Source organism: Erythranthe guttata, chromosome 13, assembly GCF_056151865.1.
Source record: "Erythranthe guttata isolate IM_541 chromosome 13, IM_541, whole genome shotgun sequence".
Taxonomy (NCBI): domain Eukaryota; kingdom Viridiplantae; phylum Streptophyta; class Magnoliopsida; order Lamiales; family Phrymaceae; genus Erythranthe; species Erythranthe guttata.
Window position 1 is genome coordinate 15,342,987 of NC_142545.1, and position 121,896 is coordinate 15,464,882.

The following is a 121,896-nucleotide window of genomic DNA, read 5'->3' on the forward strand; positions in this document are numbered from 1 at the left end:
ACCATGGTCAACCTTTCTTGACTTAATCCATCAATGTACTGGACGCTATACAAGAAATCCTACAAAAATTTCTGATGATGCTAAAATATAGCTCACCTAGGGTGGTATAGAAAACGAGCTGGGAGAGCAAAGCTGATCAGTAGCTAGTCAATTCGATGTTCCTGAGGTCCCTACAAAATGAGCACACGTGAACTAAGCCGGGGGTTGATCCGGCGGAAACCCCTCCGACGCTCAAGTCAGATGTGCGGATCGTAGAGAGAGTAGAGAGAATAAAACTCGAGGTGAATTGTCCATAAAAAATGAGAACGTACCTTTACAAATGAATAATACTTCTATTTATATGTCGTTGATTGAGTTGGGCTTATTTTGTTGGGCCCAAGCCTTATTTTGAAGGTGCTTGGGCTTTCGTGTAATGGGCCCGAATACTTTCGTGTATTGGACATAATTGTTAAATGAATTGGGGCCCATTGGGTCGGCCCAATTAGGTATATCATTAAGCCCCCCAACTCTCGATTCGAGATGGGGACTTGTCTAGAGATATCCGGGTCGTGTCGAGAGTTAATTGCGTCGTCTATTGAATTGTTTCCGTTGGTGGTGAAATAATTCCTTAATTTAAATAAGGGATTATTGTATTTATTTGGCAGCCAGGTATATATTTAAGGGTTTTAAATAATATACTAGGGCCAGATAAATAGACTTCTTTTGCGGTGCGAAGCGTTAAACTTCAACTCCTACGAAATATCTATGGGTATGTATTTTTAACTCGAGGTCTTTTCCTGTGCTATTTTTCTCTTGAAAATTTTTTTTTTTTTTTTATTTGCGGTAGGGTAGAAAATTTTTTGTGTCTTGATTATTTCTTCGGGGAGAAAATCTTCACATGTCGAACTCGGGTAATTCGAAATCTTTGAGAATTAAACTTCGAGATCCGGTTGAAGGGGGCAAGAAAACTTTTGGTTCCGTGGGCATGGAACGCGAGAAGCTTGTAGTATCGGGTGTGAAAATCGGATCTACATCTGGAGGTGCACGAATTAATGGAGAGGTAGGTATAGGAGGTGGCTTGGACGCAGTTGTCGACTCAAGCCGTGTCACGAGCCGCTCCAAGACCTGTGAAAAGAGTTCTATTGTGGAGCGTGGGGAGCCGAGCCGGAGGCGTGAGCCGTCGGCTTGCCTTGGGAAGGAGAAGAGGAGGGGAGATGCAGCTTCTCCACGTGGGCCAATGGCGGAAGGACGCGCGCGCGCGTCTGGTACGGTGGCCGAGGCACGCGCGCGCGCGTCGGAGTTGGGGGCAGAAGAAGGCACGCGCGCGTCGGGCGCCGTGACCGAGGGACGCGCGCGCGTGCGTATTAATGAACAGCAGCCTGGCGCGCTTCCCGAGCGACGCGCGCGCGCGTCGGATGGGCTTGCTGTGGCTGACGCGCGGACTTCAGCGAATGGGGAGGCGACACGTGGGCGGCGAATGGGTGATGACGCGCGCGCTTCAGCAAGTGGGCATGCGACACGTGGGCGGCAGCTGTTTGATGACGTGCGCGCGCGTGAATCAGCCCTTTTTGGGGCCACGCGCGCGCGTGAGAGCGCGTTACTGCCCGGTTTTGAGGCCGGTTCGGGCGAAATCGATGGGCAAATTTCCGAGGGTGTTGATGCGCGTGGTGTTTTAAATGGGGGGATTTTCGGACGACGAGAAATTATTGCATCTTGGAGTGACGATGTAGAAACGAGTGGTAATGTTAATATTCGCTCTAACGTTGTTGAAGATGGTTCTAGTAGACGTCGCCGTGTCGTGGATTTTGGGAGCGATAGTGATGATTCGCATCAAGTTCCTTTGGCGAGTGATCCGGCGATGTCAAATAGTGAAGTTGAGCTGACAGATGAAGAGGAGGAGGAAGATGATATTCCGCCAGGTGATATTGAGATTGATAAGAGGAAGCAAAAGAAAATTAAGCCAATTAATTTGGACTTAGTTGATTTTGATAGTGTGTTGACGGAAGCGCATCTGCACTCTATTCGTCGTTTATCTGGAGCGCCAAGTAACGTTGAGTTGTTGTTGCCTCAGAAGGGTGACCGTTTGTATTCGCCACCCGATGGATTTCATACGGTGTTTTTAGGTTACTTGACGTGTACATCTCAGATTACACCGCATCCGACCTTGTTGAAGGTCTGTGAGGAATTCAAGATTGGGTATAGTCAGCTAACGCCCAGTGCTGTTCTGATTTTCCAGGCGTTTCATTTTAGGGTGGTTCGTGTAGGTCTGCCTGTGTCTGTGAGTTTATTTAAGGCGTTATTTACGTTACATCGGCCCAATAAGATGCCTTTCTTTTGCTTTCATCCTCGCGTTCATTACCAATTCGTGAAGAGTGTGAAGCTATCTTTGGGGAAATGGAAGAACTATTTTTTTTACGTGAGGGCTCCCACTTTTGACGTTCCCGTAGTTTGGAATCCTATGTGTGAGAGTTTCGCGATGACTGCAAATATGGCGAAGAGGATTGAGGAATCTGGGTTGTGTGATGTGGTATTTGATCCGAGGAGTTTGATACCGACGGTGACGGGTCAGCATCGTATATCCTTTTGTTGCCTTGACTTGTGTTCCTCTTCTTTGTTGTTTTTTTTTTTTTTTTTTTTTTTTTTTTTTTTTTTTTTGTAGTTTATATCCCATGTTTCTTATGTATTTTATCTCTTGTAGATGGGGGTATCACCTTTGCGGCACTTCAAGCTAAGGTGAATGGGACGTCGAAGAAGGCATCGAAGAAGGCATCGAAGAAGGTACCCTCTACCTTGGGAGGTTCTTCAAATGGTTTGCCTTGTGAGGAGGTCCATGTAGAAGCTCCTCGAGTAGTCGCAGATGATCGTAGCAGTGCTGGTGAAGTGGAGGGGCGTCCACCGACGAGGGACCGTGGCAAGGGGAAGAGGGTGGATACCGAGTATGTGGCTGTGCCTAAGCGTCCACGGGTAGAGCCAGAGGAGACTTATGCTTTCCATGGTGGAGGAGGGAAACAGCTGTTTACTTATGGAGTAAACCGCGATGGTAAGGAGTCGTACTGGGATGTGTCGGATTATGATTTGCCGATGTTGAGTACCGAGGGTTTCGTTCGAGAGTATGATCGTGTTCGGATGTCTGGTAAGGGTCCTTCTCATATGCTAGAGTTAGCTGGTGGAGACATATGTCGGGTGAGTACTTGTCTATTTAAAACAAGATTTTATGTTTTATTCTCTCTTGGCTTGCGAATAATATTGTTATTATTATTATTATTATTTTTTTAGTTGGTAGCGACTTGGAGATACCTCGTGGAGCACGGTAGGAATGCAGAAGCTAGTAAGGAAGAGGATCGGGCTCGAAGTCAAGCACGTGAGGATGAGCTTCTAAGTCAGTTGGAGGAAGCGCGGTCCGATCTCGCTCTACGTTCTGAAGAGCTTGCTCGGAGGACAGAGGAGCTTGCTGAGAGGACGGAGGAGCTCGAGGTTCTCCGGGGTGATGCGAAGGCTTATAAAGATGATGTTCATAAGTTGAACAAATGCTACGATCAGCTTAAAGAGAAGTATGAAGCTGAGAAGGCGACGGGGAAGAGGTTCCTCGCGACATCAGGTGGTGCGGCTTATAAGGAGTCCATTGTGGAGGAGACTAAAGCTAGTTTCCGAGGTAGTGATGAGTGTGCTGCTATGGTTGAGGAGCATGCATTGGCTGTGGTTTATAAGCCATTAGTGCGTTCTTGTCGCAAATATCTGCGTGATGCGGGTGGGATCAGCGAGGAAGTGATTCGTGGGATGGAGGCTGGTATATCCGATGAAGATGAAGATGAGGTCGATGGCAACGAAACGGGCACAGAGCTCGTGGATGACATGGTTGTTGATGACTCCACTGTGAGGGCGTCTTCTGCCCGTGGTGGTGGAGTTTAGATATTTTTGCTAGGATAGTTATCTTTTCCCTTTTATTTTTTATTGCTATGATTTTTTTTATGGATTTCGTATTTTATTTTTATCGCTGATGTAGTTGGGTATGTCCACTACTATTTTATTTTAATTTCTTCCTCGTTTGACTTTGAAGTATAAGATTTCGATTTATTTATTTTGACATTGTCAAGAATTAATGCGTTGCTTCTATGTGTTTACATTAGCATTATACGCGATGTACTTGAGGAGGGGATCAGTCTCCCAAGGTTTTTGTTAGGGGTCGTGCCCTTTGTTTTTGACCACTTGGGTCTATAATATTTTTGTCCGTGGCCACGTTTTAAAAGTAGCACCTCGTGAAACAGTTAAAGGGACTTAGCTAATCCAGCTGGCCAGGCTATACGGATTATCCAAATCACTCTAAGTGTTTGTAGGGTGGTATTGATTTGAACTCATGGTAAGAGGTTATTTGTATAGACGTAAAGGCGTAGATAGTAAAGCGAAAAATATATATTCAACGATAGCATAGGAGAATTGTTACATGCCTATGTGAGGCGAATGTAAGTAAATGACTAATGCGATGGGCCTACGTGAGGCAAAGGTAAATAACTACTGGTGGAGCGAGAAAGAAAAAAAATTGACTTGATAAAAATTGTTCTAAGTGATTGTACTACACTTGTTCTTCTTCTTCCACGTCTTGCTTGTACTCGTTCGTTTTGCTGCGTTGATGGTAAAATGAATTCATTTGGCGTTTCTATGCATGTCAAATATAATTGAGAAAAAAGAATTTTGTCTAAGCATTTGTATTGAAGACTTAGTAATTGAAGCTGAGGGGATGCGTATTGCGCTTTCACGTACCCTACTACGGATTTGATTTTTCTTTCTCGCACTCCAAGACATGAAATGAAGTCGTGAGTTGTCGCGAGTTGCTATGCGATCGTGCCTGCTAGTGGGATTATTTTGTCACGTTAGTAATCGTAAATGAGATTATCTGTGTGTTGAGTTCTAGTAGAAGTATAGTTACCCTTGACGATGTGGTATGGAGTGTCGTCGAGCAAGCAGCGCATTGATTGCTTAATATACATCCTCACGTAGTAGGTTCTCGACCTGTAAGGAGACGATGGGATGTGATTATGAATTTCTGATGTAAGTAGCAATTACTAGCCCCCCAGTTTAGGAGGGACATTAACGCACCTTGTTATGTGGTGCGGAATTTCCAACCATGTCTAAGCAGCTTTACAAGACGAGTGACGTGGAAGGTTGTGGAGCCTGCATGGGTGAAAATTTGTAAGTAATTTTTCTTTAGTAGAGATATGGGTGATGATCTCAAATGATCAGAAGTAAGGTAGATGTATACCTTAGGCGTAGAACCGTTTGAGGTTCCCTATATTCCATGTTCTGGGTATAGGGTGTCCGTCAATGTTCTCGAGGCGATATGCTTCAGTGTTGACCACCTTTGTGATTTTATACGGTCCTTCCCACTTTGGGTCGAGCTTTCCGATGGGGTGGGAGGCTTCAGCTTTTCGGAGGACTAAATCTCCGACTTGAAAGGAGCGAGGGCGGACCTTTGAGTTATATGCCTTGGCCATGCGTGATTTATACATCTGTTGTCGGATGTATGCGATCTCACGTAACTCATCTATGAGGTCTAGGCTTCCCCGCATAGCCTCTTCATTAGCTGTTGGGTCATAGTTGGTGACTCGCCAAGATGGTTCTCCGATTTCGACGGGTGCGATAGCCTCCGTGCCAAAAGCTAGATTGAAAGGCGACTCTCCGGTTGCTGCGCGTGGGGTTGTGCGATAGGCCCATAGGGCGTTAGGCAATTCTTCCACCCATTTTCCTTTGGCACTTCCCAGCCTTGTCTTAAGGTGTTGGAGGATAGTGCGATTTGTAACCTCCGTCTGGCCGTTAGCTTGTGGATTTGCTACCGATGTGAAGAACTGCTTGATGTTCAAGCCGATGCACCAATTTTTTACCTTGTCCCCGCAAAATTGAGTTCCATTATCCGAGATGATGGAACGCGGGATTCCGAAGCGGCACACGATGTTCTTCCATAGAAATTGGATGACTTCTTCTTCTCGGATGCGTGCCAAGGGTTCAGCCTCCACCCATTTGGTGAAGTAGTCCACTGCTACAATGAGGTATTTGCGTCCTCCTGTGGCGGACGGGAATGGTCCAACCAAATCCATCCCCCATTGGGCGAAAGGGATTGGGCTGTCAATTGGTTGCATTAACGCCGCTGGCATGTGAGTGATATTGGCATGCTCTTGGCAGGGCTTACACCTCCGGACTAACCTTTTCGCATCTTCATGCATCGTTGGCCAATAGTAGCCCTGCCTCAGTAGTTTGAGAGCTAAGGTTCTCCCGCTCAAGTGATTGCCGCAGATGCCTTCGTGTACTTCTCTAAGTACATAATCCGCCGTGGTTGGGTCGAGGCACTTAAGGTAGGGGAATGAGAACCCTCGTTTGTACAACTCTTCTCCCACTATGACGAATCGTGCGGCTCTCGTTTTTAACTTTCGTGCTTCGGCGGGATCCGTTGGAAGTTCTCCTTTTTTGAGATACTTCAGGATTGGAGTGAACCAGCATGGTTCATCCTCCTCGGTGTATTGTACTTCAGTGGGTGAAGTTATCTCCGGCTGAGGTGATGTGAGGAGCGTCACCTTCCGACTTCCGATGCTAGCCATGGAGCTTCCTAGTCTAGCTAACTTGTCAGCGTGGATATTGTTGGAGCGGGGTACTTGTATTATCTCGTAGCTCTCGAATTTGGATAGGAGAGTGTGTGCGAGAGCTAAATATTTCGCCATGGTGTCTTCTTTGGCCTCGTAAACTCCGAGTACTTGGTTAACGACGAGTTGAGAGTCGCTTTGGATTAGGAGCTTGCGCGCTCCAGCTGCTAGGGCGAGGCGGATTCCCGCTATCAGGGCCTCGTACTCAGCGACGTTGTTTGAGGCTGTGAATTCGAATCGTTGAGCATATTCGAACTCATCTCCATCAGGGTTCGTTAGGACGATACCCGCTCCCCCTCCTGTGGCAGTGGACGATCCATCGACGCTGACGGACCAAGTTGGAAGAGAGGTACTTTCTTCTACGGAGGTCATTTCAACTAGAAAATCTGCCAATACTTGCGCTTTGATAGCCGGGCGGGGTTTGAATTCGACCCCGTATTCGCTTAGCTCTATCGCCCATTTTGCTAATCGCCCGGATGTCTCAGGACTTCTTAGTATTTGCTTCAGAGGATAATTGGTGAGAACCACCACTTGATGCGACTGGAAGTAAGGTCGAAGCTTCCGAGCTGCGTTGATGAGGGCGAGAGCGAGTTTCTCCATGTTGGTGTAGCGTTGTTCGGCTCCTTGGAGGGCGCGACTTATGTAGTATATGGGTTGGTGGCCTTTTCCTCCATCTCGGATGAGGACTGCGCTGATGGCATTAGCTGAGGTAGCTAAGTACAGTAGGAGGGTGTCTCCTGGGTGAGGTTTTGTGAGTAGGGGTGGGGATGCTAGGTACGACTTTAGCTCTGTGAATGCCTTTTGACATGCCTCATCCCACTCAAATTTCTTTCCTCCCCTTAAGATTTTGAAGAAGGGTAGGGCCTTGTCCGCTGATCGAGAAATGAATCTATTCAAAGATGCCAAACAACCGTTAAGCTGTTGGACTTTTTTGATGGATGTTGGTGGAGGCATGGAGGTAATTGCTTCGATTTTTGCGGGATTAGCTTCGATTCCTCGCTGTGAAATCATGTATCCCAAAAATTTACCACCTCGAACTCCGAACGAGCATTTGAGGGGGTTGAGTTTCATTTTGTATTTTCGCAAGGTAGCGAAGCACTGATCCAGATCGGTTAGGTGATCTGAGGTTTTGACACTTTTGACGAGCATGTCGTCGATGTACACCTCCATATTTTTACCGATCTGATCTGCGAACATTGTGTTCACTAGACGTTGGTATGTGGCTCCTGCGTTTTTTAATCCAAAGGGCATGACTTGATAGCAGTAGATGCCTTGGTCAGTGATGAAACTAGCCCTCTCTTGATCCTCTGGCGCGAGTAAGATCTGGTTATATCCTTGGTATGCATCGAGGAAGCTGAGGAGCTCACACCCCGAGGTCGAATCGATGAGTTGATCGATTCTGGGTAGAGGAAATGGGTCCTTGGGACAAGCTTTGTTGAGGTCAGTGAAATCCACGCATAACCTCCACTTTCCCCCAGGTTTGGGAACGAGTACCACGTTCGACAACCATTCAGGATACTGAACTGGTCGTATATGACCCGCGTCTAGAAGTTTAGCCACTTCTGCCTTGATATGCTTGTTGCGTTCGGGTCCAAACGTTCGTTTCCTCTGTTTGACTGGCTTCATCCTCTTGTCGACGTTAAGCCGATGTAGGGCTACCTGAGGGGGAATGCCCGACAAATCTTGGGCTTTCCATGCGAACACATCTCCATTGTGTCGCAGGAAGTTGATTAGCTGCTGCTCCGTCTCAGGATCTAAATCAGATCCGATGCGCAGGAGTTTGGAATCATCTCCAGGTGTGAGCTCTATGAACTTAAGCTCTTCGACAGCCGCTAGCTTGATGCTATCGTCTGGTACACTGATGAGGATTTCTTTATTGTCCTCAATGATTGCATTGACCCACTTCCGTTTATCGGATTTTTGGGTATCGTCTCCCTTTCCGGGCGGTTTAGGCTTCTTTGAGGGTTCTCGTAGGGCCCTTGCATAGCATTCTCGAGCGAGACGTCTATCTCCAAGCACTTCTCCCATTCCATAGGGAGTAGGGAACTTCCACTTCTGATGGTAGGAGGAAGGTACTGACTTGAATGTGTGGATGGCTGGCCTCCCTAGAATGATGTTGTAGGGTGATGGCCTGTCGACGACGAGGAACTTGATTAGTTTCGTGATTCGACAGGGGTCTTCCCCTAAAGAGACAGGCAGCTCCACTTCTCCCATGGATAAGATGCCTTCTCCTGTGAATCCTTTCAGGGGTGTGGAGACGGGACTAAATCGGGCATTATCTATACCCAGCTGCTTAAAAGCGTGAAGGTACATGATGTCAGCCGAACTTCCACCGTCCACTAATATCTTCTTGACCAAGAAGTTGGCCACCGTTGTTGTTACGACCAATGCATCGACATGGTCTTCATCTGGACCTTCGAGGTCGGAGGAGTTGAAGACTATGCTATGATCAGGTCTTCGTATTTGATATATGCGTTCGGATGGAGAAGCGCGTTCTTGATTCATGCGCGCTGATCGAGCGAGTGTGCGTCTTGCATTCTGTGAATCGCCTCCCGCTGGTCCTCCGGAGATGAAGGAGATGATTCCCCGGGTAGGCTGGTTATCATTGTTATCTATGTCACGTCGGTGACCCCCATCTTCTCGTCTTTGTTGTTGATCTCGATTGTTATCTCGGCGTGGAGGATCATCACGGCGTTTATTTCGCAGATTATCGATGTATTCGCCTAAATGGCCCTGTTTGATCAGCCTCTCAATCGCCATTTTAAGTTGTGCACATTCCTCCGTAGTATGCCCTTTGTCTTTATGGAATCGACAATAGCGATCCGATTTTTCTCGCTTTGCATTAGGCTGCATAGGACGTGGAGGCTCCGCTAAACCTCTCTGTTCTATCACGTGAAGGATTTCAGTGAGGCGAGCGTTTAACGGAGTGAACCTATTGTAGGAAGAGGAGGGTTGGCTTGGAGGTGGAAGTGGTGGACGTCGGTCATCACGCCTCCTATTGTCCTGACGGTCATCTTCCCTTTTCCTTTTAGGGGGAGCGTGGGTGGAAGCTTCCTCTATCCTGACGTACTTTTCGGCTCGGTTTAACAACTCCTCTAGGTTGCCTGGTGGTCTTCCGGCAATAGATTCCTTGAATCTACCCGGTTTCAAGTTCTGTTGCATAATCCCTGAGAGCATGTCTTGCCCCACACTGGGGACTTCATGGACGGCTTCTACGAAACGTTTGATGTAGTTGCGGAGTGTTTCGTTGTCTCTCTGCACTACAGAGAAAAGATGAGCTGGGGTCTTGGCGTATTGTTTGTTGATGGCGAATTGGTTGGTGAATCGGGTCGACAACCGAGCGAAGGTGTCAATGGACCCTATGGGTAGGGAGTTGAACCAATTCATTGCCCTCTTGGAGAGAGTGGTGCGGAACATCTTGCACATCGCCGCATCCGTCGGGCCGTATAAATCCGCCATGGCACTGAATTTCTCAATATGTTCCTGTGGGTCGGTGGTCCCTTCAAATTGAGGTAACCCCGAGATCTTTACTCCTTGAGGTAATACCTCGTTGAGGATCTCTATGGTGAAGGGACTGCGTCTTGCTGGGAGAGGCATCCTCTCACCCATTTGATTATTTGGTTGGGAGAAAAGGTTTTGGCGAGACACTCGGCTGTTTACCTCGCCTTCTCCCTCATTAAAGAAAGGGATTCTTGGTGGCGATGCATTCCCCCGTAGGGGTGAGCGCCGACGTTGTTGTCTAGGCTGTGCTCCTCTGTGATTAGTAGATAGCTGCACTCGGGACCGTGGGTCCGACGTAGAGGAAGAGACGCTTATTTGATTCTGGATCGGCGGTGGGGCCACTGGTGGTGCTATAGGTGGAGCTTGTGCTGGTATCGCATTGGGAGCGTTTGCTCCCATCGTGGCGATATATTGAGTTACGGCCTCCGTGGCGGCGCGAGTAGAAGCTTCCGCTATCATACGTTGGAGTGCGTCCTCGGTTATCTGAACCGTTCGAGGAGCAGGGAGTGGTGGATCGGCGAGTGGTGGGTCCCGAGGGGGGATCACCTGAACCTCGCGAGGTGGATCTGCAGTACGTGGGGGAGCTGGCTCCGCGGCACGTGGAGGAAGTTGCTCCGCGGCGCGTGGAGGAGGTGGGATGCCAGATCCTCCACGGGCGGGGAGGTTATTAGCCGTGTCGTTTTCTCTCCGAGCTGATGCCTCAGGAGGATCTTGTTGGCTACGTGATCTGGTTTGCATCGTTCCCACAGACGGCGCCAAAATGATGATGCTAAAATATAGCTCACCTAGGGTGGTATAGAAAACGAGCTGGGAGAGCAAAGCTGATCAGTAGCTAGTCAATTCGATGTTCCTGAGGTCCCTACAAAATGAGCACACGTGAACTAAGCCGGGGGTTGATCCGGCGGAAACCCCTCCGACGCTCAAGTCAGATGTGCGGATCGTAGAGAGAGTAGAGAGAATAAAACTCGAGGTGAATTGTCCATAAAAAATGAGAACGTACCTTTACAAATGAATAATACTTCTATTTATATGTCGTTGATTGAGTTGGGCTTATTTTGTTGGGCCCAAGCCTTATTTTGAAGGTGCTTGGGCTTTCGTGTAATGGGCCCGAATACTTTCGTGTATTGGACATAATTGTTAAATGAATTGGGGCCCATTGGGTCGGCCCAATTAGGTATATCAATTTCATTTCCACAATTATAGGAAGAGAAACAAGAAAAAAAGAAGAAAAAAAAAAGAGAATCTTCATGCATGGTCATAATTATCCCATAATAAACCTTAAAAAGTGCTAAAAATGTTTGAACAACCACTAATTCAATTGACTGGATCAAACATTAAACAGCGAAAAACATGTGGATAACTCGTATCCTTAAAAAAACATTGTTCCTTTAAATAGACTTCAATCTTGCATAACCATTAGTTTCCATGTACTCTTTTCTCTCTTTCTCTCTCTAATTCTTTCTCTCTCTTATGATACATAGCATTATTCTTCCAACTAGTCAGGTTTTCGTCCCCCGCCCGGCCCGTCGGTCAAACTCATCGCGACACCTCGATGGCCCCCGATCATGACACGCCACGTTCTGTTTCTCATTGATATGTTCTGTTTCTTGTCTCTGATCACATTGCTCCTCTGCCGACTTTCGGAAGACGTTTTCGTTGCTTCTAGTGAATCGTGTTTTCCGACGGAAATGGCGGGGACGGTGTACTTGAAAACGAATCGGTTCGAGGTGAAGCTCGAAGCAATCACATTCAAGACGAAGGATTTCGAATCTCTATGCAAAATGGATTTTCTCTTCCCCGACGGGAAGGTGTGGGCCCGTAAGCCGATTGTCGGGCTCGATGTAATGTGCCACCCTCGTGATCCGTCTGTTATATTGCTGCTGTTGTGCTTTGGCGTTGGTTGTGTGATTCTTAGGTTCAAGGCTGGCGAAGCGTTGCCGGCTGGCATCCATAGATTCCTTGCGGACAAGAGGATTAACGTTGTCGGCTTCGGTATTCCCGAGAAGACCGACATTTTCCCATTTGAGGAATTGGGTTTGAGGAAGAGCGAAGTCGATATCGGTTATCTAGCTGCGAGAAGTCTAAAGGATTCTAAATATAAGAGATGGGAATTGGCTGAGTTGGCACAAAGAGTTCTTGGAATCAAGAAAATGATCGGTTTAACGGAGGCTTCGTCTTTTGAGAGGCACGAGCAGATAAAGTGCGCGATCTGCCAGCTTTTCGTCACCACCGTGATCGCGATGGGATTGTTGGGCGAAGCCAACGAGAAGAAGCAGCAGCCGCAAACGGATTACTCGTCGAAGAAAAGCTCGTTTCTCAAGAATTTGAATTCCCTCCAACTTCTAGCCGAGGGGTGGTTCAAAGTGCCGAAAGGTAAGAAGAATAACAAGAAACAACAACCGGGAAAAGACAACAACGTTCTCGTCAACGTCGAATGCAACGAGGGCCCTTTCGTTGATTTTCTCGCGAATGCCAAGATTCCGGAGGGGGATTATACCCCGGAGGATTACTCGCCACCTTCGGTTAGGACAAGGACGAAAAAGTACGCTTCGTGTAACGATCTCATCGACGTGGAATGTAGCAAGGGCGAAACGGGGAATTCGAGCGACGATTCCTCCAACGGGAAAAAGCCTATAAAGGGGATACTAAAGTGCCCGTCGACAACTTTGCTGAGGTGGAACTCGTTCCCGTCGAACGAAGAAACTCCTCCCTCTCCGTCAACACCGACGCCGAGCGACGAAATGTGTGGGGCCAGGGGATCGCTGAAACGAGCCAACTCGAAAGGGTGCAACGTCAGCTTTAAGTTTCATTAGCATTTTAATTAAAAAATTGGTTAGGTAAATATTAGCAAAATGATTGTTTATATATATATACATATATGTGTGTTTGTTTGTCTAGATATAGTTGTTGCTATGTGGAACTGCTAATTTCCATTAAGCTTTTAATTTGCTTCCCTTTGTACCGTTTGTGTGTGTGTTTGTGTGTGTGTTTATGTTCTTGGGGGAGGGGGGTGTGAAGGGGATTAATTAATTAATATGGGAGCTGTGCTGTACATAGAAATATATTTGTGTAGGTGTGTCATGATAAATAAACACTTGTGAAAAAATATATTAAATTTTTTTCTCATTTTTTCTTGATTTTTTCTTATGTTATTAATGTTTCTTGTGATTAGGGCTGTTTATTCGGTAATAGTGTATCGAAATTTCAGTACTTCAAAAACTTGTTATGTTTACTGTACCGGATTATTCGGTTTGGTGCGATTTTTTACCAAATTAATTCGTTTTTTTATGTTCGTTACTTGTATAATCGAAATTAGATTTTATATTTTTTTTAAATGTAAACAAATGTAAATTTTTAAATTTAAGTAAATTAATTCTTGAATCGATATTCAAATTTCATTAATCGGCCCTAATAACACAAAATGGTTATAGAGGCTAATTTGTAAATATTGAAAAAGTTATCAATCTAGAAATATTTTATAGTTTGTTAATTATAAACTTAAAAGAATTTAAAATAAAAGAAACAAAAATATTTGTTCATTATTTCAGTATTCGGTACGGTTCGGTATACCGAGCATCAACACTGTATACCGTATCGAATACAAGAATTCCAAACAATATTTAGAGAATATCTAATTGAATTTTCGGTCCGGTATTTGACACGTACTTAACTTTCGGCTCGATTTTGTTCGGTCCGGTTCGATCAATTTACCGGCACCCCTACTTATAATAAACAATCGGGCCATTTCAATACCGATATTATTTTGGAGACAAAATTTAATCCAACAAGGTCCCATAACGAGAAGCCCATTACGTAATTGATTTATATTTTAAAGCCCAATATTAAAATGGGCCCCATTGTTTGTGGTCCATTTCAACTTCGGTCACTAATTCAATAAAAATGCAATCTTTCACCATTTTATATGGCCCAAACTACCTGAAAATTGAAATAAATAAATAAATAGATTAATGATAAATATATTTATCAAAAATAAAAAGTACAAAGTAAGTAGCATCAGCTACTCTATAGTTGTGGTCAATGGGTCTTCCTTCAGATCAGATTTATTTTCCTACTGAATGCTGCAACTCTGACATATTCATTTATAATTATTATTTATTTATTTTTTATTTTCTTTTTTGGATAAAATGCATCAAAGTATCCGACAGTTCACTTGTTTACCCACGTAAGTTAATTTAAATCCAACAAGTGGTGTTTCGGAATTTTACATAAGATTCTGCTCAATTATCAAAATTGCCCTTTTAAGTACTCCTAATGAATTTCTTTGTCACCCTAAAATATTTACCAAATTATTTTCATTTGCACTTTTCCTTATTTATTTATATTCCCAAAGATTTCTTTATTTTATCTTAACATGTAACGTGCAATTAACATTATCCTTGTTTCATAAAATTGTCTCTCCTTTTTTTGGGGAAGTTTGGACTGTAATAGTGTTGTTTGAAAAAAATATATACAATAAATATAAATAAATAAAAATTATTCCAAAATTAATAAAAATAAATAATTAATAGACATGATTTCTGAAGAAAAAAAAATGTGGGATGGGCTATACAACAATAAATTAACTATTTGGTGGTTGAGTTTGAAATCTAGAAGAATAGCTATTTTAGTATTTATTTCTCATTTAATTTTACTGTCTTTCTTGTCATATTTATTACAATTAATAATTGTGGACCTTTTTCTTTTACACTGAACTACGTCAGTTTCTCTTTCTTTTTTTCTTACCAATTACTATAGTACCTATCTATTTAAAAGCTTCCACTTCGGAAGTGATTAGTTAAAAAAGCAGTTTTAATGAATGGTCTGTATATTTATTTATTTATTTATTTATGGTATTTGTTGTTTGAGTCTTGATGCATAAAATGGTGGTACATTTGTGATATGCCTAATTGGGCCAACCCAATGGGCCTACAATTTCTTTACCTACTGGGCTACGAGTCCAATATCGAAGACTAATATCACCGAGGCCCAAACACCTTCAAGTAAGGCTTGGGCCCAACAAAGCAAACCCAACCCAATAAATGACATATAAATAGAGGTTTTCCTCATTTTATTAAGGTACGTCCTATTAACTGAGCAATACTACAATACGTATTCTCTGGACTATTTCTACTATCAGCACGTCTGACTTGAGCGTCGGAGGGGTTTCCGCCGGATCAACCCCCGGCTTAGCTCATGTGTTCTATGATCGCAGGTACCTCAGGATCATCAAGTTGTCAAGCTACTGATCTGCTTTGCTCTCCCAGTTCATTTTCTACACCACCCTAGGTGTGCTATACTTTAGCATCATCAATTTGAAATCTGCATGGAGTTGTACGTTGTGATCAAATCCGTGCAAACCATGGTAAATGCTGTGGGCATGCAATGAACAGTGACCGTTGGTTTTTTCTTAAGATTGGTAAATCATGACCGTACGATCTCCGCTTAGATCGAGGTGCTGAATTCACCCCCCGCTTTTCAGTTAGCCGACACACCCCCTCTCTGTTTAGAAAATGACCGCTCTAGTTCCTTTTGGCAACTTTCTCTCATGCTTATTAAATTATATTATTTTTTATTGGGAAATTCAATCTTTCTTCATTTATTAATTAATTAATTATTATATTGTTGTACTTACATATTTTTTTTCTTGCGAGTCAAATCAATTAAATTTGAAGTCCAGTTTTTACTAAAAAAGAAAATTAAAAGGGTTAAAATATGTATATACATATAGTAAATGGAGGAGCGTGGAGTTGACGCGATAAAGGTGGGGTGAAGGGGTGAGAGTGGGGGGAAACAGTGGTGGCAGAGAGAAATGGGTTCAGTGAAAGCCCGCGAAAAAGTCGAGGGGCTCTGCTGCAAAAGCTAAAAAAGCCAAACCCTTTATCATAAGTCCTTGTCTTTCTGCCTTTCCTTACCATTTTCTCTTTACCTGCCAACTTGGTTCCTTTTAATTCCATTTCTTTTCCTTTTTTTTATGAGATTAAATTCTCATATTTAATATAAATCGGATTCCACTAATTTTTTTATATGTGCTACTTTTAAGTCTAACTCTTAATAAATCATACTATTATAATTAGGGTTACAGGGGTTACGAGTTCTGCTGGGGTTTTTTTTTTCCTAATTATTAGAATACTAATTATATTTTAAGTGAAATTACCACGTGTCAATGATCCTATGATATCCGATTTTCTTATTAAAACAGATCATCCGGTCTAAATTTGCACTCTTTTTTTATATTTATAAATATATACTTATTTGATTTCTTTATATCTGTTGCATGAAATTGAATAAATAGCATTTTGTAATATGGCATTTGCTAGAGGATCTAATAATAAAGAGTTCATTATGGCCGAAAGAGTTCATTATGATCTTGCAGTGGTCATTGACTGTGGTCAAAGACATGATTATTTGGTGGTTAAAGTAATTAAGTAAAGTTCATATTAAACCATGATGATTAGTCATAAGTGAAACAAAATGAGTACACGTGGATGTAATTTGCGGCTGCACACTTTCTTTCTTAATAATTACTCATTCTAATTAGTAATTTCTACCAACGTAAATAGATGTGGGGAAAAAAGGTATATTTATTGAATATAATATATACACACAAATACACGATACATGTATTGATGTATATATCTATGGCTAGCCATCGGCCCACCTGAGATGAATTTGGGTAAACTCAAATTCACATTTCATCGGGTCTTATTACTATCGCTCAAGATCACATTGGGCCTCAATAATATAGACTCTAACTCGATTTATGTCTTTTTCGAGGTTTGAGTTTATATCGGGCCTCATTACCTATATAATTGTAATTAGGATAATTTTTGTTACGAAAAATATGTGATAAACGATTTTTGCAGATATTGGAAGAACTTAGAATAAGACTGAAAAGGGGAAAAAAATTAGTATCTCTTATTATTCGAAACGATTTATATTTTCAAATATCAGTGATAAATTTCAGTAATTGGATTTGGATTTATATATTGTGTTTGATTCCTATCTTACACACATATTGAAACATCCACCACTTAATTCATTTTATTTTTTACTTTACTTTTTTTTAAATAAAGTAAGTTTATACAATTGCAATTTGTATGTTAAACGGTATTATTAAAATAATAAATATATTATATATTTTATTATTAATTTAATCGGCCGGACTTTATTCAAGTGAGCCATGGTAAAATTAAACTCAGTCCAATTACCAAAAAATATGTTCGGCTCAAATATAATCGGCGGAGCAATTGGGCTTCGGTTATGCCTGACTCAATTGTAGTCTTATAAGTTATAAATATGATATATGTTTGTGACTTTGTGTCATATTTGGTTTATAAATTTTACAAAATAAAATTGAATTTTTTAACATAGATTATTTCTTTTACTCAAAAAAAGTCAAGGTCCAAAACAATATTCAACAAACATTAGCGAAATTTTATTTCAAGAAACAATAATTGACAAATATTCCAATAAATCGCACATTTATCGGAGACAAATATGCTGTCATTTTGCATAATTTAATTTCCTTTTTAAAGTAAGAATATTCTTCTGCACAGTAACACCTCAATTTGAAAATAAAATTACCAGTTGTGGGTAAATGGCAAAAGGGATAATATAGAAGGGTTATTTCCCAATTTTGTTTATTTTACACGAAACCTTTTTCATTGTTTTACTTTTAGAAATCCGAAAATTTTATTTACTACATAACTATTTATTAAAAAAGTCCATATGGGATTAAATACATATATTATGTAGTAAATACATAATAGTTTAATGAAATACATATAAATTAATTATGATTAAATTGATAAATTTATATTCATTAATTTATTAAACCCAATTAAGAATTTTTTTTTATTCTTATTATTTTAATGAAACTGATGCGTGATCAAAGCGCGTGTATGTCAATGCTTTGCTTTCGTGTGGTCCGTGAGTACCATCACTTTTTAGATTTTTGTAGACACTTTTTATTTTATTTAATTTGTTTTCATATTTTTGGGTAATTCCTATTTAAACGAAATAAATAGATCCAATCATACAGTCTTGTTAAAAAACAATTAAACTATTAAGGTGGTGTTTGCAAATGCTTTTTGAAAGTGATTATGCGGTTTTTTTTGCTCATAATTTGTTTTTAGGTGTTTGCAAAATCAACTTTTGCTTTCGCTTCTTTTAAAATAATCTGCTTTAAGCTATTTTTTTAAAAGCACCCATAACCCTGCTTTTTCAATTTTAGTTCATTTTTCGAAATATTTGCAAACACCCCCAACTTTTAGAAATAAACACTTAAGACTAACTTAAATCACAATCACTAACTTCTGCTTTTAAATAATCATTTGCAAACACCACCTAAATGGTATTTATGTAGTTGGTAGTTAATATTTTATTAGTTTTATTTATTAATTTATTTTTCTACTCAAACTTAGTAGAACAATTTCATATATGAATAAAGTGATAATTGATGTGATTAAATAACCATCCCTAATTATCTGATGTATTTAATTGGGTGTAGCCTAAAAAAAACCTAATTAAATGAACAATTCTCTAATGCATTTTTTACTCAAATATATTTAATCACATAGCAATATTTTCTCCACTAATTGTTTAATTTATGTATTGAATTAAATTAAATAAATTATTTCCCATTTAACAAAACTTGTAGGGGGCGAGTTAGCGAAACACGTCGAAGAGGCGCGTGATGAAAGAGAGTTATCCCAAACAAGATAAAAGCATAGGTCGAGTCATTATCAGTTGGGTCTTTGTGTAGTAACCCGTTTTGTCCGGGTTACAATCGTAGGCGTACCAGACCTATATGTAATAGCCCCCATAGCCCCTCTGTTGGGTGCCATGCAATTGAATGGCTATGATTGCGACCTGCCCCCCCCTTGCATTATTTTTTTACACTTTTGTCCATGCTCTTCGATCCAAATTACAATTTCGCCCCTTATCTTCATAAATTAATCTACTTAATCCTTTTTTCTTAAGTACTAGTGATTAGTGGTTAATACACTCTTGTTATGCAGGTGACCATCTTTTCAGCTATTCTTTTCCACCTTTTCAGAATTCCTTTTCCGGGCTCCTTTTAAAATTCTTGTTGATAATTGTTCCTTTTTTTAATTGCACTATTTACCTAATTCGGCTAATAATCACGGTTTATGAAATACTATAACCGATGAATATACCGCTTTATTTTGGACCATAGATACAATTTAAGAGATCATATTTAAATAATAAAAATATGGCACGTGCAATGCAGCATCACTTAATAAGTGAAACTAAGAGTTCATTTCTTTTATGTTTACAATTATACCAAAATAATTATTTCAATAAATCAAATACCAAATAAGGCAATTTTTTTAATTAATTATGAGTTATATTACTAATTGATTGTAGTATCATTTACTAATAATTAGATAGGAATGCCATGATAGGTCACGCGGTACACGAGCAAAGATGCTATAATCTTGTACAATTAAATTAAATGGATTGACCCATTAACTTATTTGTAGATGTGTTGTGTTTTGGGCTTTATTTGATGACCGACATGAAAGAAATAAATATATCACTTATAAAAAAATGCCTTGTGAAAATTATTTCCGATTGCTAATCTACATATATTTTTTAATAAAAAATCACATATTTTTTTTTCATTAGTTAAATTGTTGAGAGGATTTCATATCAATGATTGCATCAAATTCATGATATTAAATAGCAATCTAAATTTGCTGATTTCTATGCATGTTACTCATAAATAATATCATCTCATGTGCCGAATTTAATTGCAACCCCCCAAAAAAAAAAAAACATACAAGGTAAGGGGGAAAAAACAACAACTTTTGGACCATCTTTCACTACTTAAAATAGGGACTATCCACACACTCCACTTTATCACCCAACCAATGAAGATAAACATCACTTGTGGGCTTTCTTTTACCTTTACCAATAACCTCATGGGGGAAAAAGGCAAAAAAGAAAAAATACATGTGCCCATCTGTAAATTGTGCAGACAAAGTGGTTAGCAAATCGAATTAACTCCAATTAGCCGCTACGTTCAAATAAAATAAAAATAAAAAAATAAAAAATTCTATGTATGCATAGATTTATTAGTAGTTAAATTTGTGCTTATAACTATTTTTTATTTAATTAATTAGAGCGAAGAAAAGAAAAATAAAAAAGGAAAGTGAATTAAATAAGGCAAAGGGACACGAGGGAGATTTGTTGAAGTGGAAGGGGACAGAATAGACATCCCCCGAAAATAAAGGGGGTTTTGTACGCAGACCCCTTCTCTTTATTTTTCTATTAGTCATGCCCTTTTCATAACCCACCACGCCCCCTACCCCCTACCCCCACCCCAACCCTCCACCCCCCTCAACTAACTCCCAAAAATCACACACAATCACACAGTGCTACAGTCCAATCAATACTTACAATTGTATGTATCTATAGCTCCATCCACCCACACACACATAAAATCTAATAAATAATTTCACACACACACACACACTCCTCTGCCACACACATACATCACAGAAGTAGCTGTTTCCTCCGCGCAGCAGTTGCAGCGCTGCCCCTCGCAGCTGCTGCTTCTGCCACTTGCAGGCGGGCCTCTTATATATATTGTATGTGTATGTATATATACCGTATATATATGTATAAATAAAAATTGAAATAAACACATACTTTTGTGGCTATAATTGTGATTAATTAAAGTGTTTAAGTTTAGTTAATAACTGAAGAGATATATACATTATACATATATCTATAGCTTTGTGGAATAGGCATTTTTGTACATGTATTAATAGAACTTAAATACTGGGGGAGTAAATAAAGTCTGATTTGATGTACAGAGAAGGAAAGAGAAAAGCAAATCCATTTTCTAGTGAGAGAAAGCTTAATGCTATGCAGCGGTGCTGAGTTTAAAAGGTGCGCCCCCCTTTTCTCTCTCTCTCTCTCTCAATCTCAGGTGCAACCACACACTACTTCCCCTATATGCTTGTTATAGAAAGTAGACGACACTCGCTGCAGCTGATAATTATTATTATTATTATTATCTGATCCGGTCTAATTTTCTGTGTGTTGTTTTTTTTGGGGGTGGGGCTGCTTAGGGTTTGAATATGATGTGCGGGTTAATCGATTTGAATACCGTGGACATTAATGAAGACGAGACGGCGTCGCCGTCTGGTTCTCCGACGTCGTCGGCGGCCTCCGGGAACTTTGAATTTTCCGTTCCGCCGTCGTCCGCCGCCGTATGTATGGAGCTGTGGCACGCATGTGCGGGGCCGTTGATTTCCCTGCCTAAGAAAGGAAGTGCCGTCGTTTACTTTCCTCAGGGACATCTCGAACAACTCCGGGAGCACACCGCCGTTGCTTATGATCTCCCCCCGCACGTGTTTTGTCGTGTTGTTGATGTTAAACTCCATGTAATTGTGCAGTTTTTGCCTCTACTTTGATGTTCAATTGTTTAATTATTTGTCGTCAATTTTTAATTAATAAACGCTGAGAGTTTATTCCGCAGGCCGACGCTGCTAGTGATGAGGTATACGCGCAAGTTTCGCTAGTCCCAGATCAGCAGGTACGGCTTAATCTCTTTACATTTGGATAAACTTCGAATTCTGTAAGGTTTCCCTTCTTTTGATCTCAGCAAATATCATTCTTGCACTAATTCATTGGATAAATAAGGTTATTTCGTCAAACGTGAGTGCTAATTTCTTGCCAAATTTGGCAGCTCTTTCTTTTGATATCTTAAAAGGGTAAATTTTCCTAATGTGGCAGCGTGTCGTGTTTGTAGATCTTGCAGGATGAATGTCTTTCTTCTTTGATATACAATTTGATGTTAAGTTTGTAATGATTCTGCCCAAATTCAACTGTTACATATGGAAACAGTTAAATTTAGCATCCCTTTCTATTCTTAGGAATTAGTTTAATGCTATTCTACAAATATGATGCTGTGTTTTTCAAGAAAAAAAATATTCCTCAATTCCTTAGTTTTCCGATTGTATTGAATGTGCCAGTATAAATTCATTTCTGGCAGATTGAGCAAAACTGGAGGGAAGGCATGATCGAAACTGAGGTTGAAGATGAAGATCCTGAAGGCATGGGAAAGTCGATGACTCCCCACATGTTCTGTAAAACTCTGACTGCTTCTGATACTAGTACTCACGGTGGCTTCTCTGTTCCTCGTCGTGCTGCTGAAGATTGCTTTCCTCCCCTGGTAATTTTAATCTTGAAAAACCACTTTATTTTTTCTTTTAAATATCACAATGTCTATATGCCACAAATCAATTTGCTTATGTTTCTTGGTTGACTGCAATCATTGGGTTGTTGTACTCTGTTTCCAGGATTATAAGCAACAAAGACCTTCGCAGGAGCTTGTTGCCAAGGATTTACACGGAGTCGAGTGGAAATTTCGGCATATCTACAGAGGTTAAAATTAAATACTTATTTTGGTGATACTGCTATAGAAGCGTATGTTGTTGTTTGGGTAAATCTATCCTCTAGTAAAACTCAATTCTATTTTTTTCCTGGTGCAGGTCAGCCTCGAAGGCATTTGTTGACTACTGGATGGAGTGCTTTTGTCAATAAGAAGAAGCTGGTGTCTGGAGATGCTGTACTATTTCTAAGGTTGAAGCACTATAAATTAATTGAAAACTTTAGTTAAAATTGCCGGATACTTACGTCTCGTAATATGTTACAGAGGTGGTGATGGAGAACTGAGGCTTGGAATTCGTAGAGCTGCGCAAGTTAAAAGTAATGCTACCATCCTCCATCCTAACAGCAATCACTTCAATGCTAGCAGCGTTGTTGCTGTTGTGAATTCCATTTCCATGCGAAGTACTTTCAACATTTGCTATAATCCAAGGTACCTTTATTTTCTGCATATTTGTTTTCTAGCTTCAATTATACGAGCCTTTTACATAATGAGTTTTATTGTGAAGATCGATGCTATGTGATAAATTAGTCTAAGATGTCATTGTTCTCCGTTTTCGTTTAATCACAAGTAATGAACTTAGTTTGGACAAACACGGGTGCCGTATGTATGGGTACTACAATCATGTATTTGCTAAGCACCATTTCTGTTATCCACTGTCATTTTGGCGCCAGCCTAATTTTTGCATTGTCTACTATCATAGATCTACTTTTGGGTGCTTGTTATGCTATTTTACTCATCTTAATTTTACTTTTCCGTTAATACTTAATTGTCATTGTTTTTTCTCTATGAGTTGATGTACATGTTTGAGTTCTCGTGACTTCTTTTGCCAGTTGAGGATACCTCTGAACTTTGAGTATGTTATGCAGGGCCCATTCCTCCGAGATTATTGTACCTTATCATAAGTTTTCCAAGAGCCTCACGCATTCGTTTTCCTGTGGAATGAGGTTTAAAATCCGTTTTGAAACAGAAGATTCTTCTGAACGAAGGTTGGTGTATTAATAATTTAATCATATATATTCTATATCGGGAGAAGTAATTTTAATTTGGCAGGTGCAGTGGCCTCATTATTGGGGTTAGTGAAGTGGATCCTGCAAGATGGCCTGGTTCTAAATGGAAGTGTTTACTGGTATGTAGGTTCTCAATTTTGGCTTGACAATTTCTTACCACATTGGTTTTCATGCTTAGAGTGTTTGTTTTCTCTACATTTTTAAGTTTTCAATAATAATATGGATACATTTCAAATGTCGTATGCAGGTTCGATGGGATGACATGGATGTCAATCGCCTTAATAGGGTTTCCCCTTGGGAGATCGAGCTGTCTGGTTCAGTCTCCGGATCCAACAGCTTTGTCTTACCTGGCAACAAGAGGGGTCGGGTCGGCTTTCCGCATTCTGCAAAACCAGATCTTCCAGTTTCGAGAGGTGCTTGCTTTTTCCTTTTCTTTTGTCCTATGAATTAATTTTGTCTCTCTAAACGTTAGTGATCGGTCCTTGTTTATTACAGATGGGAACGAAGTTTCAGACTTTGGTGAGCCGCTAAGGTTCCAAAAGGTCTTGCAAGGTCAAGAAGTATTTGCTTTCAGAACTCCATACGCCGGATCGGAAGCTTCCAGGCACCACCAATCCGATATGCGGTGCTACCCTGGTCTCAGCATGAGGCATCTTCATCCAGATTCCTTCGACACAAGTGTCTTAGGTGAATCCTTTCAATTCCAGAACAAGGTCTTGCAAGGTCAAGAAACCATATCCCTATATGGAAGGGGCCCGGGCCCACAAGCTAACCACCATCCACCCCAGGTAGATAACAATGCTGCTAATATAATCAACGGAGTCCAGGTGTCGAACCATGGTAATAGCTGGTCAACTCTCCCCCAAGTCTTCAACTCTAATCCTCACCGTCCATCGCCTTTTCAATTCACACCATCAGCGAATCATGGCAATCATGGAATGGGACCCACCGGGGGCTCGGAAGTGGCTTTTCCACATAGGCCCGTTCCGACTCAGCAATTCTTTAGAGACAATGAGAATTTCGTTTCGATGTGTAAGAATAGTTGCAGGCTCTTTGGATTTCCGCTGACCGAGGGGAAAATTACGACAATGGGTATTGGGGAAAATGCAACCGCATCGTCTGGTTCTGCTTCCGCGTACGGTGTAAGAGACCGGCTTCTTGATATAGCACTGTAAGACTTTGGTTTTTAATGGAGAAGATGTGCATTGGTGCTTGTTGAACAATGGCTGTTGATTCTGTATCTCCCATGTTATTTTATTTGTTTAATTAATGACTATGTTTGAACACCAGAATATGTATGTACTATATTTTGTAACTGTGATTTTGTATCTCTGTTGGATAAGTCAACCCGGTTTGTTTAATTTGAAATCAGCTAATAATATTGCTAATTACACGCTTTTTTCATGGTTTATAGTAGTAAATTTAGGAGGCTAATGAATATTACTAAATGCTAATTATCTAGTATATATATTGTTGACAATACGCTTGCTAATTAGAGTTTCTAGAAAGCCGCTGTCCATTCTCGAACACGTGTAAGAATCCAATTGGCTGTTCTCATACCAGCGTTTGCCTCACCTCACGCGCTCTTGAGCAATCACTGGGTCGGCGTTAACAGCAGTGGCCCAACATCTTTTACTTTGGATTTGCTAAAACGATCCAATACTTTGTCGTTTTAGATACACGTCATCGCCTCCGTCGCCAAGTGGGTCCCGGCTGGAGATGGCGCACAAAATTCAAACGCTACACACGTTTGACTAACCTGCGCCATTTTTATATTACCGCACTGCTGATTTCATATCAACCCATGTTCTTTTTGTTGCTCTCTACTAAATATTTCTCTGTTTGTCTTGTGCACGAAAAAATTAATAAAAAAATATTTGTAACCAACAGAATCCATACAGTACCGTCAATAACCAGCATCGGCGGTGCTGAATGGCCGGCGAAAGCGGCGGGGAAAGCGCGACGCTCGAAACAACGCCGACGTGGGCGGTGGCAACTGTTTGCTTCGTTCTGATCGCAGTTTCAATTCTTATCGAACACGGCCTTCATCTCTTAGCCAAGGTTATCATCATCATTATTATTATTATTATTATTTCTTCACGCCTTTTAATTTGCAATTAATTTTAGTTTGATAATTTTGGTGTTTTGAGTGCAGTATTTGGGGAAGAAGAGGAGGAAATCCCTCCTTCAAGCTCTTAACAGGATCAAATCAGGTGAGCATTTTTGCCCTAGGTTTATTTTCCGTACTTCCGCTATGTGGTTTAAATTTCATAAATTTTTTATTTTATTTAAAAAAAAACGTGCAGATTTAATGCTTTTGGGGTTTATCTCGTTGCTACTGACCGTGTGCGAGAAGCAAATTTCAGAGATATGTATAGCAGAGGATGTAGCTGAATCTTTTCTTCCTTGCCAGAGCATCACAAGTCACGACGAAGAAGACGAAGTAGAATCCAAATGTCTAGAAAAGGTAAATTACTAGCTGGTAATTCCGATCTGCTTTATTTTAATTTATTTATTATAATTTTAATTTATTTTTGGATTGTATGTATATAAATTGTTTAAGCTGAAAATGACCTCGATAAATTAATAACCTCGATTAAATAATAGTTTATCTCGGTCCGGACTCGGTGAAAACATGATAAATTATAACTCGATAGTTTAATAATTCCGCTAAATTAATAGAATTTACTTAGTCCTCACTGTATTAAATATAGAGGTTTAACTGTCCTAGTAATTCCGATATGCTTTAATTTTAATTTATCTATTTTAATTATAATTTATTTTTGGATTATTATATATATATATATTGTTTAAGCGGAAAATGAAATTTGGGTTGAATACAGGGGAAGGTATCATTAATGTCAAGAGCTGGTGTTCAGCAGCTTCAGATGTTGATATTCTTTTTGGCTTTCTTCCACGTTTTGTCCAGTTTCCTCACTTTCAGTCTTGGGACCGCAAAGGTATTATTGTGCTCATCGTTTTTTCATAGGATCTTTTCTCTTGTTCACATTCGGCATTTTCGGACAACCTTTTTCCGTGTCTTTGTCGAAACTTCCAGATGAAGAGGTGGAAACATTGGGAAGCGGAAACAAGAACACTCGAATATCAATTTTCAAATGGTGAAGTTTTTTTTATTATTTTTATTTTTTAATTTTAAATGGCATACTTAGTTATTCTGTTTGTTTAATTCACTGCTTGCTTGTTGATTATATAGATCCTAGGAGGTTCCAGTTTATTCATCAAACGTCGTTTGGAAAACGGCATCTTAAATATTGGAGTAATTTTAGATTGCTACGCCTGCCGGTAAACTAATCACCTACGACAATTATTTTCTGATTGATATGTATTATTATGAGAAGTTGCATCTGATGTTTATGTTATTTTGCCAGGTTAATTTTCTCCGTCAGTTCTTCGGATCTGTTTACAAAGTAGACTATCTCACACTTCGACATGGATTCATCACGGTAAATTTTTCTTGTTTTTACTCGTAAATTTCGGAGGTTTTTGCCAAAATCAAATGTTAAAAGAACATAGTTAAAATCTTATTCAGGCCCATTTTTCCGAGGGAAGTGACTTTGACTTCCAAAAGTACATAATGAGAGCACTTGAGAAGGACTTCAAGGTGGTTGTAGGCATGCGGTAATTATACACAACGTTGCTAATTTATCAGCTGATACACACACATACACACATATTTTCACATAATTTCTGGAATATGTAACGCAATCGCATTTTGTTTTGCAGTCTTTGGATCTGGATCTTCTCGGTACTCTTCATATTCTTCAATGCATATGGTAAGAGTCAAATATAAATTAAACAGCGTTAGCAATTCCGAATCTGTAAAAAGTAGAGCTGTTGTATGAAATATCTTGCATTTCTCATTGCAGTGTTTCGCAACTATGTTTGGCTCCCCTTCATCCCGTTCTTGGTAAGAAATGAATATCAAATATCAAATATATTCTATTGCTAGAGAGTAATCTTATAAATGACAGAAGAAACTAATTAAATGTTGTTGCAGTTGCTACTTGTGGTTGGGACCAAGTTACAAGGTATTATTACCAAAATGTGCTTAGACAGCAGTGATAAATCCCATGTTATAAGAGGATCTATTCTTGTCAAACCAAGCGATCACTTCTTCTGGTTCGATCGGCCGAAATTTCTTCTCCACCTCATGCACTTCATCTCATTTCAGGTAAATAACTAATCAAATTGCGGATATATCTTTTTTTTTTTTACCAAGCAGACAATTCCAATCTAAACCCTACTTTTTTGGCGAAACGCAGAACTCGTTTCAAGTGGCGTTCTTCACATGGTCTTGGGTGAGTAGTCTATTAGTACAAAAATCATTCTCTACTTTCATCATTAATTAAATTAAGTTACATTACTCAGAACTTTTCAATCATTCTTGAAACAGTATAAATTCGGATTGAGGTCTTGCTTCCACCGGAAAACCGAAGACATCGTTATAAGACTAGCAATGGGAGTGGTGATTCCCATTTTATGCGGCTACGTCACTCTCCCCTTATACGCTTTAATCACTCAGGTAAAAAAAATAAAAAAAATGTTTCTCGTTCTTTCAAAAAAATTAAACTAAAAATTGCGAACTGTAACTTAATGATTAGATGGGAACATCAATGGGAAATTCTGTACTGCCCGAAGGAGTAATCGCGGGTTTAAAAAGATGGAGGGAGAAAGCTAGGAGAAATGTTGCTAGAAGGAACCAGAATTTCGCAGTACGTTCATTAGATGCATCGGTGGAATCATCTCCGTCGTTTAGTCTAAGTGTAGAAGCTTCTCCGTCTCTATATATAGATTATGTGCCTGATAATGACAATGAATTGGGTGAAATATTACCAGTTGAGGAAAATCTAGCAGAAATAAGGCATCACAAGTTTGGATCTTTTCAGGGTTTTGAGTTGAGCAGAGTATAAGTGTGTATTTTATTTATTTTTTATTTATTATTTTTTTGGATATTTATTAAGCTTGCTGTAGGGTGTATATTCTTAGAAATTATAATATAGGCAATATATCACATTCAATTTTGAGAGTTCTGTTATATTAAATTATTAATCGTACTATTTTGCTCAACATCTTATTTTACTATTTTATTATCATAACTTGAACTATTAATTTTTCCTAACATTTTTAGATTGAAATAGTTTGCTGGATAATATTGTGTACGTAAATATTTCTTATTAATACATGGAATGGAAGATAATTTAATAATTTAAAGGGTAAATGGCATTTTGCCCTCCAAACTATGGTGTATTTTGCACGTTATCCATTGGACTAAATATTTTTATAATTTTTTTCATGTATTAAAGGCACGACGCCCTAAATTTGCCGGTATTGTTCAATTTTCGATGGAATCGCACTCACATTAGATTTTTAAGGGTAGAATTGTCAATTCATATCAAACTAAACCATTCCCTCCATTTTTTAAACGGCATGCAGTTTGGAAATTATTAAACATATAGAGAAGGGTGCAACTGCAATATATCATCATATACTAAAAAAATTTAAAATTGTTAGTTGTCTTCCACAAAATATATTTGCCCATGTGCAAGAAATAAATGCAATATGTAAGAGGTTTATTTTCATGAGTTTTAATATTAAATATGTGCAAATAATTGTACCAAAAAGTATCTTATAAGTGGAAGGCCCTAATTATGGCGTTAAGCACGAATTAAAACGTGGGTATACCACACTAATAATACAAAAGAAAAATAGTTACTGATTTGGTTCCACATCACACTCTCCTGGCAAAATGGAAATTACAGGGGGGGGAAATCACTATATTGAAAACTCCATAAAAATAAGTGAATCTTATTACATCACTAATTATAAATTAATCAAACAATTAACGTCGTCATTAATTAACGAGTAACGACCAGTTGACCAGATTGAAGAGCCGTCATCATAAACGGGCGTCGCTGCTCGGAAATTGCCCCGTTTTGCCTGTCTGCCCCGCTGGCAATTTCTAGACAAATAACTGCGTTTTACATACTACTACTTGATTTATTTATTTTTTATTTTTATTAATATTTTTTTATGCTAGTAGTTGATTGATTCAACTATTACACGCCTATTGCTTCAAATTTGACGTACAAATACTCCCCAAACAGTAACGGTGACGTCAAAAATTACGTAACCGCTGTTGACGCACGTTAGATAGTTTACTACCGATCACACGTATTATAATTCCAATAAATGTCATTATCATTCATTATAATATTATTAATAATAATAATCTAACGAAATTTATTTTCTCACCCCCTCCTAATTATATATAATTCCTCTTTTGCTCCCACAATTTCCCCTCCCCTTTCCTCTCTCTCTCTCTCTCTCTCTCCACGAAATCGCTAATAATCAGTCATGCAAGAAGCGATTCCATACAGATCAGATCGTCTCCCCACCGCCGGTGGATCGGCAGCTCCTCCGCCGGAAAACAGCAACAGTACGGTGAGAGAACTGGTGGCGGAGAATTCGGTGGTGGTGTTCGCCAGGAAGGGGTGCTGCATGTGCCACGTGGTGAAGCTTCTGCTGCATGGCCACGGCGTCAACCCTACGATCGTTGACATTGACGAGCAGAACGAAGCTGGTATAAAAAACGATTTGTCCAGGATCCTCGGCGGCGGCGCCGTGGATGGCGCTAATTCTGGAAACTCCGCCGCGGTGCCGCAGTTTCCGGCGGTGTTTATGGGCGGAGAACTGTTTGGAGGGCTGGAGGAAATCATGGGTGCTCATATTTCCGGCGAACTGGTGCCGAGGTTGAGAGAAGCCAGAGCTTTGTGGCTTTGACCTAGTCAACTATATATTGATGGGAGTAGAATGATTTTAAACTTTTCATTTTTGGACTATAAGAAAAATAAAAAAAAGTTTTATTTCAAGTTTGAAGATAGAACAATAGTTTGAGAAATCATGTCCGGTTGATGCAAACAAAATTATTGGGTTTAATATTTGTACATAAATATATATTAGAACTGTTGAATATTAATTATTGATCTTCTTTTCTTGCACAAAAACGATACCCCTCGCCCACAGGGTCCCAAAAGATTTTATTTTATTGTTTTCTCCGGCGATGTATGTCCTCCTCGACTTGTTCGCATCAATATAATTAAGAAAAATAATGGTTCTTATTTTTGATTGTTTAAGTAAGATAGCACAATTTCGTTTAATCAGGGTTCGGTTTTTGATTGGCTTCAAATTTTCTTGCAAAACAAAAGGATTATAATAATTAAAAAAAAAAAATCATCCTTATCTAATTATTTATTATCATCATCGTCGTCAAATCTAAGACAATATAACATCGATAATATATACCCTCTTTGTTTGCAATTATTGCTCCACTTGAAATAATAATGTATTGAAAGGGAAAAAAAAATGGTTCTTGAATTGGTCAAGTATATATGTATTATATTTATATTTATATATGGATCTCGTGGTGACTTGTGTATCTCAAAAATTGAGGTAAACCTAAATTTGCCCCTTGAACACACATTGTATGTATCTCAATGGCAACTTGACTTGTACCAAATTAACACACATTGTAAGATATTTCGGTAATTGAAACGTGGTAAAGGTTTTATTGATGCAATTAAAATATATATATATATATATATAGAAAGAGAAATCCAATTTTCAATGAAAATTTGTGTTCTAAATATTGAAATCCTCAAAGTTTTAAAATTCTAACTTACGAGTGATTGAGGGGGTTACTTACATCAGGTTAGCTACGTACGCTTTGGTGAGTACATTCAGTAATCAGTAGTGAGTAGAGGTAGATATAGAGGTGATGTTTGGTTTCATTTCCAAAAAGAATTTTCAGTTCTATACCACTCATAAAATCGAGATCATGTTTGTTTCATAATTTTATCCAGAAAATACTATTTTTTTCTTATCAAATTTATATTGAAAATATACTATTCATACTTTTTCAATTTTCAAACCTACTATTATTATTATTTCATCAACTCATTTCTCTCTCCTCATTAATATCTACACTCTCTTTCCTCTCAATTTCTCTATCTACTACTACTAAGTACTACTACTACTACTACTACTACTACTACTAATAATAATAATAATAATAATAATAATAATAATAATAATAATAATAATCACTATCATATCATCTTCAATCATTATATTGTACTTTTGCACGTACTTTCGTAGAGAAAATTCACCACAACCAAACATATTCTCATTTCTACATCTACATAAAACAAAAAATACCGTTCATCCAAACATATTCCCATTGTTTACACAAAAACCAATAATCTACTTTTTCCATCAGAAATTCTGAAAACTAGAAATTCTCATTGGAAACATATATAACCAAACATCCCAGAATTTTCCGGTGAAGGTAAATCGAAAATATTGGTGTCTGTATTTTGAATGAAACGGTGAAATTACTAATCAAAAGTCACCACTCAACACGCCTAAAATAAGTATTAACAAAATGTCCCACTATGAATATCTCAATCATAATAATAGAGCATTTAACGCCTAAAAAATCCACAAACGCGTGTTTACACACTTTTATTTTTTTTATTTTTTTTATTTTCGTTTTCTTAATTCTCTAATGCCAAACAGTAAACATCCCCTAAAAATCTTTTTGTCGTCTTGTCAACTAGATGGACGCAGTTAGTTATGATGACGAAGTTGCTGACGTCAGCATCAACCCGATTGGTCCCCACTCCCCATCTTAGGGAATTAAATTTCAAACTTGGGTGGGAATTGGAAATAACAATTGACCGTCCATTGGGCTAATAAGGGATTGGTCCATACTAATTAAATAAGATGTTTTCAAAAGATTAGCCCAAATCCATCATCCTAGTAATGTTTTAATGGGCTTTGTATAAAACAAAGATCAATTTTGTATAAATCTGAAATCTTGTTCGTTATTAAAAAAAAGATAATCTTATAACTTCCTTACAACATATTAAACCCAAATAAATTCGACCTTCTTACTTTACTTGGAGTGTTGTCACAATTGTCTAATGCGGCTGATTAATTGATCGTCGAGATGGAGGCGGCCGATACTGTTACGATTTTATGTGTAAATGTTTGAAAATAATAAATTTTGGTATGTGAGGCGGTCATACGTTGGATCATGTCAAACTTTGGTGATAAAAATCTATTTTCAAATTTTAGGTTTTTTTTTTTAAATCCTAAAATATATAAATGATAGGGGTAGAAATATATTTAAATATTTTTATATATAATATTTTGAGTACTAACAAATAACATATCTAGAAATATATTGCATTCAATTTTTTAAAAAATGTTTTATTTTCGATTTGTAACCGATTAATCACTACCATAAGGCGGCGCCTAACCACCTCCCACTCTTCCGCTTTTTACGACCTTGCTTACTTGAAATCAAATCACAGGATGTCAAATATTTGAAGACTAATAAGATTAAAATGAAACAGAAATAATAGACAACAAACAAAAAAAATATGAAATAAAAACAACTTAAATTGTTAAAAGAAATACACATTTTGTTTTGCAATTCAAAAAAATTAGCTAATATTCACATAAGTTTTTCCACATATATTGCAAATTATTTAATTTTCTTAATACTAGTAACTAAAAAATTAATTAAAATTTAAAACACCATTAGCACATGCATGCGAATTAATTAAGGGCAACCATAAATATACAATCTGAATCGATCGAGTCATCGCCTAACCAAATCAGAAACCATATCCATACCCGGCGGTGCAACAAACGGAGCTCCACCACCGACCAAAGAATCGTTAATCAACCACCTCTCTAAATCGTGTTTCTGATCAACAACATCAATATTATTGAAAGGAGTGACGAAAGCGCTTTGGATTCTGTTCAACTCGTCTTTAAGCATTGCCACCTGTCCCTTAAGTCTCGCATTATCAGCCAGCACGCTTTCAAGCCGCAGCTGCAAATTCCCGTGGTCGATCTCGAGGCTCTGAGCCTTGTCGCGAGCACGCTTATTCTGGTACCAAATCGACACCTGTCTAGGTGGGACCCCCAGCTCCGCTGCCAGCTGGCATTTCCGGTCCGGTTCGAGCTTGTTGTTGGAGCTGAAATTGGATTCCAATAGCCTCACCTGGTTTTCAGTCAGCCTTTTCTTGCGTGATTTTGTAATTGTTTGGTGTTTCTGGGTTTCCGTGTATTGGAATAATTCTTCCATTTTTGGCCTAATTATTATTATTATTATTTTGGAATTTGATATTGTGATATTTATATATGGGGCTATATGTATTAAATGCAATGACGACTTGAGAAAGAAATCTTGGTGTCATGTCATTATCGTACATGAACAAGTTCATCAAGTGGGATTGGCCTACGTACTTATGACAATTTTTCGATGAAAAATAAAGTATATAATTATTAAATAAATAAATTCAAACTTCAAAGGATAAGTACGCCACTAATTATACAATTAGTCATGCAATTAATGAAAACAGTGATTTTAATTAAAGCTGATGAACTACTAGAATCGTCGCGCCGACAATAAATGAACCCGCGACTGTCATTGGTCAATCGCCATTTTTTTTCTTAAATCTCAAAGTCTAGGTTTTGAATTTGAATTTAGTTCATCATCTTACATTTTTATTTATTTATTTATTTCCATGATTTATTGAGAAAATATCAATTCAATGGATTAGAAGTTGAGGACCCTATAGTAAAATCAAATCACTGTAACACATGCAAAACGACGGAGCATACGAACAAAACCATGTCATCTCGACGTCGACGATTGGTTAGATAGTGGGTCCCACCGCATAGACTTTTAATTAGAGTTGAATTTCTATATTTCGATTATGGGGTTAGATGTATTTGGCAACATATCATCGAACATATGACACATTTTATCTAAGTTAATCGACATTAGTATATTTAGTTTTACCACCCGTCACGTTGACTTGATTTCGGTGAAAATTCTCCAACTCTCGATTTTACTTTAGACGAAATAAAAAACCTGGAAATGCATGTACTTATATGCAAAGTTTTTAAGTTCTTCCCCTTAATACAACTTCACAGTGTTTCAAGCTGTCATTATATAATATATAACAAGTGGATTTTATTTAGTTGTTCAACTCATTAATCTCCATTTTCAATTGTTTATTTCTTCTTTAATCATACTTAGTGATAGACTACCGCATAATTTATATATCGAGAAATGCTTTTTTACTTAGCATGATTTTTCTTTCTAATATTCTGGTTATATATGATTTGGTTAAGAATTTGATTCACTCGACACACGTAGAATAATCTTTAATAACAATGCTCGTAATACTCTTCTAAATTATGCGTGGATTGTGTCGATGCGTCGTCCGGCGAAAACGCTGCTGATGTTCGAGTTACCAAAGAAAAACTCTAAATGAACTTAAGAAATGTGATTAGTAAAATAATACTAATAATTAAGAATCACCTTTAATATTCACCAAGATTATTTTGAATTTTAAGGCCCAATTTCATTACATGGGCCCCCAAGCCCAATAACGGTAAGCCCTGTTTAAGATCAAGGAATAATTAATTAGCAAAGGCACAATTCTATATTTTGTAGCCCATTGAAGCTTAATTATGGGCCTAAACCATATTAATTTAATTATGTATATCTTTATTATTGACTACATAGTTTATTTCAAGTCAAATTTTTATATTAGAATAATAAATATTAAAAATCAAAGAATTATTACCTTAAATCTACACTCATCGTATATTATTGAGGTTATAGCATTTAAATTTGGAAAGCCCATATTAAACCGTAGTCAGAGGCTCTATAGTTACTTCGGAGCCAAGCTGTCAATAATTTCCATAAATACCCTTCTTTCATCAATCTTTAGATGTACAAAATCGTAATTTCCCTACTTCCATCTAAGCCTATTTTTATTATTATTATTTTCTTTCCTTTCTTTTCCCTCTCCCCTATTTAAAAAAGATAGCACTCTCTCTCTACCAAACCTTTGATCTTTTCTCTCCCTGAAAAAGAAAATCGAGAAATTAAGAGCAAAACCTCTGTAAATATGATGAGACTTTTCGGCAGGGGCTCCGCCGAAGGCTCTCCGCAGACGGCGCCTCCGTCGACTCCACTTCCGGCGCCTTCGCCCAATATGTCAGCGGGGCCGGCACGCCCCATACGCCTGGTGTATTCCGACGAGAAGGGGAAGTTTCATATGGATCCCGAGGCGGTGGCGCTGCTTCAGTTGGTGAAGCAGCCGGTCGGTGTGGTTTCCGTGTGCGGTCGCGCTCGTCAAGGGAAGAGCTATATACTAAATCAGGTATATTTGTGAAAATAAGTTGGATTTTTTTTGTTAGTGAATTTGGTCCTCTAGGGTTTCGGTTATACTATACAATTGTGTGAGCGATAATGATTTTCGATTGACTTCTTCAATAATCTGTATGTACTCGACTAGCTTCGTTTGTGCATTAGTTTCGAACGAAATTAGGGTTTTGGCTTAATACCTGGTGAGTGGCGAACTTTGGGCGCTTTCGGCCACAAAACAGTGAGTAAGAGTGGGATCTTTTTCTTTTGGTGGGGGTGGAGTGGTGAAGTCTTATGGTTAAAGAAATAACAAGAGCTGTTACAAATAAGTCAAGAAAAGAAATAACAAGAGCTGTTACAAATAAGTCAAGAACTTGCTACTTCGATTTCCGAAGTCTTTAATTAGCCTTTGAATTGGATATAGGATTTTTTATATGTGGTTAACATTTTTGTGGACCTCATGGATTAATGCAAAATCAGGATGTTAGATAGACTGCTGACAACGGAGTCGTATTCTTTATACATTGTTTAATGGAAGCTATACTGAGTCAATTAAAAATTGTCATGTGCAATCTTCTTTTTTCCTTTCTCTTTTAATCATCGCAAATTTAACTAGTACAACAAATCACTCTTATATGTTCCTTGATTGCTACATTTTAGCTTGGCTCTTTAGATGATGAATTTCCTTTATCAAATGTTGGTCTTGATATCTTGTTAAAAACAGCAGAAGCCAATGATATCTTTAGCTTAAGGTTCCTACCGAGCACTCTATTCAAGGATTAAGCACTCTATCAAATTGTGCATCATTTCTTGATTCTTTTGTGCTAACTTGTTTCTTGCTCAGAGTAGGTTCTTTAACACTTATTGGTCCATTTCTACTTTTTGTATACTACGATGAGAAACAAGCTCGCGACTCAAATGTTTTTGTTTCAACACCTTTTAGATATACATTAATTGAAGAAATTGTTGCCTTTTGCATCAAAACAAACATTTAGTGAGAAACATTTGAAATTTTTATTTGGAGCTATTTTAAATATCCCATATCAGAGTTCTAAATATATATATTTGCAGCTTCTTGGAAGGAGCAGTGGATTTCAAGTGGCCTCAACGCATCGTCCCTGTACCAAAGGTCTTTGGTTGTGGAGTACCCCAATAAGTAGAACTGCACTTGATGGAACAGAGTACAGTCTCTTACTGTTGGACTCAGAAGGAATTGATGCTTATGACCAAACGGTGAGGTTCTTTTCTTGTATTCCTAGTTAATATGACAGTTACCATCCTTTATTTGGTGAATAGGCGCTCTACCTTAGTCTCGCTTCCTTTCTCGGTCATTTGTAACTCATGCACTCATAATAATGTTTACATTTAGTTCATCATCTGACACCAATGTTCCATCCTCCATGTATGATATCTTTTTGCAATTTTTGTTTCTTATTCTCACTTATTTTATTTTATATACTATTTGACAGGGAACATACAGCACACAGATATTCTCATTGGCGGTTCTTTTATCAAGCATGTTTGTATACAACCAGGTACAAAAATCTCAAAAACTTCCATTTAATGTCAAGTAGTTGTAAATGTTGATGTTTCTTGTCATAAGCTGTGACCGTCTCTTTTTTTTTTTTTTTTTTCTTTTCTTCTGGTGATCCCCTGGTCAAGTTAGTGATGTTAGTGTTATGGCATTTCTTATGGTATTGTTATATAATAGTTGATACGAAAAGAAATAGTTAACCAGTTCCTTGATATTTGGTTTAGATGGGTGGTATTGACGAGGCTGCGCTAGATCGCCTCTCCCTTGTGACCGAGATGACCAAGCATATTCGTGTAAGAGCTTCTGGTGGTAGGAGTACAGCTTCGGAGCTCGGGCAGTTCTCCCCAATCTTTGTGTGGCTTCTGAGGGTAATTAATATTCATACTATGCTAATGTTCCTGCTGGTGTACAATTCTGTTTTTGCTTGGAGTAGAAAACATCAACTATTTGGAATACAATCTGCGTGTCTTCTTGGATCAAACAAACTAATTGTAAAATGCGTACTTGCAGGACTTTTATCTAGATTTAGTGGAGGACAATCGCAAAATTACACCGCGTGACTACCTAGAGCTTGCTTTGAGACCGGTTCAGGGAGGCGGTAGGGATGTAGCTGCAAAAAATGAGGTTTTATTTGTTTCTTTTCCTTTCTCATTAGGGAATCTATATTAATGTATTATTAGCGGTATTGGAGTTGATCCATACTGTTCTTTGATTGAATTAAACGTTTATTGATACTTTGCTGATTGAAAATGTTGACTAGATTCGGGAGTCCATTCGAGCACTTTTTCCAGATAGAGAATGCTACACACTTGTGAGGCCCTTGAGCAACGAGAACGATCTTCAACGACTTGATCAGATTAATGTCAGTTGTTGCTTCAAACATTTAAATATATTTTTATGCTACTTTGTGCTGTCATTTTTGTTATCACTGCTTCTTGGCTTATCATGATTAATAATTAACATGCAGCCAGACAAATTAAGGCCAGAATTTAAATCTGGTTTGGATTCTTTGACAAGATTCGTCTTTGAGAGGACAAGGCCAAAGCAAATGGGAGCAACAGTGATGACAGGACCCATTCTTGCTCGTATTACTCAATCGTTTCTAGATGCTCTTAATAATGGGGCAGTGCCTACAATAACATCTTCATGGCAGGTTAGCATGCCTTATATATGTCTATGGCTCGACGCATATTGGCTTCTTCTGCTTCACTTTTTTTAATTTGCGTCGAAAGCCTTCCTTCTTACGAGCTCTCCGATAGTTATTAATAATGCTCTACTATCCAAAACAGAATAACCAGAAAATTTGTTGAATGATATATATTAAAAAGAATCACCTCCTTTTGCTTCGAAACCTAGGAATGAATTTTAATTATCCCCCCACCTCTTGTCTGCTTAATGCCACGAGGTGAGGTCATGATGTCAGTCTGGTGATACCATAGGAAATTTACTCATCTGAATATATGCCTCAATCTCAAATAATTTTTCGTCCTCATCTTTTTTTTTGGTTTCAGAGTGTTGAGGAAGCTGAATGTCAGAAAGCATATGAATTGGGTGCTGAAGTTTACATGGCTTCTTTTGACCGTTCAAAACCTCCAGAGGAAGTAAGTTCCTGCATCTGTTGTAGGTGTTGACATATTTTGATTTTTTGCTAAATTTGGGGATCTTGTAGGCTGCCCTAAGAGAGGAAAATGAAGATGCGGTCCGGAAGTCGATGGCCACATTTAATGCTAATGCTGTAGGTGCTGGTTTAATCAGACAAAAGTATGAAAAGCGCCTTCAGGATTTCATGAAAAAGGCATTTGAGGTAATTGTTTCCTCAAAATCTTCATTTATTGGTAGATAGTTTACTATTTAGCCTACCACATATTGTGGGGAGACATTTCTATTAATCTTATATTTCTTATTTTCCCGAATTGCTTTTGTTCTCCCCACTCTCCAACAAAATAAAGTATTTGGAGTTTGTTTTTTACCAAACCGTCTTGTCCATCATGCATTCCTCTGATATTGAAACTTATAAGAGGGTTTGGAAGACCTCATTGTCTGTCAATAGAAAAAAGAGAATTCACATGCTCTATTCACATCCCATTCAGTTGCAGCTTGATCATATCCCAAGTTGTGAAGATGTAGAATTAATAAAACTTTAAAATTTTGCTTCATAGAAATGCAGTAAAAAAATCATCTTAATGGATACTTTTTCCTTTTACTCTTTTACAGCTATTGATGTACGTTTGGATGTTGATTGCAGGATATTAAAAAGGATTCTTTTAGGGAGGCCTATCTGCAATGTACAAATACAATAGAAAATATGGAGAAGGAGCTGAGAATGGCTTGTCATGCTCCTGATGCAAAAATAGACACTGTTCTAAAGGCAAGTCTCAATTGTTGAAGATGTTCTGCTTCTGAAAACTTGATCTTATTCTAAGTTTGCTAAGTAATATTTTGTGGAGACGTCGGTGTTTTTTTTTCCTTGGATTAGGACTTCCCTGGAAAAGTGACATTCTTACACTCTTGCAGGTTCTTGATGGGCTCTTGTCCAACTATGAAGCTACGTGTCATGGACCTGAGAAGTGGCGAAAAGCAGTTTCCTTCCTACGGCAAAGGTATGTATGTGGTTACTGACCATTTATCATATGTATATTTGCTCCCAGGATTTGTATTTAATGGTATCTGGTGTTTCCAGTTTGGAAGGTCCCCTCCTCGATTTCATCAAGAAACAAATAGACCAGATTGGAACTGAAAAGAGTACTCTTGCTCTGAAATGTCGGTCAATCGAAGACAAGATGGGTTTTCTTAACAAACAACTGGAAGTGAGTGAGAAGTATAAATCTGAGTATTTGAAGCGATATGAAGATGCTATTAATGACAAGACGAAGCTTGCAGAGGAACATATGGGTCGTATATCCAATTTGCAGAAAAAATGTACTTCTTTGGAAGAAAAATCCTCCAACTTGTCAAAAACACTTGATACTGCAAAGCAGGAGTCTGCGGATTGGAAAAGGAAATATGAGTTGCTTTTTTCAAGGCAGAAGGCTGTGGAAGAGCAGTCTAGTGAAGAAGTGGCGATACTCAAATCCAAGAGTTCCGCTGCTGAAGCAAGACTAGCAGCAGCTCAGGAGAAAGCTCAATCTGCTCGTGAAGAGGCGGAGGAGTGGAAGCGTAAATATGACATTGCTGTCAGAGAAGCGAAAAATGCTCTCGAGAAGGCTGCTGCAATCCAAGAGCGCTCAAATTATCAAACACAATCAAAAGAAGCTGCTCTAAGAGAAGAATTCTCTAGCACTCTTGCAGAAAAGGTGCAAATCTCTCTCTCGTTGCTTGCTCAAATCATATATATATATATATATATATATATATATATATATATATATATATATATATATATATATATATATATATATATATATATATATCCCTACAAATAGTTTACATAGACTCCATTGACTATTTGAATGTACGATGAGTTAATTTACTGTACTACGTGTATGATGCTGCAGGAGGATGAAATAAAGGAAAAGGCCTCAATAATTGAGCAAGCTGAACAGCGTGTGACAACTTTGCGTGTAGAATTGAAGGTGAGATTTGGGCAAAAAGTAATCACAATTGTGTAACAACACCATTATCTTATCTATGTGCTACTGCTTTATGCAAATTTGCCAGCCTACTATAGCTTTTCCGTTGCTCAGGGACCTAGTTCTCTCAGCTACTCCAATTTCATCAGTTGATTTCGTTTGTATTAATTGATAGATAATAAAATTGACACTTTTGGGGCAGTCATGCGACGGTGTTAAGATTCCCGTAGAGAAGCTTGCAGAACATTAATGATTAATGATAAGTTGAACTGTGAAAACATCATACTGAAATGTTACAGGAGTACATTCTAAAGTTGGGATATTTGTTCAAGAATGGTGTTAATAAGGATAAAATAGCAGACCATTTTCTTGTATGCATATTTATCAGTGTTTCATTTGATGTATATCTTTACTGGTTTGTTTTGTTTCTGTATGCAGGCTGCTGAATCAAAGGTCAAGAACTATGATCTGGAGACATCAAAATTAAAACTTGAAATTAAGGAGTTAGGTGAGAAGGTAGAAAAAGCACATTCTACGGCTCTTTCTGCTGAGAGCAAAGCAAGAATCCTGGAACAAGAGAAGATACATCTGGAGCAGAAGTACCAATCTCAGTTCAACAGATTTGAGGAAATCCAGGAAAGGTATAAAGCAGCTGAGAAAGAGGCTAAAAGAGCAACCGAATTGGCCGATGCAGCCAGATCAGAAGCAGTCTCTGCCCAAAAGGAAAAAAACGAGTTTCAGCGTGTGGCAATGGAAAGATTAGCACAAATTGAGAGAGCCGTGAGGCAATCCGAAACTTTGGAGAGGGAAAAAGCTGATTTAGCTAATGAAGTGGAGAGGTACAAAATAGTCGAAAGGGATGCCTTGTCTAAGGTGGAAATTTTGGAGGCGCAAGTGAAAGAAAGAGAAAAAGAAATCGACTCGTTTTTCCAGTCCAACAACAGCCAGAGGAAAGATACCGTTCAGGTACTCGAGAAGTTATTGGACAGTGAACGTGCGGCCCACGCAGAAGCTAGTACTAGGGCCGAGTCCCTCTCGGTTCAGCTACTGGTCACTCAGAAAAAGCTTGACGACCTTTCTCAAGAACTGAACGCCCTTCGATATGGCGACAAAACGAATTTAGACAGTAAACTAAGGAGTGCTTCCACTGCCAAACGTGGTAGAACAGATGACTATGAAATGGGTATTGATTCAGTGCACGACACTGGCATAAATAGTGACAGAGTACCCAGAGGAAACAAAAGGTCAAAGAGTACAACCAGCCCTATGAAGATCAGCTCCCCTGAAGATGGTGGTTCAATTTTTAGAGGTGACGAGCAAACCACCAATAGCCAGCAGACTAATACGGAGGACTATGCTCGATTTACGGTACAGAAACTGAAGCAGGAGCTAACCAATCATAATTTCGGCGCTGAGCTGTTGCAGTTGAGGAATCCCAACAAAAAGGACATTCTAGCTCTGTATGAGAGATGCATTCTCAAGAAATGAGGATAACTTATGTGTAAGTCTTGTGTTTGTATTTAAAAGCGTATTCCCTAGACCGTGTAAAGTGTTCTCTCGATCGGGTAGAAAATTTTCTTAAACGCCTTTCAGTTAGCGTTGACGTTGAAACTTGGAATATTGGTCTGGGAGAAGTTGAGCTTAATATTTTCGTTATTAGGGTTGAGTGAGGTGAAGTAAGTTTGGAAGTTGCTTTTATTCGGCTTGACAGTAGTAGGTGTATTACGGAGAATGCTAGTTGTTTGTTGGGGCTTAGGATTTCTTTTTCTTTTATTTATGGGTTATGTATTATGATCTTTTTGTGGTGATGATTGAATTGCATTTAACACTGTTACCATTTTGTGGGACTTAGATTGAATTGCATTTTTGGACTTTGGATTGATCAGTAAAAAGTATAAATTAGTAAAGACTTAAGTATTAAATAACTAACTACCAACGAAAATTTTAACTACTATACCATTTATTGCATTACATTTTCCTCAGTCTTTTGTTTTATTTTCACGAACACGAATAAATCACTGTTAACCTAGTAAGACATCGTTTTTGCCTATATCGATAAAATAAATAATGATGTATATATGCCTTATTTACCTTTGCTTGCATTTGAAGGCAAATGAATAAAAGATGATCCATCAACCAAATTCGGAATCATCGTAGATGCCCTGTCTTTGTTGGTGTTTTGCCCCTCTTCGTTGTAAGAGATAAAGGATGGATTATTGTTATTATTATAGTATCCCACAAAACCTGCGGTTTTTTCGAAACAGCTTCGGTCAATAATTGCCTCTTTAACGATGTTTGATGATCCACATTGCCTAGGCTGTGTTTGGTAGAAAACTTTAGAGACCACCAGTTCGCCTTCTTTCTCCTCTTCGTTATCACCTAAGTGGTATTGGTGCATAACCCAATTTGTCTTTTCGGGTTTTCTTTGTCTACCGTAGTTTGTGTAGAGAACGAGTATTTTTTTATAGCCTCTGATATTGTTACAATGTGTCGAAACAGGTCTTGTTTTGCCTGTCTTGTGCCACCTTGTTTCGCTTCCGTCTGCTTCTGCGTGCACTTTTCTCCGTTTTCTCGTCCCGGTTGTATAGGCTTTTGAGGGCCTGTGGAAGAAATGACGCACTTGCCCCTCCTTGTTTACTCCTATATATATATATGTTTAAAGAAAAGTAAAAGGTTAATTAAACATGATATTTTAACTATATATAGTTAGGTTATGCTTGTACGAAATCGAAAGTACATTCCAATCCGTTATCATGATCTATTACATTGAACTAAAAAATAAACCACCTAATTAATTTGTATATAATATTATATATATACCTGGTAGCTTTTCTGGATGAGTATAGCAAATACCATTATCACCCTCAATTGTTGGTATAAATTTATCAATAAGGGGATGCAGCTTCTCTGCATCACACAGCACTTTTGCCTCCAAGTGTTGAAGAATTTCTTGATCCGACGGATCGAACTTCACTCCAGCCGGTAGTCCCGGCAAATCTTGAAGCCCCGTCTTTAATTATATAAAAAAAAAGAAAGATAAATATAATTAAATCCATTATATATTGATGCACAATAAGAAATGAAGAAAATCGAATACACATATGCATGCACCTGATTATGATCATGGAGTATTACGGTTTTGCCACATGAAGGGCAAATTATAGACGACGAAGACGAGGACGTATTATGCTGTTGACCGATACTGCAGTTTTCTTTGGAGACGATTTGGAGGGATAACATATCTTCTTCTTCTTCTCTACTATTATCATTCATGATCATATTCTATAGTACTGATGATGCTCTTATTCGCATCCCAATTAAATTAATGGGGCCTCTTCGATTCTGAACAACCCTAGATATTCACTGATACGTAAGAAACAAATTAATTACGAAAAAAAACAAGGGGACAAAAAGATAAATTAGAAGAGAGGGAAGAGCATGATTTTCTGTTCCAAGTGTTTAACTGAAACACCTTTTTTGCTCACCAAATGATCTTTGTTCTTTGATGTTTGGACAAGGAACTGCAGTAGTGTTAATATTCTTCCGTACTGTTGTAATAACTAGAGAGAGAGAGAGAGAGAGAGAGAGTTTTTTCTTGATTATATATATTGAGAGCTTTTAGAGAGAAGAATAACAAGAGAGAATGAATATAATGGAAATGAAGATTAGTGCATGTTGAGGTGTGAAAAAAAGAATTAGGGTTGCTTGGACGTCAAGTATGGTTTTCCTTATGTGTATGTGTATTCTACACACAACCACTTTCATGTACAAGAATTACTTTAATACCCCAACCTTTTTTCACTAATATTATTTGATATGCATGACTATCATGGCCGTTCCTGAGATTTTGGGGGCCCTAGGCGAGTTTTGAAGATGGTTGAAAAATGGGGCCCTTCTAGAATCTACATTAAAATTCATTTTTTTCTAAAAGGATGATAAACTCTATGTTAACTCGTTTTTGTAAGGTATATAACCAGAGGCAAGGTTATAAATTTTTGATATAGTGATGTTAATGAATTGCACTAAAATAAGTGTAAATATATAAAAATAAATAGTTAATGCACAAGAAATTTATTAATTGGGGGCCCCATAATCAGAGAAATTATAGAAACAAGTAAAAATCGTTGATCACTATCTATTTATGAATTAGGGAACTCAATAATTATATATATAACGAACATAATTTTTTTTAATAAATACTAATATATAAAGGGTATAAAAAAATTTGGGGGCCCTAATTTTTTACAAAAATCCGGGGGCCCTAGGCGACCGCCTACTTCGCCTCCCCTCAGAACCGGCCCTGATGACTATTAAGTATTAAAAAGATTAGTGCATGCAGTACATAACTTAAAAAATCAGCACTTCTCCGATAAGATGGCTCAACGTATCTTAATCCTAATTAACTAAATGATCATCATCAAATTAGATTAAATCATGCAAGAAGAAATATATATATATATATATATATATATATATATATATATATATATACTATATATATGAAGGGGTAGGTAGCAAGAGTGGATATGGGGACAACACCTGATTCTTTAACAGACGTTTTACCTATATAGTGTCTACTCTCTACCTAAAGGTTCTATTTAATTAGCTTATTCAAAAACACACACACACACACAGAAATATATATACACAAATATGATATATACTTACAGAACAAATAATATAACATGAAAGTAACAAACACTGTAAATTAAACCAAACCCTGCTGCTATACATATAGTTTTCTTTAATTTTACTGTTTTTGTTTTTGTCTTCGCGTATACTTCTCCTTCCAAGCAATTGGTATATATATATATACATACATACATATACGTAATTTCTTATGATCTCGTTTGTTAATTTGCAACTCTCTTTCACACACTTTACACACACACACACATGAATCCCAATATTCATGAGTTTAAGCTACCAAACATTTATTACCATTTGAGTACAGTTGCTTATATATATATATATATATAAACACTATGATCTCTTCTTTGGCCTTATTTGACCAAGAAACTGTATATATATAGATGTGCATGGATTGGTAGTAAGACCAGTTGTTGAAAAGTCAAAATAAAATTATATTAATTATGGGGTTAATTAATTAGTTGACTGGGTAGGGTTAAATATGGCGATTGTGCTTAGCAAATAAAAGGAAGAGATGAAGAGTAGAAAATCACTACTTCTTTCTCACGGCCAATATAAAATTAACATAGCCGACATTAAATTATATACATATATGTTTTTCTTTCGTATCTTTAATTTAATTAATTAAATAATTAATTAGCTGTCAACTTCATGCATGTGTGTACTACTATTATAAGCTTCCCATAGAAGCTACGCATCGCAAAGCTTATCCAACAAGTTTTAGAATTAGGGTTTACTTTGACGTATGGGCGAGGGTTTGCATACATCACTGCACGTCAAAATAAATAATTCCAACTGATTAATTAGATTCTATACCTGATAAAATTCACTATGTGATTTTTAACCGTTGATCTGCACAAAATCACTCATACATATACTCACGTGCACTACTAGAAAAACCATCTATGGAGACGCCGGACATTGTCACCAAAAGAGTCTATTGTGACGCTTTCGCTATTATGACGCCTAGACAAAGCGTCACATAGGTGGCCGTGGTAATAGGTTATTGTGACGCATTGGTACCGTCATAAAAACGCTGCTGTAATGACACCATCACTCGTCTCCAAAAGGGACTTTTGTCACGCCTAGTGGTGTCACGTTAAGTCTTTTCAACTTCTTTAATTCCCTATATATGTGACACTTGAAACCGTCGCAACAGACATTCCTGTGACGAATAAAATATCCCGAATGCGTTGATAAATTCCATCATAATATTCTGGTTTTTCACTTGCCTACTATACCAGCACAGTCAATTAAATGTAAAGCAATTCAATCAAAAACCATTATCTATTACGAAGAAACATCAATGACTTAATATAGCTGAATATCAATTTTATTTGTTGATTTGTCCTAAAAAAGAACATCAACATACAAACTCTCCTTCATCTTTACTGTATTCACACCTCAAAACATTAGAGGTCAAAAATCAACAGCATTATAAATATTACAAAGTAACCCACAACATCAATATGATCCTAAATATATTATCCAGAACAAAACAATCATCCAAGAATGCATGCATCAGACCTTGGAAGCTCGATCGTGGAAACTCAAATCTCTTGCTATCAAAATCCTTCTTTTGTGACAACCTATTAAAAGAATAAAATAAATCAAGAAAAAATGAACAGTCATATTTAAAATAAGTTATTGGATGATAATTGAACTTCGATTATGATTAAAAGAGAAGATAAATTCATACCATTAATTCGACAACAAGTTGCATTTCTGCATTCTCTCGATAAACAAAGTTTGCTTTCTCGATAAAAGAGAAGCACAAAAGTAAAACCATGTAGAATACATGTGAGCCCCTCAAGTTCCTTATGCTGCCAAATAAACTAGAATGTGTACTTATAAATACGAACTACTAATGTTAAAGTAATTAAAATATACAAGCATGTTCATGCAGCATCTTATGATGTTTTAGCATCTCTTACCAACACTACATACTCAAAGTAGGTTAATGACCATCAAACATTAAAAAATCCAAGCATTAAACTATGTCCTTAAATTTTATTGTTAATACAGCAATAATAGTTACCATTATACATTGCCCAACATGAAAAGTTTTTTACCATACAAATAAGATACACTAATTTTCTCAAACAAATATGCGACTATTAAAAATAAAACCATTAGATTTGCACAAACAATAATCACAATCAGAAAGAAGCACTCAATCTTACAAATTCATTATCTTAAGCTTTAATGCATTTAATAAATCATTAGGAGATGGGAAAAATATATTATAGAAACTAAATTGAATACAAGAAGCAATTAAATAAATAGTAAAATATTACTATGCATCTCAGCAAATCTATAATATTTAAGATCAACTATAGACTAGGAATATTACCATCAATAAAATTCATTAACCCCAAACAAACAAGTTGCACATATTGAATTTTAAGCTTTTTAATTCAAGAAAAATTCAAACCCAGTGTTAAAAAAAAAAAAAGGCAACAACAGAAGGAAAGTCAAATAAGGTAAAAGGGGAATCGGAAAGGGAAAAAAAAAAACTTACGGCGGGGTAACGATTATCGAGGTTCTTCCTCATGGTGCACTCAGATTTACTGCGGCGTAACAAATTCAACTAAAATTAGGGATAAACTTTACTCAAAAAAAAAATTAGGGATAAACTATAAAAGGGGTAAGCAGAATTGCTAACCTAAAAAGGTCTTTCAACAAGTAGGGATCAGAAAACACCACAACGAACAAAATTTTGAGAAGAAAACAAAAACCGAACTAAGAAGAAAACAAAAACCGAAATAATCAAGAGAGTATAAAAATAGGATTCTTCGATCCGTATCCAAAATTAGATACAGTGTTGAGTGTTCTATCTATCTCGATGAAATCTCCACAAACCTGTTGATGTGAAATATTCACTAACCTGTTGTTGCCCAAAAATGAACATAATCTTCTTCTTTGACGGAATATTGGAGTCTGCAATTTGGTGGAGAAAAACCAAAATTGCAGTTAAAATTGGAGACTGCACGTTGGTGAGGAGAGGGGAAAGGGCGGAAGAATAGTCGGCGGAATTTTGTTTGGGGATTCTTAAATTTAAAGATTTGTTAATAGGTTAAGTCTAGGATTTATTTATTTTTTACGCAAATGAACGGTATTAATATTTTTTCTTAATAGAAATAATATATTATGACGATTTATTAAAAAGCGTCATTACATATATTTTTTAAGAAATTAAAAAGGAAAAAGAAATGTGTATCCGTGGAGGCGTCTCAATAGAATACCTATTGTGGCCCATTTTAAAGCCTGTCATGATAAGGTGTCGTTAAGGCGTCATTAAAGCCCGATTTTCTAGTAGTGGTGTATGTGTGCTCTGCGGCTGACTATTTAACCCTATAAATTGTTGGATATCGCCGTGATTTCTAGAAGTTTACGACCATGGTTTCAAAGTCTCTTGAGCAAATGTTTCATATTTAAAAAAAAAATCAATTTTCACCATTTTTTTCAAATTTTATTGCCAATTATCATAATTTTGTTCATTGTTAATAGACGATCTTAATCAAAAAAAAAAAAAAAAAAAAAAAAAAAAAATTAAATTTAGACGATCAATTTTTTGGGCCAGCTTACTTTAAAAATTTACCTTTTTTCTTCTTTCAAAATTCATAGGCCCGATGTAACTCATCTATTGGGCTTTAACAACTGTTTGGGCCTAAAATGTAGAGTTAGTCGTCGAGCCCATTAAAGAAGAAATTAGTTCTAGTTCAAATTAGTGATTAAACTGATCTAGCTATCTTATGTATATTAATCAAATGATTAATTTTGGACTGTTGAAAGTTGAATATATCATTCACTTGTGATTTATACATCAATGGTTTATCATATACAACCATGGTTATCGGATCGTAAATATATCTCGTATCGTTTTGCTCCACATCTCGTACCGTATCGTTTATCGTATCGTATCGTAAGATATTTAACCAACTATTAAACTGGTAAATATATATATATATATATATATATATATATATATATATATATATATATATATATATATATATATATATATATATATACACACACACATAAGAACCACCCAAAATATGCTGGAAAATGCAAGAACCACCCCAACAATGCTGAAAATTGTACAAGCAAACCCCATTTAATGCTGAAAGTTGCAGAAACACCCCAATTAATGCTGAAAGTTGCAGAAACACCCCCAACCAATGCTGAAAGTTGCAGAAACACCCCAACCAATGCTGAAAATAGCACAACACCCCCCAACTAATCTGAAATTTGAACCAATCACCACAAATCAACGAGCCCACCTCAAATTGAACAAACCCATGACAAAAAACGAACAAACCCAGCCCTGATTGAACGAAAATTTGAAGAAATAGGGTTGTAGATCGCAAGCCCGTTTCAATTGGTGTTGAATCTCAAACAAAACGAAAGAATCAATAGAAATTAAATATTAGAGTTGAGATATTGTGAGGATTGTTGAAGAAATTGAAGAGAAGAGTGAAAATTAGGTTTGGGAATCTTGAGATGTTGAAGAGATTGCTCAAATTCGTTTTTTTTTTTGCAGCCGATTGAGTTTCCTTCTTTTTTTTTTCTTTTTTCTTTTTTTTTTGGGTGGATAAATATCGTATATATCGTATTGTATCGCGATACGGCGATACGATACGATATATCGTGATATTTTCCGATATTTATGAAAAATCGATACGAAGCCCGAGTTGTATCGTTTTAATTGAAACCGTACCGTATCGCCATATATATCGCGATATATCGCGAGATTAACTACCATGTATACAACTGATTGTTATATACTACTTTTCATTCTAAAATTTAGATTTAAAAAAAAGAAAATAAAAAAGAAAATAAATTCGTGACCCGGCCCCCACAGGCCACAACACAGCTCGCACAATTAATTTGAGTCGCCGGCGCCGCCCCATTACTCAAACCACCGCCAAACTTCTACAACACAACCAATTTCCTCGCAAATTCATATACTTATCCATCATGTTAAACTTAGGTCTTGAATGTTAAAAATAACAAACTACGACTTTTGGATTCTAAGTGACGTATAGCGCTATATTATACAGTTAAACATCTATAAATTTAAATATAATTAAGATTCGTAAAATTTTATTAATCTAGCAAAATATTAAATCATCGAGCTAATATATATCTTTTATCTAATCAATATCTGAAGAAATTATTATTTAAACGATATTACTAGTTTATTTAATATTAATTTATCAAGATTTCACTCTATTTAATTGGTTATTTTCCCCTTGTTGAATTTGTCATCCCTTAATACAAATCAAAATCATAGTCAAACCTTCTTCCCTACTCTCCGTGTAATAATTCATGGCTAAACCTAATTGTGTTGATAATGTCAATAGGGTTAATGGCAAACAGCCATGACAAGGGCACTTAATTAAAAGAGGGACATCGAACTTTTTTGGCTTTCAAATAAACTCAGTCCATTCAAACTTATTTGCAAATAAGGAAAATCCTTTTATATATACCAAAATTACTCACAATTCATTGAAACTCAATTCAACTTCAATTTCTTGATTTACACCCCAATTTAGCCAAATTTCATCAATGAACCAATTTTAAGCCTAATTTCGATTTTGACTCCAATTTTGACTCCAATTTTGACCCGCCACCACCGGAGACCGCCGGTCGCCGCCGTTGACCGGCGTTGACTTTTTTATTTATTATTTTTTTTTTTGAAAAACTTTTCTTCCCCAGATTTTTTTTCCAGTTGACCGTCTCCAGCGTTGACTTTTTTTTTATATAATTTTGTTTTTTATTAAAAAAAATATTTTAATTAATATTACTGTCATGGCTGCTAAATTACTGTCTCCGGCAGTTATTTAACTGTCGGAGACAGGAATTTAACTTTAAATTGACTTTTTTTTTCTTCAAAAATATTTTAATTAATATTATTGTCTTTGCTACTAAATTACTGTCTCCATTAGTTATTTAACTGTTAAATGATTTTTTTAAAAAATATTTTAATTAATATTACAGTATTCGTTGCTAAATTACTGTCTCCAGCAGTTATTTAACTGTCGGAGACAGTAATTTAACTGTTAATTGACTTTTTTTTATTCTTAAAAAAATATTTTTAATTAATATTACTATATTCGTTGCTAAATTACTGTCTCCAACAGTTATTTAACTGTCGGAGACAGTAATTTAACTGTTAATTGATTTTTTTTTCTTAAAAAAAAATATTTTAATTAATATTACTGCCTTAACTTCTAAATTACTGTCTCCTACTGTAATTTAACTATCTTAGACAATAATATTACTGTTTGGGAAAATAATATTCATAATATTACTGTCCCAAACAGTAATATTACTGTCTGAGACAGTAATTTAGTAGTCAAGATAGTAATATTAATTAAAATATTTTTTTTCTAAGAAAAAAAAAAAAAAAAAAGTCAACGCCGGAGACTGGCGGTCAAAGGTGGTTGACCGGCCGGAAAAAAAAAGTTTTCAAAAAAAAAAAAAAAAAAAAGTCAACGCCGGAATTTGGCCGGAAAAAAAACATTTCAGAAAAAAATTATTTTCTAAAAAAAAAATTTGGGGGGTTAATGAATATATTTATGAAAATCAGGGGTCAGTGTGTAATATTAATGAAGTTAGAGCATAATGGGTGGAATTGATAAGAATTATATAATGGAGGGTATTTTAGACTAAAGACATGGGGATGAGGTTAATTGAGAGACAGTTTTTTTGTGGATCAAAATGCATTTAAGTCCCATTGATGGGCCTTTTTGCCATTCGCCTATGTCAATATGACTAAGACCCTTATTAGTTAGCTAGCTTAAATTCATCTTTATTCTAATCAATCATCTCAACTAAATTACGAGACGCGACGCGATACCTAGTCTTTACCATCAGAGTATAAGATTTGAATCGGAAAAAAAGCCCATATCCCGTCCCTAAAAATGAGTATTAATCATGAAGAAAAAAAACCCGAATAAATAAGAAATAATATAATTAATATAAATCCATTTCTAAATTGGTCAAAATGGTAGCCACTTGTGCAATACAAGGACGATTAGGCCTAGAATTCCCAACACAAGCCAAAGCAACCCTAGCCAATCTAACAAGTGGCTCAATATTGAATGGAATTGCAAGCCTTGGGTCAAATAATTCACTAAATTTCATCCCTTTAATCAAAGGCAATGCCCATTGGACAATATTTATAACATTTTCTTGATAATAATCACTTCTTCTCCCACTTAACAATTCCAACAAAACCACACCTAATCCAAACACGTCACACTCTTTGGAAGCACCACTTTTGTTCAACCAATACTCTTCGTCCACGTACCCCACGAGCCCTTGCCTTTCTTGCGACGCAAGGAAATGCAGCCCGTAGTCGCATAGCCTTGCGCAGAATTTTACGTCCACTAGTATGTTTGACGGCTTCACGCAGCCGTGAATCACGGGCGGAGACGCCACTTTGTGGAGGTACTCTAGTCCTCGGGCGGCGCCCGCGGCGATCCGCAGGCGGCGGCTCCAGTCGAGAAGCGCCCCACCGTCGGGATTCTGGTGAAGGTAGAAATCGAGGCTCAGCATTCCTCCGAATTCCATTACTATGATTCTTTCTCCTGGACCCTCGGAAAACCCTAGGTCTCAAACAAGTCGAAACATTAGTAACTCTGTAAAATTAATATATTGTTTGGACGATTAAATACAGGGTTTCTTGTATTATGTTAATTAGGTGTCGATATCGGAGGGATGTGATCGGAATTATAACTTTTTGAATTTTTCAAAAAACATTTCGAAACTGAAAAAATAATTCTAATTTTGTTCCAACGAAATCGGAAAATCTAAATTCGAATTCCGCAAATTGGAATGAAAAAAAAATGTTATAAAACCGGAAATTTTTGGATCAGAAATTCGGAAGTTTTCAGTATTTCAGTCACCTAAAATATAACAGTATGTGCAATTTTCGGGAAAAAAATCAATTTTTTTTGAATTATTTTACGAAATTAAAATCACATGAGAAATTGAAATCTCATAAATATTTCAATTTGAATCCAAAAAAATCCGAAAAATTGGAATCATAATTTTCAGAATTCGGAATAAAAAATATTGTTCCATAATTGAAAACAATTGGATTGGAATCGAAATTTTAGTTCCGATTTCCATCCCTAATTTTGCTTAATCTAATTGTTAAAAGTAAGATATTAACAAAAATCTCCCCATACTTTAAACTTTTTACCCCTAACACCTCATCATTTATGTGCCCTACACTAAAAAAACTACTTCACAAGGTGTGTTTTTAGAAAATATAACCGATACAGGGGCCTTTTTAGCAATTTGATATAACAAGGTACTAAATGCAATAAAATCAATATATACGTATACCCGTGTACATTTATATAATAATAATACCTGTGATGGGAACCACGTGCGGATGATCAGCTAAAGAGAGGTACTTTAGTATGGAAGAGAAGCCAAATCCAGCATTATTCAACACAAGCCGTGGGTGGATTCTCTTCACCGCCACCAGCTCTCCTTTCGGCCGCATCACCGCCACGTAGACGGTGCCCAACCTCCCTTTTCCGATGATTCTGCGGCTGTTGAAGCCGTCTGTGGCGACATCAATTTCCGTTAACGGGTATGCGGTTGCGGAAACCTTAGCAACCCGAACAGTTTCTTCTTCTTCTTCTTCTTCCTCCTCCTCAACTTCGGTTACTGATTTCTTTTTGCAGAGGACGCAAAGCGTGACTGCAAAAACTATGATGCTTACCGAGAGAATTATAAGGCTGATATCGTAAATCATCGCGATTTCGCCGTAAATCATTTTTGATGATCGTAATCGAGAATATTTGCGGTGAATTTAAAAAAGAAATAAAATATTTGAATGTTTGAGTAAATGAGTAGGTTTTGAATTGGTAAGAAATAAAGTTGGAGAAAATGGGATTTGGTGTTTGTTTATATATGTTAAGGTTGTTTTCAGCCATTCAAGTTGGAGCTTTCTTTATTTCGTGATTAACGGAAATTCAAATTATCATTATTAATAAAAAAAAAGTATATAGTAAACAATTTTTTATTCTTTTTTTTTTTTAATTAATAAGATTTGAATTTTTCTAATATATAAAAGTATTAGGTATCTTGATGAGATATACTATTATTTTTGCATATTTTAGTTTCGAATTCATTGACGAATATAAAAAAAAATAGAATTTAGACATTCTACAAAATGTCACTAAAAATATTAAATTACCTTTATTAACTTAAAAAACTCAACAAGGGTGCATTGTGGATGATTTATTGCGTTTTAGGGGTGTAAAGTGCTATTAATTATAATTTGAGGGTGCAAAGTACCGTAAAACTATATTTGAAAAGTGAAAATCCCATCAAATCGGTGATCAAAGATGTATTCTTGAAAACATTATTGCATTCAGACGTGTCCTGAGATTGTCTTTTACTATAAATTTAAATTTCAATTTCTGTCAGCAACTTCCCATTATTATATTTCATGTCCTTTTGTCTCTTCACAGACTACAACTTAAGGATAAAAAAAACTCATAATTGATAGTAATAATAATAAAATATTTTATTATCATTTTTTTAATTATAAACTAGAGAATTTATTTAGTATACTGACAATTAGCTCAAACAACTACAAGCGAATCGTCCATCTACCTTCACCTAATTAAAGTTGAAATTAAGAATTCTTTTTCAAACTATGGTTGGATTTCTGATGGAATTAATATATGATGTTGGAAACTTGGAATCAAGATGGCCTTTCATTATCAATGTAGTCACAACCGGACGACCATTTGGATCATTGTTCGATAGGGTCGAATCCGTTCAATCGAGTTTTTTTAATTTAGTATTTTATTAATTTTTTAATATTCAAAAAATACTTTTTTTCCCCCCTCCAATTATACTATAATTCATTTGTTTTCACTTTATATATTCTCATTTTTTTTTCTCGAGGTCCGTCCGTCACCCCTAGTCCACCACCTATGATCGTATCCGTGAATTCACCATCCTGATTCAATCACCCACGACCAGATCTTACTAACCACAGCTATTCTCTCGTCAAGGCTCGCTCAGATCCAGTCACAAATAACTAATTCTACTTGTGGTTTGACTTGTTTTGACCGAAATCGGATTTTTTAACCAGTTCGTTGGTTCCTAGGTTTTCCGGTCAAACCATGTTTTGTTCATTTGACCTCGGCTTTTCAAGTTTTCGATTTTAGATGTCAGTTCGGACCGCCTCATCGCCGTCATACCAATCAAATTCAAAATCAGCATCATCATATAAATCATATAATAAAGTTCACTCAAAAAAAGAGAAGAAAAAAAAAAGGCAATCAAAATCACAGAAAAGCCATTATGTATATTTAGTGATTTTGTTTTATTTTTGGGCTTTATACTATTAAATGTTAATTGCATTTTGGGCCTTCGTGTTGATTGAAACATATTAAAAGCGGCCCACTTTTACCTAATATCTCACAAGCCCGAGAAAAACCTTACTTCTGTAATTTATTTATTTAAAAAAAAAAAATTACAGCTGTACTTTTTGGTGCAGTTGTGAAATTAAATATGGAGTTAGGGTTGCATTAATTGTGGGTGGAGGAAAAATCAAATAAGGTGAGTAATGGCTATCTAATTCTCTGAAATTGACATAAATAGTATAATGTGGGTAAACATTAGTACATTCTTTTCATTTAAGGGCATTCAAAGAAGTCACGAGCAACGAGTGTAATTTCATCGTGGTTATGTAATTATTCGAGGGTGGTAGAAATTTAAAGAGAATGACCAAATTTAGAAGCTTCTACGGTTCACATTTAACTTCATACGTCTCGTTCAACGGTTTATTTTATGCTGTTATGCAGCTCGCTAGATAGCACTTGTGTGTACATAAATGGCAAGGTGTACTCGCTACTCGTATTTCATCTGGTGCGTGCAGCATTAAATAAGCCCATAATTTGAACTCCATTGGGCTATAGATCTGGGTGAATTTTTTTTTTTTGGGGTCCAATCTGATATTTCGAACAATATTTTTCTTTCCGATTACATGTCTCGTATCTCCTGAAGAAAATGATTTGTTCTAAATTTTTGGAACCTTTTATGAAACGATACGAGATTTCGATTCGTCGATGTGATCGTAATTTTCGATACTAATTCTTAAAATTATCAGAATAAAAATATTGAAAATTACAATTATGGATATATTTCAATTTTAATTTGGAACAAATTTTTTATCCCGATTTTTTAGAAAAAAATTAGAATTGAAATTAGAACGGTAGTACAAATTCAAATCCAAAATTTCGAATAATACCAATTTTCCAGACACGCGCGCGGGATTTCTACAGGCATAAATGCATATTAATTTTATTATTACAGTAGAGAAGCAGATTTTATAAATGCCGGTTTGTCAGTACTGAAACAACACCACGTGTAAACTGATCATAATCTGAGAATATAAGAAACCCGTCGGACAGACGGTTGTATAATCTCAGCCTAGTATTTTACCCATTTAAGGCAACCAATTTATCATATACCAACCAACACCTCAAAAAAAGGCTAAATATAAATATAAATATAAATCCCCCAGAAGATAATTAATTTCTTAGGAGTAACTGCAAACTGTTTCCTACACTTGGGTAGTGGAAACTCAGGTGATTTGGTTGATTCATAATTTACAATTTACTTGCAAAAGATCTCAAACGTGCGAACGGTAAAATATATCGGAAATTTTCGAAACTTAATCATACTACACTTCCTTGATCGGAGGCATCTTCGTAGTAATAAGGCGTCAATTTACCGTCTTTTCCAACGGAATTATGCTGGTTCACATTGCCTATCTCTTGCAACATTTTAACAACCCTTCTCATTGAAGGCCGATTAATAGGGAGAGGGCTCGTTGAGAGGAGCCCTATATTCAAGACTCTGCATATCTCGTCTTTAAAACATGAATCGAGTTTCGGGTCGATGACATGGTCGACGCCCTTTTGGTCCAACGTAGTGCACACCCATTTCACCAAATCCTTCTCCCCGAACTCGGGATCGACGGGTAGTTTACCGGTGACCAATTCAAGAATCACTACACCGAAGCTGTATATATCGCTCTTCTCATTCACCCGAAGCGTGTAAGCGTATTCTGAAAAAACGCAAATACGGGTTTTCTTTATTAATGATTGTTAATAACAACAATACCAACACGTAAAGCAAATAATTTATACCAAAAATCGAGTATACCTGGCGCAATATAACCACAAGAACCTGCAATAACAGACATGGATTTGGAGCCTTTGGCGTTTACATCAAACACCTTCGCCACACCGAAATCCGCAACACGTGCACCATATTCCGAGTCGAGCAATATATTATTCGACTTTATATCTCGGTGAACGATCGGAGGGGCACAATCGTGGTGCAAGTAAGATAGCCCCTCTGCAGCATCCATTGCTATCTTGAACCGAATCGGCCAATCCAATAAGCCACTCTTCGTACTGTGAAGAAGATCACCTAAACTACCGTTAAGCATGTACTCGTAAACCAAAAGCTTGCAATCTCTAGTAGTGCAACAACACCATAACTTGACAATATTCTTATGCCTGATCTTCCCCAAAGTCTCCACCTCAGCATCGAAACCGTCATCTTGAAGATTATTATTATTATTATTATTGCCCTTTTCCACGTCATCACTGCTCTGATAATCTCGTACTGATTTCGAACGACCCCATAACTTTTTCACAGCGACCGCTTCGCCACTGCTCAAGACAACCTTGTACACCTTTCCCGATGAACCACTTCCGATAACGTTGTCCTCGTCTAACGCGTTCATTATTTCATCCTCACTGAATCCCAGCTTGTGGAACGACATTAGTGTCCATTTTGATCTGTCGAGCGATTTTTTGGTGTTGTTGAATTTCCTGTACTTCAATTGGAACCAAATCAAACCGATAATAAGAACCAATCCAGCGAGTATGAAAATTGACCTCAGCAGCCACAGATAGCCAATGTCTTTGACTCCATTTTTTCCTTCACAGAGACCGTCGATTTCGCCGCATAAGGCTGGATTTCCGGTGAAGCTATCTTTGTAGATAACCTTGGCATACAATGGTGGGATGTCGCCCGAGAGACGATTGTTTGACAAGTTGAAACGATTGAGTTTTAGATTCTGCAAACTGACTGGAATTTTGCCGGAGAAGTGATTTCCTGATAAATCGAGATAATTTAAATCGGATAATTCACCGATCTCATCAGGAATATCACCTGAGAAATCATTGCTTGCTAAATTCAGCTCATTGAGCTTCTTCCAGGAATGAACCCCGCTAGGTATTTTGCCGGACAACTCGTTGTTATGAAGATCCAGCTTTACTAATTGCCCGAGATTCACAATACTAACCGGTAAGGAACCTGATAATTTATTGTCGTTGACAGAAACTTCGAGCAAGCTATCCAGAAATCCGATCTCCTCCGGTATACTGCCGGAAAAATCATTACCGGACAAAATCAGCTGAGATAAATTGGAGGCGCCGGCGATGGTTTTTGCAATTCCACCGGAAAATGAGTTGCCGGCGAGCTCGAGTAACGAGACGTGTGGAAGTCCCCAAAATCCCGCCGGCACCTCACCGGAAAAGGTGTTGTGCCCTAATCTCACGCGCAACAAGCTCCGGCATTCGGCTAGGGTAGGAGGAATTACGCCGGAAAATGAGTTTTCGATCAACAACAGCTCTTCGAGGCCCCCATTCAAACACAAACCTTCTGGAATTTGACCGGAAAATTTATTAGTTGACACATCAATCCACCGCAACGGCGAGCTTTTGCCGAGATTTGGAGGCAACTTTCCAGACAATTGATTTTGAAAAAGCCTTAATTCATACAAGTTCGGCGAATCAGCAATGCGATCCGGTAATTCACCCAGCAAGTTGTTCTCGTAGAGATTAAGTGACTCCAACGGCAACTCGCACAACTCAGCGGGTATCCGCCCAGTCAACTCGTTCATGGAAGCGTCGAGCCGCCTCAACGACTTCATGTTTGACCACCCCTTGCCAGGCAACTCACCGCTCAACGAGTTGTTATACAGCTCAAGCTGGACCACGCTCGTCAACTCAGTGAGAGAACTCGGAATCGGACCGGTCAATGAATTGTACGCCAGGTCCAAATCAGTGAGCCTACCGAGTCGACCCAGTGAGTCGGGTATTTCACCTACTAAATTAGTCTCTGTCAGCCACAGCACCTCCAGATTGGTAAGGTTGCCGAGCTCCGGCGGAATGCGTCCCGGAGAAAACGGGTTGTAGGAGAGATTCAACTGCTTCAGCGAGGAAACGTTCCCAAAAAACGCCGGGATTGTTCCTTCCAACAAATTCTCCACTAAGGAGAGCACCTCGAGTTTCTGGAACGTTCCGAAAGTTTCGGGGATGATACCGGAAAAGTTATTCCCGGTTAAATCGAGGTACCTCAAATTGGGGAGATCCGCTAATCCGGCGGGGAGCGCACCGGTCAAGTAGTTCTGAGCCAAATCAAGGTGCTCCAGCGATTGGCACAAGGCGAGATCGTCTTCCGATAGGGTTGAATTGATGAAATTGTCGTAGAGAGAAATGAAGGACAAGCCTTTGAGGCGGCAGAGAATGGAAGGGAAGGGGCCGGAGAGGTTTGAGCTGGAGAGATCCAGCGAGACGACGGAGGAGCTGGTGGCCGAGTCGCAAACGACGCCGTTCCACTTGCAAGGCGTCTCGTCGAGAGAGTTCCAGTCGGAGAGGACGGCGTTTGGGTCGTCGAAACCGAGCTTGGCGCGCTGGAGGTACACGCCTTCTTCGTTCAGACATGAAATTAGAGGCGGCGCTAGTAGAACGACGAGGAGGAGGAGATAATTATTGCGGCGGTGTCGGTGGCGCAGCATATTTCCGGCGGGACGGTGGCCGGTGGGTGGTGGTCGCTTTCGTTTAGTAGAGTGAGAAAGAAAGGAGAAGGGATGAAGATTGGAGTGAGAATTTTGACTCAAAACGACAAAGACATGTTTTTTTTATGATTGTGAGAGAGAAACTTCAAATTTTTCTTATATATATAAAGAAATGTATAAATAGGTAAATAGGTAAAATACAGATGGATATACATTCAAAACATACCTGGAAGAGAAACGATGTCGTTTTTGTTTCTACGTGGGCTAATCTGGATTTGGGAGTTATTTGTCACTTGGGCCTATGGGTAGGCCCACCAATATTTTTAATTAAATTTACCCCCAAAATATATGGTGGATCATTTGTTTTTAATTAACATAAACTCAAATGCTTCTTGTATAATTTACATTGAATTATATCATTATATGTATTATTGTATTAGGCTTAGAAAGTGAAATACACGCATTGAATGTGCATCAACTACCAACTACAAAAAGAGGATTGAAATGCAATTAGGATGTCTTTCATTCCTTCAAAAAAAGCATGAGCATGACTCTATCCAATTTTGTACTTGGTGGTTATTGTTACATGTCTTGAAACTACTACATGACCATTGACCAATTCAATCACAATAAATAAACAAATAAATTAAGTCTCTTATAGGATGATCTAGTAGTTGGAGCAAGTAACTTGTGCTAATTGACCAAAGTTTAAAATTTCATTGTTAACAATCGTTAAGTGGAGCTTGTCACACGTGATTAGCGTAGTGTAGTTTACAGCAAGTTCGAAATCTACTGTAAACGGTCGTTAAGTTGAAACTTGTCATACATAGTTAGCCTAGTGTAGTTTACGACAAGTTTGATATCCACTGACAACGTTAGTTAAATTAGAACTTATCACACACGGTTAGTTTAGTGTAGTCCATACAGTTTGTTGTGTGTTCTTTAATTAAAAAAATAATATTTTATTCCATGGTTTGCTATGGAACAATGCAACCGACACTAATGTCGAAAATAGAGCACTAGCTTAGTGACATTGCATTGGGTAGGTATATCTTTGGAATTCTAATTACTATAATTTATAATTTAATTAATCCACTCATAAATCATAATCAGTGTTATAAGAGCAGAAATCAACTGTAACACGAGTATCATGAAACCAAGTGAGAGTTCGACACGTGTCACGCCAATTTACGAGATTTAAATGTTTAATTTAAAACACAAAATCAGTCATTCTATTCTAATGGCACACCCTGCTACAAAATGCCAAAATACAGTACAAATCTGAAACTCAGATTTACTGTAAAAAAATCTGCGGTGATGACACAGAGAATAAAACAGTAGGGGTGCACAGTAAAAAAAGTCAAAAGTGCGCAGTGAAAAATCTGATACTTGTCATACTCCAATATTTTCTTCTTTTTTCAACACTTTCTCGAAGATTACAGATCCCGAGAATTTTGGTTTCTGTTTTTTCTTCAACTTTTTACCAGTTGTGGGTTAAAAAAAAAAAAAAAAACATGGCACAAAGAACCGGGTATGGGACTATGGGTAACTATTTTTGATATTCGGGTCGGGTCTTTATTTTGGGCTTGCAGTTAAATAGTAGTATTTTATTGGATAAAGGAAATACCCATTTGATCCATAATTTGTTTGTTTTCTTAAAAAGCATAAATAAATCATTATTATAATTTAAAATGTTACTCCCTCTACCCACTTCAAGAATTATTAATTATCTATTGTTTCTTTAAACATATTAAATTTATTATTTTTTATTCATCAAAAATAAAATAAAAAGCCAGCAGATTTTGGAGCTTTACGAAGACTTTGGTTTGACCGGTGCACCATGCACCATATTTTCCAAGTTGACGGCTGCTCACACTTTCTTTTCACATTATCACTCTTGAGTATAACTCATCGATTAATTGAAATAAAAAATCTCTTATAAATAATTAAAAATGATGGTAGAATTTCGAAATAATTAGGGGGGGGACAATCACGGGCACGATCAATTAATATGGTCGTACTAGAAACCCAATTTGTAATTAAGAGCAATATTAAATAGCTAGCAACTTACATAGAATCTGGATGTACAATTAATTGACATGATTTGCTAGCGTGACCGCACCTTTTCAAATGTACAACATTTTATCTTTAATTTCAAGACTTTTACTAATGAAAAGAAGATTTACCCGTTGGTTAATAAAAATCACCTGACCAGCAGTAAATTTCACATTCAATACTTCACCTAGAAAACAAAATTTATTGGTTCCTATTCGAGTGACAAAGAATAAATTGTATTTACAGTAGTTGGTGTTGATTTTACAAAACAGTTAATGTTTGTTATTTATAGTTCCTCTAACTATTATTTATTACTCCTGATAATTTATTATTGAGTTCGCTGGGAATTTAAACTTCTCATACTTTCTTCAAATAAATGCAAGGCCAATTGAGTATCCTGTACGTAGGCTGGACATGGGGCGGGTCGGATAATTATCTATCAATTATCTGACGATCAAAATAACTGATTTTACTAAATATTGAAAACTATTAGCGGGTCTGACCATTATGAGTCTGATAATGGCTGGCAACTAACTTTGTAGAATAAACACTGAGTCGGTTAAAATTACCCGACCAACCGACTTTTGATAAACTGAAAACGATCTATTTATATACAGGTCGGTTACAATTACCGGCCCTACTATATACGTCGGTTAGTTATACACTACCATTACAGAAGTAGTGTAATCATATGTTAGGCGCATTTTTTAACTCACGATGCATTGTCTCTTAATCACAATGTTCGCCATTCAGTCTTGTACTTATCAAATTAGTATTAATTAGTAGAAAGCATACAAAAATAATCTAATTAAATAAAATTGAAGAAGCAAGTAGGGATTATTAATTAATGATGCTAATGGTGGTCCAATCAAGGAGTCCCCATCTAGCTAACACAATCATGATTTACTCCAATAGTGATATTAGTTTAATTTATTAATTTTAATCCAAATAAATGTAAGAAAAATAATTATTTCAAGATTGAGGTCACCCACACACAGATCTTTGTGGGGGGCCTAATCTATATATATTATCAATTTTTTCACAAACTTTGAGGCAGAGGGCACACCTCAAAATTTATATTATTTCAATTATAATGAAAAATATTGAATTGGATAATAAAAAAAGAAAATGGGAGATGGGGAAGAAAACAAAGGCATCATCACCCACCCATATGAACCTGTTTCTTGCTACTTTCATGATTGTCATCTTATGTCTTAGACACATCATATATATATATATATATATATATATATATATATATATATATATATATATATATATATATATATATATATATATATATATATATATATATATATATATATATATATATATATATATATATATATATATATATATATATATATATATATATATTCTTTTACTTACTAATCGAGTAATTAATTAGGAGGCACATGAGTAATCTTCCCTTTTAAAACAGGTAATTCACAGGCTGTTTACATGTGTGTTTAGGTTGGAAGAAAGCTCCTTGATTAAAAGTTGTAATCTATGTAAAAATTTAGTCTGTGTTTATAACTTTAAATAGAGTATAATTATTTAATTGAATAAAGGCAGACTAGCTATGCATACTAATTATGAAAGTTAAATTTGGGTTATGGTTGCAAAATTTGAAAGCTGATGGCATAGATACGGTTCCTAATTCTAGTCACGTGGAATATTTAAGAGGAATTGATGTTTGGGACCCTGTCTAATTTCTTTACCTACTCCATTAATTTAAATTTAATTAATGTATTATTGCTGCTCAACTGATTATGCAGCAAATTAAATGAAAAATGTTCTGCAAGGAATAGTCGTGCGACAAATGAACTTTTGTTAACTGACTTAAGTTCGAATCACTTAGCGATTGTTTGTCGCTTGGTGAAACTTGTCACATACAGTCAGCCTAGTTTGCTTTACGTTTCTCGTATGATTTACTAACTATTATAAGAAAGTGTAGGTTCACCCAATGCACCTATATAATTGAGCGTGAGTTCCTTCGTTATCAATAAAAATTGAATGAAACATCGTCTACCAAATCAAGTCCCTCCTCTCAATGCAAGCCAAATTAAATATTAAGAAAGTTGGGGAAAAATAAACCTATGTCAAAATCATGAATAGTGCAAATAGAATAGAAAATAAAATGCATATAAATTAGAATTGGGATTTTGTTGGAAAAGATGAACCAACAGCTGGCAAGTATCAAAAGCCCTAGAGAGAGATTGATTGATTGATTGCTAGGGTCTATGGCTTGCATATAATTTTTTCTTAGGTTTTTTTGGTTGGAATTTTTCTATCTCTTATTGAGATAGGCTATTTATTTGATTCTGAGAAAATTCATAAAATGACGAAATTAGGAAATTGAAAAGATGACATATAAATATGCATCAATTATGATCATGACAAGAAAATACATGTTTTAATTAATCTAGAGAATTGAAACTTGTTATTTCTATGCTAAGCCTAATGAAGGTATGTCGGGTGAGTTTTGAGATTTTACAATTCATCTAAACACACCAATATGAGTGTGGGAGGTTATGAATCAAAAATTTATCCGGCAGTATTTCACGCCGATGTATCATAGCATATACGAATAGAGTATTTCTATGCTACATTCAACGAAAGTTACTTAGGGTGGATTTTATGAGTAAATCAATAGTGGTATTCTGTGACATGAATTTTCTTTCAAAGTCTTGTTAGTACTAAGATCTTAAATTAAATTTGGATGGATAAAAATAGAAGAAAAAAATATTCTATAAGGTCATACTAGCACTGAAAAATCATTTAAAAACAAGATGATTACTATTGTTAATGAAGAGGAGTTCATTTTAATTAAAATCCCGACAGATTTATATTTTGAATAAAGAACATATTTGTTATTACAATATGCTGTTGTAGCCAATAGTTGGTTTGAAAAGCAAAATCATTGTCATTTTATGATTGGCACTCTTCTCTTGCCATAGAAAAACACCACTCCCTAAATATAGGGAATCGAAGTTCAGGCAGCCAATCATCTCTTTACTAGCAAAATAATATCTATTTACTAAAGTCGAAAAAGAAAATTTAAAAATAAAGAGGGTCCCTGCTTCTAATAAGTACTGATAAATAAGCATGACAAGAAATAACACTCCTTTTTGTGCTTTAAATTTAACATACATTTTTGTGCAAATTTTTGCTTTCTTGTCACCACTCGAAAACCTTTAATTGCATTTGGGTCCCTTTATTTTGTGGGTTTCTCAAAAGTACGAGCATACTAATTTTAAGGAACAGTATGATGCCTATTTTTATTTTTATGATCATGGCATTCTCTACTTTTAAATGATGAACACCTACTCTAAATGCCACAACTTCATCAATAATTTCATTCTTCAGTCTAACTATGCTTAGGTGCTCTAATTAGCAAGCATGATTTCTTGCAATGATTGTAAATAATTGATGTGTTGTACTGCAACATTGATTAGGCTTAGTTGCCTCGGTCACACTTACGAACAATGTTTTACACTATAGAAGTACACAAATAACTACCCACTAACCACAGATACACATGTGTGCATGTGTTATTATGTGTGAATGAATGGTGCAGAATCACCCGGTGTATTACACGAGGTGTAGCATCTACAAAGACCCATTATTCATAATCATTTATCGGTTCTTAATGTATATATTATATTACTCGTTGAAGTCCACCCGATGTAGTTATGTAGGACAAACTTTGGGCTCTTTGGTTTGAATAGTTGTAAACTTTTCAATTCCAACTAAAATTAGTGGGCCCAAGTTTAATGGAAGGGTTGGCTTAAAAGGCCCATTTAAAAGTAAAGAATAAAAGCCCATAAGCCCACAAACTAATTATGGGTTCTTTAATGGTTAGTGTTCTAATTTAGACAAACGTGTGACATATATAATCCTAAATCGTGCCCGCTTTGTCATGATGACGTAATAAAACGCTTAATAAAAAGAAGAATTATGCTATTTAGGGAAAAGGAGAAAAACAGTAAAAGCAGCAGAACAAGAGCAAAGAAACGTCACCTTAAAAAACACGAGTAAAGCAGCACAAGAAATCCATGCTGAAACTTTGCGTCTCAGCAAAATAACTGCATTCAGTGACGTCCCAAATCCCAATCTAATAAACTTCTACTCCATCCTTCCAAACATAAAAAAATTGGAACACCAAAACGTTACTCGAAAGCTCTGATCCCCGAAAATTAAAGATGACGATGAAGTACTAACTCATCACCAACAAACCTGGAAAGGGAAATTCGTAATGTGCAAAAAATCGTGCCGAGAAAAAAGTTGCTTGTTTATGTTTCTTGCAAGGCAAAACTAGCTTTGCTCGATTGCCTTCCCTTCCACACAACCCAATCATTCTTTACTTGCCTATAAATAAAATTTATCATCACAAATAACCCCGGATCGTAAAATCAAGAATAATAAATAGCCAACTAAAAAAGCTTCTTGAAAAATGCAGATCAAAGTGGAAAACGAAAACGGAAACGAACATGCAAACGGATCATCTCAAGAAATCTGCGAAGAAGAAGTGCCCTTACTTGCGTACAAAGGCATACCCGAAGTGCAGAGAAACCCAATCCAGCAAGCCATTAGCGAGACTTTTGCAAGCACTGCCCACCTAGCCAACCTTCTGCCAACTGGTTCAGTGCTCGCCTTTCAGCTTTTATCCCCAATATTCTCGAATCAAGGACAGTGCGACTCAGTGAGTCGATTCTTGACTGGTGGGCTGGTGGCACTCTGTGGGCTGTCTTGTATTTTGTTGAGCTTTACAGATAGCTTCAATGACCAAAAGGGGAATATATATTACGGTTTCGCCACGTTTCGTGGCTTGTGGATCATAGATGGATCGGCAACTTTACCTCCGGAGGTTTCAGCAAAGTATAAGCTAAAATTTATCGATTTCGTCCACTCGTTGATGTCGATATTGGTTTTCGCAGCCATTGCACTGTTTGATGAGAATGTGGTGAACTGCTTTTATCCGGAACCTTCAACTGGAGTGAAAGAGGTCCTCACAGCAATGCCGGTTGGAATTGGAGTAACCTGCAGTATGCTGTTTGTTGTTTTCCCCACTAAACGACATGGTATCGGTTTTCCAGTCACTGCCAGTTGAAACCCTGTCAATCAGCACTATTCAATTTGATTCAAAGATGCTTTTGTTTCGTGTAATGGATTAATATTTCATCTTATTCGTGATTAATGTTATTCCTTCCTGTCTGTAGTGTAACCACGCTGAACGGAACCTGCAAAAATGATAATCGAATGATCGTCACCATGTTTGTAGTTTTCGGTCTCTTCTACTATTTCACCAAGAAAGAAATACAAAATTAGCAAACGCGAATTATTTTGTATTCACAAGTACAACACGATTTCCAAAAACGTGATCGGTCAATTTTAATTCAATTCATATAACAACAAAGAACGAACATGTTAGCAATCAATCTTAACTCTTCAGCACTCCAGCTCGTCATGAAAAATATAGAAATGAAAAACCTCGATCCAAGTGTATTCGGTAAAATCTGAGAAAGACCTGATAGCCCTCGACCATCAAATTCATATCGGACAAAAACAGCTACGCGTTCTGAAATTCATCTATCAGCTTGGCATGTAAAAGTTCGGCAGCTTCACGCACTTTCCTCCTATCCCAGAATCCACTGAAAATAGCATTCCACGTTTCCTCATCGGGAATGCATCCATCGACCACCATCTCATCCAAAATCCGAGCAGCTTTGTGCAGATCCGTCTTGCAAAAGCAGCGAATAAGAGATTCAAAGGTTTTCATCTCAACCGATATGCCTCTCGTACGCAAGCCCAGATAGATGGGAAAAGCTTTGTTAGGACAACCCTCGGCACAGAAACCTTGTACTACTCTATTATGAACCCGTACGTGTAGACCCCACGTTACACGGTTGGGAGTTATCCCCGAAAGAACCATTTCATCGAGGAAGTTAGCTGCCTCCTGAAACTTGTTCATCTCACAAAAGCCGTTGATTATTTTCGAATACAGTCCTGCATCAGGTTTCAAGTCCTGAAGCTTCATTCGATCAAGAATCCGAACCGCTTCAGTAATTTTGCCTTCGCTGCAGAATCCGTGAATCAAAGAACTGTAGGTGATCGAATTTGGAACTAGGGATTTCCGAGTCATCCTCTCCAAAAGCTCCATGGCTTGTAAAGAATACCCGTTCTTGCAAAGACCGTCAATGAGAGAACTGTACGTGTACACGTTGGGCTCGACGCCTTTGCTCTTCATCTCCTTGAATAATTCCAATGCATCGGCCAACTTATTCGACTGGCATAAGCCGTGTATCAGGCAACTGTACGAAACAACTGACGGCGAACAGCCTTTCGCTTCCATGTCGATCAGAAGCTCTTTTGCTTCGAGTGTTCTCCCATGTCTACACAACCCATTAATCAAAGTCCCGTAAGTATACGAATCGGGAGTGTGCCCGTGCTTTGGCATCTCGTCGAAAATGCGAAAAGCAGAATCCATAGTGGCGGCGGTCTTGCAGAGTGCTTTGATCAACACATTAAGAGAAGGAACACATGCCGGAATTCCCTTCTGCCTCATGTGGCGGTAGAACTTGAACGCCATTTTCAACTGGCTTTCGCTCACGAGAATGGAGAACACCGTTATGTAGGATTTGGCTGTGGGCTCGCATTCGTAGTCCTTCGTCTTACCGAAAACCCTCATCACCTCGAGTGGCTTGTGGACTCTTGCGTATGCCCTGTAGACGGAGAGGAGTATGTCTTCGGTGATTTCGCACTTCTCTCTCTTCATTCTGACAAGCATGTCCTCCGCCGGAACGAACTTGTTGGCGGAGAGAAGGCGGCGTATCATTAGGCCGAACGTGTTCCGGTCGTGGCGGAAGCCATTGGAGTACTCGGCGGTGGCTGCATCGAATATGGAAATTGCTTTATCCAAATCTCTTTCTGAATAGATTAAACCCTCGACGAGGGATGGCGTTATTTGCTTCGGCCACTTCGTCACTGACTTACTACCCATTTTCAGTTATGTTTTTCTCTTAGGCGTTTCGTCGAACAGTTTGGAGTGCTTGGACTGTCATAAATTTCCAACAAGTATTGGATCGCAGCAGTGAAAATCCATGTATCGACGTAAGAACGATCGATGATAGGCGGTCCAAATTCAAATCAGACGGCGAGTAATTGCCGGTTAGCCGGAGAGGTGGCCACTTCGATTCGCTCGGCGCCGCCTCTTTCTCAGTTCTGCACAGATTTTATTTTCGTTTTCTGACAGTGTGTTGGTGGGTGTTTTTTTACATGTACAGTGGTAATATAATATCCGGCCCAAAAAAAGGGCGGGTTCTATTGCAAATTAAAAAGACCGGCCACACAGGTCACATCTTAAAAAGGGCAGGTTAGTTTCAATACCAAATTGTTCTACGTTAGGGCTTTGTTACAAGGGCCCATTATTCAACAATTAATTTGGATTTGATGGATAAAATTTCACATGACCTTTGTTTCTATTATAGTTAGGGTGAAAATCGGACAGGTCGAATATGAATTACTACTCTCGAAATATTTCATTTTTTAATAGGTGAAAAATTAATTACAATTATGTTTTGTAAACAGTTGAAAAAATCGAAAATCAAAATTTCGGAAATTGGAACGGAAAAACTTGTTCGAAAATTGAAAACTTTCGGATCGGAATCGGCGGAATCCGAAGATTTCATTTTATTAGTTCACTTAAAATACTCAAACCACTCGATAAACTTTTACTCTCTTACAATAACTTGCAAAACACACGAGATATATAAAATACTTTAGGCATAAGTCATGCATGACAGAATATTCGGTTTTTTTATGGTTTGACACCATACTCTCTTACTCCACCAATAAAACCATATATCTACGAGGCAAGAAACCAATTTTTCGATAAGAGGTGAACTTTTTCGATAAGAGGTGGAGTTTAGTTGATCACTTCAACTGCAATAATTTTAAAGATAATCGAATATATTTTACAATAAACTACTTAAAATCTAATTGTATTTTTCTCGATTCAAAGATTATTGCAGGACAAGACAAGGTAATCCATTGGCAATGACCTCACACGTACCACTTATTTGATCATGGATTCGATTCAAAATTGAGGAACCATTAACTATCCTATTTCAAAAAAAAGTTTATTTAAGTTCAGTTAAGTTAATAATAAAATACAATTCTAAAGACAGCTAAAATTTCATAAGAATTGTATTATCTTTAGACCAACTCAATTTATTTACACCCTAATTTATAATCCAAAATGAAAGTCAAAATTGAGTTTTGAAAAAAGAATTTTTAAAGAAAAAGAAGAAATTCAATACTCGTATTCGTATATGTATGTAATTAATTCTTAATAAACAATTATGTATCATATTCTAGATATATTTACCATGGTTTATAATTTTATTGTTATCGGTAATTAAACCGAATATAATCTAATAAAGTGGAAAATAATTGGACCCAAATCCTTTTTTAGAAGTTCGGGTCAAAATTCAACCCATTAATAATAGAACAATTTAATTGACGGCCCATAATGTATAACAAAGCCCGAAACCCGTATATGAGATTCGTTACACCGAAGCCACGAAACAAAAGATTACAAGCCAAGCAAAGTAGCAAACCCCCAAAATACCAAAAAACACCTAGAACCATATAAGCAACTCTCCAGCTTTTAACACCCAATTTTTTCCCAAAAAGGAAAATTAAAAAATAAAAAAATAAAAAATACAGAAAAAGAAGAGTCAAGTCAAGTTTTATAAAATCAAGACAACAAAAGAAAGAAAAAATTAGAATACACACCAAAATTTCTTTTACCAACAACAAAAAAAAAAAAGAAAAAAAAGAAAAAGAAAAAGAGATGGAATTTGATAGAACCAAGAGCTACTTGTATTACTGTAGCAACTGTTCTTTATTTGTTGGTTTTAAATTCAATCTTATTATATTTAATACAAATCCATCTCCGGATCCCAAATTTACATTTCTTCCTTGCCTTTGTTATTCTCAATTCGCAATCACACCTGTCTTTATATATATATATAATAAATAAAATATCCTCCCCATTTGTATTTGTGTTTAACTTTTTTTTTTTTATTTATTTTGTGTTTAATGTGCATCACATGCCCGTCAAATTCCTCTCTCCTTTTTTTTTTTTGTTTTCTTTCCTGCCGAGATAGGGAGAGCGATTAATTTAGGGTTTGCTTGGCTGCGGATTGATCTCTAATGGAGGCTGGTTCTGATGGAGAGATCAACAGGAATATGAATCAGAGCCCCGCCGGCGGGTCTAAGAGGCCTAAGCGTCAAATGAAGACGCCGTTTCAGTTGGAAGTGCTCGAGAAAACCTATTCAAGTATGTGCTCTTTTTTTTTTTTTGGGATGTTGTTCTTCTCTGTAGTTGTTCTGTGTGTGTGTGTGGGTTTAATTATTTGGGCGAGTTGCTTATTTTCTGGAGTTTAATTTGAGTAATCTGATGATACCTTGTGTGTGTTCAATTGGGGTTATGTGCTAGTGTTTTGGTGACATTTTGTAATTTTTGACCTTTTTTAAGTAGATGAAGATTTGTGACTGAGCCTTTTTAAGTAATTTTTTTTTGTTTTGTAACTGTTGTTTATGACTTCGATTGAAAATTAATTTCACTAGACTGAGTGAAGGAGACTTATGTTGCTGAAGATCTAAATGTGTTGGTGAGTGTTGCATTGGAACCACTGAGTCATCACATTTGTTTTACTGTGGTTCTTTTATGCAGTGGAGATGTATCCATCCGAGGCAACTCGAGCAGAGTTATCAGTTAAATTAGGTTTAACGGATCGGCAATTGCAGATGTGGTTTTGTCATAGGAGATTGAAGGATAAGAAGGAGTCGGTGGTCGGGGCAGCCATAAAGCCACACAATCCTGCGTCAGTTGGGAAGAAGAGATTGACCGAGTCTCCTAGAGAGGAATTGATGACAGTTGAGCCTGTCAGTGGTCATCATGCCTCTGGTTCTGGATCAGCATCTGGCTCAGGGTCAGGTTCAGGTTCGAGTCAGTTCGATAATGGAGATGATCAGCCAATGGCGCCGACAAGGTATTACGAGTCGCCTAGGACAATCATGGAGCGTAGAGTGATAGCTTGTGTGGAGGCACAGCTGGGCGAGCCTTTAAGGGAAAATGGACCAATTCTTGGAGTGGAGTTTGATGAACTGCCTCCTGGTGCATTCGGTGCACCTATAGGTACATTTATTTTATGTTATTGATTATATCTTGAACATCGACATTGTGTTTTGGCTGTGAGGTTTAGAAGACCAGCGTTGTTTATATTAATGTAACTGGTTCTCTTTGAAAAAAAATGAAAATAAAAACCAAAGGACTTTGATAATTTTATGGTTTTCGAAGGATATTAGCTCTATCTCAAATCTGATTTGAAAAAGGGTCAAGTCAACAATTTCATTGTACTTCATAATCCATCAATATTAATGGTGTCTTTGGTGTAAATCTGGGAGTCATTCAAGGTTAAGAGATTCTGCCACTTTCTCTGAGTGGCTGGTGGACTATTAACTCGTGTAGGCTTGCTTCTATTTGTTGTTAATTTTGATCAAGAATATGAAAAAATAAAAACTAAGATGTATGAGAAAATTTTCTTTTCAGTAAATTATCAAATTGTATAAACAAAAAGAGCAGAAATTCGTCGGACCAGGTCAATGCGGGTATAAAGCTAAAACGGTCATATACTCCAAAATGATTTGGGACTTCACCGGTGGTTTGATGTTTCTGTTTTTTTTCTTTCTCAAGTTGCATCTTGTGTTTGTTGGGAATCCCTCATATAAACTATTAACGTGTCTCTCTATTTTTTTACATAACAGTGCAGAGAGAACAACAAGATAGATACAGACATTCTTACGATAGCAAGTTATATGGGCAATACGACTCGAAGCACATCAAAGTTAGTTCCCTAACTTCGTAGATGAACCTACAATGTTTATAAACTTTTAACTTGTTTGCATACGTATACTGAACGACGAATGACAGGTTGGTTGCAAAAACCAGACCTATAAAATTTGTTTTAGGAAAACCTTTTTGTATCCATTCTGAAGATTGCATATGTTATGATGCTTATTCTCTCGATTATTGAAATATTTTTTTGAACTAAAAGAAACCTCACACCCGGACCCCCCACCCCCTAGACAAAAAGATTACAATTTAAGGAAGGCTATAAGTAAAAGAGAAAATAAGAGGTACTCAAGCGAATTGAAAGATTGTGCTGTGTGTTCACACTAAAATGAAAGACTAACATCTTTTATTTCAATTTAAATAATCAAATGGTTATAGTTTTAGAATTTTGATAACCAGGCAGCATCAACTGGTCCTCATGAAGCAGTGGAGTCTAAAATTAGGATTGATGCATATGGGCATGTGGCTGCATCATACCCTTATGAATCACCTGTTGATGGTCACACCTCAAAAAGTTCATCTCATATGCATGGAAATGGGCATCTTCCTAGGGAATATGGTACTGAGGGGCAGGTGTCAAGCATGGATATATATTCTCAGCCAGGCAGGCAGATGCAGTTCCCATCTCCGATAAACACAGATTTCACTACACAGAATGATAATAATTTGCATATGGGGAGGAAGAGGAAGGTACTTCTCGGATAATTGGATTTTGTGCTGCCAACTTTTTCTGTATTTTTCCGTTGGTGCATTCTGATTGTTAATTACCTCGCGCAGACTGATGAAGCTCGAATTGGAAAAGAAGTCCAAGCCCATGAAAAGAAGATTCGGAAAGAGCTTGAGAAACAGGATCTTTTAAGACGAAAGGTTTGGACTATGCTGTCTCGATTTAAGGGTCTTGACTTTATTTTAGTTAATTTACAGAGCATAAGGATTAACCTTTTTTTGAAATGTGGTACTTAATTTTTTTTTCATAGAGGGAGGAGCAAATGAGGAAAGAAATGGAGAGACAAGACCGTGAAAGAAAGAAGGAAGAACAACGAATGATGAGAGAGCAGCAGAGGCAGGAGGAGAAGTTTCAACGTGAGGAAAGGCGTGAAATGGAACGGAGAGAGAAATTTTTGCAGAAGGAACTTTTACGGGTATGCTTAAGCGTACTTATCACTGCTAATGGCATCACTTAAGCCCAATTTTTTTCTTATTTTTTTAGTGAATATTGAACTATCTTTTGTGCTTCTGTATTTTCAGGCAGAGAGAAAGAAACAGAAAGATGAACGTCGCAGAGAGAAAGAAGCAGCAAGACAAAAAGCTGCAATGGAGAGAGCAACAGCACGTAAAATTGCTAAAGAATCCACGGAGCTGATAGAGGATGAGCGTCTGGAATTAATGGAATTGGCTGCTGCAAGCAAGGGATTGGCTTCAATTCTGAGTCTTGACTATGACACGTCACAGAATCTCGAGTCGTTCCGAGGTTGGATAAGTAAAGTTCAACTAATTACGTATTAATATTGTATGATATGGGGTCATTGCCAAACCGTCAGAACATTATAAGAACCAGTCAAATGTCCTTGGGTATTACACCTTTTATTTTCAACCATGTTTGCCTGCTTCCCGTCATTAAGTATCTAAAACTAGATCAGTATTAATTGCATTGGCGATTTGTAAATTGTTGCAGTTTCCAGCCAACTTTTTGACTGTGTAAATTGGTACTATTTTAGATTGAGTAAGTAGCACCATGCTTCTTAGTACTAATGAAACTTTCTGCCGTTCAGAGGCTTTGTGTGAATTCCCTCCAAAGTCCGTGCAATTGAGAAGGCCGTTTGGGTTTCAACCTTGGATAGATTCAGAGGAAAATGTTGGAAACCTTCTGATGGTATTTATTTATGATTTTTTTTCCTTCAAATAATATCTGCTTTCCTTTATTTTTTTTCTCTGGAAATGCACATGTTTTACAAGTGTGCCAAATGATGATTGAATCAGGTCTGGAAATTCTGCATGACATTTGCTGATGTTCTTGGGCTTTGGCCTTTTACCATCGATGAATTCATACAAGCTCTTCATGACTATGTGAGTTGCAAGCTGCATTTAGATTTTTTATACTTCAAGGGTAGCTAATCTCAATTTTTACTTTCCTCGTCCTCTATATTTTCATCTTAGGGTAGCTATGTTGGTATTTAGATTGTCGATCTCTTTTGTGGAGAATGGGGTTTCCATCTCAAGTGTTCATGTTTCCTTTCAAACAGGAATCAAGGCTGCTTGCTGAGATACATATCACAATTCTGAAACTCATTGTAAAAGATATTGAAGATGTTGTGAGAACTCCTTCGGGTGGGCCAGGCACAAACCAATATAGTGCTATTAATCCTGAAGGTGGACATCCTCATATTGTTGAAGGGGTAATTACTCCGTTGCAATGCCTTTCAATTGCTTCATATGTGATCATTTGTGTTTGCGGCAGTTATATTAATTTCCTATTATCATAGCAGGCATATTTGTGGGGTTTTGACATACGAAACTGGCAGAAGCACTTAAATTCCTTGACATGGCCTGAAATATTAAGGCAATTTGCACTCTCTGCTGGTTTGGGGCCAAAATTGAAGAAAAAGGGCATTGATAAAGTTTCAGCCAACGACGAGGTACCTATCACCCACCCACCCACTGCATCCATATGTAACTTTTGAATTTGAGGATTGTGATAATAAATGTACACTGGAGCAGAGTTTTTTCTTTTTCTCAACTGCATCTATATCTAATTTTTAAATTTGAGGATTGTAATAGTGAACTTTCAGGTTTATTTCGAGGAGTATCGAAAATTTATAAATATTCTGTAAATGAAATGTTTTGGCTAATGCGTATGCAATTTCTTCATCTCACATAAATCCAGTGGCGATACTGCACAACCACAAACAGACCGTTAAACACTTAAACTGCATAGTCACTATAATTCACTTATTAGTTCTTCGTTCGTATTTGGTGTCATCACTCCCCAACCATGTACTGTTAAACATTATATTTGCATCACCATTACAAGACATTTTTAATTTTTCAGAGTAAAGGCTGTGAAGAGATAGTATCCACTCTGCGAAACGGTTCAGCTGCTGAGAGTGCTGTTGCTATTATGCAAGAAAAAGGATTTAGCCTCCAACGAAAATCAAGGCACCGGTTGACTCCAGGAACTGTGAAATTTGCTGCTTATCATGTACTTGCCCTTGAAGGAAGCAAAGGGTTAAATGTTATTGAGCTTGCAGAGAAGATTCAAGTAAGCCATAAGAATTTGTAGTTTTTTTTCTTTGTTCTTTTCTTTTCCCCTTCTAATATTGTTTTCTTTTCTAGAAATCTGGGCTACGTGATTTGACAACGAGCAAAACTCCAGAGGCTTCTATATCTGTTGCCTTGTCAAGAGATCCAATACTTTTTGAAAGAATTGCTCCTTCTACATACTGTGTACGGCCAGCTTTCAGAAAGGATCCTGCTGATGCTGAATCAGTCATTGCTGCTGCCAAGGATAAGATACAGAGATATGCAAATGGTTTTCTATCTGGGCAAAATGCTGACGAGGAAGAAAGAGATGATGATTCGGACAGTGATGTTGCTGACGGTGCAGAAGCTGATGCTATAGCTCTCTCTTTGGATGCAAACAAAGATGGTGAATGTAACGAACTTGACTCCTGTTCTGGTGATGGTAAAGACAAAGTTCCTGCTGCTGATGATCTGCAAAATGGAATTAGTACTCCTGGTAAAATTTACGTGTTCCCTTGCTTCTGTCTGCAACTCATCCTGCTGTATTCAATTATAGAAGCTGCAATGTACTATCACTAATAGTCACTCTTTTTTTTTTTCCTTTCTGAAGGTTTTGGGGAGAGTAATCCTGATCAAGGTACTGAGATTGATGAAAGCAAATCAGGTGAACCATGGGTTCAAGGACTCACTGAAGGAGAATATTGCGATCTATCTGTTGAGGAGCGTCTCAATGCCCTTGTGGCCTTAATTGGTGTTGCTAATGAAGGGAATTCAATTCGTGTAATTCTAGAGGTTTGACTTTGTGATGGTTTTCTAAACTGACAATATAAACACATCATCTAGTCCGGCGTTCTAACAAATGAAATTGTTGCAGGAGCGAATGGATACTGCAAATGCTCTTAAAAAGCAGATGTGGGCTGAAGCACAGCTAGACAAAAGGCGTATGAGAGAGGAAATTGTCTCTAAGTATTATGATTTTTCTTTTGGTTCTGTACCAGAGGGTGGTCTTAGTCCACTAGTTGTTGCAGAAAACAAAATATATGACCCAACAGTAACCACCTTAGGAAAGGATTATCCTTCTGCTGTGGCAGAGGGTATTCATAATTCCGTTGACAATCGAGCTCAGGATACAACCATGGATCAGTTTATTCCTCCACCTCAGCAGAACGGACATACAACAGAGAGGTCGCGATTGCAGCTTAAATCTTACATAGGCCATAGAGCAGAAGAACTGTATGTTTACAGGTCCTTGCCTCTGGGCCAAGATAGAAGGAGAAATCGTTATTGGCAGTTTGTAGCTTCAGCTTCCTGCCTAGATCCTGGTTCAGGCAGAATTTTTGTTGAATCACCCAATGGCAACTGGAAACTTATTGATTCTGAGGAGGTATTTACGTGTTTGTTTTGCCTTTCACCCACCCTCTTGTTCATCACTTTCTTTCCGGCGTTATAATTAGGGGCTGTCCCCTTGTTTTACATCTCTGTAATGTATTTTGTCTTGGAAGTAAGGAGTGAGGCATCAACGCTGGTAGTCAGTCTAAGTTAATTCATATATTCTTAGGACATACACTTGATGAGTGTTAACATTTCATTTTATTTCATGTTATTATGCTTTTAGACTTTGTGCAATAATCTAATTAGTTATTTATGCAGACATTTGATACTCTTTTGGCATCTTTGGACACTCGTGGGGCTAGAGAATCTCATTTGCATATTATGTTGCAAAAAATTGAAGTCAGCTTCAAGGAATGTGTTCAGAGGAATTATCGGTCATTCTCTGATATTTTGGATCACAATAGGAACAAGGGTGGTCAAGAAGCAGGTGGAGGAACTTCTAGTCTCGGTTGTGGAAGTGTTGAGAGTCCTAGTAGTGCAGTTTGCAGTTCAAATTCTGATATTTTAGAACCATCAGTTTCCTTCAGAATTGATTTTGGAAGGAGTGGAATAGAGAAAAAGAACCTTCTGAAGAGGTATGAAGATTTACAGACTTGGACGTGGAAAGAATGTTTGAACTCTTCGACTGTGCGCGCCTTGGCATATGGAAAGAAAAGGTGCTCGCAGCTATTGGGGATTTGTGATGTTTGCCTTGCTTTTTATGATCCTAAAGAGGACATTTGCCCTTCTTGCCATCAGATTCATGGCAATGTTGGTCCGAAAGGAAATTCCCCCGAGCAGTTTACTGGTGAAAAGAGTATAACAGATGGGACTGACATAATCATGTCAAACTCATCTCCACCCAGAATCAGATTAATTAAGGCCATTGTAGCTTTGCTTGAGGTATGTTTAATCACCTTACCTTAATTTTTTTTCTGCATGTCTAGGCATCTATTCACATGCCAAGCTTTTATGCTACTAATTACCCTCACCATATCTGACAGGTCGCTGTTCCATCTGAGGCCCTTCAGTCTTCTTGGACAGAAGACCTTAGGGAAACTTGGGGCTTAGAGCTGCAGAGATCTACATCAATCGAGGGTCTTCTACAGGTATTAGCACTGACTAACAGTATTCTATCATGGAATGCCTATCGCCTTTTTTCTTAATGCCCTGAACTTTTGTTCTTTTTTTTGTTTTTCCATTTTAGTTGAGACTGCCGATATATAAGGTTGATCATGTTCTTGAAAATGTATGCAGGTCCTGACTCAGTTTGAGGGGTTCATAAAACGTGATTATCTGTCAGAAGATTTTGAGACGGCGGAAGAATTATTAAGTTGCGACTCATCAAGAGGTGCTGCCAATGGATTTAAGGACCCTGGATCTGTTCCTCAACTTGCTTGGATACCAAAAACTACTGCTGGTGTGGCTCTGAGACTTTTGGAGCTCGATGCATCTATCTTCTACACTCCAAATCAAAAGGCCGAGTCTTATGAAGAAAAGAAAGTAGAGGCTCTTCCAGTTGAGTCTCTCTCTCTCCCCCCTCCCTCCCTCTCTCACGCAGACACACACACACACACACATAGTACCACACTCTTATCCATACTGTACACCTTAGTATGGGGTTTCAAGCATGAACATTATCTTTGTAGTTCACATTTTTTGAGTGCAGAATCCCTTAAAACCTTCTTACTGCTGCGTGCAGAACTTTGCTTTAAGGTACGGTTACACAAAGGACACCCAAAAGGTCGACACTATGGAGTTCGATATACATGGACGTATAAAGGAGGAAGACTGGGATCATCACACACCTGGCAGTTCTGGGTACAGGCAAGTGATTCGTGGCCGAGGAGGAGGCGGCCGCCCCCGTGGTGGAAAGTCTCAGAAACGAGTCATGGGCTCATCACAATCTGGCAAGCGTACTGGTAGTGCAAAGCAGCAAGGTGAGCCGTTGACGCAAAGTTTTATGCAGCACAGTGTAAGAACACCTGGACAGAAGCATGGACGGGGTAAAAGAACCGTTCGGAGGAGAAGAGCGGAGGAGCAGAAAACCGTTCCTGTAGAGAATCTACGGGATTACTTAAACAACGAAAAGGGCACCTTTCGGAATAATAATAATAATGTTGAAAATTCGGTTAATTTTAGGGCTGGAAATGTTGTGGTTGAAGAAGATGAAAGCAGCAGAAGCAGCAGTAGCATGGAAGAAGAAGCTGGTGATTCTGATGATAATAATGGTAACGAGAACATGTACCAATACGAGAGTTGGGGAGGAGCAGCTGCAACTTATGGTGTTCCTCCTAATAGAAGTAATGAGATGGTAGAAATGAGTGAAGAAGAAGACGATGCTGATGGAATCGAGGAAGAAAATTATAACGATGAAGAAGAGGAAGAAGAAGAAAACGATGATGGTGAAAATTTGGGGAGATATAGGGAGTTTAGTGAAAATGATGGTGGTGGAAATTTGGAGGGACATATGGGATTCAATGAAAATGACGACGACGATGATGATGACGATGATTCGGATGGAGACGAAGAACAGAACCGCGACCATGGTTCTCCGTCGGTTTCTGAAGACTACAGTGACTAAGGCCACCAAACTTCGGGTGATTCCGGTATATTTTAAAGGTTTGATTCTCTATTGTGATATATTGTTTTAGATGTGACAGTTTTCATATTGTAAGCTAGTCTTCCACCAAATTTGTTTGGTGCTAATTATTTCACTGTACTACTTCACATGGTGTTGTTGTCTACCTATCAGGTTACAGAGCTGTTGGATAAGCATATATTATGTATTGTTCCCCGAAAATGGATGTACATGTGTTATATTGTTAAGCTTGAATAATTATATTTTAATTTTAAATATAATCTGAGAGTTGTGTTGGTATTAGGCACAATAATCTATGGTATTGAATAGTTCAATTATATATGTAAACATCTCAAAATACATCTCAAAAGTTTTATGCCCACCAGGAAAAGAGGCCAACCAAACTAAATCAAGACAAGACAAATACACAACAGCTACTCCATAGAACAAACCACAATTTCCAAACTCATGGGGAAAGTAGTTTCTTGATCCCAGATTTCTGCTCAGCGGTTAACCTAGTCGGAAACTTCACGTTGAACTTAATCCTCAGATTGCCCCTTCTAGAAGGTTCTTTAGGAATGGGCATTCCCTCTCTGGGCACCACCTCTTCATAGTTAGGGTGGATCACACTGTTGATAGGTATAGTCAAATTCCTCCCATCCAATGTGGTGAGGTGGACCGTGTACCCCGTTAATGCTTCAGCGAGCGATATTTTCTGCGTAAAAACAAGATCATTTCCATCCCTTGTGTACACACTGTGTGGCTTCTCGTCTATTATGAATATTAAATCTGACGGAATTATGTTCGGCTGTTCGTTTCCTTTTTCCGGGAACGTGATCTTTGTCCCCTTTTTCCAACCCGGTTTTATATCAATGGTCAGGATTTCTTCCACAGGCAACGTCTTCCTGCACAAACAGAAACACTCATGAATTAATATATTTTATTTTCTTGAAACAAAAAGGCAAGAAAGCAATCAAAGAAGAAGAAAGGTAACATACCCACTGGCATCAGAAATCTCCCTAGAAATTTTCATCCTCTTTGTAGCTCCCTTGTACAGCTCTTCTAAGCTGCAAGGCAGTTTCTGCTCGATCGGGGCCGCCTTTCGTGGGCCCGAATTCATAGGCCTGCTTTCCCCAAAAGAGCTAAACATATCATCTCCAAACATGGAACCACCGGAAAACCTTGTACCACCACTCCTCATCCCACCACCACCACCACCACCGCCTCCCATACCTCCAAACGGGCCTGAAAACCCAAAGAACTCCGAAAATATTTCATCGGCATTTCTGGGGTTGAATCTGAACACGTTCGGTCCGTCCCCTGTTTGGAAGAACGTCGCGCCGCCTGGACCACCGCCGTCAGACGGCGGCGGCGGCATTTGACCTTTCAAACCTTCTTCGCCGTACTGATCATATACAGCCCTCTTCTGCGGATCACTCAGAACCTGCGTCAATAATCAAGTTAATAAACAGTAACAAAATAACAATAACAAAAAAAAAACCCTAAATCAATTAAAATTGGGGGAAATCCGACGAACCTCATAAGCTTCGGAAATCTGTTTGAATTTGGCCTCGGCATCTTTCTTGTTGTTGGGATTCTTATCAGGGTGCCACTTCATTGCAAGCTTCCTGTAAGATTTCTTCAAATCGTCGTCGTTTGCGTTCCTGTCAACCTGCAACACCTTGTAATAATCCGCACCCATCTCTTCGAAAATATCTGTGTTCTTAATTACAAATGAAAGATATACTTCGCTGTTTTGTATACAAATTCTAAAACGGAATTACGGTGCAAGAGCTGTGTTTTTTCAGGGTTTAATCTGATCGAATGATGATGGTGGAGATTTTGATGTGGCAAAAGATGGCTCTGGAAATTATCACGGTGGGATATGCTAGAAAGACGTGGAACTTTCCAGATCCCGGTTGGATCCGTTTTCACTCGGGTTATGGGTACCGCTATTATCTACCCGAACCTGTTTACTCCCTAGATCCGATTATAAATAGGGGACAACTATTTTGAATACTAGTTTTTTCTTAGTTGAATACCAAAAAAATAAAAAATAAATAATTAATTGTAAATTACTTTAATACCCTTAATGAAAATTAAAACCAAAAAATATTACAAATACTATTTTTCTTTCTTAAAAACCAAATAATCAAAAACCTAAAAAAAACATTTCCCTCCTCACTCACAAACCCCTCACCTCCTCCACCTCCTTCTTCTCCCTCCCCAAAAACCCTCCTAAAAAACCCCAAAACAAAAGAAATCAAAACCTTACACAACTTGCAAAATGGCCTCAAATGACAATAGAATGATAGTTTACAAGCAAGGAGAACCCATTCAGGTATGTATTCATGTATTTTTTGAGCTAAAACATCGATTTTGAATTTTTTTTTTTTTTAAAACTCGCCATGTATTTTCGACACATACAGGTCGAAAATACCCTTATTTTTCGACGTGTATGTGTCGAAAATACCATTAAGTTTCGACACCAAAGTGTCGAATTCTGATACAATTTTCGACACTTAAGTGTCGAAAATTACCCATATTTTCGACACTAAAGTGTCGAAAATTGTATCAGAATTCGACACTTTAATGTCGAAAGTTACCTATATTTTCGACACTTAAGTGTCGAAAATATGGGTAATTTTCGACACTTAAGTGTCGATTTGGTTCCTGTTGCAAATTTACTTGTCTTATATTTTCGACACTTTTGTGTAGATCGATTGCACCCATTCATTTACCACGTCAGAAAAATTCCCAACAAAAGAAGCTTTAATGGCATGGGTTCGTGAAGTATGTAAAAGAATTGGAATGGTGTTAATGATTGGGGGTTCGAGTGACGGGGATAGAGGACGTAGGACACCGTATGTGATTGTTCGTTGTGAGCGTGGGGGCCATTATGTTGGCAAGAAGGTACCAGGTGAAGATGATCAAAGACCGGGAAAAAGGAGCACCGGTTCAAAGAAATGCAATTGTCCGTTTAAATTGAAGGGGACAAGAGAACACAAGGATGATGAAAAGGCTGAGTGGAAACTGGATGTTAGTTGTGGTATTCACAACCACAACTTATTCGAAAACTTGCACGGACACTCTTATGCCGGAAGATTATCAAAGGAGGATGTTTCCTTTGTTCACAGTTCACACTATGAAGAAGGCAATGGTGAAACCAAGGGCAATTCTAAGAGCATTGAAACAAAAGGACCCGTCTAATGTAACTGGTATGAAGACAGTTTACAATACTATCTCTAAGTTAAATTTCAGTGAATTGGATGGGAGATCTCAATTGCAATCATTGTTCGTCAAGTTGAAAGAAGATGAATACCTCTCGTACCATAGATCGAACGAGTTGAATGCGATTACCGACTTGTTTTGGATCCACCCGAAATGCATTCGAATGATTCTTTCAACACTATACCAACTCAAGAGTCAGGAACAAGCACTATACCGACACAAGAGTCGGTCAAACCATTATTTGAAGATGCAGATGTGGGATTGCCACCAGGTTTGATCGGCAAGAATAAGTACATTGACACGATCCATCCACGATTTCGTATGCACGTTCGAGAAATCATCAATGTCGGTTCAGATGGACACTGTGGATTTCGGGCAGTTGCCTCTATGATGGGATTTGGAGAAGATGAATGGGGTCGAGTGCGAGATGACATGCTACGGGAGTTGACTTCTAATTTTTCCACTTACACGACCATGCACCGTGGCGAAGAAACCGTTAGAAGCATGCAAGCTATTGTGAGTAACTGGGATGTTCCTGCAACTCGTGATCATTGGATGTCTTTTCCAAATATGGGTCATGTAATTGCTTCAACATACAATATTGTGCTTGTCTACTTATCCAAGTATCAGTGTCTCACGTTCCTTCCCCTATTGAGCGATCCAAAGCTTTTCAGCGAGAGACAAGAGCACGGTATGGCATTCGTCGACAACTGTCACTTCGTGCATGTTGTCTTGAACAAGAATTGTCCAATACCTCCTATCGCCGATTATTGGTACCGATGTCATGATCCTAAAGCTGATGGTTGGAAGCCTGCAGAAATTGATGGTCGGATTACAGCATTTCGAGAATTAATAGGTCAAAATGTTGCCACGCGAGAGAGTTTCGAGATTATTACTATATCAGACAATGGTGATAGTTCTCCCAACAAAAATATGTAAAGTTACTGGTGCTACTTTCAATGTTATTAAGTGTTGGGTTTTTATTTGAAAAAACTATGTTTTTTTTTTTTTTGAAAAAATTGCAATTTTTTTTTTGTGAAATTAACCCTGAATATATTGCAATGTAACATAAAAAACACATCTAAATGTTTTTGGACAAAAAAAAAAAAAAAAAAAGCAATTTTTTCAAAAAAAAAAAAAAATTTGATACAGCTCAAATTCGACAGCTAGCTGTCGAATTTGAGCTGTATACAAATTTTTTTTTATTTTTGAAAAAATTGCAAATTTTTTTTTTTTTGTGAAATTAACCCCAAATACATTGCAATGTAAGATAAAAAACATATTCTAAGTGTTTTTGGACAAAAAAAAAAATGCAATTTTTTCAAAAAAAAAAAAATTGCATACAGCTCAAATTCGACAGCTAGCTGTCGAATTAATGTGTGTAATTCGACAGCTAGCTGTCGAAATGGAGCTGTATACAATTTTTTTTTTTTTTTGAAAAAATTGCAAATTTTTTTTTTTTTTTGTGAAATTAACCCCAAATATATTGCAATGTAAGATAAAAAACATATTCTAAGTGTTTTTGGACAAAAAAAAAAATTTCAAATTATCAAAAATATTTTCATTTAAAACAACCAAAATCCATACAAAACTAAATTAAAAAACAAGTAAAACAAATAAAATCCATCAAATAACATCCATCTAAAAAAATACAAGACTAATCCTGTGTTTTTTTCTTCCTACTAAACACGCGTTTCACAACCGCCTGTGGGGCATCGGACGAGCTCGATGGCGGTGGAATTGGCCCTATCGAGCTACCTGGAGGTGGTGGTGGGGCATCCGATGACCTCGAAGGAGGTGGAAGTGGGGCATCCGGCTCGATCAATCTGACAATATCATTTAGGGTCCCCCACATGACCGTATGAGCGTCGGATGGCGCAAGTCCCCGCACCTCGCTAAGTGTACCCTTCACCAACTCCAAAATTTGTGAAAGTTGGACCTCCTTATCGGTACCACCCTCTGGACGAGCTTCATGGGGTCGAGGTCGATCCGCCTGGGGTCGAGGTGGATGGGCTCCATGCCTACTCAGTTGTAACATGCATCTGGGTCGGAACCAATTCATGTAGTCCGGCGAAGTGTCCGCCTCCCTGAGTTCAATTTCAACGGACCTCGACTCCTCGTCCAGACAATACTCCTCCCACCGATCAGAGAATCGTTCGCCGTACGCAACGAAAATTGAGTTCTGGACCGGTCGACCTTTGCTAGCTAGAGCTTTGTACATATCTTTTGACATGTATGCACGACCTGGAATGATTTGCACCCGGTTGAACTGCCTCAACACTCTGTCCGGATGATATGCCTCGAAGTGGTCCATGCAACATATCATCCCACTAAACCAAGCAGAATCTGGCATCGGGAAACGATCACGAATAGCCGTATACGGTGACCATAAAACCTAGTAAAATAAATAAAAAATTAGATGTAAAAACCTACTTAAGTAGTAATAACAAATTATTAAACTGGTATGTTACCTGATCGGGGATCAAATCATCTAATCGAGATCGCAGGTACGACGCTCGTTCAGGCGTTGAAGTAGTCTTTGACTGAGGCTCCCATCGGCTCGCTAATGGCCCCTCAAATTCCGTCTTCAATGTGCCACCCCCCAAATAAGGAAAGTGCTCGTAAATCCATGACTGAAAGAGCGTCAGCCAGCCAGCCATCGAGTTCGTTGATTTTTGTGAGGCTGAGGAAAGCTCATCGTACAACCGGCAAAGACATGCAGTGCCCCAAGCATACTCGCCGATCCGATCCAAATCAGATACAAGATTTAGGTACTCAACGCTTACCATGTTGCCTGTCTTGTCGCACAGTATAGTACACCCGAGCAAAAATAACAAATACGCCCGAATGGCGTATGTCCTCTTCTCCGCACTATCTCTCATGGTCACTTTGCTAAATTTAGCCTTCAACCATTCCAACTTGACCGCTTTCTTCTTGTTTACATCGTCCGGGTACTCACCTAGCAACTCGAACATCAAAGAACTGGGAATGGTTTTGGAATCACGGACCAAACGCTCGCAAGATACGGTACGCCCAACAACTGGCAAACCGACCAACGTACTCACATCGTCAAGTGTGATGGTCATCTCTCCAACAGGTAAGTGAAATGTGTTGGTAGCTGGCTGCCATCTCTCTACGAAGGCTCTAAGTAGATGGCCGTCCACAGTGTTGTACGATGCCTGTACAACTGACATTAAACCACATCTTTGTACTACCTCTGTAATAAACGGCGCCGGCTCCCAACCTTTCAAGGTTCCTGTGTGATTTCGTATTCGAAATTCTGAGCCGCGCTCCGAACGATCTGTCCCGCCGTTCACAATATGATAAGCAATGTGCTTATCAAATTTTGTGTACAATTCCGGTATCTCGGGACCTAGGACCGGTTCGTTGCTCGAATCACCAACTTGTACGGTCGAATGTAGAGCCGGCACCGGATTCGTTGACGAAGAACCCTCTCCAGACTTCTTCTTGGTCGTGGTCTTTTTCTTGGTCGTGACTGCTATGCCCTTGCCTTTATCGGATAATTCCTTCCTCTTCTTACGGTTCGAGACAGTCGGAGGTATACGAGGTTCACGTGGTTCTTCCACTGCAAAATAACACACAAATAAAAATTAATATACATAATATAAACACAAGCAAATAAAAATAGGAAAAAAAAAAAAAAAAAAAAATCACATTTCAAATTCGACAGAAACCTGTCGAAAATGGGTTGCATTTTCGACAGAAACCTGTCGAAAATTTGTTGAATTTTCGACATGTCGCTGTCGAAAATGCAACCCATTTTCGACAGGTTTCTGTCGAAAATTACCAAATTCCAAACTCAACAATTTCACCATTTTCGACATCTACATGTCGAATTTGGATGAATTTTCGACATCAACCTGTCGAAAATTCATCCAAATTCGACATATACAGGTCGAAAATGGTGAACGAAGAACCGACCCACGAATCTCAAATCAATGCTCAAATCGACTGAAATCAGATGCACCCATTACTAATTAACGATCATTCTAACCTAAAACAACCAAATCCTAATTACCCATATCAAACAATCAAATCTTAAATAAATATTAAAGAAAAAAAAATCGAAACAACTATAACTTACTATTCGAAGACGACGACGGCGGCGGCTTTGGGCGACGTTGGGCGGCGTTCGGCGGTGTTTGGCGTCGGCGTCCGACGGCGGCGATGGTTGGAGCGGCGGCGGCGGCGTCGGGCGGCGTGGACGGAGGGAGGTGGACGGAGGGAGGTTTTTTGTGTTTGAATTTTTTTTTTCTTTTTTTTTATTTGGTTTTCAAATAGGTAATTTCAAAGAAAAATTGATGTAATTAGTATTTTGTATGAAAGGGTATTTTTGTACTTTTATTTTTATTTTGGTATTAAAGTAAGAAAAAACTTAAAAATATGTACTCAATTGTGGTTTTCAACTAGGTAGTATTCAACTAAGCAAAAATTAGTATTCAAAATAGTTGCCCCCTTATAAATATTTATTTATTATACTTAAAAATAGGAAGATTTATTTATTTTTAGTACGATTATGAGGATTAATCTTTGCTTCTATAATTTTCACAAATCGTAAAGCAAATATTAATACATTCATATTTCTGGTATATGTAATTATAAATTACTCAAAAAAAAAAAATTATAAATTATAAATTACAGCCACCTCCCATAAGGTCAAATTACGAAAAAAAATTCCTCATAATTAGATAACCATTATCTATGAATCTTCTTACACATCCACCATTGCAGTGTGAAATTTAGTGGAATTTTCTAAATTATATGAAATATTCTCAAATTTGTACCCATTTTATCACATTCAAGCTCCACATTTTGAGACAAGATAATCATAAGATATGTTTTTTGGTTTGTATATATCAGATTGTGGTGCATCAGAAATTGTAATTTTGCACAAATTAAGTACAGACTAGAGAATATTTCACATAATCTAGAAGATTATGTTAAATTCAACATCACAAAAATAGACGTGCAAGAAAATTTATACTTAAAAAATGTAGTTGTAATTATCCAAACACAAAGGGTTTTTTTCGTAATATGATCTTAACTAGGATGATTTTAATTTACCCTAATTATAAAAGGAAATACTTGGTATGTAGAAGATGTGACCGTTAAGTTTCACGGAGAAAAAGTGAATGCAACGTTAAACATGTGTTTAACTTGTGTAATTTTGGTAAGTCAGCCAACCCACGTACAGCTTAAGCTATTATATTACCGTTTAAGTTGCCTAATTAACACTCTTCTATTTAAGGTGATTAAACTATTAGTAATTTAATTATAATTTCCCCTACTTCAATTCTTCTCTCTCCGTATCTTAAAATCAGTGTACTTTCTGGCAAAAGCTCCCTTGCCCATACAAATCCCGTGCCCCCATGCTCCACCGTGCTCCGCCGCCGCAACACTCAATATCGTCTCCAACGAAGAATTGCCTCATGATTTCCACATTCACACGCACACGCTGTTGAACTCCGTCGTTTTTATCGCATAATGTCGGCGATTTCGGCCTCGCGCTTCAGCTTTGCCGTCGGATCATCCCGCCCCGCCGCTTCCTCCACTCGATCAACTCCCGACCTGCACCTTCCGTTCGCAACCTCGTTAAACCTCCAGACGAACCGATTTAACCCCGGTTTAAGATCTCTCAATTTCTTCTCTAACCCTCCACAAGCCTCGACCGCCAATGGCAATGTTGATATTTCTGCGGAGGGCTCCTCGGCTGCTGTTACATTCCTAAACGACGACGCGGCGGACGCAACCGTATTCATAATCCAAGCGAGAAATAGATTAGGGCTACTTCAAGTTATCACTCGAGTCTTCAAAGTCCTTGGTCTCACTATCGAACGAGCCACCATCGAGTTTGAAGCAGATTTCTTCATTAAGAAGTTCTATGTTACTAATTCAGAGGGCAAAAGGATTGAGAATCCTGAAAATCTGGAGAGAATTCAACATGCATTGATTGAAGCAATTGATGGTGGCGATGATACTCGCGGACAGGTGCAGGCTGGTGGAAGAGGGGTGGTGGTCAAGAAATTGGGGTTAGGGCTGGAATCCTCGGGGCAGAGCAGAGGTAAGGCGGAGAGGATGTTCAGACTGATGGATGAATTTTTGAAGAATGATCCAATGAGTCTGCAGAAGGATATCATTCATCATGTGGAGTTCACGGTGGCAAGGTCCAGGTTCAGTTTTGATGATTTCGAAGCATATCAGGTATGAATACGGCTCTAAGATAGTTTTCTTATATATTTATGAATAATTGTTGGATGTTTTGGTTGATTGCCTCAAGGTTAGTCTCGTATTGCTGATATGTGATTTTCAATTTTGGAATGTTTCCCCTTCTAGTGTATGGTTGACTGTAAGGGAAAAGGTAGACAAGGAGGTAGAGACTTCCCTTGAGTTACAATTCAAATTGATGTATATGTACTTGGAAAAAAGAGAATCCATCATGGTTGAATATATTAGCTCATTACCCATCAAACTTAGCCACATAGTTTGCTGCGACATGACTTTTATATGAGGAATGCTCGATGGGCCATGGCAATGAGTTTTGCTCTGTTGAAATGTGGATGTGTTTTGCTGGAGGATGAAATATGTATGTCTTCTGTTTAGTTTTCCTTTTGTTCTGTAATTTCTAGTAACTGTATGAGCAGACTTAGAAGCTATTTTTGTCTGAACGTTAGATGCATTATGTAGCCGTATTGCGCGCATGAAGCTTGGGCAGGGGTGTAGTGCACTTATCTCAAGGGCTTGAACTTTTATCTTATAGACATTTGGAAGCAATCCACTAGAAACGCATGTTTGAACCCTGGTATTATTTCCTCGGGTTGATTTGGGGGGTTGTTAGATGTACTTCACATTGTAGTCCATGACTTTTAGCTGACATCACATTTTTTAAAGCTTTTTGAGATTGTCTCACGAATATTGAACATTGGTGATTGATGTATATTGTGGATTTTTGTGCAGGCATTATCACATAGTGTAAGAGATCGCCTTATTGAGCGGTGGCATGACACTCACCAACATTTTAAGAAAAAGGATCCGAAGCGCCTATATTTCCTTTCACTTGAGTTTCTGATGGGTATTGGTCATCTATGTTCTGTGGCCTTTTTTGGTCTTGTCTAGATAATCATACCCCTGTCTAACTTACTCTTCTCTATTAGTATAACATATTCATTCACTTGGTTTTTTACAAAAACGCATAATATATCTCCAGGTCGCTCATTGTCCAACAGTGTCATAAACCTTGGGATTCGAGATGAGTACGCCGATGCTCTAGCCCAACTTGGATTTGAGTTTGAAGTTTTAGCTGAGCAGGTTAATAATATTCCCAACTCTCTTTTCTGATTACCAATCTTGCAGTATTTGTTACTGAGTAATTTTGCCCTTTAAAACTTATTGGAGCCGAAGAATTACCAGAATTGTATTTGTTGTTGTTTGATTTTGTTATCTTTACATGGATTTAGGACATAGTGTAAATTTATCTTTATGATATGATAAATATTGAAGAAATGATTTCATATTATTTTATGGTTTAGACTTTTTCACACCGAAATGTTAACTTCATCAGCCTCATTCCAGATGCCAGTCTATTGAGTATTGTTCGATTTAATGTTTGAAGAAACCAGTAATCAAACTATTTTTTGCAATAAAATGGGTGCCTATTTGAACTGGAATAGATTATGTTTTATTCCGCTTTCTTATCCAAAAGCAGTAGAAGAATATGCGCCTAAAATGAGCTGGAATATGCTGGTTGAAGCAAATACATGGACTAACTTGTCTTGGGTTAGATGTCAGGTACATTTAAGGATGAATATTTGCAATAAATTGGTTTGAGTACTTTTTATGCCAACTGTCTTTTTACAACTCTACTCCCTTTGTTTGAACTGTCTTTTCAAATGGTCATTTTTCCCGGAAATAACAAGTAATTTTAGTATATGATAGAACAACCGAATTTGGCATGGAGATCCCCAAACCTTTTATACCGAATTTGGTAGCTGAAGTTATATCTTATCCCTTTTTGGGGCATATGAATAGTCTAAGTTGTCCTATGCGGTCACTCATATATCCATTTTCATCCAAAGGAAGGAGATGCGGCCCTGGGTAATGGCGGCTTAGCTCGGCTTTCAGCCTGCCAAATGGATTCATTGGCAACACTGGATTATCCAGCAATGGGGTATGACATAATATATATTGAGTTACTTAGTCTTAGTTTGTCTCAATCTTATTTACATGCATGGCTAATGCGAACTTCTGTTTTCGTTGCTCATGATATCCAAGAATTTGAGATCTTCTGCAATTATTCTCCTCTAGGAAAAGTAATCTTTTCAACTTTATGTCTGCATATATTTTTTAACCTTTTGCAACGCAATGTTTGTTCAGCTGTGGTTCATGTAGTTCGAGGATGGAGTAGATCATCAACACTATTTGTTTTCCTTTCCTAATTTACTCCATGCGTTGATTTCTATCTGTTTCACGTAAGCAGGGTGTCTCATCATTTCACTTCCTTCATGGCTGCATCTTGTTTTGATCATGGGCTGTTTTTTTCTTTTTTGACAGCAGTTTATACTGCCTAGACTTCATTATATGTTCCATGGACATTAGGAAAGTAGGTGCCACTTGCCAGTCAAACCTCGAGTGCTCAATTTTGTTTATTGCTGAACTAGAAATGCCATTTTTCTAAATTGAGAAATTTATTCTGATTATGAAGTTATGCCTTGATCCTTAGCCATTACTTATTAATATTATTGATGATATGTAGCTTTCCCACTGAAGTTGTCGTTCAAGCCATAAGCATAAAATATATACATAGAAGTGACATTGCTAACTTGCTTAGTAGCTTAGTGAAAAGATGTACTTGCATTGAAGCCATATCTCTACAATTTCAGTGATATCTGGTACAATTTGACAATATCTCTGTATCTGCAGGTATGGGCTACGTTATCAGTATGGGTTATTCCGGCAAATTATTGTAGATGGTTATCAACATGAACAGCCAGATTTTTGGCTAAATTTCGGAAACCCTTGGGAAATAGAGAGGGTACAAGTATCATATTCTGTGAAGGTTTGGAAGTAATTCCTGTTCTCTATTGTTTTTTCAGTTTTTCTCTGTAGTGCTTTTTTTAAGATTAATGAGGCCACTTCTTAATATTCTTTATGGATAAGTTTTACGGGACAGTTGAAGAGAAAGCCTCAAATGGAGTAAAATACCATGTGTGGGTACCTGGAGAAACTGTGAGTATATGTTTCCTTTACGGTCCAAGTTTTGATAAATAATATATATCAGTGTTTCGTTCATATTTAAGAAACTTTATTATTGATTCCCCTCTCAGTCCTCTGTATATTGCATTACATTTATTTTCCTGAAATTTTTAACGGCTAGCCATTTCGGCTTTCTTGTGTTTGATGGTAGGTTGAAGCTGTTGCTTACGACAACCCAATACCTGGTTATGGAACACGGAATGCCATTAATCTTCGGCTATGGGCTGCTAAACCTAGTGGGCAATATGACCTGGTAACCTATACTTTGTTTTTCTGGTGATTACATCATATATGCTAATTGGTAATCTGCACACACTGAATGAATCTTTTTGGTCGATGCAAAACATTATCTTGCCATATGGAAAAATTACAGGAATCTTATAACACTGGAGACTACATAAATGCTGTAGTAAACAGACAGAAGGCGGAAATCATAAGCAATGTCCTCTACCCTGATGATCGTTCTTATCAGGTCAATTTGTTGGTTTACAAAAATATTTTTGATTGCTGAATGTTTTGTGTAATTATAGTGAACAATAGCCTTGTAAGATGTAAACTGGTTTGTAGAAGTTGAATACTTTGTTATTTCCTTTTCTCTTCATTTCCTTTTCATTGAGTTTATGCTTACTCCTATATGACTTCCAACCGTAAAGTTTATATAGATGTGGCCAGCTATTTCTAGCTTTTCTAAAACTAGCACTTTCTCTTCTGTCTTTATAGTGAACTGTGTTCAAATGTAAAATATTGGAATTGATTCTCCATTAGGTACACATCATACATTAGTCAACACCGGTGTCTATACTTTGTCAAAACCTGATTTAAATAGAATAAACCTAATTATGACCTTCTCATACCATCTCTGTTTGTACAGCTATAGCTGTCCTCAGTCCTCACTAATTACGATCCTCTTTTCTTCAGGGGAAGGAATTGCGACTAAAGCAGCAATACTTTTTTGTTTCAGCATCAACACAAGATATCATCAGGAGGTTTAAGGACGATCATGATAACTTTGACGAATTTCCAGATAAGGTTGTGAATCCTACATTTTCATTAATGATATGAAGTGTGCACCTGATATGCCATTCATTAGGCTAGCATGGTGATAAGTCGGTCATAATTGGTACAAACTTTACCTTCTGTTTGATGCATTTTGTCTTGTATTTCTGTGTGTGTTTTTTTCTTCTTCCCCCATACTCTCCTATTGATTTTAATGAGAAGTGGGAAATGATTTGTTATTCGAGTTTCCTCAGTGCGAATTGGTGGTAGAGTGGGATTAAATAAAAGTTAGTGCAAGTACTTAGACTGTTATTAACCAACACTATGATGCTGTAGTCAAGCTCCACATCCTTTTTTAATGATTTGGATGAGTTCAATTGTTGAGGTTTGGATAGTATATTTTGCTTTATTTTCTTATTTTGTTTTTTCCATTATGTTAATGAGAGTTCCTATCTGGAAGCTCAGATGAAGGTTCTTAAAAAGTGTATTTGCAGGTTGCTTTTCAAATAAATGAGACTCAGCCTTCACTTGCAATAGTTGAGGTAATGCGAGTGCTTATTGATGAAGAACGCTTAGCTTGGAAAAGAGCATGGGAGATTGTCTGTAAATTGTTTTCTTTCACAAGTCACTCAGTAAACCCTGAAGGACTCGAAAAAATTCCTGTTGATCTTCTGGGCAGTCTTCTCCCACGTCATTTACAAGTGAGTTTTCTATTTGCAGGAAATACATGATACGGGATTACATTTACTGCTCACATGCATAGATTAGAACCACCTTTTCTTCTCAGAATATAAGTTTCCATAAAAGAGAAAAAGAAAGACATGATACCGGATTACATTTACAGCAACATGCATAGATTATCAAAATGGAACACCGATCTTCTTTTGGTTGTTTATGAACTTTTTCTGAACATCTTTGATTTCAGATAATATATGATATAAATCATAATTTCATGGAAGAACTGAAAAAGAAGATTGGCCAGGACTACAGTAGACTTGACCAGATGTCAATTGTGGCGGAAGGTACCGTAAAGGTAACAAACACTATATGAGACCATTATGGTTTATTTGTAATTTGGAAATAATTTGATAGGCATAGATGGATAGGAAACCCTGTTCTATTGGACAGAGTCTGTAATTTCCTTATTCGTCAAGTTTCTGAAACTAGCCTGTCTGGTGAATAATTCCCAAGTTTATTGGTGATTGCCTACCAGTGTTTGTTTTCAGTTTCTAAAAATATTATTCATTTAATGCTTTCTATGTCCCATTGAAATGAATAATCACCCCAGGTGGTATTTATATTTTTATTTACTCTTCTATGGTTGTATCTCACGAATCTAAAACAACAGCTTAACACACAATCTTTTCCTTTTGGCTGACAGACTATTCGGATGGCAAACTTGTCAATCATCTGCAGTCACACTGTGAATGGCGTATCCAGATTACATTACGAATTACTCAAAACAAGAGTTTTCAAGGTAATCTAGAGAATGATATGCAAAATTTCCTTTGCTTTTTATTTGCCGCGACCTTCATGGTATAAAATAAGAATATTCTTTACGAGATTTACTGGTCATGTTCGTTCACTTCATTAACTGTTCCTAGTTGACCGAGTGTAACAAGCTCAATGATGAAATTTTACATCATATATTTTTTCTCATTAAAAATGTTATTATTATTATTATTATTTTCAATTTATGTGTAATAACGGGATGGAGGTACCCCTTTTGATGGGAAAGATTATAGGTACAAGTATTATCACTCTTGTCAGTACTTATGTGAGAGAGTGAGCAGAGTACTATTTATATTTTTTTGCTGAATGTTCAGTTCAAATTTCTAAGATGGTGAAAATATCAATTTAGAGTTTACCATGTAGTGTGTAACTAAAAGAAAGACATCTATCCATTTGCCATTAATAAATATTTTTTTCTTATACTTCCTAATGCATTTTGATTTTAGAAATGATTTCTTCCCGAGTGACATAGATCTTATTTCCCTTATCAGGAGTTCTATGACCTGTGGCCTCAGAAGTTCCAATACAAGACAAATGGAGTAACACAGGTATACTTCTAGATGGCACAATCATTCCCTTCTATAATGTGATTTATTTTTATTTTTATTTTTAAATTGCATGTATCAGAGGACCCCTTCTCAAGCTTTTTTAGATTTCTGAAATTGTCCTGAATCCATCCTTTCTTTGCTTCGTAACATTTTTTCTGCTTCTTATAATCTCGTCTGCTTTAGACTTCATTCGAGTTCACAACAAAATAAAATCTGACAAGACACATATAGATAACATATCCTGTTACTTATTATGTTTGCCTGGCCATGCAATCTGAAATAGAACATTGATTCCTTTTACAGTTCTTACACCACTCCCGTTCTAAAAAATAATTGATTTTTTTTTCACTTACTTATCTTATCGAGTGGAATATTTCTGATACATGGCGTGTTTTCACATTTCTGACATGTTTATTTATTAGCGGCGGTGGATAGTGGTGAGCAATCCTAGCTTGTGTTCTCTCATCTCAAAATGGCTTGGAACAGAAGAATGGATTCGTAATGTTGACCTCTTGGTAGGTCTACGAGAACATGCATCAAATCCTGTTCTACAACAAGAATGGAGAATGGTACCTACCACCTTTCACTGCTTTACTGTATACTCTTTAGTAAGACCAGATAGGTTCTTTTATGTTATACTCATGACCTATATATGTATGTGTAGGTGAAGAAAATAAATAAAATTAGGCTCGCAGAGTACATAGAAACTTTGACAGGAGTTGAGGTTTGTGGATATTATACTCTGGAGCGGTTAATTTTTTTTGTTCTACTAATTGCTTCAATATTTTTTTATAATATCATCTTCTCATGAATTGTATGTTGGCTGCAGGTCAGTTTAGATGCAATGTTTGACGTCCAGGTGAAGCGAATACATGAGTACAAAAGACAATTGTTGAATATACTGGGCATCATCCATCGGTACTACTGTATTAAGGTATCACATGTTTTATGACTTACCTTGAATCTTGAAACTTCAACTAAGGAATATGCAGTATGAGCTTGTTTTCTTGTCACCGACTATGAATTTCTAGTTTGTCCTCTGCTTGTTAAACTCTGCTTTTTGTGTAAGCAAAAAATGCAGCTCTCACAATTTCAAGTATTTTCGTGCTGCGTTTTCGAGTCATTCCAAATGTGATGAAATTGAAATCCACCACGATGACTCAAGAATTAACTAAAAGTCAACCTGAGAGATTATCTTAATTATATTTTCCGTGGGACCAAGATTGTGTTATTTATGGCATTCTACTCTGTCTACATGTGTTTGTCAAAGAATATGAATGAGAGTGACAGGAAGAAGGTTGTGCCTCGTGTTTGCATAATCGGAGGTAAAGCTGCTCCTGGTTACGAAATTGCCAAGAAGATCATCAAACTCTGTCATGCTGTGGCAGAAAAGGTCAACAACGATGCTGATGTTGGGGATCTCCTCAAACTGGTACGGGAAGAGCAACAAATGTTCTCCTTTGTTAATTTCTTAAGTGAATAAGAGATCTATTATATGTCATTTCTGTGTTTAATTCATCAACCAATAATAAGTTGCTTCTAAAAGAAACTAGCTAACGCAAATATGCAATCACAAAAGGGAGATATTTATATAGAAGGCATGATGCTACATAGTCTATTCATCTTGTGCATTTCTTCATGTATGTATGCATACACACATGCTAGATAGATGCATAACCTTCAATATTTCTAGTATCGGATGGGAAACATTACATATTTTCCTTGAGGTGCTCGACTAATTATCTTTTTAGGGAAGGAAGGTCGTACAGGAATTGTTGCCCCAAATCCCTGCTTTAAAGATCTTTCACTAGTAATTCACTTGATTGTTTCCGTTTCAGATTTTCATCCCAGATTACAATGTTTCTGTAGCTGAGATGGTTATCCCAGGCAGTGACCTTTCACAGCATATCAGGTCTGCCATCCTCGGTTCTTTCATGAATGGGAAGTCGTGGCTTTGTTCACTCACCAAATAATTTTGTTTTTGTTTTGTATTTTTCTTTATGGGCCCTTACAGCACCGCAGGGCACGAGGCATCAGGAACAAGCAGCATGAAATTTCTGATGAATGGGTGCTTACTATTAGCCACTGCAGATGGTTCAACAGTCGAAATCGCTGAAGAAGTAGGATCAGAGAACATGGTAATGCTAACAAAGTCAAATACACATATTTATATTCAATCATAGTCAATAAAACCTTACTGTTTATTCTCCTTCTGCCCCCAGTTTCTCTTTGGTGCTAAAGTACACGAGGTTCCACAATTACGAGAGAAAGCTACTTCTGAAGTCCCTATCCAGTTTGTTCGAGTCGTAAGGTATTATTATTATTACATTCTATATATACCATGGTTGTATAAACTCGATCGCATTTCTATCAACTTGTGAAAGAATTGCGATTATATATATTATTTGTAGAATGGTTCGAGATGGTTACTTTGGCTTCAAAGACTACTTCAAGTCGTTGTGCGACACTGTGGAAGACGGGAAAGACTTTTATCTGCTGGGGTCTGATTTTTCCAGTTATCTCGAGGCTCAGGTAAATTAATTGTTCAACAGCAATGGATGAAAGAGCATTATTATTATCATTATTTATTATTAACTAATTAATAGTAATATAATTTACTATTACTACCACAGGCAATGGCAGATAGAGAGTTTGTGAATGAAGAGAAATGGACAAAGATGAGTATTCTAAGCACAGCAGGTTCTGGAAGATTCAGCAGTGATAGAACTATGGATGAATATTCCAAACTATCCTGGGGAATCCAACCTTGCAAATGCCCCTTCTGAGACACACAACCAACCATCTTTTGCTGTAAGATGAATTCATACTTCAATTTTAGATTAAAATATGCTCTCCTTTTTTTTCTTTTTTATTTCTGCTCATTTTTATTTTTATTTTTCTCAATTAGTTTTTTATTTTATTTTATTTCCATTTATAATGCCATCTTCATATTAATGTGTATATTGTCAAGGATAATTAATTGCACATCAAATATTGAACAAAAATGATATATGTAGTAAAAAAACATAATAAAAATAGAGTAAATATTCTTTATTTATAATTTTACATACAATTTTAAGTCTAATTACTCATTTTTTTAATCAAAAGAAAATCGTGATAAATCACCCTAAATTGTTATTATATATATCATTATAAAAGAATTGAAATAGAAGGAATTTTAATTCTTAACCACTCTTTTGTATACGTCATCATCATGGTCATCAATTGTGATCTTTTATCCATCTACAATTATCACTTCTCCCACAAAAAGCAAACGAGAAGAAAATGGAGAACACAAGTTGGGAGCAAAAGGTAAACGCGTTGACCCACATCCTGACCAACCCAACCACCACCGCACCTCCCCTCCACTCTCAGCTATTCATAGCCACTCAAATCCCCTGCTATCTCCACTGGAACTACCCTCCACTCCTCTGCCACCACTCCGCCGCCTCATCTCCGCCGCCGCTCATGAGGTGGGCCTTGTTACAGTTCTTCAAAAGAGCTTCGAGATTGGGGCTGCCGGAGACCTCTTGGCGGTCGAAATGCCCATACCAACTGCCTCCGCCGCTGGTTTTAGCCGACGGGCTGAAGAAGGCGGAGTGGGGCGGAGAAGAGAGGAAAAAATACGTGCGGGAAAGACTGAGAAGGAAGAGGCTGGGCAGTAACGTTAATCCCTTGATTCCGATTGTTGTTCCCAATCTTTTGTTGCTCTCTCTTTTGTTTTGGGATCCCATTCCGTTTGACCATACCTGAATTCATTTATTATTCTTTATTTCTTCAGGGGAATTTTCACACGTGACTGTAATTTGAGCTGATTATGTTCATCTTTTTTCTGTTTTCTGGGTTCCATTTGTATATTAGCAGTTGGAAAGCATCATCATTTATCTCTCTCTTCTGTGTGGATGTATTAATTAATTAATTAATTGATTTTATTATATTAATTACCAATTATCAATTATATATATAATATGTTTAAAATTGGATAAAAAATCTAAATCTTATATATGCTCTGATTTGCTGAAATTTCGGGCCCAGATGGATTAATGAAAAAAAAATCCAGCCCATGAAACCCTTTTTCCCAACAACCCAAAAAGCTCAGGTGATCGGTCAAACCCTGAGAACTCCGCCTCTCTCCCAAACTCTACTTTCAGATCTTTTCCCCGTCGTTATGTTCTGGTCGTACCACCATATTGAATGGGGTCTTGGCATTTTCTGTTGACATTCCGTTTGATTGAGACAATCCTTCTTTTCCATCTATGTAACAAATTATTTTGTGAGAAAAAGTGTAGAACAAACTCATTTGAATCTCTTCATCGTTTCTTCAGATCTTTGTTCTTCGGTGTGCTAGTGAGATATTTAAATATTCAAATGTGTGGATAAATATTGTATACACTTCTGGAAGGAAGGATAACTGCCTAAGTGGACCTTTTTGTTGATGTTCATAGGTAGGGGACTCAGTTGAAAACAAACAAGCAACGCACATGGCCTCAGAGAAATGGATGTACAGTACACATTGAAGAATAAGTAGATAAATAAATAAATAAAAGTTAAATTCGTAATTTTATATATTGCTCCCTCTGTTCGACAATAATTGTCTCTTTTTTAAAATATTTTTGTTTCATATTATCTATCACTTTAGATTTACAATACTGCATTAAATGCATTTTTCCTGTTTTAACCTTATTAATGAAACTCTATTCATTAATTTTCTCTTATAAATTATTAAATATTAAATGTTGTTTTAGTCATTTTTATATGATTTTTCTAAATTGAAGATATATTTATTGAGTTTCTTAATATTTGTAAAAAGTGAAAAGTGACAATTATTTAGAAACGGAGGGAGTAATTAATATTATTTCTATATATATTTACTAGTTATTATTTATTTTATTATATATATATTTCGGAGTGGTTAAAAATGGAGGGAAACTAAATATGCTGTTTTGTGGACCTGCATGAAATTATTTGCACCCCGCTAATCGCGCAAGAATTTCGCGCTTAGCCCAAGAAAAGACATGGGTAAAGATGTTGACAAATTGAAAAGGTTGATTAGTCAAACCCTAATTTAACTAACTTAATCTGTGATTTAGAGAAACCACCTGCTTTCATTAATTCCCCCAATTCCCAAATTATTTAGCGTCATCAGCGCCGTACGATTTAGTAATTAAGATTATTATTATTGTGTTCAAAAGGTTGGATAAAATACATAGCTCCTATAATTTGGAAATTAAATTAATCAATTCCGTGATGTTTCATCCACGGTAAATATTTTCTTCTTAACTAAGCTGCAGAGGGGTGGTCCACCTAAGCGAAACTCTTAATGAGTCCGTTGGGTTAAATTCATGTTAAACAGTCGATAAGCTATCATGCTGATAAGTTATTGAGTCTTATTTTTAGAATTAATTTTTGAAGTGTTTGACTAATAAACTTATAAGTCAGTTTGTTTTTAAATTTTAAAAACTAATAAACTCTTAAACAACTTATAAGTTGTTTTTAACAGCTTGCAAACTTAGCCCGGCATCCATCGAATACCAATTTTTGGACTTTTTTCATTGTAGGAAATAGGAAAATAATAATGAATACAAGCCACATGCATCCTTAAAAGCATGAAAATAACATGGGAGGCTAGTAATAAGTAATAACGCCTAATTCAATAAGTGAACCACTTATTGATTCCCCATATTTCAATTTCAAATTAGTTGTCTATCAAAATAAAACAAGTGAGCCGCACAATGAATGAAAATATTGAATCTCACAATCTTCCTTGCAACAACGATTCTTTCCTATAGTTATATCAAGCATAAATAGGCAACCGAAAAAATTAAAAGCCATTGAATACTAATCATGAAGTGTGATAACTCCATCCTAGCAAACATTTAAAAATGGAGCCCATGAAATGAAAGTGAGTTTGGCATATATAAGATTTAGATTAGTCATGATTAACTAACTAATTGGATTTGTTTGATGTTTGGCATTCCAGTAACTTGTCGGTTTGACCCGTAAATATTATGTTATCATAGATTATCTTGTATTTTAGGTAGTTTTTTTGTTGGATGTCATGAGGCCCGATGCAATAATTAAGATTTCAATAGATTATATAATTTTATCTTGACAACCAAACAAGACATTAATGATTATTTGATCACCTGCCTAACGGATGGGGGCCTCCCTCATTTCAATTTTAGTAGTCTTTGCAAAAGCAAAAGAACCTCTTTTCCTTTTCTCAAAAAAAAAGAAAGAAAGATTATAATAATAACATATAAGTGATGATTTTAACTAAATGGTCTCGTTGAGTTCTTAATTAGTTTCAATAATATATATTCGATAAGCTACCAATCGTGTTCAGCTGGCTCAATTAAAACTTATTCGAACTCGACTCGATTGCTTATAAAACCTACCTCAAACACAACTTTAAAAATCCAATAAAAAAATCGAATAAACATAAACAAACATGTATTTAGCCCGAGTCGATTCATTCACACCCCATAATATGCAGATAGGCATGCAAATTGTGAATGAATATGGAGGAGGGGTCCCCCAACCCCATGAAACCTCCATAAGTGAAGAAAAGTTTGGTGCAAGGTTTAATTAATATTTTGAAGGGCACATGCTCTTTGTGCACTCAATGGTAGGACTATCATTTTTTCATGCCCCACCCACCCACCCACAATCCACGCATAATTAACCGGACCTCCCTCCGTTTTCTCCCCCCTTCCTACTTTTTCCTTCTTTTCCGTTTTTCCTTTTTTTTCTTCATCTATATGTGTGTGACCTTATTTATTGCATTCCATCTTCTAATTTAAATTAAATTAAATTAAAATTCTCAATTTTTATTTGCATCTTCTTTAATTTGTATTGCAAGTTGCAACAAAGTGAAGACAAATTGTGTACGAATTAAATACTTAAAAGATTAAATGATTTTGGTGTATGCTTGTATTTTACTTAATGAAAAGGCCATATAGTCGATGATTACATAAAAATTGAATTTATTAATGGCGCATAAAATATACTATATGGTAGCGAGTACAAACAAGCTCCCATCAACATACATACAAAATCCTAATTACAAAAAAAATAAAATTTAAAAAATAATGTCCCATATGTGAATGGGACCCACTCTTCACCTACACTACCACCACCATTTGCACCCCATAAGTTTGAAATATGTAGACACACACACACACACACACACACACACTAGCTGTGGTTGGCCATCTATATAAAAAGATAGAAAACCACAAGAAGTTCACTACACTAGACACACTACACACACACACTAAATAATCTCTCTATCTATATCCTTTTGAATATGGCTTCCTCAGCCAAGCAATTTTCTTTCTTCCTTCTTCTTACACTCTTTGCATTTGCTTCATTGCACCACACTCATGCAAGAGATAGCCAATTCTTCAACAAGATTCCCAGCACTACCTCCAAAACCGTCGTCGTTTCAAACAACAACAACAAAGAATCTCCGACCACTCAACAACCAGCTGAGCAAAACCCTAATTTCCTACCGGAAAACGAGAACGGCTACGGCCTCTACGGCCACGAATCCGGCCAACTCCCTCCTTCCGCCACCACCACCGGCGAACCATCCACCACCACCACCGCCACGACAGAATCCAAGCAGCCACTCCACAAGTACCTCCCAAAGAACTACAACCCCGTTGCTTACGTCACTCAGCCGGAATTAGACGTAACCGACAACAGCCCAACTTTAGCGGAGGAAAACAGTTACACAACAGACCCCGACACCATTAATAACAACAACAATTATTACAACGGCGAACAAAAATACTACAATGGCCAGCAAGAAACCGAAGAAACAGAGTATTACAGAAGCTACCCCACCACCACCGCCGCCACAAACAACAACAAGTACTACTACAACAACAACAACAACGCCGGCGGCGGGAGCAGCTTCAACAGCCAGCCGCAAGAGTACTACAGGGGCGGCAGCCGTGAGCGGCGCTCCAACAACAACGGCGGCGGTTTCCAGCCACAGGGACTGAGCGACACTAGGTCACTGGAAAACGGCAAGTACTATTATGACGTCAGCACCGAGAAGTACAGCACCAACCATCCGTACCAGAATCTCCGGGGATCGGTCCGGCCAAGAAATAACGATCAGTTGTACGGTAACAGAAATTATTACGAAAACAACAGCGAAAACAACGCCGGTGAGTTTAACCGCGAAAACGCCATGGGAGGATATCAGAACCAAGAAGATCAGTATCAATATGAAGAAGAAAACAACATGCCTTGAGATTTAAAAAAACAGTTTATTTACAGAAATGCCATTGATGATTATGGTTTCTTAAATTATGTTCAAGTGTTAGCAAAATGAAACTATAGATTTATTTATGTGCTCCTTTTTTTTTTTTTTTTTTTTTTTTCCTTTTTGTGTGTTCTCCGATCCACAGCTGCATACTTTGCAATATTGGAAGGACTGAAATATGGGCTTTTTTAATGTTGTTGTACTTTGCTTGTGTGATGTATTTTATATATAAATATATAATATTGAGTAAATTGTATATTAATTATTATATAATCTGAATTAACCTATCTCTAATTAAATAGGTCTATTTTAATTATATATATGTCATGGTTTATGTATATATATTATGTTGACTGGTGTGGTTAATTATGATCCCCAACACAACAACTCACCTACCAGAAAGTGTAATGATTTGATTGTTAAAAATGTAATTAAAGTAAATCTTGTCACAGATTGAGGGTTGATTGTTTGTACTCTTTTGTCCTTTGCAGTTTAATTTTATTCTTATGTTCATACTTTTTCTATGGGTAAAAAATTAAGATCACCCCTTAACGTAACATTGAATTACGAAAAAACCTCTCATATTTAGATAATTACAATCGCTCCTCAAATTAATTGGTTTAAAACTTTAAATCATGAAATTCAATAGACCAGCATTTGTGATAGCCACTTGTGAAAGGAGTAGTGCCCACTGTCCCAAGTTTGTCGATAATTTTGAAAACAATGGAAAGATCGTGAACATATTTAATGATACAAATCCAAAAGCCAAAAAGTGACAAATTCTTATTTTATTATTCTTGTATTTTCTTGCTCTAGAAAATTATAAAAAATATATATATATATATATTTAAAAATTAATAATAAAAGGTAGCATATTATTAATTAAAAGATGCCGGTCTAATTCTTCCGCAGATGACGGGACTCGCCAATCTTTATTTCACCTTTAAATTTGCCCAAACTTTTTTTTTTAGGTTAAACTTAATCTTCACGGTTCAAAGTCTTTATTGACTTTGATTTTTTTGAATATAAATAAAGCCTTGAATTCCTATGCAATATATGGGCTTTTGAGATCCTACACCGGGTGAAATACACCGGGTAGATCTTTACCATTAATATACACACAAACACACACACACCCACATTGGTGTGTGTAGATCAACGGTAAAAAATCACCCGGTGTAACCTTCACCGGGTGTAGGATAGATAAAACCCAATATATGTTTGCTTAGTTTTCCAGCATGCTTTAATTTTATTGTGTGCCCCCCAATCATATTTATTAAAAAATAAATTAAAGATAAAATAAAAGTGGGTAAAAAAGAAAGTAATGGGCAGTCCTACTGAATTTGTTGGAGGCCCATTTCAGCCCGGTCACGAGATTATGGGTCCAAAAGATGCAAAGGTGTAAATGTAAGGTAATAATTATGTTGGGGGTAAAATGGTAAAAACACTGTGACCACTAATGATAGCTTCCATCTTTGCCCACCTTGCGTAATTACTTTTACCCAGTACTGGTTAATTACTTTTAGCATAATTTGACTGTTGAATTACCATTTTAGTCACTGCCAGAAAAACAGAGTTGAAGTTTGGCAATTAGGTGATAACGTACATATGATAATTAAAGCTGCAAGTTGGATGAATGAACCGAATAATTTCGGTATATAATTAATTAATAAACTGGTGAACAAGTAACTATCCTCGTTAAAAAAAAGGCGATATAATATATATATGAATTGAAATTTAAAATGGCGTGTAATTGCGTCGTCGATAATGAATTAAAGAAAATTCTCGAAGTACCGATCGACAAGTAATAGTTATAAATAAAGAGGACTTAAGTCTTCCATGGGGGCCTGGCTACAGACTTTTCTATGTTCAACTACCAAGACTTCATGACGGACTTCGAATCAACGAACGACGCTACTTATAATTATAATTTAGTTTTTCGAATGATCGTAATTCTCGGGGTTTCTGCGTGCCAAGAATATTCATGGAGGTATTTATTTACTTTGGTCCATGATGAAATCGAGATATATACTTTCTATTGTATTGTGTATATCTTCGATTTTCGAATATTCATATGTCGAATTCTTACTTAGTAGTAATTAATTTGTGGCATGCATTATATTGTTTATTATTAGGGTAATGGTCAGATTATGAATGGATGGCCTCTTGGTCTAATTGGAGAGTTAATGAATTCAAGCTCTCATCAGCTGGTGGTGCCGCCGCCGCCACAGCCTCGCAACTCCGGCCTCCGCGGCCGTTCCTCAAGTTTCTCATCACTTTCATCCTCCAATCTTGATACCGAGGTGAAAATAGTACACAACATTCAAATTTGAAGTGTACTACTAGCTAGTTTGCTGTGTTGATAATATGTGTGTGTGTTGCAGTCAACGGCGTCGTTTTTCCCTGACCAAAGTGTAACTCTTGGCCGGCTAATTGGAATTGAACCGGTCTGTAAAGGAACCTCGTACTGCAGACAACATGAACCGGATCTAATTAGGTCTTCAAATAATAGTCTAGAAATAGGCGATACAGATAATAATAATAATTCTCAAGGAATTTGTGTTCCACTGTTGCACAGTGTCATCTGGAAAATGGGCCGAACCATTAATTAATACAATATTGTTCTTGATTATATATTACTATTACGTAACAGTATTACTATATTCTTTCCAATTTATTTATATATTCTAAATGTCACTATTTCGTATTTTACTGCTCAATCATATTATCATAGTATGGTACACCTTTTAGTTTCACCAGTTTATTAAAAATGAACAGAAGAAAAAAAGATAGCATACGTACACTATTAGATTTCATTAATTATAACCTTATTTAAATTATATTGAGAATCTTGTGCTAGTTATTATTATTGTCAAATTATAAAATTCAGTTCTGGAAATAATTCAACTATAAATGGGCCTTTTACTTTTTGCAGAAAATACAATTTTCATCCCTCAAGTTTGTGCCGATTTCAGATTTGGTTACCCATGTTAAAAAAATAAATACATTTGGTCATCTATGTTTCACTAACGGAATCAAAGCGTGTGAGCATTACTGCCTAAACTAACGGACTAACGGCAAATTGACGAAAATGACAAAAAATGTTTAAATTATTGGAACAAAGGGACCAAATGTGTTTTCCGTGAACATGAGGACCAAATGTGAAATTAGTAAAAACTTGAGCGGTGAGAACTGTAATGTAATTTCCCCAACTTTTTGCAATAGTGTATAGTAGATTATTACTATTATGATATTATTTTATTATTATAGAGACCCATCAGCAAAATCCGGTACAGAACTAAACCCCCAAAAAGCCCTACCTCTGTTTTGGGCGCCGACGATCTCTTTACACTAAAACTTCTGCCTCCGTCATGGCCTCCTTCGCCGCCAGGTCAGTCCTGCGCTCCGCCACTTCATCTGCCAGAGGCGCCACTGCCAGATTCTCCGCCGGTGTCAAGCCTAGTACCTCTGCCTCCGCCTCCGCCTCTGCATTTCGCACCCCATCTCAAAAACCCCTATCCGCTCGCATTTTCAGGTAATTCTTTCAATCGAATCGAATTTCACCTTAATCGATGCGCGTGGAATTCTGTTTAATGCAATTGGATGCCTGACATGCGCGCTTGCAATAGGTCGCCTGTGGAGATGAGCTGTGTTGCGGCGTCGATGTTGCCCTACCACACTGCAACTGCCTCCGCGCTGTTGACTTCCATGCTCTCCGTTGCTCCACGAATCCACGCTTGGAATATTGAAGGTATTTATTTACATTTTTTTCAATGCTTACAGCTATCGAATTTGCCGTAATTCCTGTTTGTATTTGAATTGACTTTTATGTGATCTTCCAGTTGAATGTGATATTTGTTTATGTGCGGCTTTTAATAACTAAGATATTCTTCATCTCTCTGGTTCCACATTTTCCGCACCTACAATTGTGTCGTTCTGTTGTATTGATGTACTTTTCTGTTTTCCGGTTCAGGAACGGATATATTTGTGCCTTAAAATGTTCATCTTTCTCAATTATGATTACAGATTAGTTTGATTGGCAGTGTATTTTGATAAATGGCCACACTTATTGTTTAGTTTTCGAGTATATTTTCCTTGAGAAATGACCCTGATCGAACTCTAGCTCCTACTTTTCAGGGAAATGATAAGGTTTTAGTGGTTAAGTATGCATAGGAACTTCAATTTAGGCAATTTAACTTACTATTAGACAATTTTCTGACAGTAGGTCATATTTCAGAAAATAAACACAACAGATAGTTTTTTGACATTTATCCATCACACCAATTTTTTATTGTTATTTTGTACATTGTTATATTTAAGGTTCAACACCAAGTTCTCAAAATAAAAGAGGCATTCTTTTTCATCTTGTAGGGCTAAAAAGGACTAGATGAAGGTCGTGAAAAGGAGGTGAAGTTATTTTATTCTTTTATCTCATGAAGATAATGAAGCATGTGTTACCTAATTCATTATAGATGAGATGGTTAGTTGTCACAAAAAAATTCCTTTTGCGATTTATCCAAGTAGAGAGACCCTATATGGACGACGCTACATACAAGATGACCTGGAGTAAAGAGAGATAAAAAGTTAAAACGTAACCTTGCTATAGTAGGTAGGATCTATACATGAGTTTGAACTTATGACCTCTGAGTAATGATGGAGACCAGTCTTTTGTGATCTTCTGAATAATATAATAATACCTTGTTGATTTTCAGTTGAATATTGTTCCGAGTTCTGTAAGTCTCGTGTTTCAACCATCCTCATGATTGTGTCAAAAGGAGATAGTAATTTATGCTTGAGTTTTGTGGTATTTCGGGGCCAAAAGTTGTGATAATTCATTGGTGTAATGATTTGTGGTGCCTTTTCTACAGTAGGCTTTAGCTACATCTTAAGCAATACAAAGCATTGGGCTCGGTTCATAGATTCTCTTCTCTTTAGTCCCCTGTCAAGAACCACCAAACAATCTTCCTAGTTTTAGATCCGTTCTTAGAGAGTCTGTATACGAAACTGTGAAGTCTGAAAACAATTATTAGCATCAATTACTCTAAATTAGAATGTGGGTATAGAAAAAAGTTCTCTGACGCCTTAATTAGGTAATAAGTTTGGTGCCTCATACAGTATTCATTTTCAAAATTCACAAGTAAGCCAGTAGACAACTCTACGATGTTAGTGTCTGAAATTAGTGACTATCGCTTATTCATGAAACGTGTAGTTTTTCCTTGACTATTTATGAATGAAATGCTTTGCTAAGCATCGGATAAATAGGTCATAACCGAGGAAGTCATTTTCCATAAGAATAATCATTTGTTACCTATTTAGCTACAGTTTTTGCTAATCTAGCCGCGTATAGATCATGCTAATATGTGGTATTCATCAGATTCCAACGATGGTGTATGATGAATATTGGATGGTTCACCAGCGAAGTTTATTTACATGTGCACTAGGAGAAGGCCTGATAAATAGAGTCATGAATGAGCTCAACACAAGAAATGCCCGATTTCCTCTGTTTTTCGTTTTATTTTTTAATTAGACTATCAAATGCTAAGATGAACGGAGCTAGTTGATTTGTCGAAGTCAGAATGATTATTGATATTTGTAAATGCTCGCAACTTATATGGCATTTTTTTCCCTCCTTAAGAAGCGCATGATACACCAAGTGCATGAGGCTGCATAATTGTTTCTTTAATTGAGTTGGAAATATTTCTGTATAATTTCTAAGTATGCAACTTGTTCATATTTTCCGTCGACAGCCAAACAATTTAGAGATGTAGCGATTACAACGGATTCAAACTTTGACGTTGGCTTTTTTTTCCTTTATAGGGTTGTGATTACTGCTCATTGGCTGAGTTATGGATTGAAGATATATTCCAAATTTCTCATTTTGTTTCTGCTTAAGTTTGTATTGGACATAGATAACATCTGTGCTTTTTTTGTGTGACTTTTGGCTGCATGTAACAGAAACAATTATCATTTTGACTACCATCAGCAACAATTTTTCTTTTCCTTTATCACAGATGGGTGATTAGGGTTTCAACATGCGGTGGTGAGTGCACATCTAATACATACTACTACTGCCAGAGACTTTTTTTTCGCTTTTACTGTGGTCGAGTCTGAATGTTGACCCACGAAAACCATTAAAGTATAATTTTCCGAGATTTGACGGCAGGAATGCATTACATCTTAAAGTGTGCTTGGGATGAGGTCGTTTTTAAATGTATGTTAGGTTTAGCGGACTTCAATGGCTATGGATGATTTATCGACTTCAGTAATGTTTCTTTATTATGATTATCACGAATCTTCCGTAAATTCCATTTTTTAAGTATGATTTTCACAAATATTTTCAAATAGTAAAACCGTATAGAAATTCATAATGTAATATGTATACCAATTCCGTTCCATGAAAGTGCTGGAAAATCAAAAATCAAGTTGGATCCTCCTCCAGCTACACAAGTAGGATGATAAGTCCGATAATAAACATGAAGAAAAAAAAAAGATCAACTTTGCCGGATTCAAGACATGCTTACATATAATCAATGCAGTCTTCTTTACACAGCCAAACATTAATCTAAAATTAGATCCGAGTCCTAACCCGCGTTAATTACCTTAATGGAAAAAGACGATAATTACCTTAATGGAAAAAAACAATAATTACCTTAATGGAAAAAAAACAACCTACCCAGAGAAACTAATATACCAGTTTACCCAATAGTCATAAATTAAACCAAACTACCAATAGCATCAATAGGTTTGCTAGAGACTTTCAAGAATCATCAACAACGTTAACCAACTCGTACTCCACTAGGGACAAGTTGTTATCCTCTTTAACTTCAAATTTTGCAGGCTCGGCAACCTCGATCCGGCCCCACTTATCTACAGCCAGCCTCATTGACCCCTTGAACATGTCAATCTTGGCATTTCTAAGTATCACAGTGTTACCTGGCTTCATCAAATCAACTGCAAGGAAAGTGAACCTTTTCATTAACTAATAAGCCTAGATATATCACCACTACGTAAGAAATCAGTAAGACGAGTTAAACAAATAAATCAATTCCACAAAACACAGTCCAGAAACGGATTCTGTAGCAAAATGAAATGTTTCTTGAACATATAATTGCCTCTGGAAGAAGCAAAATACATAAGCTAAAAAGTGCAATTACTACATGATCAACTCATAATTTCCGTAGTATAAGCCTTTCTCTGTGTTCCCGACAAAATAGAGTCCACCATACATACATTATTCATCAATATCATGAGTCTTGACATTACTCAAATTTAATATTATAGTACATATGTACCATATTCATCTATTTATTATAAAAAATGTATACAATACATATTATAAAGGGGCAGATGTAGCACTAATTTAACACGACGACAAAAACAACTGCGACAAAAAATACCTCCACAAAAATAAATGGATCATTAATTCGCTCAATACAAAAAACAGCATTTACCAGAATACCCAGAATGAAACAAATATTCCATAATCCCTATACTTCTCCAATGCAAAATTGTGTATTTTGAACCATATTTCGTCACGTTGTCAAATAATTTAGTCAAAAGCCAAATAAATAATCAGATGAATGAGCTCAATAACTGATTAGATTAGATCTTATAACATCAACATCAGCTCAAAATTCAAAATTCAAAATTCAAAATTCAAAATTCAAAATTCAAAATTCAAAAAAAAAAAAAAAAAAAAAGCAAAAAAAACCTTGTTCGTTACGAGCAGTAAAGAGGATAGCCGCAGTATCATCGCCGATGAGGCATTCAGCGATTTTCGAGTTCTGGTATTGAGGGCCGCGAAATTTCGGGTTGCGGGGCTTTTTGTTGAGAACGGCTTCAGAGCTCACTACCTTCACTATCAGCGTGTGCCCATTCGTACCTGGCTTTAAAGCGTCGACTTTTACGAACACCGGCTTTCGCAGCCCTGGCTTGTTTCCGACGGCGCCGCCTTGTTGCTGAGTTCTTGCCGGTGGGGATTTTGTCGCCATCGGCGAGATAGAGATGGAGTGAAGAGATGAGTTTCTAGGGTTTTACAATTCAATATCTGGGAAGATGAGAAACCCTAGGTATGTATGATCCTCTGATGGAAATTAATTTTGGGGGGTGGGCGGATGGTAATTTTAGAAATATCTGAAACGACGCCGCTTGACTCCTCATTTTTCGTGATGAGCTATTCGCTAGAAATTAGGGCCGAACAAAACAGCCCAGATTAAAAAGATATATTTGTTGGGCTTGGAACAAAACAGCCCAGATGATAAATTCTTTTAATTTACTATCGAACTAATAATTTAATACCTTCTTACTGAATTGAATCCGAAAAAAATATTATTTGAGCGAGATTATTAATTTATGGTTAATAAATAATAACAAAGAGAAGAAACAAGGACATAATAATAAATATTTTACCAAATTTTATTTAATGATTGAACTGTTTTCTTTATTTGTTTGTGCTTTTCTAGGGTCAATTACATATATGGCGTAGAAGCCAATTTGATTTACACAAATGGTGTACTTTTTTTCTTGCTTATAAAATTGGAGTAAATCACATTTGCTAGAGGCGATTTCTGACTTCTTGGTAATTGTGCAGTAATTGTCAGCCTACCTTATTACTTATCATATGTTTATTTATTCATTTTCTGAAAATGGGGCTACTTTGGTAATTTGGAATAGTTTTTTTCTCTTATTTTGTTTTTCTCAAACACCATTTTTATTTTTTATTTTTGTTTCTTTTTAATTTGAAAAAAAAAATCAAATGCGTAAAATATTTTTAACGAAAATTTTGTTTGAATTAAAATATTTTTTAGTTATTATATTTTAGTTCTTTTAAGTTATTTAAAAAGGGTCCATTTGATATACACCCCTCATATGGAACTTATATAGGGCTAGGTCCACCCTTAAAATTCTTTCTTTGATATAACCCCCTAGAGAGGTAAAAATACTATTGGGCCCTTATGTTCAATTTCCACCCAACTGCATTCAGCATTTTCGCCCCTACATTCAGCATAATGCTGAACTGCATTTAGCATTTCAGGCCTGCATTTATCATTTTTATAGATTATTTTAATGTACTGTTACCACATAATGCTGACTACAGTATACCACAGTCATGTATAGTTATATGTAATCATGTACTGCCTTTTTACCCCAAAATTAATATACACTAACAACAAAATTCACAATTTAATCTTGATATTATAAATCAACTAACCCAAAAAAATTGAAAAAAACACAATCACATGCATATAATCTTTAAAACATGAACACGCATTACTATACATTAAAAAACACATAACATACATATAAATATATGTTACTACACGTGACTATAGTTATATACAATTATCTATAGTTATATAAGTGGCATAAGTCCGGAGTACTGTAGCATGAATCCAACTTCACAAAGGCACTTCATCGAATTTTATTCTCTGCATGTCATAAAATTATAATAAAAGCAAAACCTGCGACAAAAAAATACGAGTTAAATAGCAAAATGGAACATGCGAGTTAGGTTACATGAAAAATACAAAAAAAACATGATTTTTTTTGTTGATAAATTTACTGAACTAAAATCGACTACAAATCGACGCTCAAGTCAGACGTGCGGATAGTGAAAATAGTCCAGAGAATACAGTTGGTAGTATTGCTAAGATAATAGGACGTACCTTAAGGAACGAGTTCAAACCTTTATTTATAACTCATTGATTAGGTTGGAGTTTAATTAGTTGAGAATGTCGAGTCAAAACCTTATTTGAAGGTGATTAGGCTTCGGTGGCAGTGCTGTTCAACATTGAGGTCATGGCCGAGTAGGTAAAAGAATTGTATGCCCATTGGGTTGGCCCAATTAGGCATATCATGTATTTAACCCTAAAACTAAACATGTCTCACCTGGTCGTCTATTTGTACGAATCAAATTTAACTGTATGTAATTGAATATTATGAAATTTGTTTATTTTATGTTTATTTTTAGTTAAATTAAATGTAAGTTAAAATTTATATTTATTGTGTAATTTTAATTTGCTATTATATAAATATTATAAATAAATTAAAGCAAAAAACTAAATGGAGATTTAAAATTTTAAGAAACGAAAAGAAATTATAAACCATAAAATGTTAAAAAAGTAATGAAGTAGGTACCATTAATGTACACTTTATTTAAAAAATTAAGTTGAATTGTTGTACAATTGGAAATTGTATTTAATAAAATAGTAAAATCGCCTCTAGCATAAACGATTTGTGTTGCAGATGACTTTTAAATGTCAGAATTTTGTCAGAAGTCGCCTGTGGTAAATGTGATTTACACCATTCTTGTAAACTATGTAAAAAATACACCATTCATGTAAACCAATTCTACTATTACACCATTTATGTAATTGACCCTGCTTTTCTATTTGAATTTTGACCTTCGAGCTAAAGACAAAAACTACATCAACAGTCAACTCAACGGTTTTCCCAAGTAAACAAAAAAAGGACAAACTAACTCGGGCCGGGCCATCATCTGAAAATCCGACATTTTCTCCCAACGTCAGCTTCCTTCATCTCTGTAAAATACCAAGTGAATTTGTCGGAAGATTAATTTCTGAGCCAAAAAAAAAACTCATGATAATTGATTGATAGCACAACCGTAAAGCAAAAAAAACATAAAATTGTCATTTCCATTAAAGAGAGAGAGAGTAAAAAATAATTAAGAAAATCAAGCCACCATTATTTTATCCTTGATCATCTCCAAGAAAATCCGACCTCAGTTTTCTTGGGGATGGACTCTGATGATTTCTGGACGGCGCGCATCGCCGCCGCCAAGAGGCAGCAGCTCAACCACCGTCATCTTAGCCCCACTTCTCAATTCGGTTTGCTTTTTTTCACGCCTCTCATTTTTGCTTGATCGATCTTGCTATGGAACAGATTCATTCATTTCTTTTTTCTTTTTCTTTTTTTATTTAATCTTGGGTTTTTTTTTTAAGATGGGATGATGAATATGGAGGATCTTGAGGCCCGGCCCGAATACCCATGCCCGTATTGTGACGAGGAGATTGATGCAGCTTCCTTTTGCTCACATCTACAGGCTCACCACTCTTGTGAATCAACACCCACCGTCTGTTTCTTCTCTCTCTTCATTCATTTTCAATTTTTTATATGTCTTTTTTCTCTTAAAACTCAATTTCTTTTTCATGTAATAATTATTTGATTTTTAGTCAAAAAGAAACAAAATTTATTATTTGATTTTTTTTAATTTTTATTTGTGTTTCCTATTTGGTGTAATAATTTGAAATGACTGTGTGTTTATGTGGCAGGTTTGCCCTATTTGTTCATTTAAGGTTTCTGGGAACATACAAAGCCACATCACAATTCAACATGGACACTTATTCAAGATATCCTTATCTCAATATATATATGTATATATATATTCACATTCATAGTATACAAATACTGCAGAATTCTGAACTGAATTATACAATGTGGGATATAATAATAATGTCTTTAACACAATTAGTAGTTACCTTCAGCGGCGTAGGCCATTGCGTAGATTTCCGATTTCGAACAGCCAATCATTGTCTCTACTTGGAAGGGATCTTAGAGAAGCCCACTTACAGGTTCTTCTAGGAGGAGCCGGTACCCCTACTCGCCACCAATCAAACAGTGCCACGTCATCGTCTACTATAACTGATAAATTCCTTTCCTCCCTTGCTTCCAACTTGTCTGCATCTGAAAGCGACGAAATTTCGAAATCTTTGATATCGAGTTTAGTGGAGGAGGATGATTCTACAAAATCCTACGAAATTTCAAAATCCTCGAGGTGTATTATTTATCAACGCATTAAACACTTTTAATTTTCTATAATATTGTTCAGTCTTCTAATCTTTCTCTATATTTGCAGTTATTACTATTCATTGAGTTGCGAAGAGAGAGAAAAACGAATGGAAGAGGCGGCCGGAAGAGCTGTTTTTGTGCAAGATTTATTTTTTTCGACTATATTAGCTGAGCTGTGAAATCAGTAAGTTGTTTCCACGGTTGAAACTAAATCGTTTTTTTTATTTTACGAGGACATCTGATAGTAATGCATTTCGCGAATCAATTTGGAATTGTCGAACATGTTTGTCTCGTGAACTCGGTTTAAGGAATGTTTAATAACTGATTATAACTGATTGTCTTTCTCAGCTACTATATTGGCCAATAGAAAACAGGATGAGGTTATGAGAGGTAATCAAGATTAGTGATAATTAATGGATGATGAAACATTTTTTCATTTTCTTTTTTTTTAGTGTTTTCAAAAATGAACACAAGCTACAAATAATCTTTTTCATTAAGTGGTAAAACAATAGCAAAATGTACACAAACATGTACAAGTACAACACGAACACGAACTTCCATTGAAAATTTCAGTTATGCCCTCACATCAAGAAAGAATCATCCGAAACAATAGTCAACAGAGAATACTTCACCTTAATCCTAATCATCCCCACCTCAACGCATAGCTTCGCACCGGTCACCACCCAATAGCCCGGCGCATCTTCCGGGCCCCGCACCATCTCTTTCGTATCAACAAAGTGGGCCATCTTCGGTGCTCTCGCGGGCGTGGGCGGCCCGCCCGGATAAACAGCGGAGTTCAAATCCACCTTCACCGCCTTCTTATTCTTATCCTGCTGCTGACTCAGCGCACTGCTGAACGGTGTGCTCATCAGCATTGACATCAGCCCCGATTTTTTCGACGAAGTCGACGGCCCGTCCCATTCGGACCGCCGTATTAATGCGGACGCTACCGTAGAGAATCCGAGTCTCAGGAAGAGGACCTTTTTCATGCCGATCCCCTTCACCTCGAAATAGGCCTTTGTCACGATAGACGCTGAGTCGTCGATGCGGGCCCCGTGGTACTCAACGGGGGCGGTGCATATGTGGGAGAATATGCTCCACTTGACAGGTTCGAAATATGCCTTGTCTATGGATTCGTCTACTTGTTCGTACGTGTGGTCGGGCGAGAGATGGAGAGATTGTGGGAGAGTTGATAGATGTTGTAGATGGATGGCTAAGTGATCGCTCCTCTTTCCTTCCAAGAATAAGCGGATTCCGGTCACTGGTAGGTTGCATGTGTCCACCTGACACGTGATTTTAATTTTGAAATGTTAAATGAAAATCTTCGACAGATAAATGGAAGTTTTCGTACAATTTTTTTACTGGTTGGTTACTAGGGGTGAAAGTCGGAATGGAATTTTCAATTTCCGACAATTCCGAACAGAAGCTTTATGATTTTGGAACAATATTTTTCATTCCGAATTCTAATAGTTCCGATTCCAGTTTTTCCGGTATTTTTTTATCAGAATTGGAATACATCTTAGATTCCGATTATTTTTCGAAAATAATTCAAAATACATAACAATATGAATTTTGTATTACATGCGACTATAAATTGAAATTTCTGGATTCCACTGATTCCGACCGAAAACTTCCAATTTTGGAACAATTTTATTCATTACAGTTCTTTAAATTCCGATTTTTTTCGTTTTTTGGGGAACGGAATAGGAAGTAGTTATCCACTTCTACGAAAAAAATGGAATTTTTTTGAAAGTGCTAATTCCGATACGATCTGTCCGATATCAACCCCTACTGGTTACTATTGTTTTAATTCTGATAAATTAATTGCAAAGTTAAGGATTTACCTTTACGGTATTGACATAAAGCTTGGGACCCAATAATGTGAACTGAAGAGCCGGGGATGATTTTTTCTTGCGGCAAGGACCGAGAGGGAGATCATTGAATGCTGGGGCCCACTGCCGAGGCAATTGATATTCCAGAAATTGAGTGAGTTCCTCTAGTGGTGGTTTATCTGCAAGAACAAGACAAGGCTATCAGAAATTTATTTAACCTGAGCCAATAATATATAAGTAGTATAGAATAAATCTTAAAATGGCTAAACTCACATCTTAGGTATAAATTAATTGCATGGGTTAAAAATCCACTGCCTCGTGTACCACTTAAAAGGGAGGCAATAGGCACGAAAGACATTGATATCACATTAGGGAACTGTGATACAGTCGAAAGCCACTGATTATGACTTTGACCGTTATCCAAACCTCCTCTTCTGATATGAACGCTCAACAAATCCTGCATCAAGAAATAATTTAAACTCTATTAGCTAGAGAAAGTAAAATAAATAAATAGTCTAAGAATATTATGATATTAATACTTACATCAGTTTTGGAGTGAGAAACGACAGGTGGTCTGACTGTACTTGCAAATGGTAACTGTAGATCCCAGATCATAGATTGTTCAATCTGTGCGAAGATTTAAATTTTAAAAGTAATTACATGGTGCAGTAGATAATAAAGTGATGGTTTGATTCTAATGTTTAAAGTACCTTCGATTTTCCTGACGATGAAATTTCAGGGTTTTCGTTTCCGTCTTCATGAAAATTTTCATCAGCCAACTGCTTTAACAATTTCTGCACTTCAGCGGTCTGTCGATTTGAATTTTGAAGCTGCTTAATATGAATTACGTCTTTACCTCCCATCTTTACTCCAACTATGACATGAGTGCCGTATTTATCAATAAACCTGGAAATTAATGCCATCATTAATAGGTTAACTGAACTGTTAAACAAGCAGAATTAAGTGCATAGCAATTTGCACGGACTATAAGCTGAGGAAACAATAAGTAAGAACGAGACTTTAAAAATGGATTCAATCGAGAAAATTATGCTGGGTATAGGAAAATTGAGATTCAAGATAACGAACTTACGAAGCAAGTGCAACGGGATCCCAGGTGGACGGAACTTCTTGCTTGACTTTATCAGAGAGAGTTATTTGAGATCTTTCCAACTCGATTCTATACAAACTAATCAACCAACCATCAAAAGCGAGAATTTTTGTGGTGGATGCATCGTTCTGCCAGCAACCCTTGTATCCAAACATTGCATTGAACAGGCCAGAAGGTATTTTACCGGATAAAGATAATTCCTGGTTGAATTGCTCTGACATCTGAACAAAATAATTAGATCATTGTTAAAACTTAAGAGTTTCATGTGGTACGTCTAATTATCCATATCACCAGCTTCCGAAATTTTAATTGCATTACCCACGATGTGAAATCCAACTTCATTGTCATTAACAAATTTGGATACGGTTACGGGTTAACTAATTGCCGTCGCATTTGAAGAAATGATATTTCCCGTTCGGATAAATAAATAGCTGTTTGCCAACTATTAGTCAATATTTTACAGCATGGGAGAATCTTACGACAAGGTATACCGGGTCATCGGCAATTTGTTCAACAACTCCAATTTAATTAAGAGCTGTCCAGAGTTGACTTCCGATTAAGAGACTTCAATCAAGGCAGCTCTGTGTGTGAATTGCTGAATTAGGAACAGCGCTCTGGAGTTCAGCCAGAACTCATCATATATGGAAATTTTAATTAAGTGTGTTAATTAATTACATGAACAGCTAATCTGAACTATTAATACTTCTTAATTTTTCCATGTTTAGCTGATAGTCACAATCCAAATTTTCGGTGTCTTACCTTTTTAGGGGCATTAAATTTCCATTCTTAATTAGAACTGAATATCTTTCCGTTTTAGCTACATGCAGTGCAGGGGAACAATTATAAAATTGGAAATTGGAAAGAAGGGGAAAATAGGGCAAAAATACCAATAAAATTTCAAATCAATTAGGTTTTGAAGGGAATATTATTAGTGACCTCACCTGGTTGAAGGAGAGAGCGTCGGAGCTAAACCTGGTCCGCTCGCCTTTATCGCACTTGATGGAAGCAGAGACGCCTGAAACGACGACGTTTCCAGGAACCACTAAGTCCTTTGTTCGGGTCCGGTCCAGGTATATCAACCCCGACCCGGACGGTCCGGGCTTGCAGGCGGCTAGCCGGAGATCCGCCGTCAGATCGTAACCGAATCCGATAACTGATACGGCCTTCTCCGCCGCCGACTGCGGGTCCAGCCGGACATTGTTGCCCGGATTGTACGCCATTGATGCGTTTGTAGTATTTCGGGGAAGGTTTTTCTCAGAGAACCTGGAGTTGGAAGAAACGAAATAAATGCCGGGCGTTGACTCATTTATACTATTGTAATTCTGAAATATATTGTCCAATGAATGATCAGTGGGCAATGTCAATTACCGAAATAACCTTATTTAAGGTCACACGTACAAGGGTGAATCCGTCAATTAGTATCTGTTGACGGAAATAATTTAGATAAATGCAAACAATAATGCTACTTACCATTTCCCTGTTTAGCAAGAATTTGACAAAGTCCAATTTAGTTCTTTTATACGAAAGGAACATGTCATACATGGTGAGCTTAGTCTGATTTACGTCTCTTGCATAATTTACAAGATTATTATACAAAGATGTTGATTTACTCGATGCACTTATAAAAAATTGTGTTTCACGTATGAGATATTCATTTTTTTTTTAATCTAACTCGAATTATAGATATCATCAACTATTTGTATAAGAAGTGTATAACAAAATGACAAAAATATTATTTTAGAAACTAAAAATAATGAGGTATAATAAATACATGGATGGGTGAAACATAAATTGGAATTAAATGGTGATGGCAAATAGTTGTTGTAGTTTCCCCGTGGAGGGTGGTAATTATTAATAAATTACTAATATATAGTTTTTGTAAATTGAAATTATTAATATGACAGATTTGTGGGGCCCCCTTTGTTTTACGTGTGGGAGAGGTGATTTTGACGTAGGGAACGAGTTTCAAATGTTGACTTTTGACTATTGATTTGGGGATGTGGTGATTCGCCCAATGTGGACGGCGGCTAGTGAGAATACTTTTTGAGTCCCCATCTCGGTGCCACGTGGCTACCTATTGGAAATATCTAGAATTTTAGTATGTTATAATATTATAATACTAGAAAATAATTATCTTCAATAAACAGTTTATAATGATCTTAAAACTTTAGATTATGATTATACTTTTAGCCAACATAATATTTTCTATTAAAAGAAATTGTAAATATATTTCCAATTAAAATTACAAGTAACAATTAAATTCACATAAAATTATCCGTTTACAGTGTGTGTTGACTGACTAGCAAATGTTGACTCCTCAAGAGTTTACGGCGTCGTTTTGTTGATGTGTTCTAGTTCTTAGAGTCGGTCTCGTTTAATATATAATTTAACAATCCAAATTACATGTGACACAGTCATCAGCAGCATGCAGCAGTATTCACCACGAAACAAATAAAATATTCACGTCCAATTAATTTAATGCCATTTGTAATTAACAATTAAATTAAGTTAAATACTTTCACTAAACAGTTCTTAGAATTTAGTAGCACGTTTCGGTCAAGGTGAAAAACTTCTAATAGTCAAAGTCCGATACATAATGTTTGAAAAGCCTTGAATTATGAGCATATTTACATAAAATAAATTATTTAAAATCAGCCGACAAAAAATATATATATATATATATATATATATATATATATATATATATATATATATATATATATA

General features: G+C 37.1%; 21 protein-coding genes and 1 long non-coding RNA gene across 39 annotated transcripts; 13 read left to right on the forward strand and 9 right to left on the reverse strand.

Annotated features, from left to right (window-relative positions):
• Positions 1-11,522: 11,522 nt before the first annotated feature.
• LOC148766016 (uncharacterized) lies at positions 11,523-13,235 on the forward strand. The gene has a single exon (XM_088812085.1). It carries the CDS (start codon positions 11,675-11,677, stop codon positions 12,920-12,922), a length of 1,248 nt encoding a protein of 415 aa, XP_088668211.1. The 5' UTR covers positions 11,523-11,674; the 3' UTR covers positions 12,923-13,235.
• Positions 13,236-20,323: 7,088 nt separating this feature from the next.
• ETT (Transcriptional factor B3 family protein / auxin-responsive factor AUX/IAA-like protein) lies at positions 20,324-24,941 on the forward strand. Of its 4 annotated transcripts, none has more exons than XM_088811608.1 (12): positions 20,324-20,725; positions 20,954-21,029; positions 21,212-21,526; positions 21,622-21,678; positions 22,138-22,317; positions 22,445-22,529; positions 22,637-22,727; positions 22,801-22,965; positions 23,403-23,522; positions 23,593-23,662; positions 23,791-23,956; positions 24,039-24,941. In XM_088811608.1, exons 3-12 carry the CDS (start codon positions 21,221-21,223, stop codon positions 24,716-24,718), a joined length of 1,920 nt encoding a protein of 639 aa, XP_088667734.1. In that variant the 5' UTR covers positions 20,324-20,725; positions 20,954-21,029; positions 21,212-21,220; the 3' UTR covers positions 24,719-24,941. The 4 variants fall into 4 exon arrangements, with proteins under 4 accessions (XP_088667734.1, XP_088667731.1, XP_088667733.1 ...); XM_088811605.1 differs by having other exon boundaries at positions 20,397-20,725; positions 23,587-23,662; XM_088811607.1 differs by having other exon boundaries at positions 20,588-20,705; positions 23,587-23,662.
• Positions 24,942-25,338: 397 nt separating this feature from the next.
• LOC105969214 (MLO-like protein 6) lies at positions 25,339-28,643 on the forward strand. Its single transcript, XM_088811609.1, has 14 exons — positions 25,339-25,604; positions 25,699-25,756; positions 25,850-26,010; positions 26,387-26,503; positions 26,602-26,662; positions 26,758-26,846; positions 26,933-27,007; positions 27,094-27,182; positions 27,288-27,337; positions 27,431-27,471; positions 27,562-27,735; positions 27,827-27,862; positions 27,958-28,086; positions 28,166-28,643. The coding sequence occupies exons 1-14, from the start codon at positions 25,476-25,478 to the stop codon at positions 28,472-28,474; spliced, it is 1,518 nt and encodes a 505-aa protein (XP_088667735.1). The 5' UTR covers positions 25,339-25,475; the 3' UTR covers positions 28,475-28,643.
• A 1,226-nt stretch (positions 28,644-29,869) lies between these two features.
• Positions 29,870-30,508, forward strand: LOC105968584 (glutaredoxin-C1). Its single transcript, XM_012993213.2, has one exon. The coding sequence runs from the start codon at positions 29,919-29,921 to the stop codon at positions 30,342-30,344; it is 426 nt and encodes a 141-aa protein (XP_012848667.2). The 5' UTR covers positions 29,870-29,918; the 3' UTR covers positions 30,345-30,508.
• A 2,500-nt stretch (positions 30,509-33,008) lies between these two features.
• Positions 33,009-33,742, reverse strand: LOC105968567 (homeobox-leucine zipper protein ATHB-52). The gene has a single exon (XM_012993196.2). The coding sequence runs from the start codon at positions 33,718-33,720 to the stop codon at positions 33,229-33,231; it is 492 nt and encodes a 163-aa protein (XP_012848650.2). The 5' UTR covers positions 33,721-33,742; the 3' UTR covers positions 33,009-33,228.
• Positions 33,743-35,308: 1,566 nt separating this feature from the next.
• On the forward strand, positions 35,309-42,760 carry LOC105968736 (Guanylate-binding family protein). Its single transcript, XM_012993395.2, has 14 exons — positions 35,309-35,815; positions 36,871-37,032; positions 37,269-37,334; positions 37,558-37,701; positions 37,844-37,957; positions 38,094-38,195; positions 38,301-38,486; positions 38,845-38,934; positions 39,003-39,137; positions 39,579-39,701; positions 39,848-39,933; positions 40,014-40,626; positions 40,828-40,905; positions 41,341-42,760. Exons 1-14 carry the CDS (start codon positions 35,561-35,563, stop codon positions 42,388-42,390), a joined length of 3,204 nt encoding a protein of 1,067 aa, XP_012848849.1. The 5' UTR covers positions 35,309-35,560; the 3' UTR covers positions 42,391-42,760.
• Positions 42,761-42,828: 68 nt separating this feature from the next.
• On the reverse strand, positions 42,829-44,558 carry LOC105968737 (NAC domain-containing protein 73). Of its 3 annotated transcripts, none has more exons than XM_088811612.1 (4): positions 44,375-44,558; positions 44,014-44,265; positions 43,723-43,912; positions 42,829-43,542 (listed from the first exon to the last, which is right to left on the reverse strand). In XM_088811612.1, exons 2-4 carry the CDS (start codon positions 44,179-44,181, stop codon positions 42,986-42,988), a joined length of 915 nt encoding a protein of 304 aa, XP_088667738.1. In that variant the 5' UTR covers positions 44,182-44,265; positions 44,375-44,558; the 3' UTR covers positions 42,829-42,985. The 3 variants fall into 3 exon arrangements, with proteins under 3 accessions (XP_088667738.1, XP_088667737.1, XP_012848851.2); XM_088811611.1 differs by having other exon boundaries at positions 44,388-44,553; XM_012993397.2 differs by having other exon boundaries at positions 44,014-44,254; positions 44,388-44,492.
• Positions 44,559-46,842: 2,284 nt separating this feature from the next.
• LOC148766017 (uncharacterized) lies at positions 46,843-47,310 on the reverse strand. Its single transcript, XR_016029081.1, has 2 exons — positions 47,252-47,310; positions 46,843-47,141 (listed from the first exon to the last, which is right to left on the reverse strand). It is a non-coding gene; the product is annotated as an uncharacterized LOC148766017 (long non-coding RNA).
• A 5,226-nt stretch (positions 47,311-52,536) lies between these two features.
• Positions 52,537-54,458, reverse strand: LOC105968376 (Protein kinase superfamily protein). Its single transcript, XM_088812235.1, has 2 exons — positions 53,944-54,458; positions 52,537-53,171 (listed from the first exon to the last, which is right to left on the reverse strand). The coding sequence occupies exons 1-2, from the start codon at positions 54,353-54,355 to the stop codon at positions 52,537-52,539; spliced, it is 1,047 nt and encodes a 348-aa protein (XP_088668361.1). The 5' UTR covers positions 54,356-54,458.
• A 2,578-nt stretch (positions 54,459-57,036) lies between these two features.
• LOC105968808 (receptor-like protein kinase HSL1) lies at positions 57,037-60,833 on the reverse strand. Its single transcript, XM_012993480.2, has 2 exons — positions 57,769-60,833; positions 57,037-57,670 (listed from the first exon to the last, which is right to left on the reverse strand). Exons 1-2 carry the CDS (start codon positions 60,416-60,418, stop codon positions 57,279-57,281), a joined length of 3,042 nt encoding a protein of 1,013 aa, XP_012848934.2. The 5' UTR covers positions 60,419-60,833; the 3' UTR covers positions 57,037-57,278.
• A 4,699-nt stretch (positions 60,834-65,532) lies between these two features.
• On the reverse strand, positions 65,533-69,739 carry LOC105968972 (Pentatricopeptide repeat (PPR) superfamily protein). 5 transcript variants are annotated; one of them, XM_088811604.1, is made up of 5 exons: positions 68,004-69,739; positions 67,015-67,716; positions 66,713-66,844; positions 66,497-66,611; positions 66,246-66,414 (listed from the first exon to the last, which is right to left on the reverse strand). In XM_088811604.1, exon 1 carries the CDS (start codon positions 69,474-69,476, stop codon positions 68,046-68,048), a length of 1,431 nt encoding a protein of 476 aa, XP_088667730.1. In that variant the 5' UTR covers positions 69,477-69,739; the 3' UTR covers positions 66,246-66,414; positions 66,497-66,611; positions 66,713-66,844; positions 67,015-67,716; positions 68,004-68,045. The 5 variants fall into 5 exon arrangements, with proteins under 5 accessions (XP_088667727.1, XP_088667729.1, XP_088667726.1 ...); XM_088811601.1 differs by having other exon boundaries at positions 65,533-66,611; positions 67,901-69,737; XM_088811603.1 differs by having other exon boundaries at positions 65,533-66,611; positions 67,922-69,734.
• LOC105968973 (transmembrane protein, putative (DUF679)) lies at positions 66,863-67,760 on the forward strand. Its single transcript, XM_012993688.2, has one exon. It carries the CDS (start codon positions 66,930-66,932, stop codon positions 67,584-67,586), a length of 657 nt encoding a protein of 218 aa, XP_012849142.2. The 5' UTR covers positions 66,863-66,929; the 3' UTR covers positions 67,587-67,760.
• Positions 69,740-71,075: 1,336 nt separating the features above from the next.
• On the forward strand, positions 71,076-80,902 carry LOC105968647 (homeobox-DDT domain protein RLT1). The gene is made up of 19 exons (XM_012993279.2): positions 71,076-71,819; positions 72,216-72,680; positions 73,310-73,389; positions 73,797-74,087; positions 74,175-74,264; positions 74,375-74,539; positions 74,646-74,868; positions 75,170-75,270; positions 75,378-75,464; positions 75,641-75,793; positions 75,884-76,033; positions 76,447-76,656; positions 76,731-77,133; positions 77,248-77,429; positions 77,512-78,021; positions 78,288-78,911; positions 79,013-79,117; positions 79,266-79,526; positions 79,711-80,902. The coding sequence occupies exons 1-19, from the start codon at positions 71,693-71,695 to the stop codon at positions 80,590-80,592; spliced, it is 5,109 nt and encodes a 1,702-aa protein (XP_012848733.2). The 5' UTR covers positions 71,076-71,692; the 3' UTR covers positions 80,593-80,902.
• A 22-nt stretch (positions 80,903-80,924) lies between these two features.
• LOC105968648 (uncharacterized) lies at positions 80,925-82,577 on the reverse strand. The gene is made up of 3 exons (XM_012993280.2): positions 82,127-82,577; positions 81,588-82,033; positions 80,925-81,494 (listed from the first exon to the last, which is right to left on the reverse strand). The coding sequence occupies exons 1-3, from the start codon at positions 82,289-82,291 to the stop codon at positions 81,056-81,058; spliced, it is 1,050 nt and encodes a 349-aa protein (XP_012848734.2). The 5' UTR covers positions 82,292-82,577; the 3' UTR covers positions 80,925-81,055.
• A 1,396-nt stretch (positions 82,578-83,973) lies between these two features.
• On the forward strand, positions 83,974-84,759 carry LOC148766018 (uncharacterized). The gene has a single exon (XM_088812474.1). It carries the CDS (start codon positions 83,974-83,976, stop codon positions 84,757-84,759), a length of 786 nt encoding a protein of 261 aa, XP_088668600.1.
• Positions 84,760-89,086: 4,327 nt separating this feature from the next.
• On the forward strand, positions 89,087-100,036 carry LOC105968792 (uncharacterized). Of its 4 annotated transcripts, none has more exons than XM_088811619.1 (23): positions 89,087-90,042; positions 90,796-90,910; positions 91,046-91,146; positions 91,914-92,005; positions 92,758-92,893; positions 92,995-93,063; positions 93,242-93,343; positions 93,464-93,562; positions 94,009-94,119; positions 94,581-94,787; positions 95,012-95,119; positions 95,468-95,563; positions 96,090-96,146; positions 96,569-96,715; positions 96,811-96,870; positions 96,976-97,080; positions 97,417-97,578; positions 97,985-98,058; positions 98,161-98,284; positions 98,369-98,457; positions 98,558-98,678; positions 98,780-98,957; positions 99,418-100,036. In XM_088811619.1, the coding sequence occupies exons 1-22, from the start codon at positions 89,326-89,328 to the stop codon at positions 98,930-98,932; spliced, it is 3,045 nt and encodes a 1,014-aa protein (XP_088667745.1). In that variant the 5' UTR covers positions 89,087-89,325; the 3' UTR covers positions 98,933-98,957; positions 99,418-100,036. The 4 variants fall into 4 exon arrangements, with proteins under 4 accessions (XP_088667745.1, XP_012848915.2, XP_088667747.1 ...); XM_088811621.1 differs by having other exon boundaries at positions 89,164-90,424; XM_012993461.2 differs by lacking the exon at positions 99,418-100,036 and having other exon boundaries at positions 98,780-99,204.
• Positions 99,432-100,036, forward strand: LOC105968492 (uncharacterized). The gene has a single exon (XM_012993126.2). It carries the CDS (start codon positions 99,432-99,434, stop codon positions 99,897-99,899), a length of 468 nt encoding a protein of 155 aa, XP_012848580.1. The 3' UTR covers positions 99,900-100,036.
• Positions 100,037-103,285: 3,249 nt separating this feature from the next.
• Positions 103,286-104,675, forward strand: LOC148766019 (uncharacterized). The gene has a single exon (XM_088811573.1). It carries the CDS (start codon positions 103,456-103,458, stop codon positions 104,410-104,412), a length of 957 nt encoding a protein of 318 aa, XP_088667699.1. The 5' UTR covers positions 103,286-103,455; the 3' UTR covers positions 104,413-104,675.
• A 3,013-nt stretch (positions 104,676-107,688) lies between these two features.
• LOC105968884 (protein NUCLEAR FUSION DEFECTIVE 6, mitochondrial) lies at positions 107,689-111,038 on the forward strand. Of its 6 annotated transcripts, none has more exons than XM_012993572.2 (4): positions 107,689-107,959; positions 108,054-108,175; positions 108,796-108,831; positions 110,242-110,756. In XM_012993572.2, the coding sequence occupies exons 1-3, from the start codon at positions 107,796-107,798 to the stop codon at positions 108,813-108,815; spliced, it is 306 nt and encodes a 101-aa protein (XP_012849026.1). In that variant the 5' UTR covers positions 107,689-107,795; the 3' UTR covers positions 108,816-108,831; positions 110,242-110,756. The 6 variants fall into 6 exon arrangements, with proteins under 6 accessions (XP_012849026.1, XP_012849027.1, XP_012849028.1 ...); XM_012993573.2 differs by having other exon boundaries at positions 110,436-110,756; XM_012993574.2 differs by lacking the exon at positions 110,242-110,756 and adding an exon at positions 109,799-110,061.
• On the reverse strand, positions 110,921-112,555 carry LOC105968883 (uncharacterized protein At4g28440). Its single transcript, XM_012993571.2, has 2 exons — positions 112,136-112,555; positions 110,921-111,375 (listed from the first exon to the last, which is right to left on the reverse strand). The coding sequence occupies exons 1-2, from the start codon at positions 112,413-112,415 to the stop codon at positions 111,182-111,184; spliced, it is 474 nt and encodes a 157-aa protein (XP_012849025.2). The 5' UTR covers positions 112,416-112,555; the 3' UTR covers positions 110,921-111,181.
• Positions 112,556-115,044: 2,489 nt separating this feature from the next.
• Positions 115,045-116,567, forward strand: LOC105968946 (protein DEHYDRATION-INDUCED 19). Its single transcript, XM_088811553.1, has 4 exons — positions 115,045-115,271; positions 115,386-115,516; positions 115,716-115,793; positions 115,923-116,567. Exons 1-4 carry the CDS (start codon positions 115,181-115,183, stop codon positions 116,250-116,252), a joined length of 630 nt encoding a protein of 209 aa, XP_088667679.1. The 5' UTR covers positions 115,045-115,180; the 3' UTR covers positions 116,253-116,567.
• Positions 116,568-116,707: 140 nt separating this feature from the next.
• NSL1 (MAC/Perforin domain-containing protein) lies at positions 116,708-120,488 on the reverse strand. The gene is made up of 7 exons (XM_012993648.2): positions 120,114-120,488; positions 119,155-119,393; positions 118,775-118,970; positions 118,608-118,691; positions 118,338-118,521; positions 118,077-118,243; positions 116,708-117,515 (listed from the first exon to the last, which is right to left on the reverse strand). The coding sequence occupies exons 1-7, from the start codon at positions 120,390-120,392 to the stop codon at positions 116,814-116,816; spliced, it is 1,851 nt and encodes a 616-aa protein (XP_012849102.2). The 5' UTR covers positions 120,393-120,488; the 3' UTR covers positions 116,708-116,813.
• Between the last annotated feature and the right edge of the window lie 1,408 nt (positions 120,489-121,896).

Bases quoted from the DNA above. Each gene is read 5' to 3' on its own strand.
- LOC105968737 (XM_088811612.1), bottom strand. From the start codon at position 44,181: ATGATCATGAATGATAATAGTAGAGAAGAAGAAGAAGATATGTTATCC. The intron at 43,913-44,013 runs GTGCATGCATAT...ATATAATTAAAG, and splicing joins TACTCCATGATCATAATCAG to ACGGGGCTTCAAGATTTGCC. The intron at 43,543-43,722 runs GTATATATATAA...ATATATATATAG, and splicing joins TCATCCAGAAAAGCTACCAG to GAGTAAACAAGGAGGGGCAA.
- LOC105968648 (XM_012993280.2), bottom strand. From the start codon at position 82,291: ATGGGTGCGGATTATTACAAGGTGTTGCAGGTTGACAGGAACGCAAAC. The intron at 82,034-82,126 runs GTTCGTCGGATT...TTATTGACGCAG, and splicing joins AGATTTCCGAAGCTTATGAG to GTTCTGAGTGATCCGCAGAA. The intron at 81,495-81,587 runs GTATGTTACCTT...CTGTTTGTGCAG, and splicing joins GAGATTTCTGATGCCAGTGG to GAAGACGTTGCCTGTGGAAG.
- LOC105968883 (XM_012993571.2), bottom strand. From the start codon at position 112,415: ATGGCGACAAAATCCCCACCGGCAAGAACTCAGCAACAAGGCGGCGCC. The intron at 111,376-112,135 runs GTTTTTTTTGCT...CTTTCCTTGCAG, and splicing joins TACTGCTCGTAACGAACAAG to TTGATTTGATGAAGCCAGGT.
- LOC105968972 (XM_088811601.1), bottom strand. From the start codon at position 69,476: ATGGGTAGTAAGTCAGTGACGAAGTGGCCGAAGCAAATAACGCCATCC.
- LOC105968973 (XM_012993688.2), top strand. From the start codon at position 66,930: ATGCAGATCAAAGTGGAAAACGAAAACGGAAACGAACATGCAAACGGA.
- LOC105968376 (XM_088812235.1), bottom strand. From the start codon at position 54,355: ATGATTTACGGCGAAATCGCGATGATTTACGATATCAGCCTTATAATT. The intron at 53,172-53,943 runs GTATTATTATTA...TTTGAGACCTAG, and splicing joins GCACGTGGTTCCCATCACAG to GGTTTTCCGAGGGTCCAGGA.
- LOC105968567 (XM_012993196.2), bottom strand. From the start codon at position 33,720: ATGGAAGAATTATTCCAATACACGGAAACCCAGAAACACCAAACAATT.
- LOC105968584 (XM_012993213.2), top strand. From the start codon at position 29,919: ATGCAAGAAGCGATTCCATACAGATCAGATCGTCTCCCCACCGCCGGT.
- LOC105968492 (XM_012993126.2), top strand. From the start codon at position 99,432: ATGGAGAACACAAGTTGGGAGCAAAAGGTAAACGCGTTGACCCACATC.
- LOC105968736 (XM_012993395.2), top strand. From the start codon at position 35,561: ATGATGAGACTTTTCGGCAGGGGCTCCGCCGAAGGCTCTCCGCAGACG. The intron at 37,958-38,093 runs GTTTTATTTGTT...AATGTTGACTAG, and splicing joins ATGTAGCTGCAAAAAATGAG to ATTCGGGAGTCCATTCGAGC. The intron at 40,627-40,827 runs GTGCAAATCTCT...ATGATGCTGCAG, and splicing joins CTAGCACTCTTGCAGAAAAG to GAGGATGAAATAAAGGAAAA.
- LOC148766019 (XM_088811573.1), top strand. From the start codon at position 103,456: ATGGCTTCCTCAGCCAAGCAATTTTCTTTCTTCCTTCTTCTTACACTC.
- NSL1 (XM_012993648.2), bottom strand. From the start codon at position 120,392: ATGGCGTACAATCCGGGCAACAATGTCCGGCTGGACCCGCAGTCGGCG. The intron at 118,244-118,337 runs GTGAGTTTAGCC...TTGTTCTTGCAG, and splicing joins AATTAATTTATACCTAAGAT to ATAAACCACCACTAGAGGAA. The intron at 117,516-118,076 runs GTAAATCCTTAA...ATCACGTGTCAG, and splicing joins TTTATGTCAATACCGTAAAG to GTGGACACATGCAACCTACC.
- LOC105968808 (XM_012993480.2), bottom strand. From the start codon at position 60,418: ATGCTGCGCCACCGACACCGCCGCAATAATTATCTCCTCCTCCTCGTC. The intron at 57,671-57,768 runs GTATACTCGATT...GCGTTTTTTCAG, and splicing joins TTGTGGTTATATTGCGCCAG to AATACGCTTACACGCTTCGG.
- LOC105968946 (XM_088811553.1), top strand. From the start codon at position 115,181: ATGGACTCTGATGATTTCTGGACGGCGCGCATCGCCGCCGCCAAGAGG. The intron at 115,272-115,385 runs GTTTGCTTTTTT...TTTTTTTTTAAG, and splicing joins TAGCCCCACTTCTCAATTCG to ATGGGATGATGAATATGGAG. The intron at 115,517-115,715 runs GTCTGTTTCTTC...TTTATGTGGCAG, and splicing joins CTTGTGAATCAACACCCACC to GTTTGCCCTATTTGTTCATT.
- ETT (XM_088811605.1), top strand. From the start codon at position 21,221: ATGATGTGCGGGTTAATCGATTTGAATACCGTGGACATTAATGAAGAC. The intron at 21,527-21,621 runs GTAATTGTGCAG...TTTATTCCGCAG, and splicing joins TTGTTGATGTTAAACTCCAT to GCCGACGCTGCTAGTGATGA. The intron at 21,679-22,137 runs GTACGGCTTAAT...CATTTCTGGCAG, and splicing joins CGCTAGTCCCAGATCAGCAG to ATTGAGCAAAACTGGAGGGA.
- LOC105968792 (XM_088811619.1), top strand. From the start codon at position 89,326: ATGTCGGCGATTTCGGCCTCGCGCTTCAGCTTTGCCGTCGGATCATCC. The intron at 91,147-91,913 runs GTTAATAATATT...TTTCATCCAAAG, and splicing joins TTGAAGTTTTAGCTGAGCAG to GAAGGAGATGCGGCCCTGGG. The intron at 98,458-98,557 runs GTATTATTATTA...TATTATTTGTAG, and splicing joins CAGTTTGTTCGAGTCGTAAG to AATGGTTCGAGATGGTTACT.
- LOC148766018 (XM_088812474.1), top strand. From the start codon at position 83,974: ATGCATTCGAATGATTCTTTCAACACTATACCAACTCAAGAGTCAGGA.
- LOC148766016 (XM_088812085.1), top strand. From the start codon at position 11,675: ATGACACGCCACGTTCTGTTTCTCATTGATATGTTCTGTTTCTTGTCT.
- LOC105968647 (XM_012993279.2), top strand. From the start codon at position 71,693: ATGGAGGCTGGTTCTGATGGAGAGATCAACAGGAATATGAATCAGAGC. The intron at 72,681-73,309 runs GTACATTTATTT...TTTACATAACAG, and splicing joins TGCATTCGGTGCACCTATAG to TGCAGAGAGAACAACAAGAT. The intron at 79,527-79,710 runs GTTGAGTCTCTC...TGCTGCGTGCAG, and splicing joins AGAAAGTAGAGGCTCTTCCA to AACTTTGCTTTAAGGTACGG.
- LOC105968884 (XM_012993572.2), top strand. From the start codon at position 107,796: ATGGCCTCCTTCGCCGCCAGGTCAGTCCTGCGCTCCGCCACTTCATCT. The intron at 107,960-108,053 runs GTAATTCTTTCA...CGCTTGCAATAG, and splicing joins CTATCCGCTCGCATTTTCAG to GTCGCCTGTGGAGATGAGCT. The intron at 108,176-108,795 runs GTATTTATTTAC...TTCATCTTGTAG, and splicing joins CCACGCTTGGAATATTGAAG to GGCTAAAAAGGACTAGATGA.
- LOC105969214 (XM_088811609.1), top strand. From the start codon at position 25,476: ATGGCCGGCGAAAGCGGCGGGGAAAGCGCGACGCTCGAAACAACGCCG. The intron at 27,472-27,561 runs GTAAGAAATGAA...ATGTTGTTGCAG, and splicing joins TCCCCTTCATCCCGTTCTTG to TTGCTACTTGTGGTTGGGAC. The intron at 27,736-27,826 runs GTAAATAACTAA...GGCGAAACGCAG, and splicing joins TGCACTTCATCTCATTTCAG to AACTCGTTTCAAGTGGCGTT.